The sequence below is a fragment of the Corvus cornix genome, chromosome 10, assembly GCF_000738735.6.
Source record: "Corvus cornix cornix isolate S_Up_H32 chromosome 10, ASM73873v5, whole genome shotgun sequence".
NCBI classification, from domain to species: Eukaryota; Metazoa; Chordata; class Aves; order Passeriformes; family Corvidae; genus Corvus; species Corvus cornix.
The window spans coordinates 6,584,747-6,708,265 of record NC_046340.1 but is presented as its reverse complement, the minus strand read 5'-3'; the positions used below and the strand labels follow the sequence as shown (position 1 = coordinate 6,708,265).

Below are 123,519 nucleotides of genomic sequence, written 5' to 3'. Positions count from 1 at the left end.
GCAGTACTTTTGGGATATCTTATTTCACTACTTAGTTAATTCATTTGTAGTAACATCTCTTCTTTATTCTTGTAATGATTCACGTCACAGTGATCTTGGAAATATTTTTCAAAATCACTTTGGTTGTCTCAGTCATGACTTGCCAAAACTTTTGCACTCAGTGCATATTCTAATCTACAAATTAACATTTAACAAGCTTTCAAGGTCTTTTGTACAAATAACAAATAAAATGGGAGAGTGGAGGTTTGTGTGTCAAAGTAACTTGCTTTGCATGGTGGAAAGAAGAGGGCAGAGAGAGCTGCCCAGAAAAGCAGCCTCTCAGCAGCATCATTTCTTGCTGTTTTGACCACTAGTGACCAAGATCCTCCAAAATCACACCTTTCTTCCTGTCTTATTTTTCAAACAAAATGCAAATCTATTTTTTAAAGAGAGATTTACTGATCTTTATGATCGTCCCCTTCTTGTCCATTTATTTTGAAAGGAAAACACTATTTCTTAATAATAATTTAAAAATTAGTTATGTTGGAGAGATACAGATCAGTGTCTCAATGAACAGTGTGGTATTCTGAACAAGGAAACACTGACCACATGCGATTTTTTTTATCCTGTAGGTGAAAGAGATATTTTCTTTTTTGAAGTTCCCCGTTGCCTTAAGAACACTTAAGAGAATATTTCCCTCCTTGCACTGATAGGACAGACATTCCAAATCTATCAAGCTGAAGGGGAAGCTTCAATCTTTCATTAGCTGCTGAAGAATGCACCACACCATCTAACTTCAAACATTCTGTCAAAAATACAATTAAGCCATCTTCTAAGTAAAAGTAATGATGTCTTGTATTTTCCCAGATGCTTTAATCCCCGCAAAGAATGTATTTCAGAATTCACAGACCTCCTCCTGTCTCCCTTTATTAAAATAAAGTTTAAAAAAATGCCATGGCTGCTTTGATGAGATTTATTTATTTATTTATTTCTGTATCTTAGTGTTTATCAATGAGATCATTTTAGTATAGAATACATGGCTGGGTCATGTGCATGTGTATTCATGAACATGAGTCGGGGCTGGAATTTCTTTCTCGAATCCTTGAAGTGCAGCAGTCTCTTAATGCCACCCTGCAGCTTTGCAGAACAATTTTAGCCCAGGAACTAGGGTCTCCTTTGTTCAGCTGAAATTCAAAATGTGCTTCAAACCCTCCAGGTACTGCAAAAGCATCAAAAACCCCTCCAAACCGGCAACAATCTTTTTTTTCCTTCTTTAAATACGGGAGGCCTCCTGTTTTTTAAATTAACACTTTAGGGACAGGGCTGTGAGTGCTCAGTGGAGAGACCTGAGGGGACAGGAGTTGGCAGCAGGAGCCCTGCAAGGCGTGGGCAGCACTGGGAGTGTCACTGCAGCCGTGCTGGGTGTTGGTGCCCAGCCCACACGCCTGTGGCATCTGTTCATCTCTTCATTTCAGCTCCTCTCTCCCTGCAGCCCCTGGGAGAATGAAGCCTTCATGCAGGCAGTGCTGGAAAATCAATATAAAGTATTCCCCCTTCTATTTTATTTATTTATTTGCTTTTATCTTTTTTAAGGGAAGTTAAAAAAACCCGTCTCTTGCTTGTTTGTCCCTTATGAGGGATTTTAAGGTAATCTTTCATCAGCTTTCCTTACCACCACAGGAAAAAGCCTCCCTCTCTTGCATTCTTACTTCAGGCAACTGAAGCATGAAATGGGAAATCTCATCTGCAGTGGAGAGCAAATGTATAACCTTATTTATTAATTTCATGATCAGCTGAAGACTTTGATTTATTGGACAAGACCAGCCAGAGTGTTTTTGAATAAAAGCAAGAATAAAGACTACCCCTGGAGAAGGTTGCTGAATATCTTCTTATGATTATTTACACAGAGATGCAATGAGAAATGTAGTTTAAAATCAAAACTAAAAACACAACAAAACACTACAAACCCAGAATCCCTTGTGTCTTTTTCCCTTCTGTGGGAAGTTTGAAGGGCTCTTCCTTTTTATTTGCCAAGTCTCTCATCATGGCCTTGGTCACATCACATTCCAGCCCACGTCTTGACCTGCAGATTGTGGAGTTCTGTACCTTGGATCTGTTTGATTTAGCTAAACTTGGCTGCCAACATGATGGGTTGAGACTCTGGAGTCCCAGCTTCAAGGTGCCTTTGGCAAAATGAGCAGAATTTAAAATATTTGCAAAGTGCTCTCATAATGCTGTGAGCTCTTGGGCACTGTGGAAGTGTCTGGTATTTTCTTTGCAAATGGAATTTGCATGTATCTGAACATTTAAAATCTTGCAAGAAAAGGTGAAGTCACCACAGCCAGGCAGGAGACAGACTAAGAACCTTACATTTATTTCACTGCATTTGGGAAACAGAGCACATAAGCACTATCTTTCAAAAATCTACATTTTCCTCTGTTCTAGAGCAAACATACACTGAACCAGTTTCATATAAATTACTTTAAACTTGAAAAAACAATAATATATCCAGGAGAATGGTGAAGGAGTTCGCTATTGCAATGCTGGAGCCTGAAGTCTCAGGTATAAAATCAGGAGAATAGTAAATGTAGAGAGATGGGGCAGACATAGACATTGGCTTGGGTGGGTGCATGTCCCAGAATGATGTTCCTGCTCTGTTTCCTTGGGGCTTTTAGTGGATTATCTACTGATGGATATGTTTTCATTAAGAGTGGACATGTTTTCCAACATCTGATCTTCATCCAGATGTTAATTCAGAGAAATATTCTGGTCTGATTTATGCAGGGGAGTTGGTTAAGATCACCTTGACAGTCCCTTGTGGCACTATAATCAATAAGCCTTGCCAATAAATCACACCACTGCTCCAGTCTTCTCCATGGAACCACACACGCAAAGGACATGATGAAGAGGATCAAATCTAGCCCTGATCTTTGTTCAAAGCTCCCTTTTTGAGAGGACATGCATGTAATGAGGGATTCACCCACCCCACTTGACCCACCATTTAATCAATTACTGGGGAAATACAGACTGTCCTTACGGATGTGCACATATGCAGATCTCCTGTTTTATGCCTGTAAGGCAATTAAGCTCAGAGGTATAAACCAATTATGCTTTAAAGTTTCCTTTTTCCTTAAGGGGAAGCCTGTGGCATTTAAAGATGCACATTTAGAATCTTAAAGCCTTTGTTTTTGGTGATGTTTAAGGGATGTGGGGCCAGAGGGTTAACTGAGTTAGATGGCTTTTCAGTCGGCATCAAAAAGAGCAGGAATGAGTCCCCGTTTGACAGCTTGGAGATAAACTGTAAATGTGAGACATAATTTATATGTATTTTAAAAATTCAACAACAACAGCAAATAATTCAAGGGACTGTAGCCAGCTGGTCTTCCTTCTAAAACTGGATGCGGCAAGCGGGGAGTCTTTGCACAGCGATGATGACATGCAGAAGCCTTCTATATAAATTTACACATTTATCAAGCCTTTGTGGAATAATAAGCTACAATCTAGCCAGCCTGGGGCAGTCTGCTGTAATTGTTATGATTTGTTTTCCAGATACAGTACAAATTCCTTGGTAATCTTTCCTGAATTTTAATAAGGGGAAGGGAAGACTTAATTAAAGAATCCTTTGTGCACTTCTGTGGCGACTGCCATCTGCGAGTGCTTCATTTTGGGTCTTATCTCCATCGTACAGCCCCCAGCTCTGCCTTTGTGCAGGGTGCTGCTAACTTAGACTCAAGGGGTGAAATACCCACGCTGAGAGGGTTTTGGGAAGCATGAACCACTTTGGCATCTTTAGTGGAGAGGCAAAGACCCTTTGATCAGCCCTCCCGCATTAGAGGGTGCTTAACGGCATTTATTTCAAGACAAATTAGGGAATACCCAGTTTACATATGAAAGAATCAAAAAACTTTTTTTTTTTTTTAAGGGGTATGTATAACGTGATTGACTTGTACCAAGAGTAGTCTCTGGTGTCAATAAGGCCTTTTGTATCTTGACATAAATGGGCTTTTATTTTTATAGTGAAATAGGGAAATGTATCTACCCAGGGACGCTTAAGGCATATCCCAGAAGCTGTCAGTAAAGAGGTGAGCTTCTCAGATGCAGATCTGTACAGACAAAATTGATAATTTATTTGGAAATAAATCCTCCCCACCCACAGTTTTGGGAATAAGCATCTTTTATAATAGGAATTTTTAATTAAGGCTGGCTGCTTCAGCTTACAAGATCCTGAAAATCCAAATAATATGATGGATTTCTTCACAAGTATGACCCAGAAACTGGCTGGATTTCAGAGCAGGATGTGTCTGACCACAGGCAAAGAGAATTCTAGAAGCTAACTCTCCTTGACTTGACGCAGCAAGGGCAAACTCCAGAGGCATTTTATGGAGCCCTTTCTCCCTCCTTGCTAGTATATATATTCTTATGTACCTTTTGCTGTAAGAAATTAAATGTTTGGCCAACATGTCATCCTTTCTGTTCTGTTAAATCACACCTGGTGTAGTCGTGAAAGCTTTACTAATTTCCTCTCTTTGTAACGTTCCTACTCCCTTCTTTCCTATCCATCTACCCTACATGCCTGTGGGCTGAGAAGCTGCTTCGATATGGGAATCCTCAGCACTTCAATTGCAATTGCACTGTGAGTTCTTTCCTTCCATCCCTTCCTTAATCCCCCTTAGGAGCAGCCAGGATGTAATTATTAATCAGTCACTGGAGAGTCAGGAATGTAATCTCTAGATAACATCCATCCTACTTAAGCCTGCCCTTAACATGAGTGTTGGAGAAATGTCTTGGGACTTTGTGTCTTCTGTTACACCTTGATATGATCACACAGGATTCCTCATGGGAGTGGAGAAAAACACTGGCAGACCTGATAGCCAGGGTTTAATTTCTTCCTGTCTGACTGCACACATGGTGTGATGCCATTGCTTTAGCTGATGGGTGTGTAAAAGCCTGAACTGTGGACGGAGGGGTTAATTTGTTAAAAAAAAAAATTAATGCCCTAATGTCTTTTTCCTCTTCTCCTTTTATCCATTTACATCAAAACTCTATCAAGAAAACTACTCTCCTCTACATCTGGAAAAATTCAGTTTGTATTTTATTTCTATTGCACTTTTGTGTCCTTTCAGCTCTGTTAGCATAGATCAAAACAATCTAGGAGCATATGTTCCTATCAGATTTAATGTGTAGACTTTCTTAAATCTCTCAAAAGACCTTTCAGATCTAAACCTACATTTAAGTAAGCAATTAATTATTGCATAGCTCTTCCAATGAAAGCACAACTTGTTTTCGATTTAAACTGCAATTCTGGCTCTTTTGAAGTTTCTTGCCTATTTATTCCAAGCTAGGGATTGTGCAAATTTGATCCCAGGCAGTACCTGTCAAATCATCAAAAGGCATTGGGGAGCCTCCACGTGTCAGGAAGCATCTCCAGTTCTTCACTCACCCCTGTGGAGTTCAGAGACCAGCAAATTCAGTCACACACATCAGTGTGTGCAAACCACTGAACAAAAACCTCTCTCTAAAACACTTAAAACACAGTATCTTGCCTAAAAGGACACAGCCTTCCTATAAAAACAGGGGAAGAACATTTAATTAATCCTACGACACTATGAAATGTCAGGCAAGAGGGTGTCCTTGGGGAGGGAGAGGATTCGGGAGTGAAGTGTTTCTTGTCCTGGTTCATGAGTCAGGGACAAAAGTCAGGAGTGATTTTCTGAAGAGAGGAGGTATCTGTGATTCAGCTGTCACGTTGTCAACTGCTCCTGGAGACCCAGTGCCCTGACAGGGCAGGGAAACACTTCCCACCAGAGCTGGGGGTGAAATATGTCTTTCTACTGGAAAACTCCAGGTGGTACCACAGCTTGTCATGCAGTAAATCGAGTTCACTGTGCAGAGCATCACCTGCTGCCAGCCCAACAGAAGGCACTAGAGCCAAGCACAGAAAGCCCCATAAATGCACAGAAAGAGCAGAGGATTAACGCAGGGTTTGTTGTGTTGGTTTTGAAGGACGGTGTACAATTCATCACTTGCGGGCAATCACGAGAGAGATGTTTAAATTCCTCAGAGAGCACAGAGCTTATAAATAATAATGAACAGAATAAAATGCAAATGGCCTGGAAGGAATCAATAGTCATGAATGAAATCAGCCCTCAGATCCTAATTGAAATGAAAATGAGATGCATATTCAATATGTGCTTAATAGAATATACATAATATGAGCATCCTGAGCTAATGAACAAGATCTTTCCATCATGCAGATACACACAGGCAGGCCCCCCTCCTAGGAAGAGAATGCCTATAGATGCACCCAGCCTCACCATACCTCCATGAATTGCTATGTATATATACATATAGATTGAGGATAATGGAAACAATGAACTTTTAACCTCTGTTAGGTCTCAACCACAAACAGCCACAAAAAGAGCTGCTGTTGTTTCTGAATATCCATGAAACTGTGATAGGTATTTTGCATATTGCTCCAATATTAATTGAAGCTTTTGTTTGTGTTGGAAATAGCGTGTGCAGAGGCTTTATTCTCCTTTGTATTTCAGGCCATTTTGCAGTAGCTGGTTAGGTGCCCACATGCTAATTGCTCTGGTTCCTTGGTAGCCCTTCCTAGGCCCTCTCTGACCCACACTGAAGAGTGGGAGCTGCTGCCCTTTGAATCTAATTACAAACAATTGAATTATTTCCTGCACAAGGCTGAGCTGGGGATCTCGTGTTATCTCAAGAGAAAGCAGATGTGCAGTTCTGTGGGGATGACTTGCCCCGATATGCTAAACGCTGGCACACTCCCTTGCAGTAAGAAAAGAGCTCCCTGTTTAAAACCAGATTTCTGGTGTTTGTGACTTGGAAGAACAAGCAGCAGAGACAGGAACATCAGTGTCATGTGCAGAGGGTCTTGGCTAGAGCTGCAAACATCAGCTGTCATGAACACAGCACAGCAGAGACAGGAGCAGGAGATGGTCCATAGCCCTGGGACCCAAGGAATCCTGACAGCTGGGTAGGCGTCAGCCACCATGGCTCATGTAGGATCACCCTGACCTCCCACTCCTCTTGTGCTGGAGAACACAAGTTAAAAGATGCCCAGCTCACTGCTGAAATGCTGATTACCCTTTGCTATGCTGGGTGCTTCACCCAGAAAACCAAATTAGACAATCTGCTCCTGGGATAAAACCTCAAAAGCCAAGAGACCTAATTGGAATTCTGCCACAGTTCCACTTCTCTGCCTCCAATTCCTCATCTCCACCCCACATCTGTCCTGAGGGTTGAGTGTTTGACATTGCAATGTTTTGAAAATGTTCTAAATGTTCTGTGCTAAATCCTATCTGAAAGTACCTAACTGTTAAACAGATGGAGCTTATTTTATTGCTTTGCAAAGCAAATGTCATCTGTATTGAATTTCTTGCCTTGTCTGCTAACAGAATTCTTCTCTCTGATTTTATTTTTCCATTCCTGTAGAGACAGGGTTGTTGGGGAGGGAGCCGAACACAATAATTTAAGGGCTAAAAATCTCTTTCTTGCTTTAGTATCCAGCATTAATGTTACTGCCTCATCACTACTGAGCCAGAATCCCAACTGGATATCAAACTGATGAGGTCTTTATCCCAGACCCATTACTGCATGGAAACACATTCCTCTGAATCTGCACTTCATGACTGGATGGGGGCACTCACTGACAGGGAAAAAAGTTTGCTCTAGGCGTAGCAGAAAGCTGAAGTGAAATCATCCCTCCCTTAACACAGCACAACAGCTCTTCTGCCACAGTGAAGGCTTTGCTAAGGGCCACTCAGCTAAGCTAAGGGCCATTAAGTTGCCATACACATCTCAGTGGGTTTTCCTCATGGGAAAAATGGCTGAAAATTATTACTGGTGTAAACCATAAGGCTGCAGCTTGTGCTCCTGCCCCTTGCTGACAGCTTAGCAAGGAAAATGCCTGCGGAGAGCAGTGTGGTGCTCCTGGCTGGGCTGCTGGGGGGTTTGCTCTTGCCCATCACGCTCTGTCCCTCTGCCCTGTCTCAGCATCTCCATCCTCAGACGTGAGCACAGCAGTTTGGGAGGACCTCTGAACAAAAGCTATTCTCGCAGCCAGCTGAGTAACTCTTCCTGTTGTATTCCTTTCTCTTCCAGCAGATGGTTGTCTGTAGCTGTTGCTTTGTAATTTTTCTCCTTATTTACTGGCTCCAGGCAGTGGAAAGCCAAGAAAAGGGAGAACATTGAGATCACGGACCTGTCTTCATCACCTGGCCAGCACCCTGCTTCCCAGAAATGGTGCACTGGGTTCCAATCCGTCCTCCCTGGGACTCTACAGCCTCTGCACCTTCAGGAGTGTGGCTTTGGGTCATAAGCAATAAGCCTGGAAAGACTTGAATCTATTATAGGCTGCTGCTGCCAGGTACAGCAGATGCTATCTGTTAGATTTTACTTTCCCAGAAGTTCTTCTGATACATAAAACATTCACAAAACATTGTGGACCCTTATTTTGTCAACTCTTCTTTCCTGCTGTGTAGCTTTTGGCCGTGGAAATGTATATGAATGACTACAGAACTGGTCTTCTTTATTAATACCTTGGTTGGCCAGAACATTTTCGGATAACCCACAGATAGTCCTGGGGAGACTTCAAGGCATCAGGAAGTGATTTTCCACAGGAGAAGTAGAAAGAATTAAGCAAAAAGCTGTTCTGAGCTATACACAGAAATTCCCATGGATGCAAACAAACAAAATGGAGAAGAATGAATTCAATTAAAGAGCATTCAAGCATAAGCCTTGTTTTAGGATTTTTTAAGTGATAACTCATGCAAGCTACACTGCATTGGAATTTCCTTGGATTCTTTTTCTTCGTATTTCTTTTTCCCAAGTAAGACAATCCCTCAGTTAAAAGGATCAGAACACTCTGAAATAATTGTCGAGAAGTAATTCCTCTTGCTGTTCTCCCTGGGGAGCAGCACTCCAGGGCGGATGCTGGTCCCAAAGCAGCTGGAGACATTTCAGCTCTCAGGATGTGGCTCTCAGCACATCTCTTAGTGCTGGGATGAAGGAGAGGAGAACTACGTGGATGGTCTGGAGCACATGTTGGTGCTGACCCTGGCAGGGGCAAATGTGAGCCCAGGCTGAGTGCTGGCAGCTGGGAGTGTCACAGCTTGCAAGGAAGCCACATTCCTGACATCCCGGTCTGGAGGGGACACATGGCAGTGCAGCTGAGCTCAGGCCTGACAACCTGACCCCGCACCTCCCCTACCAAAGGGCCACTGCTGCCATTGCTGGAGGGTACCAAGAGCAAACTGAGGGATGTGAGAATGGCTTTGCATGAAATACATTGAATAATCAGCTGAAGTTTCCCTCCTTTTGGCATATCAAATGTTCACGTGATATACACTAAAAAGATACATCTATTTCTAAATCCACCTCATGCTATTTAGAATAGGGGCAGGAGTCATTCATGTTATACACAGGTCGACGGAAGGAGGATTCTGAGAGTTTCAGGGAAAATTCTTATGATAAAACCTGATCTAGAGTCAGTAAAACATTCATCATTGTCACCCCTTTCCCACCAAGTGGCCCTCATCTTCTATTTCTAGACTTTGTGTGAGGATTATCAACTTTTCACTGCACCATCGTCACCCTCATCTTTTGGAAGACTTTTGTTGCAGTGACAGTACCAAGATCAGTTTAGGACTTGTCATGCTGGTTTCAGGTTTTTTATAAGCACAAAAAAAAATTATTTTAAACAGTAAAATTACAGATAGGAAGCTAATTTAATAAGTTGATAATATCTTTTCATTTTAATTAGAAGACTGCACATAGAGCCGTCTTCTTGAAATACAACCTGACGCAACTGCAATATTCCTAAGATGCCAGATCTGATTTTGTTTTCCAAGTAGGAAGTTAAGAGTACATTAATTTCTTTAAAAGTACATTGGAGAGGATAACATTTCATTTACAAGGTCATTCTTTGAGGATGACTGATTCAGGCACTCCAAGACATGGAAAATGAAAAAGTTAAAACCAACTGAATTGAAAAACACTTATGACCATCAAATGAAATAAGCAAATAAAAGCTGCAAAGGAACAGCCCAGTTTTGCCACCTAAACCTTTGTTATTTTTCTAGAAGCCATGGGTAGAATGCTACTGCAATTCACAATACAGAGCTTATTTTAATATTCTGCTCTGTCTACACATATTCCACGGTTGGGAGAACTGGTCTTTATCTCAATATCGTCAAGGTCTTTCCATCTTAAAAACAGTGTACAAAAACCAGACTGACTGGAACTGAATGAAGAATTCACGGAGAGAACAAATACCCACAAAATTTTACCAATGTCTGATGAAAATCAAGATATACTCTCTAGAAAGAAGATTATGTAGACCACCCCCCCAATCATAAATCAATGTTCTATTTTTACTTATACCTGCTTCCTAACTCTGTTTCCAGTGAAGGAAATAATAAATGATTTTTTAAATTCCATTTTTGTCCATGAGGCAATCTCAGAAACTTATTAGTGGACAGGAAATGTTGGCCGATAGTAATATGGTTAAGAAGCACATTACTTTGCAATCATTTTACCTGGGTTCAGATTCAGATTTTTAAGCCACCAAAGAAATTATTTCTCACTCTTTACTTGCCAGAGATTGAGTATCTAGAACAATTCAGAGGGGAGATAATATTTGCTGTGTTTTACCTGGGAGAAAGGTTGTGGTAGAACATTTCACAGGGAAGTTTTGGGTAAATTTGCATCTATTTTTTTGTGTGGTGAGTAGAAAGAAAATTCTCCACCTCCAGACGTATTTGAGCTACAGGGACAACAGTGATTTTATCAAGAGGAAATGGGAGCAAGGGAAAAATTCCTTGTTTCTAAAGAAAAACATCCATTTTCCCCCTCACCTCCTAATGCATGGGATGTAGTCAATGTGAAATATTGTTCTTCAGCTGCCTCAGCATGCATGTCTGCTACAACAACACTTTCCTGGCTTGATTTCATTTCAAAGCCCATGCAGACTCTATTCTCCCTCTGCTATAGTTCTGTAACTGATTTCAGGTTTCAAGTAATATTTTGCTGTTTTTCCTCAAGAGTAAAAATCAGAGCTGGCTCCTGTGGGCAGTAGCTGATTTTCACATGAGCTAGAGGCAAACCTTAGGGTTCATTCCACACACACGCTCTTTTGTAAGTGTGTCTAGCTTGATTGAAACATGCAAAAAAGCATCACCTACACCTGTCATCAGCACAGCACTTATCTAGGAAAAAAGGCTTGCAGATGAAAATGATCCTGGGAATAATTGCAAATCCAACTTGAAAAAAATCAAGTGACCTCCTTTTAAATGCCACAGAAACATATTGGCAAACCTTTACCATTAGGCTGGAAAATAAATATCCATCCACTCATGGTCAAATTTCAAATGAACATGATCTAACTAATCAATTTTTGTTTATTTAGCATGCTCTAACTACTCGAGTAAATCTAAATTAATGGCATGAGTAATTGGATTCATTGAAGACCTTGCATTTCCTTTCCTTGTGCTCTGCTGCTTGCTGCTGCTTAAATGGGAGAAGCCAAACCATTTTCTTCTGTGGGCCACGCTGATCACCAGAATTTGGGTCCCAGGTGCCCTTTTCAGAATTACCCTCTCACATGTGGCATAGCAATGATTAAACCTGCCAGATATTCGGAAGTTCCAGAACAATTTAAACCTGAGGTTTCTAGCAAAGAAAAGATCATGTGTACAGAAGAGAAACTACCCAGTGTTATTCCCACCAGTGGGAGAGGGAAGAGGTTGGTTTGAGGTTAACAACAAGACTTCGGAGGCCTTGGCATGTGGTATAAATGTCTTCTGGCACACAGCTGAGCCTCGGGGCTGTACCTCAGCCGAAGTGGGATGTGATGTGTCCTCCTGCCTCTGCTGTGATTCATGGAGTGAGACATTGCTTACTGGGGATTGCACTGGAGCCCTGGTATGCATAGGGTTGATTTTATAGAGGTTGAAATTGATAGTGGTTTGCACCTCAGGGCTTGTGATCTCTTCTTTAATAATCAAGTCTGCTCTCCTGCAGGCCTCCTTCCTTCTCCGAACAGATAAAACTCCTCATGTCTGTCCTGTCCCAGGAATCCACTAGCAGTGACGGTTCTACACATGGACAGTTCTTACCTACTCCACTCTTTTCGGGGAATATGGTTCTGCAAAGCTGTTGGCAACACAGGGTGACTACAGCAGCTTTGTTTTCTGTAGAACAGGTAATTGGTGTCAGCCTTTGTCTTAGGAGCCTGGAGCTTCACATGCTCAAAGCAGGTTTGCTTGGCAGGAATTTAAAACATTTTTTTATGTCTTGGAGGAGTTTTTCCACTTACAGTTTACTAAAGTAGGGTCGAAGGAAAGAATCACTCCATTTTGACTACTCCTGTTTACACTGAATTGGCCTTATAAGTCAGCAAATTCCTGTCTATCCTTTTCTGCCACACTCATGGATGAGATCCTAAAACCCACCTTCCACCAGTGGCCTCCTCTCCTCACATGCCCTGCAGCCCTTGACACTCCTCTCATCCAGCAGCTTCTTCAAACAGCAACAGGGAGCCCTCCACACTCTGCTTTCTACAGCTGCTCTGTCCCCTTTCTAAGCCAAAAGCACACAGACTCCAGGCACTCAGCTTTACTCCAGAAACACAGAACATATCCTCCTGCCTTTTTCTGCTGCTGCTCTAACGAACCTGTTGTAATGCAGTTCTGTGCCTGCTCTTCCCCCTGCTCCTGTCTCCTTCAAGCTCTCCAGCTGGTTTCAGTCATCTTCATTGCCATCCCTAGGAAAATTCCTTGGTGCACTGACAGGAGTTCATGACCAGGCCAATATGGTTTGCCAACTGCATCCAGCCTCTGCTGCAGGAGGGAAAATGTCTGCCCAGAGAAGCTGACTCTAAATACACAGTGGCATCACTTCCAGAGCCTTGACTGCAAAAATTCTTTCTCCCTTGAGTTCTCACTGCCAATGCTCATGCACAGAACTGCTGAAAACTGGGGTGCTTTCTTTTCTGGAGGTGAGGAGGGAGAGGAGGAGAGCTCCTCTGGAGCACCTGGGCATCATTTAACCCAGCCCTGGGGATTCTGGTGCCCCTCTAATTCAGTTATTCAATTAGTAACCAAGAACAACTGCATTCATCTTTCATCCCATGGTAAAGAAGGCTGGTGTTGCCTGTTGCAGGTCTATTTATAGCTTCCCTACACCCCTGCTCTCTCTCACAGGCAAACCGAGGAACAAGCTGGAGGCTGCTGCCTGGAGAAAGGGCTGGGATGTGGGGTTTTGATAATACGGTGTCACTACCCAGAGAATATCTCTTAGATTCTGTCTTTTCTCTCTCAAGATGCTTTTTTGATAGACTAGGCCTTTTTATGGAAACAGAACACTTTTCACCTAAAATGTTGAGGGTTTTGCAAGGCAAATTTGGATCCAAAAGGGAAAGAAAAAGAATGTTACTTCTACCAGAGTATTCCTGGGAGAGAACAATCATCTTCTGGGCCTTCTCAGCAGTTCTGTCCTCTCTATGTTTTGGTTAAAATTGCTCAGCAGTGATGCAAATTCCTGGAGCCTGGACCCCTTAGCCCAGATGAAAATGGTGAGAAGTGTGTGAGGGTGGACAGGCAGGAGAGCAGGACAAGGCACGGGGGTTTGGACCAGGAGCAAACTGGGCTGTTAAAATGGCATCTTTTCTAACTAGCAGCAGAACTGCTGACTCTGGTTTAGGTTATTGTTCCTTGCCTTCCATGGGCACTAATAGGCTATAAATAAACCCACAAAACCTTACTGCCAGGGAAAGCTAATTCCTGTTGCATTTACTGATGTTTAGGGCATTCTTTTCACAGCAGATGAAATCACTGGAGTGTTTGCTGTGATTTGGTGTATAACAGCTTAAATCAGAGCTTTGCTTGGACCAGCTCCCAGCATTCCCTTTGTTGTTGGATCGGCGATCCAAGCGTGAATTTGCAAGGGGCCAAAGGAAGTAAGTGCCCACACTGACTTATTTTGGTCCTCAGGATGCCCACATTTGCCTTACAAATGCAAACTTTGAAAAAGTACACCCTGTTTTCAACAAGAAACCTACTGAACAGACTTCTAAACCAGGGAGATTTTTTTCCTTGGGCCCTTACTTGAAATCTTCCTTTGGCTTTTGCTCCGTGCAGCAGGGGAGAGGTGCCAGTGTGGAGAACACCTGAAAAGCAATTAAGGGCAGCAGCTGCTGAGGGACTGCTTCTTTATGCCCTCCACTGAAAAGGTTCATGGAAAACTATTTGTTTTCCCATAGCTGCTGAAGAAAATGTTAGACAAGTTGTAGCTCTGTGCAGAGGTTTGTGCCTGCTCTAACCTCACACATCCATTTGATATCTGCAAATCCATTGACAAATTATTTCCTATCTGCTTTTCACACTTGCTAGATTCCTGGGATGAGAGAGTCTTTATTTCTTCGCAGGGCTGAACTATAGTCAACTAGATGAGAAAATGTTACTTCCTGATAGATTTTTTTTTCCCCTTTTAGCTGCCTACAGAATGCTATACCAAGGTGCACTGAAAAAAAATAAATTCCACACCAGAGATATGATTTTTCTATTAACCTTCTCACCCCAAACTTCTTCAGAGATGCTTATTTTTTTCCCCCTGGATTTCTATATACTTTTTCCATAAGAGCTGAAGAAGTTTGCAGAAATCAGTCATTCTTAAGAGAATTTCTTCATGCTCATATATTTGTACATTGCATTTAAAATCAGAATCCTTGTAAATATACAATTGTATTACAGATGAGGCCTTGTGAGGCTCAATGGATACGTTACAGAGCCCTTCATTAGCAGGCTTTGGTGAAACACAGCTCTGTTGTGTTACTGGTACAAGCTGCAGGAAGAGGCATCCAGGAGCTGGTATCACACATGGTTCTCTACAGAAATCTGGCATTTGACAAGAACTGGAATGGTAAAAGAAATGGTACTTTGGGGACTGGGGATTCACCCAGGATTCAGCCCATGTGGGGTGAGTCTGCAGCACTTCTTGGCCAAGTTCACCAGCAAACAAGTCCACCTATAAATCACTGTCACTGGTACGAGCAGGGATGTGAAGGCAGGCACAATTAATTAATTTTTGAAATATGGAAAAAATCCATTTCATATGCAGCTGAAGACAGCCCTAGAGGAGTTCATCCCCGTTCCAAAAGGGAGATCCCACATTTTGGTTGCATGAGTACTTGAAGAACAATATGCAGAGCGCTGCCATCAGAGAGGTATTCGCAATCAAACACAGCCTAATGCAACCCTGACTCTTGGGGTTTTTGTTGGGTTTTTTCCTTCCCTGGTATTTTCTCTTTCTGTCACTCTTTCTTTGTGGTTTATTGTGTCCTTTCAAGCATTAATTTCACCACTGATAAGTAAAATTTCCTACTGACTGGGGTGCAACAGCAGTCAGGCCAGGATTTATACTTCCAGTTTAATAAAACCAGTGAGAATGATTTGTTAAATCAACGCAAGAAAAATGCAGGAGAAGAATTTCAAGGATCTCTGAGTTCATGGGCATGATTGCATAAGATGGAAGTAATAGCTTTGATTTCTTCTGATATGAGCAGTGTTCTCATGACCCTCACACAGTAACAGTGGTCCTACTTTCCTTCTTTATAATGGATTGATGTTTATTGCCTAGGATTTGGGATTTTTATCCTGAAATCTGGAGAACTATTAATTTCAAGATGACTTATGGCTACACATAAATCTAATGATTCAAGACAGCTTTCTGTAAAGGGCCAATGTGGTAATGGCTGCCTTGAATTTTGGCTATGAATGTGAGCAGGTTGACTTATTTCTCTTCTGCAGGCACCCAACAAATTTATTAATCTTACTGCAACAGCGAGGTATCAATGCTTTGAGTTGTTCACTATTATATTAGAAAATTGGGGATTCAGAAATCTCTCTAATTGTTAGTGGTTGCTGTGAACAATGGACTAGACCATGATTTTTACCGAGATGTAAAAATGTAGATGTGTTTGACTTCACACTGCTTTCCTTCTCCCTGGTGTGTTATTGATGGTGCTCTGTTGCACTCATTCTTCAGAGAAAAAAGGATTCACCAAATAAAACGGTTTTCACCCGTCCACATTTCATTGTGTTGTAATGCTGTTATTTCCCCCCTAAATTTGATTCATCCATTGTCTAGTACTTGTGGGACTTTGAGGATAAGCACAACAATAAAAAAAGGATACTCTGGAGACTCTTCAGTCTTCCATAGTTATAGCAAAGAGCAGAACTGCACGGAGGAGCTGTAAGGAGACGTGTAAAAGGGACCATGATTTGGCAGACAGATGTTTTGATAGGTTTTCTTATTCCTGTGCTTTTTAAAAACTTATTCCCTTTAAATATATCCCACACCCCATCCCATGGCAGCTCAGGATACACGGACAGACATACACAGATGCTGTTACCAAGGCAGCAGCAGTACACAGACATCCTGCTGCTGCCATGACAGAAAATGTTATATAGTTTTTATATACATATTTGTGCACACATCTGTCCTGGCTTTAGCCTAAATCCCACAAGTAAGTGCCAGAAGCTGTGCAGTAATTTAAGACCACGGAGTTAGGCTGAATGTGGTGAAAGTTAAGCACGTGCTTAAACTTTCTTCTTGATGGGAACTTTCTTATCCAAGTAAAACTGGGGGAAAAGGACAGTCAGAAAGCCAGGAGCAGTCAGATCAACCAGGGAAAATGAGTGCAAGGTGTCACCCTCTGTCACAGCTTCCCAGGCCAACAGGGCCAAATCCTTGGAGCTGCTGTGTTCTCCAAGGAGTCTCCCAAGTCAGGGTGTTCCTTGGCCATCTCTAAGTAATACCCAATGGACAGTGTAAATACTTTTAAATTTTGCCCACAATCCAGAAGGTTTGTTGCATTATGTTTTTGTCCAAATAGATACAAATATTACCCCTCATTATCCACAACCCCTGAAGTTTTGTGGGTTTTGATTTTTTTTTCTTCAAATAATTAAGCCTGTTTTCTGTTGGCAGCCATCACATTTGCCTACACGAGGCCAAGTCTTTCCAAGTTTATTAGATTTATTATTTCCAAGAAATAGCTTTCATAACCAGAGGTGCCCATTAGTTCTCCAGCTATTTCCTGTCTTATCCCCAGGTTGTTGCCCATGCCAGATTCCCATGCAAGGGTGGTCTCATTTTACAGAAAGAGCCTCCTTCTCTGTGGAGGACACCAACTTCTCTGACCCCACACAGATCTAATGATGACTTTAAATCACAGAGTGCAGCAATTACCCATGCATGTGTCACAAACCAGGTCCAGAGAATAATTTACTCTCTCTCTGCTTTTAATTTTGTCCTTGTTCCGCATCCTATAAAGGTCCCTGTTAAGCTGCCAGCATTTTGGTGCCTGTTACTTACTTTATTTACTGTTGAGAAATGAAAATATGTGTAAATCTATAAATAGCTAATACAAGAAATATTACTTCTGTGACATAAATCTGAGTCTTTCATGGCTCTTGCATCAAATGAACGGTCCAATGGGTCAGGTGGCTTCAGCCAATCTCCAAGCACCTCATGACATTTAAATATAATTTAGCTTTCAGGGTTACGGGGGAAGAGGGGAAGAGAAACTGAATGAGTTATGAAAATACAAATTAAACTACACTACCATTTCTTTACAACAGCCTGTGCCATATTAAACAGCTGATGTGTCTGTTCGGAGACATTGTCATGTTACTTTTACATTTATGTAAACTTCAGTTAATAAGAGAGCAGGAAAAGAAAAAATCAATTGAAACAGAAGACAGATTTAATTTAGCTGGGGGGAAATCAGATCAAGGAAGGCAAAAGATGAAGATAAAAGTAACCCCTGTCCAAATGTAGAGAGAGAGAGTGGCTGTGTGATGTTCATTAGAATTAATTAACAGCATTCTGCTCCTCTGGGACCCAGGGGGCTGAGGAGGGTGGGATTTGCTGCTGCTCCAAGAATGAATTAGAAACACAGACCAAAGGAAAAGGGAGCCAGGGGTTCTCACTCTTTAAGACTACAGCGGGTTGGTAGATCTAAGTGTGGATGGACAGAAGTGAGGTGGTTTAAGCAAAGCCCTTCCTCATCACAGCTGTGGTGGAAAAAGGCAGTGACTGATGGATTATTGCGTTGATAGTGTACCTGAGAAAATGAGGTTTATGTGATCCACACTGTGTATGCAACTGTCTATCTCTGCCTCTGTAAAAACCATAATGTCCACTGGCTGATTTGAATGAGATACCTGAATACTCTGAAAGACGTAAGGTTCCCAGAAGGAAATAGGCCACCAGGTAGAAAAGTGTCTCTATCTAGGTTCAGGTTGATACTAGGACTGAACTCAAATTCCTTGTGAGAACTTAGAGAATCAGCATTAGACAGAGGTATCATTAACATCCCAGCACTGCCAAGCCCACCACTAACCCATGTCCTCAAGTGCCACATCTACACATCTTCTCAATACCTGCAGGGCTAGTGACTTCACCACTTCCCTGGGCAGCCTGTTCCAGTGCTTAACAACCTTCAGCGAAGACATTTTTTCCCCATATTCAATCTAAACTTCCCCTGGCACAACATGAAGCTATTTCTTCTTGTGCTGTCCCTTGTTACTTGGGAGGAGAGCCTGGCCCCCACCTGGCTACACCCTCCATTCAGGGAGTTCCAGAGAGCAACCAGGTCACTCCAGAGACTCCTTTTCTTCAGGCTGAATCCCCCCCACAGCTCCCTCAGCTGCTCCTCATCAGACACATGCTCCAGTTCCTTCACCAGCTCCATTTCTCTGGAGACACTCCAGGCCCTCAATGTTCTTGTTGTAATGAGGGGCCCAGAACCAACCCCAGGATTTGACGTGCAGCCTCACCAGTACCAAGTATAGAGGACAATCACTACTCTTGTCATGCTGGCCACACTGTGGCCGACACAAGCCAGGATGCTGTCAGCCCTTTTGGCCACCTGGACACACTGCCAGCTCACATTCAGCTGCAATCCAGACGATTAAACCCGGGATAATCCAAATACCAGACACAAAATGGCAGGAAGGAGATTCCATAAATCCACGTGGGTTTTTTTCCCCTCATCTCTCACCAAGAAGTTCTGCCAGGAAGCCTGTTCATGCCAGCCCTGAAGATCCTGTGCCTGCACTCGGCGTGTGCTAGAGAAAGAGAGGCAGCCAGTCCGGGAGCGCGAGCAAACCAACAGACCTGCTTCCAAGAACACAGGAGGCAGCTGAGTGTGGAAGGACACAAACTTTGTTTGTTTTGGATTGAAAAGGAAGGCTCATTTTAAGCTTCATAGCATTTTCTGAGGGATGGAAGAAATCAGCCTTTACCAAATGCAGGGAAAAACTGACTTTTCAAAACCTGGAGGGGATCAGGGCTTAAACAAACAGAGTCGCTGAAATTAAACCATGCAAATGTACTTGACAGATTCCCTGCTCAGAAAATGGTGCCCAAGAACAAATAGTTCTTTGGCTGTTGAAATGTTACAGGATATTGGCAGCCTAAAGAAATGAAAATAACTCCATGAATAAAGCCATTCTGCATCCCCTGAGCTGCTCTGCTCCTGCCCTGTGGTCAGGGGGTGTGAGCACTTTCAAGATGGTGATGACTGAATGATATATGAAGTCCCTTTTTCAAAGGATGCCTTGATGTACCTACATCTGTATAGCTGATCCCAGCCAGCCATGGCATCAGTCTCTGAAGACTGTTCCACATGATGTCTGTTCATTACATAACAGCAGAGTGTGGGCCACTACAATCTTCATTTACTGCCTCTCTCAGCAGTTTAGACAGGGGACAAATGTGAACAAGGTACATGGACTGCTCAATTCAGCATTAAAGAGCAAAGCAAAAACCAAGGGTATGGGGACAAACCAGAAGATCATGTTGATGCCCTGCTTAGATCTATCCCTCCAAAGAGCTGATCTTTCCAGGTGAGCAAGCTGATTCCATCAGATTGGGAAAATATGATGTTGTTGGGAAAAAAGACCTCTTCATTAGGATCATTTGACCATGGAACAACATGTGTAAGAAATTCCTTAGCTGGACACTGACTTGAAAAGCAGGAAACTGAGGGGAAGGAGCAAGAATTCTTGGACTGCACTCTGACAATCTGAAAATTGACCAGGCATTTCAACTATCAAACTACCCCAAAACACATGAGCAGTATGAAGCATGAAAGTAAAGGAAGATCTGAATTTGATGGGTCAATCTCTTCAGTGATTTGATTGCACTAAATTCAATCTTCAGTTCAGAGAGGTGACACAGAGCTGAAAATTGAAGCTCAGCTACAGAAATTGAGTCTCAGGAAAGCAAGAAATCAGCAAAGCATAAAGGGAAAAGAAAATAATTTCTTAAATAACTTCCTTTTTGATTCCTCTAGCTAAAGCCAGTGTTTGCCAAGAGATAATCTATAGCTTTGCCTCCAGTGCTTTGGAAACGGAGTAACTGGAGGCCACACTTGGAAACCCCAGCATCCAGCAGCCAAGTATGAACTCTATTGCTGAGGAATTTCTTTCATGACTAATCCTGCTGGCTGTTCTAGTAGGAGGGGGAGCCCTTTCCTCCTTGGGGGAAAGCAAACTCAGTCTGGGCCATGATTTGCACACATCAGAGATCCTGAGGGCAATGGTCAGTGCATGGCAGTTTGATGCCATGGATTCGTTCACTTACCAGGAGCAGGTGCTCACTTATCACTGAGGCTGAAGAGGGAATGGGTAGAAAATAAACAGCTCTCAATGTGTTAGCAGAGACCCCAGCCAGAGTGGAGATCTCTACAGGCTGCTTTAATTCCCAGGGCCGCCACCTGTCTTGGAACAGTTGTGGCTCTCCAGGAGCAAAGACCGTGGCTCTGCGTGGTCCTTGGAGCCAGTTTATGTCTCAGTATGAGGAGTTCTGTTCTGTCCTATGAAGATACAAAAGTTTTGTCTTTTCTACACTGAAAAATATTCAAACAAGAGAAAGTCTGAACTCACCCTTCTGCAGGAGATTTGGGATTTCCTCCCTTCCCAGCCTGGGAAAGCTCTTGCAGGCATGGTAGAGATTATCAGTAGTAGTTACAACAGCATTTATGCATTGTATTTTAAAACATTTTGCTTGAAGCGGTCTGCAAAGAACCAGTATTACAATATTAAGCAACAATTTAGAAATGATCATCAAAGTGGAAAACCAAGATAGATATAACATAAAGAGCCAAAGGGCATCATTAGAAGGAGGGGGAGGATTCCATTTGGAATGCAGCCATGATGCAGAAAATGCCTATTGAGAGCTAACTTTCACCTGATCCTTCTTCCCGTCGAGAAAAATGTGCATTAGAATTTAATGTTGCGATTTCTATGTTAGAATTCAAAAAGCAAACACAGCTCTGAGCTTCTGCTTGTTTTGAGATCTCGTGCACCCTACTTCTCTCCTCTTACGTCTTATACATCTTTAACAGCTTGTAAAGGAGAACACAGCTCTCTTCACTGCACCAGGGGTCAAAAATGTTTTCTGCTCTTGCTTAAGTGAAAGACCAGGATTTTCATGGACTTGGGCCACAGATCTACTGTGTATGGCCACATGGTCCAATAGCAGTGACACAAGCAGAGAAGAGGAATAGCTTTAAACTATTATAGACACAATTCACCACGCTTCTTATGTTACCGTGACTGTACAGATTCTTACAGCAATCAAGGTTTTTCATTAAAGCCCATTTTTAAGAGAACATTCATTTTCACTGGAGGGAAATATGTTAAAGACATATCTGTTTTCCTTAAAATCTGGGCAAACTGTAAAAAAAATTGGAGTCCTAAAGGAAAATATTTTAATTTTCAGCTGGAAAATACTGGCCAAACTGCCAAAATCTCAGCTTCATACAGAATACGAAAAAGAAATCAAAATGTTTGGTGAAGTCTTTTCCTCTTCATCTGGGTCATCTTTACCAGGTCCCTGCTACAAACTACATTCCTTTTCTTCTCTTCCTTGACTGCTCCAGGACATCCTTTCCCAATTCTGCGCTTTCCCTGGAATTTCTCACCTCTGCAATTTTAACTCCTCAGTCCCTTGATGCAGCAGGAGCCTGGGAAAGCCCCAGAGGCTGCTGATTTGGGGAGCAACTCTGTCGTGCTGCCAGCTGAGAATCCTCCCACCAGTGCTGAACTCTTTCTAAAGCAGCTTTTATATCAGTTTGTAGGTGAAGGTGTCCTTCACTCTGCTATTTACAGAGTTCAAGGATAAAAGATTTCATATTCTCATCAAACTTTTCATTTCAGACTTCTCTAAGCTTCATCTGGTTAAGCTGAACTGGGTGTGCAAACTGTTCAGCTTATGTGAGACTTCTGATAGAGCATCCAGTTCTGTTCTAAAGAACATGGAAGATGGGACAACCATGACACTAAATTATTTTGCTGCTTAAGCATTTTTCCTGTTTAAATGTTTATGTCTTCTGTTCAGATTGAATTTTTTTAGTATTTTGACATTTATTTTTAAAGCATTTTCTCCAGAACCACACACAAATCTAGTGGTTGTCTTTATTGTAAATCTTCCTTTGGGTCCTAGTATATTTTAAAATGTCTGAATTCTGCCAGCTGTGGCTTTTTTCCTTTGGGCTTTTCATTCTGACAGAAGTTTTTCATAGTTCTTGATGAGATGGTTGATCACAACTCTTATTTTCCACATGTAACACTGTGTGTGTATATATAGCATGCATATATATATTCTGTATGTTTATTTTATGGCAGCTGGCTGCCACTAAGATGCCCTTAGCTGAGGCTGTTGGGTGGTGGCTCTGGCCTCATCTGAGACAGCAGGAGCTCCTCAATTTTAGGACCATATTTACCTCTACTGAACTGTGTCTGGTACTTCTGGGGATTGTGCTGGTCATTGAGTAAAATCTGTAGATAATTTCAAAGTCATTGGCAAAATATCTTCTGGACATACCAGGATTGATCCTTTGTGAGGCAGCAAAGGCGCCTCTGAGTGCATTAAGGACTGTCTTTCCTCCTCATCCATGCAGCTGAGCACATTTCTGCCTTGAAGAGCTCAGTGTTGGAGGCAGCTGGGCTGGCAGGCAGAGCCAGCCCTGTCACGGGGTGCTGGAGAAGGCTGACCAACAAGCCACAGGTTCCCCAGTGCCACATTGTCAAAAGCAATGTTCCCATTTAGTCACTCGCAGTCACTGTCTTTCAAGCCTCATTGAACTCCAACAGGGTTCTCTGCAATAAACGTGATCTTCACCTGCAGGACAGAGACATTTAGAGGATGTCACTGCCATCACTCTGGCTTGGGGTAAGGCTGGAATAACTCCTGTCAACCCCAGGATGAAAACAGGATGGAGGAGCACTGCTAACAACAGGCAGCCGTCAACACTTCCAGAACTCTCCTCTGAAATAAGGCCACTGGGCTGTCTCTAAATCTTGCTGTGGGTGTGCGTGGTGCTGTGAGCTGCAGGTCTCTGGGTATTAGGGGCTGTCTGGAGCAGTGAGGGGCCCTGCAGCTGCCAGACCCTAGCCAAGGGTGACAGCTGTAGAGGCATCATTACTGCCCTGCTCCCACCGCTCCTGCTCCCAGCTACAGCCGCCTTCTTGGTTCAGTTTAGTCTATGTGTGACATAATTTCCCCATAAAGGAGGGCTGATTGTAAATCCAGATGGAAGTAGATTTGCATGAAATGCACTTTAATTAATTAGCTAAATGTTTGCAAAGTGCTTTGAAGATGTAAAACTCCATACAAGTGTTCAGTGGTTCTAATAATAAAATAACAATAATTAATTTCCCCAGGAAGGCGTGTGTACAGCATGTGCTCAGAATATTCCTATCCAAGAACATTAAAAAAAATAACTCCGCTTTACCTCTGACATTTTATTGAGGACTGAGTACTGCAATAAAATAAATTAATTCATTTATTCATCCATGGAGATTCCAGTTTGGCTCTAGTTTAGAAAAGAGAATAGCAGCCATAGTGCCCATTAGTCAGTGTGACAGAACAGAAGTATAATTTAGAGCAGTTAAGCAAGACAGGGCTGTTAAACAACAAGGCATCTGATAAGGGGACCAAGTAGCTCTGCTTTCAGCTTTCCCATAAAAGCAGTATAGCCCTGCAATAAGGTGGCCTGCAGTGACTCAAAATCTGGATGTTATTTTGAGTACATTAGCTATGGAGGAAGCAGGCAGAAACCTGGGCTGTTACAGATGCTTATACACATTGCTCCTGAATCAGAAACTCTGCTCCCTTCCCTTAGAAGAAGTGTTCATTTCGGTTCTTGCATTCCCTTGGATTGGATTTCTGCAAACACTTGGTCAGATTTCTGCATGCAAGAAGTTAGTGAGAAAAAAAGGCCATTGCAAAAGCTCATGCAAATATGCATTTGCCAGAGGATTTGCTCCTCCAGCAAGTGCTTCCAGCATTTCAAGGTTGCCTTGAAGGCTCTGTGGTTTACAGCAAACCTTCAGCTCAAGAGTCAACCTTCCCTGTGCTGCACCACCAGGATTGTGTTCTCTAAGGGAAACTGGGCTAGATTGTCCTCACTCTGAAGGAAGGAGTTGACAGTGCAGTGCTTCTCCTTCAGCTTCCTGACGGGTTTACACTTGAATTTGCTCGGACTTGTTAATTTACCCATGACATCCCACCAAACGCATCTGCTGGAGCAGGTCACTGCAGAGACTCAAGGGCAGGGCAGAGAAGATCTGTGGATGGGCTGATTTCTCCCTGCATTTTTCATGTTTTGTACAAGTGCAGAGATGAGTGGTGAAAGTTTGTGTCATTAATCAGTAGCTTATACCCAGAGCATTAGGGATTTTAAAGCTGAAGAGATAATGTGACAAATGAAAAAAATGATGTGAATTAGCGGAAAAGTGACTTTTCCCCTCGATACTAATTCATTTCTATGGAAAGGGTGCACTTTCAGAGCACAATCAAATTCATTAAGAGGTTTTGATGGATATGGAGAGACAGGAAAACACCATTTATCACTCAGAAAAGCTTCACAAAGCACAAGAAGGGCCCCTTTATGGAGTCATAACTGCAGGAGATGTCATCTGTCAGGGAGCCTGCATGATGGCTCTCCCTCCCCAAGTGGGGATGTGTAGATTGCGAGTGAGGCTTTAAACTTCTCTCCAGAGCCTGAGTTCAGGAATTTGTTTTTAGTGTATTTTAGAAATAAAATCAGAGAAGAAAAGAAGGACAGTTGGGCTGCTTTCTGCAGAGGGACTCTGCCACCCAATTCAGCAAGGAATTGCGTGAGATTTACCTGACTCATCTGTCTCAGAGCAGAATTTTATGACAAAAACCATCTGTTTTGCTCCCAGTAGTTATGTAGAGTATTATGTAACAAAAAGCACTAAAATGAGACACTCAAACGAAAACAAATCTGTACTTTATCTCCATGCCTATAAGCAAATTGAGTGAGAGCAAATGATTTTAGATGTATCTCTACCTCCTTACCAAAGCAGAGGAGATATTCATGCTCCACCACAAGCATTCAAAAGAGTAGCTGAGGCCAGCCATTTTCCCTAAATTAAATACTTGGATGTTTGCTAAGAACTGTAAGAATATCTGACAGTCATCAGCATGAATTTTCTTGAAGAGGATGCCTGGAGTAAGTAGAAAGACCTGAAGGTTTTGAGCATGCAAAAATAATATAACTTTACCCTGACTCTGAATTCATCCTGCTTCTAGAGAGAAGCAATAGGGAATTTGAAATCTCCATACAACCTCAACTCCCTGACTGAATAAAAGAACCCCACAGACCTGCTGAATTTGACCATTATGTTATTGAAAAATTCCCACCTATGGACTAAGGGATTTAGCCCTTGAAAATCCAACTTGTATTTGCAGAGCTGTTTCCTGACCTTTTCTGTAAGCCAACATAGTCACGAGCAGTAAGATCAAAGGCCTGATGAATGTCTGATGTGAAAAGAAACAGCTTCAGGCTCTTTCCCTTAGAGACTGATGAACACTCATTTCCGGTTAATTTAATAGGATATATGCTGAAAAAGGGACTCCTGTATACAGTACATTGAACACAATCTCTTATATTTTCTCTGCTTAAGTGGATGGTCTGTTCTAGTGAGCCTCTGTCTCAGCAGACACTAAACATTGTGTTTGTCAGATGAATGTACCTCTTCAGGAGCACCGAGTGCACTTCAGATGGCAGATGTCGATTCGGGATGGATACAGAAACCCAGAAACCCGCCTGTTTGGGACAAATGGAAGAGGTGACCCAAGCCTCCAATGAGGTAAACCAGCCAAATTTAATTGATTTTGGTGTAGCAGCAGCAACTGTAGTCCCTGATGATCCAAGTTGGATGCTCCAGACCAGTTGACTGTGGAACAATTAAAGCAAAGGGATGAAGAAGGAATGTGTTTTAAGGCAGCAACACCAGCATCAGACTTAAAGCTGACAAGTGAAATTTAATAATGCATTTCATGACATGTGAGCATTTTATTCCTGAGCCATCACTGAGGACTGTGTTTTGGCAAAGTAACTGAGCCATGTGCCTCGAAGGAACAGGAACAATCCCAAGGGGAACAGCTCAGCGGGACCAGCTCTCTCTGTCAGCCCTTCAGCACTGATGCCTGCACATTTCACAGGAGAGAGGAACACACAAATATGTGTCCTCACTGGTAGTTCCTAGCCCAAACCTCTCTATACAAAAGCAAAACTCAGCTAAATTTGACAAAGACGTTTCCAAAATGCTTTTTGGCTGGTTCCTACCTGTGAAGTAATAATCTCTCTATAGAGAATGACTTTGGGAGGGACATAATGAAAGGGAGGAGGGAAAGAGTTGACATTCTTTAAGGAAATCCATTTAGTGAAGCTAAGCAGGTCATCTAGATCTTCATTTTGTGTGTGTCAAGTATGTATAAGAAGATTGTATTTGCAGTAGGCAAGAGCCCATGCTCAAGGTATCTACACTAATGTGACCAACTGCTTTAGGGTTTTCTTCACTGGGACATTAGTATGATCCAGCCCTTTCAGCTGCTAATTTCCTGTGCTTTGCAGGATGGTGAGCAAGGTACAGGGAAGGGAGGAAGTTCTTAGAGGGGAATGGGGCATTTTACTGCATTTTACTGCAGTAAGTGATTACAAATTTAATTATTTCATATACTCTCTGCCTTTGATGGTTATCATCAGCATACAAATACTCTGCAAAAGCATAATTTCTCAGGCAGCAGCAAATAAAGAGTCAAATGGTGATTGGAGCCATCAACTTCGTCATCTGTGTCCCTGCTTCTTTTGTCAAATTCCTTTGTGGAGCTCAAGTTTGTGTGGATCTCTTCCCTAAATCCACTGAGCAGAGTCAGGGCCACAAAGCAGACTGTTCTCTGCTCTTTTAGGAGCTAAATGAAGGCTGGAAGAATAATAGAATCATAGAATGTCCTGGGTTGGAAGGGATCCACAAGGAGCATTGCTAATCTATTTCATTGTGGCTGGGGTGGTTGGGGCTGTAAAATGGTTCAGTGCTTAACTGCGCTTTTATAACCCTCTACAGGAGACAGAGTGATGCCAGAAAGCCTCTGCATTTACCACTGCAGAGGAAGTGGAAGGAGACATGCTCCTAAAAGTGCAGTTTACCAGGGGAAGCTGCAGCAGCTGTGTCTGTGCTAGCAAAGAGCTCTTCCCTCAACTTCAACCTAGGATTCACCTTCTCTTTTTCCTGGAACTCAGACAGTTCCACGTTGGATCAAACTCATGTGAGATGCTACCAGGCTGGTCTCTGACAGCTGGAACAGCTCCAAAGATACTACAGACTGCTCCTGTTGTAGCAGATTTGAATTGCATGAGGAGGAACTGAGAGTTTGCCATGATTACCCTCTGCAGATCAGGACTGAGAAGTTGCTCTGCAGATGTCCCTGCCTGTCCTGTTCACTGCTATGACTTCATTGTTTTCTTATGCTCCAGTCTGTTTTCTCTTGACTTAGTCTTCAGTCATGAGCACTTTCAGGCCACCTTTCTTGTCCTAGGATGGTGGTAGAATGTGGCCCTCAGTTTTAAATAGCCACCCTACCCCACAGGATACCTGCTGTGCCTCACAGACACTGTCCCCATTAACCAGCTGGGATAAAACTTTGGCTCCAACCTGAGAAATAGAGGTGCCAGCAAAATGAGGAGCTGCAGTTCTTCTTCTCTCTAAATCCCATTGTTGGTCTCAGTGGTAATAAATCAGTGTTTAAAACATTGTAGCTTTTCATCATCCATTAGACTAAACATCCTCTACTTATCTGTTTTCCTTCTGCAGTATCATTGTCTTCACGAGTCAGAATTAATTGATTTCTTTGTATTGGGTTGGGTTTCATAAGAAGACTAAATATTCCCAAGAGATGAAAACATGAACTGAGTGGTGTGTATGTGCAAAATAGATTTCCATCTAGATAAGGGAGAAGTCAGAATTCAATACAGAGCTGCTGTTATAATCCTGGAGACACAGGAAAACCACAAAATTGCCGTATATGCAACATGGGAACAGGTTGCTCAGAGAAGCTGTGGCTGCCCTATCATTGGAATTGTTAAAAGTCAGGCTGGATGTCCCTGCCCATGGCAGAGGGTTTGGACTAGATGATCTTTGAATGTCTTCTTCAACCCAAACCAGCCTGTGATTATATGGGGCCTCTTATGTAGGTACAGAAGTCTCTATTTTATAAATAAAGTGGAAATCCATGACAGAAGTTAAATTGTTTGAGAGAGATCAAACAACAGACAAACTACATAATGTTTAATAAAATTGAGGAATTCTGGATGTCACTCTTATGGTCTCCCTTTTGAACCATGTTATCATGTGGATGTGTAAGAAAACAAAATCAACGATAAAATAAGCTTCAATCATAAGTCAGTGAAGCTGAGGGGGCAGCAGGTCTCTGTTTTTCCTCTCAAAATCAAAACCCAAAAAGACAAGGAAAGTTCAATTTCTGTCCAGTAAAAAGCCATTATTGTGTCTGACAATGACAGGTTTTGCATGCACAGACACACAATGTGCATGCACAGGCATACAAAATTGTTCCATAATAACAAGTTTCCTGGCTCAGTCTCAAAGCTGATGTAAATGAGAAGACTGGGAGCTTCTCTTCTGCTATTTGATGGATTATGAATAAGATTGCACTTGTCCTGATGGTCCTTCCATTTGGCCATCATTCATAACCATCAGACAGACTGCCCCTCACAAAGAACGGACACATCTATACCCAGGAGTCCGTCAGACAGAGTCAATGTGTCACTCTAAACATATGCACAGTGACCCAACACGTGTTTTTCTCCCTTCTTTCTTTAATTTAAAATAGTTTTTCCTCTTTCCATTCCTTTTCACCTGGTCCCTGAATGGAAATTGTACTGCTGGGAAGGCAGGGACACCAGCTGCTCTGTAACTCTCTCCCATTTATCCCTCTTAGATCCTGAATCAGTCAGGTGCTTTTGTGTATGCTGAACAATAAGCACCTGCTTGAATCCATCCTTATTCAATGAAACATTCAAAACTCATTGTAAGCTCACTTAACTCAAGCAGAGTTAAACACAGTTAATGCCATGCTTAAAATTCAGCCCAGTTGTGCAGTGCTTTGCCAAATCATTATTCAGCACTGGATAGCAATGCAGGCCTAAGTGACCTCCAAAAAGCTGCTCATTACAGTTGTTCATAGCAGTTAGGGGCAAATACCTTAAGGTACACTTAAGGAAATGTACCCACCTTCAGATCTTTGCCACTCACAAGCAAAAGCTCAAGGAAGATGAGAGGCGAAGATTCAATTTGGTCTCCAAATTTCAGATAGGCTCTGAGGAATAAATGCACAAAAAAGCTGCTTTAAGTTTTGAGGTCAGCAATCATTCCCAGCTGCCACAAAAGCCAGACAACTTCCATATATTTCATTTTAGCTGCCTAAAAACTAAACTTACATGTTACAAAATCTGAAGGTAACTTAGGGATATTTGCTTGTAGCTGCCTACCTACAATTTCCAACACTTGAAAATTCATCATCTAATAAAATGATTTGAGTGGAAACCATTCAGCATCTCAGTTATGCTCCTGACTTGTCATGACCAACTGTGATAACTCATCAGTAACACAAATAGTCCATGTGCATGTCAACAGCAGCAGAAACAGCCCCTGGAGGATGTTCAGTGGGCTGGTTTTGGGAAGGTCTGTGCCAGAGTACAGGGAGTGAGGAGTCCAAAGCTGTACCTACACCATCCATATCCTCAAGAACATAAAGGCACTAAAACTGCCTGATTCTGGTCTACAGAAAATCTGTCTGAGCCATCTGTTCTCCAAGAGTTTGTTGACCAGTGCACAACTGGAGTGGCAATGCCTAATGGGAGGTGTCTAATGGGCAGATGAAGAGAGCAAGCTGAACAGCTCAGCCTCTGACTATTAAAAACTGGTTTTGGTTGGCCTGCCTGACTGAACTGCCAATGGTTCAGCTATTAGGGAGATGAAGATGCTTATCTATAAATAGGTTTAGGGCTTTTTGTCAAATTTCAACACTAGGGTTCTTTCTAACCCTCTATAAAATCTGCCTGATCTTTGGATCTGCTTGGAGCTCTGTGAAGATCAAACTAAGACAACGAGAACCACAAAAACCCAATAGATTTGGTAATGGGAAGTATTTAAGCCTATCTTTTATTTTCTCTTAGATGCAGCCCTTAGTACTGATATCACTGGAAACATCTGCAAGTTCTTTCAAAGTGCAAGGAATCTCTCAGGTCAGATATTAAATGGAAGAAGCAAGACCTCAGCACCAGCCATGCTGTCTGCAGGCAGCATCCCTCAGTGTCCCACTTCTGCCTGCTCTTGAGGAAACCTTATGCTTTGAAAGAACTCCAATGGAGCACAATTCCTCTGCCTCGCAGTACACTCACCGTAAGCTCACCAGAGGTGACTCTTCACCATTTCCCCTGTTCAAAATACCTGCTGAGATGTTTGTGTTTGTCTCTGCCTGTGCATGAAGCTTCTCCTCAGTCAGGACCCTGTAAAAAGCTTTGCTGCAAGACATCGGTGAAGCCCCAAACTGGTGAGACAGGAGGCACAACCTCCACAGGAGGGGAATCACGACAACACAGCTTGCAAAGAGTAGCAGACACCACCATGCCCACCCAGAGCTTGCCAAAGAGCTTGTTTGTTAGTTCCCTCCATTGCCTTTTTCCATGCACATGATTGCTCACGCTCACAAAGCCAATGAGCGACTGCACAGGGATAAACACGCACATGCTCAAACCCAACCACACTGTGCTCCTTCTGCCAGCTGGAAAAGGAGGGCGGGAGTGCTTCTTGTTTTCTCTGTTTCTTACCCTCACAGAAAAGTCTGGGATACCAAACAATAACCTGTATAGAGAAGATAGAGCAGTTTAAAATGGACAAAAATACCTGGAACAATCTCATCTGCTTTGCCCAGGAGCTGCTATTTCACTTCAAAGCCTGCTGAAGCTGTGGATGTCTCCCTTAGTCTCAGCAGTGATTTTTGTTCCTTAATTAATCAATTACACATGTAACTGTGGTCCATTAGCAAGGCAGATGACTGTCTTCAGACACTGATTACTGGTTTCGGAAGAGCCCAAAAATATTTCAATAGGATGAATAAATTTCCTCTGTGAGGTTTCAATGAGACCATTTAGCTTTTTTTCTTTTTTTAAAAAAACAAGAACTGAAATGGGCATCATAAACCAACTCCACCTACATGATGCACAGGGGAAAAACAACAGGCCCCAGTTTCAGACCCTGTCTGCACTTAATTGCACTTGGAAGAGTATATAATGGAGGACTAATGGTACCTATGTGTTTAGCTCACTTAGCAGTGCAGAGGGGATGATTTCCTATACACAGTATAGCACTTTGGTTGGCTGTTTTATAAGACAATGATCAGGATACATACATTAGTAATAGACTGCCATGATTAGTATGTCCTGAGTTATAAACTCCAGCTGGTCATGACCGTAATTATTAATAATAGCAGTAATCTGCATTTCTAAATCACAACCCCAAGAGCTACCAGAGTCTGTTTATATAATATACACATTGCAGTAAGTCTAATTTCATCTGTGTATAAATATAGGGGCATCTTTTCAGTGTGGGGGCACTTTTTCAAAGAAGCAAAAATTCAGTTCTTAGAGCACCTCAGTCTGCTGTGCTGCACACAAAAGTACAGCTAGGGTTTCAGCCCTTAATTCTCTGACATCTTCCCATAGTATGCACATTGTGTCTGTTCATTTCATTAATCCATTACTGACAAGAAGATCTCAGGACTTTGATTTTAAATCTCACCTGGGAGTCTGAAAACCTCTCCTCTCCAGCAACTTCTTGCCCCTGGGTCACTGCTACTATTATATGCTCATTTACATTTACATATTCTGCTTGGAGGTTGCATTGTATTTGCTTTCTCCGTTTTTCTTCCTGACACTGAAGATAAAAACAGCAATCAACAGGGGACATCAGCAAGGGCTCACAGCTGGCCCCATCCCCATTACCTTCAGCCTTTCTCAATGTTTCACTGATTATTTTCCAAACCGAGAGGCTTAAGTTGTGAAATTCCTGAAAAATTAGTTCTGAGCTCAAGTGCTAAAAATATACATTTCATGTAATGCTGGAAAGAAGACAGGGTGATCCCCGCTCTACGTTTGCCAAAACATCTCTGAAATCCAAATAAATTAAACTTCTTATTCAATCAGTGTTGCCAAGTGGATGGGTACAAGCAGCTCCAGCAATGAGTAAGTAAATTGGCCATATTCTGGGATTTATTCTGGTAGGGTTTTTGCTAGTGTGGGAGGCATCAAAGTCTTTTATTCGTGCTGGACCAGTGTCCTACATCCCCCCTGGACACATCTCCAGAACTCCTGGTGCTGCCCCAAGCTACGGAGTCAACTGGGCTTTCACTCTCTTTTCCCTTAAGGATATTTAGATACTAATCAGGAGTCAGAAGTCAGGAGTACAGGGATAAAACATCTACAAAGCTGGGAGGAAGGCAGTAAGAAGCAATTTGCATTGTAAAGAAGTTTTATAAGTATGCAGCCTATTAATAACTGCCTCCACTTGTGACAAATGTCACTGGGCTGACTTGAGCTGCTTTGGGGGCGGAACAGATACAATTATCTATCACCCCGGAAGATAGTCTCAACAAATTATTCACATTTGAAGGGGGTTGGGATGGTGTTTTCTTTTGTTTTGTTTTCCTGATGAGCAATTTCAACCCAAGAGTCCTTTTTTTTTAAAGGCTTCAGACTCAGGGTCACTTCTGCAGGGCATTTGCATCTCCCCAACCCATCAGGCCTGTTGCACTTTGTGTTGCACAAACTTGAAAGCAAAACATGAAAAGAATTAGAAAACAATGGAGAAGGCTTGGGCATTTACGTTGCTTCAGAGCTGTGATGGCCAAGGAAAAGCTTGCTGAGGCACCTGGAAAGACAGGAGTGTGTGAGCCTTCTTCAGAAAAAAGGTTTTGCCATTGCCTGGGTCTCGTCATAGTTCGACACTTCTGGGCAATCTTCTGTAGAAGAAGTGCTCTTACTAAACCCAAGGCATTTGGAGGAGAAAACAAACTCCCACACAGGCAGAAAAATTGCTGTAATTCACTTGGTGAATTGCTCTGAACAAAAAGCCCATGAAACAGATCCCATTACCCTGTCCTTGAGCTGGGAACAAGGAGAACAGAATTGGTCACTTCTCTGGATGTGACTGTACTTGGGAACTGTCAGTCCTCGAGACAGCATCAATCATAAAAGACAGACAGCAAAGTCAACAGTGAACATTCCTGTTCCCTCCATCAGTCCCTGCAGATGCACTGGAGAGCCCCATCTCCTGCCACCTCCCAGGGCCTGACTCTCCACATCCCCAGGCATGTCCTGCAGCAAGCTGAGATCTTGCTAAAATCAATGGACTTGGTTCTTTGCAGGACTTGGCTTCCAGCAGAAATGACCACACAAGGTGACAAGCCAGCATCAGACCTCACACCTCTCCCAGTCCAAGCAGGCACTGACCACAGGCTTAGGCCACGTGAATGGTTTTGTGCCCAGTTACAAAGGCACCAGATCCTCACTGCCACCCAGTCCTCCCCACCTCTCAGGCATTTTAAGAGACAGTAACAGCACAGTTACCAACACCTTCACATTTTGTTTTGTTACCTCCAGTACAAATATCAATTACACAGTCTGACAAGGAGAAAAGGAAATTGCAAAGTGTTAGGCTGCAGGTATTTAGTTCAATGATTGGGGCTGTCTTTAAAACACTGTAATGACACCATCCTGGATGGATAACAGAGAGATGGGGTGTTGTGTGCATTCCTACACTTTAAATTAAAATTTGCTGTGATTTAAGATGTTATCTCCTTTGAAGGTCTATACTTTCCTTGGAGAAAATAATTATTCTCAGCTAATAATGTGGGTTGCTAGGCTAGTGATTAGTATATTTGCAACAGGGCAAATTTGCTTCCTATTGACAAAGACTCAGGCGTGTTATTTACGGCTTGATAATTTCAATCTGGAATTAATCTTTGACTTGAAAGGACACTTGCTCTTTAAAGCTCATCATCCCCTTGCCCTGCTTTTGCTTATGCCTTCAGTTTCAAAGGTACATTTTTCTTCATGATTTGCAGAAGTCATTACCAAATGCTTGGAAGTCCATCAGCCAGGTTACCTTGATAATTTCTTTTATGAATAGTAATAACAACGATGTCAATAAATAAAGCTAAATCATGCCCAGAGGAAAACAAAGTAGTCACTTGTGAGTTGTGCTTGAAAAGATTGGTAGTAAGAAGGTAGCAAGGACATAAAATAAGTAGGCAGCATTATCCCCCATGTCTCATTTTGAAATAAAATTAATCAGGCCACCACCCAAGGACTTTATTCATAAATCTAATGCCAAGCAACAGGTTCTCTTACAGAGTGAAAGGGGAACACAAGAACTGATAGCAGGGCTATGACCACTGAGCAGCTCAGGACAGAAAATTTTAGTGTTTTATCCCTCAATCAGCTCAAGGGCAGACATCAGAATAGACCAGGATCCCTATGTGGCAAACAGAAGGATCTAGATTGTCCTTCACATTAGCTTTAATGCTTTGTGCAGTTATTCAAGAGGCCTATTGAGAGTAGGGTCATTGCACTGGAAATCTCTGTGGCACGAACATTTCACCTTGAGCTCATTTCTTCTCATGTAGGAAGAAGCCCTGGCTGAGTTATGCCTGGTGATTAGCTCAGCCCTCACTCCTTCCCTGCCATTATCTCACAGACTGGGGGAATTCATTCTCAATGATTATGTTGCTGATAAGGGAATTCCCAGGGCTACAGTGACTGAACATATTTGATTTACATAATCTTGCTTAAAAATCAGCATTTCATTTGCATCGTGTCACCAGATTCCAACTGCATCAAGCAGGGGAGGATACTTGGGGAAGTCACACCTGAAGATGAAGAGAAAAAAAAAAAACAGAGAGAAAAGGAGACAGAAGGTGATTTTCCCAGATTTTGCTGTGCCATGAGACTCCTCAGAGATCTAGTTCAGAAAGTCTCCTTCTGAAGTGAGAAGAAACTGTCAGCTTTCCAGTGAGCCACACCACCACTCTAATTTTCATTCAGAGAACCTGCCACCCACACCTCCACAAGCCTGGGGCTTGCACACACAGCAGAGATCCAGGCTGAGCCTCTACCTTTGCACCATGACCAGTGTGGTACAGGGAGAGGGCTGGATGGGGCTCTGAGCAACCTGCTCTAGTGGGAGGCACCCCTGTTTAAGATGAGATAATGGTCAGAAAAGGGTTTGGGAGTTTTGGTTGGTTGGTTTTAAACATTTCCTTGCTTAATTTTCCCATCTGGATTCCCTCTTCTTTGTGAAATCCTGTCTCTAAAGCCTATCAAGGCAGTTTTCACCCCCAGTGGACATGGGAAGGTTGCAATAATCCTGTTCATGATTTAGGGTTACATTCCAGCCTTGAACTCTTCTGTGGTTGATGTGGCATTCACCCAGGGTTACCTCTTTTTTTTCCCTTTAACCAGTATTTCTTCCCACAAATTTTATACTGAATCTTGACCTGAGGAGGCAAGGAAACTGTTATTTCGAGTTAAATGTGTAACATTTAAAAGGAAAAGCTGCTTTAACTGACCTGGAGGAAAGGCAATTCTGCAATACTGGAGATAAATGTCAGCAAAGGAGCAGAGCTTCAGGACATCGAATCATAACTGGCACCCCAAACCGTAAAACCTCAGAAAATCTGCCAGAAAACGTCTCTTGAGCCCCTAACGTACAGGTGAGCCCACACAGAGCAAGAGATCTGCCCCAGAGACCAACACAAAGGTGACACTGTTGCTGTCCTCTTCCAGGTGGGATGCAAAAGGGGACAAAGTAACTATGCAGGGTCCCACAGCTGTGCCGAGCCAGGGCTGCTCAGAACTCTTTATGGTCTCTTTGGACAGGGTCAAAAGAGGGCTGTAAATAGTTGTTCTGAAATATTTATAGGCCTAAGGGCTCAGTACGAGGCTGGTTTCTGCAGAGCAGTTTGTTGTTCAGGGGTCTAAGGGGAGGAACAGGATTGCTGGGAAGATTTCAAAACTCTTATCCTTACCCTAAAAAAGAAAGGATAGAAGAGCTGTGTTTATCTTTCAAAGATGTATTTTGAAGGGCTGAGTACAATATTCTTTTCCCACTCTGAAGCAGAAGACTTCAAGGCTAAGAAAGGCCTCCCTCTGGAGAAATCTTACTGACCTCTTCTGAAACCCAGGACTGGAGTGGATCCTGCTCCTGTCCTGCCCATGGCACTCCACTGCTGGACGGGTGGAAGCCCTGGGAAGTTCTGTCCTCCCTGCAGTGTGTCTTTACTTTGCCAGGGTAAAAAAAGTGAGGAATGAACCACTTGAGGCCTGGGCTTGGTCTCCTCACAATTAGCTCTGTTTGTATTTACTGAATAGCTCTTCTCTTTATTGTGCGTAGTGAAGAAAAAGCGTTCCAGGGAATTCTAAACTCGTGGTTCTCAGAGAGAAACCATCAACACAAAATCCATGGTGGACCTCAGCTCTATCCAGCCATGGTGGGAGCAAGCTCCTTAGGCTGGGGTAAAGCTCTGCTTAAGAAGGTCACTAGCCTCAGGCTGGGCTCTGTGGGTTCTGGGCAGGACAGCTGCAATGTTGATTTATGTTGGTTAATTCCCAGCAGGATCAGGATTCTGGTCTGAATCACCCATACAGGGAAAGCATTGAGGGTTTGTGGCCTCAGGTTGTTTTGAGGTGATAAGCAAAGCACTTAGACACCTGTGTTGTCCCCCGACTTACATTCCTCATACAGAGGTGTGGGAGGCGTTCACCAAACCACTCTGTGGTGAGACTTCTCCTTTTAATAGCCCAGATTTTAACTGCAGAAGGTTCTGCCTGCTGGAGAAGGAGGAACTCATGAGACAATGTTGGCAACATTTTGCCATGATTAGCTGGGCTGGGCACCTTGCCTACAAAGCCCATTCCCTACAGCATCTCCTCGGGCTGCCCCAGGAGGCACCGCTTGTGCAGCCCTGCTCAGAGCCCTGCGGGTGAGGCATTGCCCAGTCCACAGCTTTTCTCCTCTAACTGCAGTCTCATCATATTATTACAAGGAATCTACATCTCCCCTGGAAAACACTCAGGATCTGGGGGCTGAGAAAGCTTGAAAACCATTGCACTAGCCTACTGAAGCAGAAATCCTTATTTTCTCCCCCATAATTACATTTGCTTTGCTTCAGGTTTGCACAACTCACATTCCAAAAGCTTTGGTATTAGTCAGGGCTGTGTGTTCCCTAAACTTCCTAATCATTGCTTTTTTTTTTTACCCCCTTTTCCCTGACTTTGCCTGTGAGCTGTGTCTGATGGCACTGCTGCAGCACCTGGTCTCTGCCTGATGGGGGTCCAGCATTTACAGGCGAGCAGGGACCAGTCAATGTTGTGGGCAACTGCTGCCATCTCCTGGTCTTTCAATCCCCAAAAAAGCTGGGGCAGCATCAGTAAGGTCAAGTGCAGTCATGTAGTTTTACACATAAATGCATACATAAACATATATTTTTATAGATGAAAAAAGAAGTCCTGAACGATAAATTTAAATCTGACTTTCAGTGTTTGCAAATAGTACTTTATGGGTCAATGCAGTAATAACTCTGAGCACTTAAAATGTTAAAAATTATATATAATCCCAACTATTTGCTTTATCATGGGCCAAGGTAGCTGAAAGTTCTTCAGCTAATTCTCCTTGCTCACTGAGAACGGTAAGAAAAATCTTCTGATAGTTTTTTCTGATTTATAATCATCTGCTTACAAAAAACTTGTCTGAAAAGGACAAACACATTTAATATCAGCCCCATAATCATACCAGTGTTTGTGCATTGGCAGGGTGCTCAGTCTCCAGCAATTTCTGCCCCAAGCTGGAATAACAGGGCTCCATTTCCAATCCACAAGGGCCTGGCCAAGTTGTTACTCTTCCCTTGTCTTTCCAACAAATGTGAACTTGAATTGCCAAGTTTGGTCTCTACTTTAAAAGTCCCCAAACAAGGATGTGAGACACAGGAGCACTGGCAAAAGGATTTTCTGTCTTACCATAATCTGACTGAAATCATATTCCTTATATGGAGTCACCTATTCAGAATTCAGAAGCATCGCTCAGACCTATTGCTGGATTTTGTGGCTCCTAGGTATGCCATCATCTCCAGGCTTCTTCCTCCACCAGGTAACCTTCTGTGACAGCTTGGATGAACCTGCACATCCAGGGAATCTGGGTCATTTATTAGTAGCTACGAGAAGCCGTGCCAGAAAATCCACATAGCGAAAATGAGATGGTCATGGCAGAAACATCAATATGGAAAAACAGGAACACAGATTTTCAAAGGTTTTCTTACCAGTCAGTCCATCCTATGTGATCTCAGGCAGCCGTGTCACATAATCCTGTTTTTAAATTCCCTGCGTCCTACTTTAAAATTAGTCAGGGGTTTTTATGCACTGTTTTTATCAGCAACCCTGTTTGAACATTCAAATATGGGATTTTTCTGCTTACTGAGACTTCAGCCTTATGCAGAATGTCAACTAGCCTGGAGTGAGGACAACTTGAAAGCACCTCCAAGGCTTTCAGTGCAAATCTCTGACCTTTATCTAAAAACTCACTTTGTAGAAAATGCTTTCTGATGGTGTTTGCTGATGCACGTTTTCCTACAGGCAGAACTCACAGAAGGGTGGCTCCATAGCTCTGCTCTCTGCAGCTGGACATGAGCACTGCAAAATTCCCAGCTGGCAGCTCCCACCTGAGACCAATCCTTACCAGCTCCCATCTGAGACCAGTCCTTACTGATTCACACCTGAGACCAGTCCTTACCAATCCCAAACTGCTGCTGCCTCTGGTTCACCCAGGGGGACCCCAGCTCAGACAGCTCCTATGGGACTCAGCTGAACCTGAGCTGAGGGAAAATGCTGATTTAGTCCCCTGATGATGGAAGTACCTTTATGGTTTCTTTACTACATTTCCAATCTCTCTGGCTCTTTATCTCTCACTTTAATATTACCTTTAGCATGTTGCAGTGGATGTGGTGAGAAGACTAATCACTTACTTACCCAACAACTTTTCAGCACTTAAATTTCTTAACAAGCCAGAGTTGACTCAAATCTAAACCCTTCAGTGGGTCTAGGACAAGTGGGATCACTGCATTTTATGTTATACATAAAGAAATTCATGCTTAAACCCCACGGTCTGGCAGCCAGCCTCCACTGCTTGTGCCATGAGCTCTTCTCCCATGCAGTTGCTGCTGTCAGTATCATTGCTCTGAAAGCATGGCCTGGACAGTTAGATACATACAGAGAGCTGCAAATAAAAAAGAAAGAGCTCACATCCTTAGAAATATATCCAAGAAGGGACTATGCTGTGGTCAAATGGTGTGCCAAGCCTCAAAATCAGTGCTTTTTTGGGGACGTATTCTTGTCACAAAGCAGAGTTTAGCTTTTTGGTCTTGCACAGCATTTAAAGATTTTTTCATGCTTCCTACGACCAGAAAATTTTTAAGGGTAAAGATTTTCTCATGTCCTGTGTTTGGAAGTCCACGGTGTGAAAGGATTGTGATAGAAGGGAGACTTAATTGAGTTGGGATTTTTTGAGAGAGGAAGGATGAACAAGTAGCAAATATCAGAGAAAGCCCCCACAGTGTCAGGGTACAAAGTTACCCAGTACAGCCCTTGTAAAAAGGCTCAAAATGTACATTAAACACAAACACTACAAGAGCCATTCTTTTTCTTCCTGCCTTTTAATGTAACAGAGAGAACAAAGTCCATTGGAACAGCTGCAATTTCCAGTCACAACCAGACACAGATCAAATAATAATAAAAAAAGAAGGTTTTAAATGAAGAAAAGGAACCAAGGGACTGGAATTGGCTATTTCACACACAGAGTCGACAGAACATCTAAATGAAACTTTCCATTAAAGCACGACACCAGGTGTTATTTACAGTGGGACTTGCAGGGTGTGTACATTTATACAGCACTAGCATCACATACAGCAAAGAAATTTATTTCATTTTGTTTCCTTCACAGTTCCCAGGCTTGATTCTTCCTAAAAGCAGCATTTGCTAATATAATGGTGAGAAACTGAGGGAGAAACTTAATGCAAAATAAAATGCATAGGGTTCAAATCTACATAAACCTAAAAATACTCTCTCAGGTTTTGTGTGTCCTTTGGAAAGTCAAAGGACGAAAGCAGGGAGTATAAATGGACCTAGGGCCTCCTTAAGAGCATCAGTGTGTACTCTGCTGTTGGAGGTCTCAAAGCAGGACCTGGAAGGGACCTGGACATCTGCAGAAAGCTCAGCTCCATGCAGTCCTGCTCTATGCCCATGTGTGGACCCAGCCTTGGGGCTGGAGCATTCCCAGGCTCAGGGAACATCCCTCAGTGCCTCTCCAGTATCACTGAAGGACATCAGGATGCCTGAGCACTGCCCAGTGTGCAGAACCTCTGACACTGGATGTGGGTTTTCCAAGACTGACCCTGTTCATAGTCCAAAAGATCCATATCCCACCATTTGTAAGTCCCATAGCATTTCAAGGAATTTCAAAGAACGATGTTCCTATGGGCAAGGAGGGGATTACCCCACGCAGCACAAGCTGCAGCCACCACCACTAAGACATAGCAGAGCCAAAGGCAGTAACAGGAGCTGTCCTGCACAACTGGAGTAAATAAATCACTTTACAACAACCTGTTGATTTAACAGGGAATATAAGGAGGCAGAACTCTTACTGTAATACCACTGGTCTTTAATAATTGTATCAACAGCGCTTGGTGTTCCTATAAATGTCTGTGTCTGCATGCTCAGAAATTCAGCAGTGGACTCCCCCCATTACAGTGCTGTAGAGCCAAAGACACAAAGTCACAACAGGCCAGTTTGGGTTCCCTAGCCCCACCTTTCCCATGCCACAATGTCTCTGGCTAAGTGGCTGCACTGGTGTGCCACACATGCATGAGGGGATCCAGCTGTCCTCTAGAAGAGATCTTTGGGATTTAAGGCAAGTCCCCTGTCTTGTCTGTGTCCCTGTTGCAGTGAAGTTCATGAATCCGTGGAAATAGTGCTGTGCAGAGATCATCAGGGGACCTATGGTCAGCAGTTTTCTCCGTGGATGGTCCAGTGTATCCAAGACAGAGACAGTTCACTGTGGCAGATGTGGGCAGGGGAAGTGAGGGAGGAGAAATGCTGGGCCTTGCACAGCAGGGGCAATGCTGCTTTTACAGCAGAAATTAAGCTGAGCTATCAGAGAAATCTTCCCCTGATTGGGGCTCAAGGATCTGTGGCTGAGGCTCAGCCTAACAGGTGGCCAAGGCTTGAAGCTGAGCCCAAATCAAGCCACAGCCAATGCAGAGGGGTCTGCACCCAGCAGCTGTTTTGCTCTGGAGAGCAGCAGTGTGACACCTACGCTGATTTACACCATGGCAAGGACAACAAACAAACACATTGGGAATATTGACTAAGCCTGTCCCCACTGAACCGGGTGGGAAACATCAGCCCAGGTGTCACAAAGGCAGTGCCTGAGCTGGAGCTGTTGCCCTGGATCTCTCTGTCCCTGAAGAAGCAGGGCTATCCAGGGCAAGTCATCTTCAGCTCAGCACAGGTCCTATGCATTGCCTCTACCTTTCAGCTGAGAATAATGGGAATCCATTCAATCCAGTCCTAGGCATCTCAGCTAGGTGATGTGAGCTCTCCATAACTTTTCCTTTCTTCCTTCTCTGCTCATTGCTGCCCTTTATCTCAGGCTCTCATATGCCAGCTGTGGTATGTTTGCTCTCTCCTGTTAGGTCACAAACTCTCTGGTCAAGCCAGGGGAAGGATCCTTGTCCCAAAATGTGCAATATCCCTTAGCTCTCAAGTGACTGACCCATGGATTTAGGGGTGAAAAGAATTTCCAGGTGACATTGACAATGAGATCCTATTGCTCTTTACCTTGTCCCAGCTATTCTGTGAGGTGAGGTTTAGCAGCCTGTGAACGAGCTGTTCTGTAAGGAAGAAAGGTTTCTAAGATTGGATAATACTTCCTAATATTACATTGCCATTTCTATCTCCTCGAGAGTTCAGTTTCTTCCTTCTCTGAAAATTAACAGGGAAGTTTTGCAAAATAAATGTCATTAATGTCATTGCAAAATGTCAATGGAGAGCACAAATAGCCAGGTTTGCTGTGAGCACTGGGTGATATGTAAATAAGAATGCTATGCAAAATAAATATTCAAACAAATAGGTTCTGGCTCCTCAGAGCAGCACAAGTGAATAGTCCAGAAAATGAAACAAAATTTCGCCTCCCTGCCCAGTGGCAATGTGGTAATTGGCAAACAGCCCAACAGAATGAATGAAACCTAAAGGTCATGGTGATCTTTTGTGCTAAAATACATATTTAAACTGCTCCTCATCATGCAAAAGGACCAGATATTCTTAGAGAAAAAAAACCACATTCTGGGCTGTGATTCTGAACGGAAGCTGTGAACTGCTGCCAAAGGACATAATTACATTCACCCCTACCTTAGAGAAGGAACCTTGCTGTTTTGAAGACAAATAAATCAAATTAATAATAGAAAAAAAGCCCTAAGATACCCATAAAATGAAGAAATGAGATATAATAAGCTCGATTATTACAGCAGCTTGTGACTTTATCAATTTCATAAACCTCAGAATAAAGGTCAAAAATCCCAAAGAGTCCGTTGTAGCCTAGCTGATCCATGAGTGTTTATCCATGATTGACACAATGATAAAAGTGATGCTCATTAGAGGCTTTTGCCTCACTGGCAAGGATTTGCTGCTTGTGATCTAACCCCGCTGTGTGTCCTTCAGCTGCCCCTGCAGCAGCACCACGCTGACTCCCACAGCTGCAGCCTGGGCTGGCCCTGGGGCCAGCCAGCCTGAGCACAAGGGACTGTCCCTGTGCAGCCAAGGCAGAGGTGTGAGACATCAGTCCTGCAGGATTTCAGCCTAGCCTTATTTGGTTTTCTTAAAAAAACAAACAAAAAAACACCGAAAAAGCAAAAATCAAAACCAAGAAAGAAGATACAACAAAAGGTAAATGAGAAGATCGTCAGCAAAAATACAAAATAACCTTTTATGTCACAAAATATCCTGTTTTGACAAATTCCCTGTACTGTGTGATGGTTTCAGATCAATTCTGGTCTATTGCTGAGCTTGTTGAAAGGATATAATTAGTATTATCACATCCATTGTGACCACTGGTGTGTTATTGAACAGGTTGCTTTTCATTCTGGTTTCCCAAGAAAACACACCCCAAAATACACAACTCACTTTGCCTCTAGGTGCAACAGGACTTAACTCGTATGATAAAAAGAGCACACAAATTTCAGAAATATTCTCCACAGGATATCAAACTAAACTGTGCCACTTAATGGGGAATTTAATGTTCTGTACAGTGAAAGCTTGCTGTGTGCATTCCCTGTGTAACAAGTTAAATGGCTTTAAGTAACTGTGCTTACAGTGTTTCAATGAGACCCGAGTATATTAGAAAATCAAGCATCGTATTCTTCAAATAATATGGCTAAAATGCTGGTAAATTCACAGCTACCATACTCTAGGTATTAGGAAAAATCCCCTATTTACACTGGATAGTATGTACACATTTGGTTTGTGGAATGCTCCAATATCATATCAATTTCTCATCTGTGAAAGTTGTAGGAAAAAATCCCTCTTAATCATTATAGAAATATATATTCCCAGCCACTAACACATTTAAATATTTGGTATCTTGATGTAAAGTGTCACTAAGTTGGTCATTACTCCTGATAATCTTGAACTAGTGGGATTTGTTTTAAGTGTCACTCTTAAAATCCTCTTAAGGGTGCAGTAATTAAAAATCCTAAATTTTAATAGCTGATCACTTCAATGGGTTTATGTACGTTTGCAAGTAGGAGTAAATACATATACATATATATATAATTATTTAGATATTTCTCTTCCACAGCAAGAAGGTGCCTAATGATTCCCTGTGCCCAAATGAAGACAATAAAGGGTTTGAAGCTCTGAGTCTTCTCAGAGAGCTGAGCACCCACCCTCAAATCCTCGAGAAATCAGGACTCTCACTCTTCCAGGAGGTTGGAGTGGTAATCCGAAAAAGACAGCTGAGGCCGCTGGCCACATCTGCAACTCTCACCCCTATTGCTGGAGCTCACTTACAGCTGGTTTGTTACCTGCCTCCCCCTGGGTGCTCTGTGTGTCTGAGCACAGCTGATGAGGATGGCCAAGGAGTGCTGGGCAGGAAGGGCAGGGTCTCCCAGCTGGGCAAAGGCAGGAGGGCTCAGGGTCTGTCCCCCCGTGTCACAGCCACGTGGGCACACACGTGCACAGAGCCACTGCCTGCATCTGGTGTCCTTGCAGTGGGACGGACAGGGATGGGGGCTCCCAGCGTAGGCAGAGTGGAACCCAAGCTCTGCAAGAGGTGTGTGGGGGCTGCATGCACCAGTCGTGGTTGTAAAAGGGTCAGACACGGTGGTTTTGTTTATATCCCTGCGGGTTCTTCTTTTCCTCTGCCGTCTCTCTTTGAGGTGTCGACAGAACAGTATAGAATGAACATTTGGGTGTTTCAGACATGGCTCTTTTTTGTTCTTCTTCTACATCTGCCCCCCACCCCAAGCCCCCTGGCCTGTGTTGCTCACATCAGGACTTGTTCTCGAGTCTCTGGCAGGCGCAAAGCGAGCAGGCCACCTCCAACCAGAGCGGAGGAGGCCAGAAGGATGGGAACCACCTTGGTTATCCCTACAAAGGAGGAAAAGATGGAGTTCCCCAGAATGGCACCAAACTTGCAAAGCCCATTGAGGATGCCAAAGGCTGTTGCCCTGTGGAGAGGAAAGCAGAAAGCAATTGTTAGGAGGGAGGTTCTGGAACAACTACAGAAGGTTTGGATGGGTAATTTTGTGAATGCTCTTATGTCACCCAGGCTATGCTTCTAGCAAGTAAAACTGGGCAGAATAAATACATAGATAAATAGATGCAACTGTTTTGCGTGTCTGTGTGAATGAGGAGAATGTCTGTGAGTACTCCTTTCTCCTTTTCATCTCACCTTCTCCCTAGCCCTAGAATGGCCCACTCTGTCTGCCTTTGCCCTCCCCAAAGACAGCAGGACAAAATCTCCTCAAAGCCCTTCCAAGGGCTGCCTCGAGTGGGTTGTCACCAGAGACACAACCACAGCTCTCCTCTAAATCATGTTTCACCCAGAAGCTAAAAGCACACTGCTTTCAATGCACAGTCCCTCTCCTTCCTTTCTGGCTTCCCACAACAGTCTGAAAAAGGCAAAAAGGGGCTTAAAATGATGTTGTAAGGAAAGGTTTAATCTTCAGGACATTGTCCCAAAGTCTCCTGTGCTTCCCTATGTCCCAAATCACTCAGTGCACATGGTTGTCTCCAGGTTTTGGAGGGGAAGGCTGTCCCAGTGATGAGCCATGATGAGAGGCTGGGGGATTCAGTGTGAAAGGCCTGACTTCCATGCACATCCATGGAAATGAGAGAGTACATTCTCATTTGATGTCCCTGCAAATGGCATGAGGTTTAGAACTAGCTGATCCTTAATGTCCTTTCCAACCCAAACCGTTCTGTGAGATCACAATTCTATGATTCTTTGATTTATCAGCCCATAATTTCCATATGTCCATGTGATCCATGTGTTCAATCTGCCATGCATGCAGAATTATGCTTGCAAATGTCTGTGCTGATCCAGGATTACACAGCCCTGAAGGACTGGTGAAAATAAAATAAATAAAAATATATAGCTCCCCCACCTACACGTCTCTAGGGCAGCTTTTTCCATCGGGAGCTAAAAAGACAAAGTCAGAGGGTGAGACTGAGAAGAGAAATATTCTGAGCACCTTTTGTCTGTGGGGTAGAGCTCCACGGTGATGACATCCAGGGCGTTCCAGGCGGCGATGCTGGCCCCACAGAAGAGGCATTGCCAGCCGATCATCGCCGACTCGCTGTTCCCGAAGAACAGGAAGAAGCAGCACACGGCGGAGATCAGCATCGAGCCGCCTGTGGGCAGAAACCAACAGAAACCCTGGCATCAGCTTCCCCTGTCCACAGCTGAGCAAACACATTTGTTGTTAAAATGGCTTTCAAGTGATGGCATTTCATCCCAATAAGAATTAAATCTGCGAGAATCCGAAAACACCTTGATGTTGACTATCTGTCATTCTCTGATGCTGGAAACCAGCCTGAAAATGTTCTCAACCACCTGATCTTGCTGATAGTCCTGCTCTACAAAGACTGTGAAGACAGGCTTTTCCAGGCAAATTTCCAGCATCTCAGACTTCCAGATGGACCCAAGAAGAGAAGAGGCAAGTAAACATGAAAGTCAATGAGGAGGAAGCATCATTGTGAAGGTTTTTCAACTTGAGTGTCAAGTCATAAGCTTGTGCATTTCATATCTTATTGAAGTCACTTGACACATTTGTAGTCCCAATTAGGATAATTTACAGTCACTTGTATGAAGCACTTGAGGTCTCTTTTAATTATAAGAACATCATTAGATTTCATGGCACATTTGCACAGGAGCCATTATTTTATGAACATCACCGAGGGAGAAAGTGAGAGCATTCATGCTCAGTTAGGCACAGTTCAGATTCAGAAATATTAATAGCTACATCACTGCTTTCTGCTCCATTGGGAGTTTTCATCTGAAAGCTGAAATTTGTGAAAAATCAAACTATTTTTCACCAGAATGTTCTGTTATCACTGAAATACCTCCATTTATTGCCAGAAAAGCAAACTCCGGTGTTTTTGGAGTCAATTTGGTACCATCCAAAATAATTTGGATGCTGAAGTGGAACTAAAATGCTTTACTTTGGACATGATGTTGCATCTTGCCACTGCAGTGGCATGAGTATAAAAAGCTGCTGTGCAGGACTCCGTGTCCACTTCTCCTCCATGGTACAAGGCCAAACTACATCCCCACAGTGTAGTCTGGATGATATTCTCCCTGCTGCAAAAGCACAGCCCAGCTTTGGTCACAGTGAGGGCACCAAGAGATCTGCTGTTTTGTACAAGAGAAGGTTTGGCAGGATGTGATAAAAATGAACTGAAGCCCCAGCGAGGCACATAACACAAAAGAGAAATTCAGTGCTCCTGTTAAGCTGACCAGAAATAATATGTTCAACAGAGTGATACAGGTGGGACGCCAGAAGGCTCTTTCAATTGGAAATTCCATAGTGAAACATTTCAGCATGTCGTTAGTAATTTTTGTCCTGTACTCTTCATTTTGCAGGAGAAATAAGCATTCAGGGCTCCAGCTGTCATCTCAATTCCAGATGAAAATGCTGAAATGCTGACATGTTTGCAGGATGGACAATCTGATTCTCATTCATCTTCCCCTAATTTATTTCCCACAGACCCTCTGGTTTGTTTGAGTCTTTTCCAAATTCACCACCTGAATGCTCATTTTCCCTCAGTTTACATTCCTGACACATCAGTGGGGTCATCTTGCTCTACTTTATCCAGTCTGAAGGTGAGGCTGAGCTAAACCTTCCTTCTATTCTCAGAAGAGAGAGAGGTGAGCTCAAGAGATCGATTCATCGATCCTGATTTTATCAAATTCCTTTGACTGTCCCTCAGGGCATGATTCCCATAGTACCTGGAGAGCAAGGTCTGAACGCTGGAGGCACCAACACCAGAAATTCCCGAAGTATTCATAAAGCTGATAAGGTGATAACTCATTCTCATGGTGCTAAAGGGTGGCACTTTCCTTGGCTGTGATGTGGTCAGTTAACTTACCATATGGTCTCTGAAGCTGTTTGTGCAATCATTTGAAAATCAGATAAAAAACCAAAAGAGGGAACTCCTGTGCTGTCAAGCTGCCACATCAAATAACCTCTGTGAATATTCATTGCTACAAGCAAAATGTTCATTTATTTATACAGAGGCCTTGGACTTCAGCAGCAACAGTACCAAGAGGTCGTTTTTTAGCTCTGACCCTGATGTGTTGAACACTGGAAAAACATGCAGGATTTGACACAAAAGGCAGAATAATAAAAAAAAAAGGATGTTACAGACACACGGAAAAGCTGCGTGAGGAGGCAGGGAGTAGGTCACTCGCCCACGACATGGAGTAGATCACCTGCCTCACCCTCTAGTCTTTATCCTTCTGCTCCTTTTGTTAGGGGGATGACTCATTCCCACCAGAGCCATGCCAGTGTGCAGGCACAGTGAGCCCTTCACACCGACCAGGGCTCTTTGCAGGGCTGTACTCCCACCACGTCCTGCCCCATCACCTGGTGGCCCCACTCACCGATCATCTTTATCCTCCCGATTTTGTCCATGAGCAATGCAGAGATGATGTTGCCTGGCAGCACGGACAGGCTGCCCAGGAAGCTGACCAGGTAGATGAGAAAATCATTGTCCTCCTCAAAGTCAATGTGGCAGCCTTCCTTCTCCTTCATGAATGTGCTGTTGATGAGCCTGCAGTTGATGAATTTGTGTTCGTAGAGATCTGTGAGGGAAAGAGGCAAAGGTTTACCCTGCTTGGCTGAATGCCCCTCATACAGCAGCAACAGCAGCCAGGATCTAACCAAACCAAAGGCCCAAGAGGAGTTTCTCATCCAATGGAAATGGCCAGGGAGTATTTATTTCAGTGGAAATTTATTAGAGTGGCCAACTCTAGCTGAGTCCGTGGCTCCTGGTGGGTGCAATCTCATACACTTCTTTTATTTGTGGAGCCACCTGGACTGGTATCATCCCCATGCCACAAGGACAGGGTAATGCAGGCTTTGATTTTCGTAGCATTATACTTTGTTCTTTATTAGAGTAGAAATTAAAAGCTTTTTCGGCATAAATTAGTGACTATTTTACTGCTTATGATCTTCAACCACCAGTGGCTTGAAATTATATTTTACGCCAATTTTACTTGGTAGAGCTGTAAAGTGCTGAGAATTTTGCCATTACTTTAACCTGTCAGGGCCTGAGCACAGAATTTTGCATTTCCCACACAGCACCCAGAGACATCAGATGCCATGGGGTTAAAACCACTGATGGAGCAACCTGAGGTCTCCTTCCAAATGCATCACCCTCTTTTTCTCCAGCAACACTTTCATTACCCAGCACGTGCTCAAACACACAGATCCCTACCATCCTTTCTCCCAGAAAGTAGATAAAGTAGTTCTAACAGAACAGTTTTCTGATAAAATAGTTCCTAGTTACGGAGATGAAACCATAGCAGGAATCCCATTACCAGTGTTATAAAAGACAGTAGAGATGACGGTGCAGTTTTCAAAGAAGGTCTCACTGGATCTCACATCTTCAAAGTAGCAATCCTCAAATAATGAATCCTCAAATCTCACTTCCTTGAATTTCATGCCAATAAATCTGTGGGGCAGGAAAGAGAACTTCACTGTGCTTTAAGATATTTTCTACACTGTGTAGGGTGCAGTGGCTGTTTCAAGACACAGAGTACTAATGGCAATTTCTGGGGTCATTTACAGAAAAGGTGTTGTTTGAATGGATAGCTTCTCCTCCAACTCCTTCTGTGTTTTAGTAGAGAAAAGGGTTTGAAAAGGTTTGGGTTTTTTTAAGAGACATAGATATTTTAGGATTTTGGCAGTTTTTCTATTCCTTAAAATAATCATATCTAAGAAAATGAGCTTCTAAAGCTGAGGCAACACAAATCCTCTCGTGTTCAGTCCTAGTCTGTCTGAAGAAGACAGAATTTCACTCAATGCAGGGCATTTCCTTCGTGAGCTGACCTTGCTGCCTTCCTTATTCTCCCCCCTCCTCCATCATAAATAAAACCAGACATTATCAGGAGCCTATTGAGCCATTTGGTGAAAGGTTTCTGACAGTTGTTTAAACTCAAAGTGATTTTTTAAGTGAAAACGCAGTGGGGTTTCTGGAGAGAGTGGGGAGATTATCTGAGTTCTGCTTGTAACCATCTCTGTTCGAGGTTTATTGCTTATCATGTAATGAAAACAGATTTCACTAAAAATAATAAACTGTGTCAGGTGATTGATTTCTCCTCTGATGGGAAGCGTGACATGTGTGACCTGGCTGCCTGAAGGATGACACAATATTGATTTACCTGTGAGATTTTGCAGGGACACGGAGAAGATGTATTAGGTAATGCACAGGCATGTTTAGAAGATGTAAGGAGCTATTAAGAACAAGCATTATTGCTCTAGTTAAAGAGACCATGACTGTCACCAGATAAAAAAAACCTTCTAACATATACTCTGCAGCTTAATTGACTTGAGCCCTTTTAACACAGTGTGACATGATGGTTGTTTACACCTTTAAATGAGCACTGCAGGGCTTCTTGACTGAGCCTACTAACAGAAATTATTAATGCACAAAATACCACAAGAAGACTATTCCAGTGTCTTGCTCCATGTAGAGGGTCTCGCAGGTTACAGCAAAACTTAAGCTGTTCTGCATTTGCTCCGTGATGTATTTGCCTGTGATGTATTTAGTCCCAAAGGCTGTTCAAAGCCTTTTTTCCCCCTGCAGGTTGCTTTCTTAACACCCAAATTTAAAAGAGTTAGATAGCAATGGCCTGGTGATCCCTGGAGTTTTAGCTCACAGCCAAGGGCTGGAAGGAAAACACAGCTGTAAACCATACTGAGATAAGGTCTGGGCATTACTGGAGTTTAGCTTGATCAGGTTTTGGGTATTTGAAATGGAGAGGGCCAAGTCAGGAGAATAGTGATTTACATCAGAGTTTTATGTCTTAAGGTGCTGAGGATCCTTAATTCTCAATGAAATTAGTGAAAATTCAGCACCTCCTCTAGGCATGAGAAAAATGTCCCCAATCCCTAAATTTGACCAACACCCACTTCTCACCACTTTCTTTTGGGGAACAGGAACTGTGGGGCTAGGTTTGCATCATCAAGCACAGCTCCTTGCTGCAGGGAAGGTCTATGGAAGGACATGAGGACACATGTTGGGGTCTCCCACCAAAGTCTATCAAATATATAAAAAGGAAATGGAGACAAATAGTTTCTGAGGGGACTGGAACAACCTGGCTGGGCAATGAGATGTGGTTTCAGCTGTGAAGAGTAAAACTGTGAGTGTTTTGTGTAACGCTGAATATCCACTGGGACCTCCCCACATGGTGCAAGGCAGCTGGAGCATCATCCTGTTAGGTCTACCTGGGGCGATGAGATCTCCACAGAAATTACATGGGGGTATTTTTCCTTTTTATTGGAATTTTGAAAAGTAGTAATGGAATGCTTAGGGTTTACATTGCTGTGGAACACAGAGTGATTGGGATCCAGGATGAATACAGAAGAAAAAACACCAAGTTCAGAACAAATAGGAGAAAAAAAGGAAGGAAAGCAATGATGTTCTGCTGGAGCAAATTCACTGAGTGAAATACTAAAAGAGAAAGTGACACACTCATCACTGGGGAGATAATGACTGCAGTGGGAGAAGCACCTCAGTATGGCCATCATATGGCCTCTCAAGGCTTTAATGGCACAGCATGGGCTGCAGGATGGAGACTGGGGTAATTCATACTGAGGACTTCAAGAGAAAGAGCTTTTTATGTTGGAAATACAGCAGCAGAGCAATTTCATTACCAGTGGCTACCCAAGCCCAGTAGATGTCAGTGTGGGCAAAGGAAAAAGAAGTCACTTCTGCATCCAGCACAGCCGGGTGATCCCAACACAGGGTTGCTGGAACCAGGACTCCTCACAGGCACCCCTTGGGTTCTGAAGAAGTCAGTGACTGAGGCAGAGTATGCGGAAAAATGGGATTAAAATGATATTTTGTCTGTCAAAAACTGCCTTTGGGATTTGAGAAATTTAGATTGAGTGTCCAAAAGAACAACAGAGAGGTTCGAGTTGGTGGAAAATGGAAAAGAAAGAAAGGATTTCTAGGAATTTATTTCTGTTTGAATACATCAAAGCAAATTCTGTTCACTTACTTGTCGTTCCTGTATTCCCCATTTCTATGGATCTGGTTTTCCAGGGTGAAATTAAAGGTGAAATGGGACACTTCTTCCTCATCAAAGATCTTCACTCGTGATTCATATGCCTCGTCTTGGAGATACCGGATCATGTCAGGGAACCAGACAATAAGGCCATAGTAACTGGAGCAGGATTGGGAGACACATCAGGGATACAAGATTCTTCCCACGATCTGCTTCACAACTTGTAAACTTGTTAAACTCCAAATGTGAATGCATGTCTGACACAAATTCTTGCTCACTACTGACACAGGACTGAGCAAAATGTTTCTGCAGTCTAAGCACCCTGCTGATCTCAGAAGCATGTTGGTCCTTTCCCCTTCACTTGAAGCAGGACCACTCATTTCAGTTCCCCTTGGCCAGGGAATAAAGAAATGTGCTAACTTTGCTGCCCAAGAGATTAGCAGAACAGAAACAAATTTGGCTGATTTCTGCAAGTGTGCTGTTCAGGTGAGAATTAGACAAAATTTACCTGTAGTTTAGATTTAGGCTTGCCCAAGTGGTTTTGATTTAGACTAAGGAATAGCTGAGAATCTGGTAGGATTGTGTCTATTTTTGTGTGTGTGTGGACAAGTTCAAATGAAAGATCTAAAAGTGAGAGAGACAATACATTACTGTGCTACTGACAACTTTTCAAGTCCTGGTTTGTTCAAAGCACCTTTTACCTCATATAAAGCAATCAGATTGATCAATATCTGTAGGAGAGCAAGGCTTAGTTCACAAAGACTCTTTAATATAAGACCAGGATTAATTTTGTAATAGTTTATTTACATGTGTAAATAACTATTCAGACTCTGAATAGCCCTTTAGTCTCCCAAAAAATATAAAGAAGTTCCTTCCTTACCTTAAGGCCATTGTAAACCAAACCACAGCCAGCATCAGTGTGTTCATCCTGTACTGGGCTGTTAAACAGTATAGCACATTGTCCCAGACCTACAAAGCCACAAGAAGGAATTAGCTGCCAGAACACCCCAGCAGACACTCGACAGCTTAATTTCTGAGTGCATCATAAACATAATGTCAGAAAAATGGGTTCATTAGGGGAAGGTCAAATGTGTGGCTTATATTCAGTGTTTTTTAAAAATTGTATTTCTATAGTAAATGGCTTACAAAAAATCACTTATTCATCTCTGTGCTAGGGTACTTGATCTGAGCCCTCTGTAATGAGCTGGAGTGCATGACTAGGGCTGGGTATCATGCAGTGTCTCTCCCAGGTTATATCAGTTCTCAGACCCTCTGACAACTTTATCTTTTCAAAATTATGTATGGTGCCAGGAGTGCTTTCAAACCGAGCTCCAAAGCTCTCTGAAGAGCAAAAGCCCAAACACAGCTGGCACTTTAGGAGGTATAAGATGAAATCAGGTAGGGATGAATCCAAGCATGAGGCAGACCAAGATCTGCTGTTGACTCAAGCTATTAATTGCCACTTAAGTATAGTAATAGTATAGCACCTGCATTGCTATTAGTTAAGAAGAACTTTCCTTAACTTTCAGCTCATCCTTCAAGACTAGAAGTTCTAGCAAGGTTTTCCACAGTCCTACATGGGCATTAGGTGAGCAGCACAGCAGGTGTGAAAGCTTAAATGAGCCTAGGAGACAGTATAACATTCTTAGAAACTCGGTCTCAGCAGGAACAAAGAACAAACCATTTCTGCCCCCACTACAGGTGGTAATTTCACTTAGGCTTGGGGAGAGAGAATCAGTATTTATCTGCTCAGGAGGAGAGCCAAGCGCTTGGGGCTGTGGCTGGTCCCAGAAGCTCTGCACTGCTGGATGACAGTGATGCTCACAGGGGCATTTTGGGGCCTGGCTGGTAACGCGGCAGCTTGCAGGTGCACACATCTGCACAGAAAGTGCAGTCAGGTTACAGCCCTTTGCAAAAAGCAGCGGGTTTTCTGAGGAGAGAATCAGGGTTTCAAGGTACAATGACCTGGAGCAATGAGGCACTGGAGCCCAAAGCCCAAAAACCCCTGTGTGAAGTTTTTTTCTTCTCTTTACCTGTTTTAAAGTAGTCGTGATTCTGACCAGCCACCGCTGGTACCAGGTCCCTGTTGAGCTCTGGATTTCAATAAATTCATCTACTTGCTTTGGAGTTTTGATATAGGAAACCTGGAGGAAGGAAAAAAAGTAGAAAAAAAATTGGACTGAAATTTCCTGGATGGTTTTAAATTCCACTGTCTTCTGGGCAATGTTTAGACCTAATAACCCTTATTATTTTTTCCTTGATAGTTAGTATTAGCAATTAAGATAAGTGATTTAATTACAGCAAGAAGCTATTAACAGAAATAAGCCTTCCTTTCTTCTTTTCATCCATCCCTTCATCTTCTCTCTCTCTCTCTTCTTCCATGAAATACTTTAAGTGCATCATGTCCACTTCATTTTCTCATTTATTGGCTAAGGGGCCTGTGTACTACCTTTTTTCTCTATCTTTAGAATTCCACTACAAATTAGGACTAGGAAATTATAGTAAAAATTACCTCCAAGATCAGCCACTTGTACCCAAACTGTGTCTTCAGGATCTCTTTCTTCAAAGACAACTAGCAGGAATATTTCTTATTCCACATCTTTTAAATACCACTGACAGAACTTCGAATGTGTAGATGGGAATCTTTGCAGCTGAAAATGCATCCTGCCATCAAGTGAGCCCACACCATGCAATCAGTTTGCTTCACCAAAACAGCCTCAATTTTCAGCGCTGAATACCTGAACTGCACTGCTCAGGAAAACTTACAAAAGGGTCCCAGCAAATATTTGCTTAGTAACTTTAATTAAAGGACGTATTCAAGGAAAACAGAACTGTTTGTAAACACATGGAGGAGGCGAAAATTTGCTGAATAAATTTCTGAGTGTGAGCAAGAGCCTTGGCTCAGCTGTGCAGTCTCTGCTTTCCTCTTCCTGGCACCGATTAAATGTCAGATCTGGAAACTGTCCTGATACCAGCTGACTCACCACAAACTGACAACTTCTGGCCTATCAGAAAAACACAAAACCTGACAGTTTGTGCCACACCAGGAGCACTGATCACCCGCCTGTGCCAGCGGGTGTCAGTACATCTCGGCTCAGCCGGCGCGACGCACCTTGAGGTGCGATACCGAGCTCAGCTCCTCCACTGCAGTCATGACTCTGTTGGATGGAGTAACGAGCACTAATGGAGGCTGTACAGCTGCTCCTTCATTCTCCTACTCAGACTCTCATAATGCCCTACTTTTTTGAGATATATATATATATATATATATATTTATATTTGAGCTTCATTTCCAGCTCAGCATTACAGCAAAGCCAGCGATGGATTTAAAGACAACATCTCTCTCACTTTTGCTGTCAGGGCTTGCATCACTCACATGGTTGGTAGCCTAAAAATAACGGGCTCATTAAGTTCCTACATGAACACGCACACAATTGTCATGCTCAGATATGAAATTTTAATTTCCTTGAAGGATCACTCCCAAGGGGCACAGTTTCCTGACAACCCTTCTGAACATGGAGCCTTGCTTGCCTTCTTGATTGCAAATACGTGTTTCACACACAAGTGTATCTCCTTTTTTTTTTCATCCTTTAAAAGCATGTGTGCTCTCATCTTTAAAAGCATAAATCAAGAGTCCTTCCCTGGCTGGCTCACCAGGATTTTACAACTGAATTACAGTAATTTGCAGCTAACCCCAGCATAAACCTTTTCTCTGATTTTACTATTAACGACTCAGCTCTGTGTGACCTTTTTCACAACAAGCAGCAGATCAATGAGTAATAGCCACTCATCCCACTTTCCCTTGGAGAGATTAAAGACTGGGTATGAGGCAGGTGGAGTTTGGAAAGCTCATTAGAAAGTACGTGAAGTTTAATCAGACTTTGATTAGAAGGCAGAATGGAGAAAGAGGTGACTCAGGTGTCCCACATGGCCAATATCTCTCTTATTTTGTTTTAGTCTCTTAGAGCAAACCAATTAAGCATGTGTATAATTAAAATCACTGGTCTAAAGGACATAGAGTAACACCAGGAATGAAGAGTACTCACTGCAATTGACAGACTTGACTAATTCTTGAAAAAACAGACTGGCATCTTAAGTTTAAATGCACAAAATGTTTCTCACAGTCCTTTTTTTCTGATTACTGGGGGAGAGATTACATTGAAAGAGTCCCGAGGAGGAATAAAGTGCTGCTGTGCTGCACTAAGGAAGGTAAGTCCAGCTTTTCTTAACTGATGGCTTTGCTCAACTCACCGTAAAAACCCTCTCTGGCTCACCCTTGGCCCTCATGTTGGTGTCATGAACTTGCTTGAGGATCATCCAGGCTTCATCATGTTTACCAATCTGAAAACACCAAAGAAAAGGAAAGCAAGTGTTCAAGCTTCCAGCTCTGTAATTTATCAAAGCTCAGAGAGAAAGCAATTCTAGAGGTCCAGCATAGTGGAGAAGCACACAGACAACGTGGGCTGCATGAGACCTGAAGAGCTGAAAGCATGGTTGGTATTCACAGAGTGCAGCATCTCTGTGCTGGAGAAAGGAGTTGTCCTAAAACTGCCTGAGGCAGAAAAGGGGTCAGAGATAGCTATTTAAAAACAAATGAAAGAAGAGGAGATGGATGAGGAGAACTGGACTCTCATCCCAACTCTGCTAAAGACTTGCAGGCTTAACTTGAGCTAGGTATTGCTACGTTTCCCACCTGTGAAGTAGAAATACAGAATACTTGCTTAAGATTTCCAAGGTTTAAGTATTTTTCTCATTAAAATGTACTTTGACCTTTGCTCTACCACCAGGATTTAGTAGTTCCATGCCCAAACTCTGGGACAAATTTTCAAAGTGTCTTTGTTGGACATATAAAATTCCCATCTCTCACTATCTTCCATCTGTACCCCATCTGGCAGTGACACACTAATCGTCAGTGACTGACCCCAGAGTCTGTAATCTTTGGGGTTTAAGCAGTCTGTGGAGCTGGTGTAGACATGTAGGAGTGGCTTTGCCTCTGAGCTTGTGCTCTGTGTGTTTGATGAGACAAAGAAAGACAGTGATACATTGAGGACCTGCCATCCTCTGCTGATATCAGACTGCAACCTTTGAGATGAATCATCTTACCTCCAGCAAAAACCGTGGGCTTTCAGGCATGAATTTCAGTGCCACCAGGGAGGCGATGCAGGGCAGAGCACACACGAGTACAAAGACTCTCCAGCTGTGGAAGTGGTACTTGGTTCCCATACTGAACCCCCAGCCTGGAAACAGCAAGAGCCAGCAAGTGAAAATACTGACCAAGCATTCTGAATTTTCCTCTCTCATAAGGGCAGGTTGAAAGTTTGCTATTCTTAGTACTGATGGCTCGATAGCATGCTCAGTAGATAGCAGCGAGTTCATGATGTTCATTACAGAAATTGAAACATGCTCAGGTTCTGCCTTTTAAAAAACCTTCTTTTATCTTTGAGTTAGAAATCACCCAGCGATAGGAACAGCTCCGTGCAGCTGTAGGCAAGTAAGGCTGGAAAATGGTACAGGAATAAGGGCCATAATTGATTGTTTCTCAGTGATGTTACCAAAAGTTTAGAAAGGTTAAATCTCTGATCTGAGACAAACATTAGGGAGGGCTTCTTTCCATCTCCTACATCACATATGTATTTCACGGAAGTGAGCAAGAAAAGCAAGTTTATTTTTTTTCCAGACCTACAAAACCTCAGCTGGGGTTCAAATTTAGAAATATCAAAATCCTAATGCTGCATTTGAGGTCCCCCCTCTCCTGCTTTTTTCCTGGTGTTTGACCAAGTCTGGTATTGCCCTGCTAAGAACTGGAAAGTACAACCTCATTCTCTTACATTGCTCCATTTACTCTCCCTAGGTTCAAATCTCATAAGGACTGTTTAATTCATTTTTTTTCTTTATACATTTTTTATTCACATAATAAGGAAATCATTGAGAAATGGGTTTTGCAGAGGTCTCATCTGAGCCATTCATGGTGTTCTGATGATTTCACAAAGTTCCAAAATAGTAGGTGGAAATTTGGAAATCAAAAAAGAAGCTACAAAAATACAACATCAAAAAGTCATCTGAAAAATAATTATAATGTAAATATCTAAGGGCTTTTTAAAGCAAATGTTGTTGCAGATAATAGAATTATTTCTACCTGACACCCCTGCAGTAAGTTTGCCTTTTCCTTCCAACAATCTCTGTCATATCAATCAAAAGCATGAATATTTCTTCATAGTGAATGTGCTTTAAATGTGCTAAAAATGGATTGACAGGTTAATGTTAGTGGTTTTCTTCATGGGTTTTGTGGACTGTCCTACTTTCCTCAAACAGGATTTTGCAAACAGCTGCTGTCACTGCATACTGGGGGAGTTAATCTTTTCCAGTAGATATTTGCTTTTGGTGTTTTCCTAGGTTATATACATGAGTTACAAGGAACACGTGACATGCAGACTTCTGCTCCTCAGAGCACAGTACATTTCAGTTTACAGCCATCTACGTTTTCATTCCCACTTCCAGCTGAGGGCAGGGAACCCATTCCACTCCTGCATCCATTTAGGTGAAGTCAGAAGGGACTTCAGCCCTTCCCATGCTGAGCAGATGTGTCACCAGGTACACAGCCCTGACAGTGTGGACACTTGGCTAAGGGAAAGTACATGTGCTGCCCTCACTGCTATCATTCACAGCATCCAGTAATTCCCTGATTAAAGTCGCTTGTTTTTGATAACTGGGTCAATTTTTGCAATATAATCTCAGTCCATTTTTCCTCAAACGAGCTGACATTTAGATTAAGAGCTCAGGCTCCAACAGTGTAATTCAAGGCATGTATTTGAGGCTTTGGATGGAAAGCAGCCCCATCCAGTCCTACCTGCAGCATCAGCCAGTCAATCATGCAGTCAGTTTGTGAGACCTGTGAGCACTTCAGGTATCTATTCTTTTCAGTGGTGTTTATGCTGGGCTGTGTAAGAAATGTCACTACCTGTGCAGGGGTTTGGGGCGGTAATAGTGGTGCAGGAATGTGGTGGTGCAGAAAGTCAAAAGCACAAATTACCGTAATGTGGGATGATGCTCCAAGCCATTGCTGAAGCATAAATGCCACCAATCATCCAGAACATGCAAAGCCAGCTCAGGTGTTCCCCCCTCTTCTCACGAGACAGAAATTCAGAGAAATAGGCAAACACGATGGGGAGCGTGCCTCCAATACTGAGGAGAAAAAACAGCACATAGGAAAAATGAGAGTCTTCTTCAACGTCTTTATGGTTAGGATTGCATTTTTAATGAGGGAAGGTCACACTCACAGATGGGCTGCTCAGAGGTGAGACTTAGAGGAAAAATGCAAATCTCTCTTTGGCTGGACTGGCCTTTGACATCAAAGATGAACAAGATCCTTCTCATGCTCTAAAAGCTGAATTTCCTGTACAGTTTGTACAAAGCCTGAGTAATACCCTGCTCTTCACTTAAACATCTTCTCTTGTTATTTCATGATCACTCATTTTAGGGAGGCAAAATACAGGCAGGCAATGGAAACTGTTGACAGTCTCACTGGACGCCCAGGAGGTGGGCATTTTTCAGTCTCAGCCACATTTCTGCACAATTTGGGCAGTACCAGAAGAACATCAATGACCAAACTCTCCCACCACTACAGCTCTAAGGATCAAGAGTGAGGTAACACAGCCACACGTCCTAAATGGCAATGCCATCCTGGCTGGGTACCAGGGATGCATCTCCTGAGCAGCCTTCCTTGTCCCACCCCACGTGCCTAAACTGCCCAGCTGTGCTGGGGCTCCTCCAAGCCAGGGGGCAGATTCAGCAGGTACCCACCCGAGGCCTGAGATAAGGCGGCAGAAGAGGAAGAATCCGTATCCCTGGACGAAGGAGGAGAGGAACGCAAAGGCAGCATTGATTGCAAGTGATATGATGAGGCATTGCTTTCTTCCCAGTTTATCAGCAAGGCCGCCCAGCAAGACAGCCCCCACCATCATTCCTAAGTAGACTATCAAGCCTGGAAGTGAGAGAGACAGTCAGCTTGTTAACAGCGTGGAGATAGTGTGCATTGTAGGAGCAGATTTAAAGTGCCCATATGGCAGCTGATGTTGTCCTGGCATAGTGTGCAATAAAGTAGAGATACTCCTACCCACCCCAAATCTCAGACACCAGAAACTCTGTCCGTTGGCAGGATAGTGATTTTCCCATCTTGTGCCTGAGGGCTTGCATCACTTCAGACAATATGGGCATACCCTCCTTTGACCAGCCACATCTTTCCTTCCCAACCTCGCTGCTCACATATCCCCCGCACGTAGGCAATGGCCAGGCATAAGCAGCTTAGGATGCACGTGTCCCAGCTGTGTGCCACCAACAATACAACAGAAGTCTGATGTCTTAACTCCTCTTACCCCCCTGAGTGCAGCAGGATGGAGGATGTGTAGGGAGAGGCTCTGTCAGGCTGCTGTTTATGCTCGGAAAGCAGTGAGAGCAGAGAGACTGATGGAGCATAGCTAAAGCTCTTTGCAGTGTTTCATCTCTTTCACTCCCTGCTTTTCCTGGCCGTATCTGAAAGGATCTGTCTGTTACCCAGACTCACCTCGTGTAGCTCAGCTACTTCCTTCATTACTGAGCCAAGATCTGGCCTCTAACTAAAGGACAGCTCACTCAAGAGTGCAGTCCTGATCTGAAAATCTGAGAAGGGAGAATCTAAGGCTTGTCTGGACAGTTTGCTCTGTAGAGTTATCTCTCTGACATTCCTAAGAAAGATGGATTCTTCTTTTTAACCTGACTTCACTAGATCTTCTACTATGGGATCCTCAAAAGACAGTCTCAGTGACTCATCTAGTGCCAGGCTGAATAGGCAACAATGGGTTTCCACTCCAGGAAGTCTCCCTGTACCCTGCTCAGTTTGCGCCTGCTACTCTCCTGGAGAACACACAGCTGTCCTTGGCTCTTCTAGGCCACTGCTGCAGAAGGGCCACAGATTTTACTGCCTTTTCCTTTATGTAGGTAACAGTGTAAATAGCACTAGTTGATAATGCTCAAAGGTTCAGGAATATATTTTTTCGTTTATTTTATCTACTTTCCAGATGTAGTTCAGAAGAAATTGGTTGCAACCACAGTTTTTCCTAGGGAGCACAGAGGCACAAGAGGGCTGCTCCCAAGAACACCTCCTGCATCGTATCAAACCCCATTGACAGGATTATAGTCTGTGTCTATAGGCTGCACAGTCCTGCTGTGGAGATCCTGATGGGGCCTGACCATGGCTGGATGCAATCCAGATGAGCTGAGCTATTTCCAGATGGAGAACATCTGCTTGCTGGAAAGCAGAACTTGCAGTTCAGGGAGTTCTCGAAGGAAAAGAATGATGCTTGAGGATGTTTGGAGTCTGGGGACATGTCAGGTTCAAGACCCAGCTGAGCAGAGGTTGAAGGAAAGCAGCAGTGCTCCCTGCATCCCTGGCTCCGGGTGAAGGCATTGGATGCTGAGCAAGTAAATATACTCTCTTAATAGGAAACACTCCTATTCACTGGCTGAAGAAATACAGCTAAAAGAAACATTTTTCAGGCATGGTTGACTCTTTGGAGGTTCATTCCTCACCTTGAACCAAGCTTGTCTTCTCTTGAGAGCCAATGCCTTCCCCAGGATCTGTTCTGTCAAACACATCACTTGGAAAACAAGGTGGAGATGAATGTTTTTGTAATTCATTAATGTTTAAACAAAACAATCAGTCTGGTGGCTGAAGGCAGCTCTGTGCCATCCAGCAAAGCCAGCTAAGGGCTAATGCAGAGTTATCTGGCAGCTGATCCCGTCTTCCTTTTGATTACAAATGCCCGCACTTGATTTAAAATGCATTACTAAATTAAAAGCTATGCAGCAGAGATCCATTGCAGCATTTGAAGGACACCTGTCTCACATTGATCAGATGTGGAAAAGTTTGGATTTCTTAAATCTCCCTATTCCACAGTAGGGTCACCTCTCTGTGAGTGATTCTTTTCTATCCACATGATGTCTGATGGGCAGGATTTTTGTGTCAAAGGTAAAAAATCTGTTCTTGTCTATTAAAAGCCTTTGTACCAGAACTGTGGAGTAGGATTTTGCCAATTGTACCTCAACCATGAGCATGTGGCTCTGTGCAGCCTATTCTTTCACTCCCTGCCCTACCCTCCTGATCTGAGCTGTCCTGGTGAGGGGATCTGAAGGTGTGCAAAGGTTCCAGGTTCTGATCTGAAGAGAAGATACAAACACATCTCAGAGTCTGGGGTCTCTATTTCTATTAACTTTGACCTCCAGCTTGTTCACTGAAGTACAAATTACAAGGCTGAGCCAAAGCAAAAACAGTTTCAGTCCAAAACCTTTCTGAAGGAAGGACCTTAACGCAGTGCTGGATGGCTTAATGCTTTTCCCCTGGCTCCTGAGCCACATGTAATGGAGCAAATCTGATGGCAGCCAGCGGAAGGAAGTGATGATGAGCCGTGCATCTACTCACTGGTGCATCACAGACACCCATCTGACAGCAAGCCCTGCCAGCATGCCAGACCCTGATGAGGAAGGAAAAATGATCTGCCAAACTTAATTTTTTTATCTTCTTTTTTTTTTTTTTTTTTTTTTTTTTTTCCCCCCAGAGAAAATCCCTGGATGGCAAATGTTCATCCAAATCCTCTTAGTAACAGAAAACATCCCAGGTCAGGAGGAGGTGGAGGAGATTGTCACTGTCTTCTAGCTGGTATTTTAGTGCAGTGACTGATGAGGGGCAGCCTGTTCTCTGGCCAGGAGAGGAGTGGGCTCACCAGGGAATGTGTCAGTGCTTGAAACTCAACATCAAGAAGTGGAGCTGCTTTTGTAAGCAAACCCCTGCAGATTCTGACTAAGGAGCCCAAACTTGTGATGGAAGGGTATATTGTAGCTCTGCAACACAAGATCCATCAAACAGTGAGCAGCATAAATCACAGCAGAGCTGCTAATGTCACAAGCTCACCTAGAGGATGTTGCTTTAATTAGTTATTGTATATGATAAATACATTTTACAGATAAATCAATTGATGTGTGTTCCCCCAGAAATATAAAACAATAAAAATCTGTAGTAAAGAAAGTATCAGGGACAACCAGAGGCTGTTTACTTGGCCAGGTTCTGAGGGAAAGGATCCTGGTTATGAAAATATGTGCTTCAGGGTTGAAACAAAATCAACAGAACACTTCATTGTCATGGAGAAGTCTTTTTTTGGTGAAGACTGCATGTTCTGGCCAATGTAATTAAAATTTTGGGGTAGTTGCTGTAGAACACTCTGTCAGCTGATGGATCTTGGGACCCAGGGTGCAGAACAACGTCTGTGTTGCAGATATTGCTGTGTCCTGGACTGACAAGGTGCCAGGGACCCAGAGAGGAGTGAAATAGTTACTCAAACAGCCTCTTTGCAGGGAGACCATCTTCCAGAGAACACAGTCATGGTGGCTACCTCTGAAAAAGATCCAGCTCATATCAAGGAAACTCAAATTTTAAGGAGAATTGGACCAAGAAAAGTGACCACAAAATGGTGTTTCTTTTGCTGGGTTAGTTCTGTCCATCAAATATTCTACAGTACAACATTACAATGGTCTGCACCAGAATCTTGACTTCTAAACTTGGCTTCAAACCACACAGACTTAGACTGTGCTAGGAGGGATCAGCTTCCCAATTGACACATAAGGTGCTCAGATGAAATGCTAAGGGCAACTCTGAATAAGCCATTATTTGCAGACTATTCCACAAGTCCTGGAGTATAATGAATGCCTGTGGGAAAGTCTGCAATAACCTCCCATAAAAGTGGTGGAAAAACCAAAGAGCTGAAATTCTATGAATAAATTTTGGGTTATGAATCATCCATTGCTGAAGTTATAAGGAAAATATGTGACCACTGACTGGACTTATTCCCACTAGAAAAGAGGTAACATATTTAGCATTTTCACACTAAGAAATTTATTAGCCTTTACTGAAGTTGTGTGCTCTGTGTTAGACAGGAATTTGAAGTTAAAAGCTGAAGTTCTAGGAATAAGAGAAGGAATATACTGCAGATACAGCATATGGCTCTGTGTGTGCTAAACTGTATTTTTACTCCTTCAGTATAGTTAAAAGTAGACTTCTAAGGGTTTCAGAAAAAAAAAAAAAACCAGAAAATTCAAGGTTTACCTAAATCTGAATCACAAGCATGAATTTTTCTCTTTGTTAGTTAATGGGATTAAAGGTCTTTATAAAGAGGCACATTTAAAAATAATCCCTTTAGAGACAGGACAAAGACTTGTGGAATAAATAGAAAATTTGAGCAGATAAAAACCAAACATCTCACTGAGAAGAATTAGTCTCAGAGTCCTTGGGGCTGTCAGGGAGGTGAGGAGGCTGCCTGGGTCCAGGGTTATCTATAGTTTGCATGGAGCCAGTAACCACAGGAATGGGAAACCACCTACCTGCCTTCAAATCCCAGGCCACTACCAGCACAGCCCTATGGTAAAAAGAGAGGCTCTTGAAAAGGGAAAGCATTTGGACAACAGAAAATTATTAGGACCTTATATATCTTGCATTCAAGCTGTAATAAAACCAAAATTCAAATACTATTACTGATGTAGGAACTGTTAGGGATTCACCTTATGGACACAAACAAAATGTCGTGAGTCAGGTCTGGACAATTTGAGAGATGGATGGGGCAAGGCACAGGATCCAATTGTAAGTAATTGAAAGAGAGGAATAAAGTAGTGATAGTCCTGACTCTCTTGAGCCTTAGTGATGTCCCAGAACAGGGGAGGGTCTTGACAGAGGATGAGCTGAGGGCCAGTGGCCATTTTTTCCTTTCTTCCTGAAATTTTCAATCTGCTCTTCCTTGTAGGCTTATCAGTGCTTTCCCCATGAATCAACTCGACCTTTTAAATGGAAGTCAAAGGAAAGGCTCGTCCTGTTGCACTCTCCTTGTTGATTAATACAAGCAGTGAGACTTCTCCAACAGCCAGTGGCTCTGGCACTGAGAAGGGAATGTCTCAGGAAAGACAGCTTTCCATTTTGGGAGATCTGTGTGTGGATATTGGGCAAATCTGGCTGCAGGGATGGAGGGGGGTGTGCAGCTGGAGCTGGGGTGGGTGGGTGAGCCCACGGGGCTGTGGCACAGCACGGGTGAGGTGATGCGCAGCCGGGCTCGGCGCTGCCAGCGGGGCGTGGGTGGTGTTTACGCTCAGCCAGCTTCACATCTCCCCATGGGACTTGTCCAGCACCACAATATTCGTGGGACCATCTGTTTCTCCCCACCCAACCCCTCTGCTAAAGCAAAGATTTCAACAGAGGAAGCCAAACAAATCCTTTGCTGTCCAACGAAAACCTCCTCGTGCTGGAACGCGCCAGATGAAATTCCCACGGTGTTTACCGATGGAGACACAGCCATTCATCCCCATATCAGACCTGCACAAAACATGGGGTGTTCTCAAATCACAAAAACACCTTTTTTTTTTCCCTACTGCTCGAGGTATTGATCCTCCTTGGGCTGCAACTTGGGCTGAGCATTTCTGCCCAAGAGCAAACTTGCAGCCAGGAATCCATGCCTGACGTGGGTAGGTCTCATCAGCGTGTAGTGGCTGCTGTGTTGGGGGTCCATGGCTGTGGAGGAGTAAAAGAGGCAGCAAATACCCATGGCAGAGCAAGGGAGCCGTGGCTGGGCTTGTCCATGCTCAGGCAGAGAAAAAAAAAAGAAGTGGAGAAAAGCCATTGAGCTCTGCAGAGGGGATTAGGATTTACTGTCATATCAGGTGAATTCGGGTCAATGAGAAGCTGTGACCAGATTTTATCTCAGCTGATAATAAAATATCCTCTTCACACAACTAAAAGCAGGGATGTTACACATCCTATTTAACCTGTCTCAAACAGCCAAGCTTGAATTGCTACATAAAAGCGTAATTACTTATAGGATTTTTTTTTTATAGTTTTTTAATCCAACATTGTGAGGTTAAGAGTCTGTATTAAGATATTCTCCTTAAAAAAATTATTATTAAATCATAAAAAGGAAAAGGGAGCCTGAAAAAGCAACTTTATTCTCAGCCTTGGTGTAGCTGTTTTACAGTTACAGGCAAAGCTCTTAAAAATTTCCTAGTCTCAGTTTAGTGAACTGTGAAATGACAATAACACAACTGCAGCTCTGGGATCTGGGAGGGCTGGTGCTTAAACCATGCCTTGAGTTTTTTATATGCAGGATGTGAAGAAGTTTAAAACATTACTACGTCATTATCTTTTACACTTGTTGTGTACTTACTGCTCTGTGCTTGCAAACGTAATATTTAGTCCTCTAAGAAGTGATTTATAGCATGTAAAGGTATATATTTATAAGATATTTCTCCAAATAATGATACTGTGTGCCTTTCAGCAAATATAAAAATACAAATTTCATGACTCTTTTGATTATCCTTAGCAAATTTAAAAAAAAAACGTTTCCAATAGGCTGTATCATACTGACAAGGAATATTCTGTTCCAGTAAATTTAAGAACTGAATTATTATTTTGACTACTGCTGATGAAAACTCAGCAAAGCAGATCTATCAAATGAATATGTAAAAATAATGTTGTTTCATGTTGCCAAACTTATTCTTAACAACTTGTATTATAAGTTGATTAAATCAAACTGCTAAAATATGTATACCGTTGTTTCTTTTTTTCGTTGGGTTTTATTTTTGTAATACCACTGAAATCATCTTTAAAATAGCATTTCTCATAACTGAAAAACTCCAAATACGCATTTTGTCCCACTCGGGATATTTAGGGCTAAAATAGCTGTTAATTTGTATCTGATGGTGAGATGTTTATTTTCAGAACGAAATGTAAACGTTTTCTAAGATGTGTCATATCCATTTCACACATTTCATGAAACACTGTGGGCATCTGTTTATTTGCAATTTTTGCATAATTTGGCCATGATTTGCTTGATATTTTACCATGACTGCTTTCCAAGGGAGGAAAAATATGCAATATGCAGAGTGTTTAATGCAAAATGTCCTTTTAACAGAAGCTGAACTTCATTAAATTGGTCTTTAGGAGGCATTTGCTTTATCTCTCTTATTTGTCCCTTCCTATTTCTGCTGGAGTTTGATTACTCACCTGACTTATTTCCCAGTCTTTCCCTCCTGGCCTCTCTTGTTGTGGCTGAGACCTTGCGTGTTTAAATGTTAGCAGCTGCCTGGAAGTGACCTTAACTGCACCTGGGAAAACCTGGTTATGTTTCCTTAGCAAAAATGTGGGGAGATAATGGGTTCCTTGGGAATAAACACGAGCTTATCTGTAGGTGTTTATTGGTACATGGGGATAAGGCAAGGGGCAGTAACTCGTGTGGATAATATCCCCACTTCCCTAAAACTTTGTGATAACTTGAGGGAAAGCTGTGCCTGCTCTAATCACCCCCCAGTTCATCCTGTGCAGACACACTCATGCAAGACTGTCACTGCACAGTAGAAATTGAGGTGAAGGCTCTTTGATTGCCACCAAATCAACCCCTAAAAGTAACTGAACCCTGATCAATGTGCACTGCCATAGATTACTGAGGGAATGGATTCAAAGGGGGACATGAGCTTGTCTTGGAGGCTCTGAGCTTTGTGGAAGATACCTTTCTTCCTAGTTGCAGGTGGATGGTGAAGCTATTCTAAGAAAGATTTTGATGATTATGTTCTTGTCTCCATCAGCAGCACTTCCTCAGCTTTCCTCTCGAGAAGCTGATATCTGCTGTCCTTATGCCACAGCTGCTCAGAAAAGAGGTGAAACCTTCTTGCTGTGCTGGAGGCAGGGCTGCACGCACACCTCATGTCCCTGCACTGCCTTGCTGCCTAGCAAGCCTACAATACCCTCGTCTCTGCAGCTGCCACCCTTCATATGGCAGAAAGGTCTCCTTCCCCTCTCCAGCCTCAGAGACTTCCACTGTTCCCTTCCTATGCCCTCCAGCAGTCCCCTACCCACCCCAGGCTCGTTACACTCTCTCTTCTTGATGCCTTGGGTACTCATTACCCACATCAGAGCACTGCTGTGCAATGTAAGGCTTTCCAAGACGTGCTTCATTCATGTTCACAAAGAGTCATCTCACAAACCTCAGATCCAGCAGCAGAGAAATGCACAGCAGACAAGAAAGGGTGTTTGACAAGTAAGACAGACTGAATCAGAGACCTGCCCCATGTACACTATCAGTCACTAACAACTGAATGCTACCATAAATACACATTCTCCTCCCTGTCCCAAACTAAGATGAACCAGCTTTTATTGTTTTTAGGAAAATTCTGTTCTTCCCCTCATAATGAAGTCATGAAATAGTGTGAATATAAGCTTTGACAGCAGGTCCCCCAAACAAACAAGCTAAGGACAGGAGAAATTGTTCTGCAAAGCCAGGTTCTCACAAGCTGTGTTTGAAAGTGGGCAGGAAAGGCAGCAAGAAGAGCTCTCTTCCCCTCATTAGCAGTCCCAGATTAGTTCTGTTAGTGCGCAGGAGGCTGGAGCTGGGATTGGATATGGACCCAAATGTCTCCTTGCTTATTCAGAGCTTATCAGAGCACCCTGAACTTTCAGCCTTGCAAATACTGAGCTGGAAAAAGCAGAGCGAGCTCTCTGGGGAGAATTCGTGTTCATTTTTACCTGTGGTTGGGTCAGAAATACTTCAAAGATAGATTTCCTTGTGACATTTGAAGTTTTCTCATTCAGGAGCCTGCCAGAGCTTGAGCTCTACAGAGGCAGATATTTATGGGGTCAGAGTTTCAGAAAATCTCAGCTTTCATAGAGTCACCAAAATAAATGACCTGCTTTTCAAAAAAGGTCTCATCACTGAAAAGACACCAAGCCTTGTGTCCCACAGGGAGCTGGTGAATTCCAAAGTCCCTTTGAAATCAAGATCTCATTGTGAGGGGTTTGCTTTTAGATATCTGACTGGAGATATTTCGAGCTAGAATTTTCAAGGGGTTTGTGAAGCAAAAATGTTACTAAACTCTTTAAGGCACAAAAGTAAGTACAAAGCTGGCTAACTGTAGAAAGAAACATCCCAATCCTCAAGTTCAAAGAAAAAAGGGAGAAACAGAAAAATGAATATGACCTTAGTACACCAAGAGGAGAGGTTTATATAGGGATAACTATCTTTTGTGTTTGCCACATGAAAATAATGGAAATAGAATGAAGTCAAGGGCTGGGGTTTAATCCCAAATCTGCACTTACATTGCATCAAGCAGGGCTTCTGGGCCAGCATAACTGGTATGACCTACAGCCCCTGATGACTCCCTGCAATCCCAGTACGTGTCCATCAAGACACACGCTCTTCCTCCTCTAGCAGTTATTCCAAGAGCTGCTTTATTTCCCTTCCAGATGCTCTGTCCTATTGCATGGCTGGCTCTCACTGTGGGCCATGCTGGATCCTGTCCTGATTCTTGGAGATCTGGGAGGCTTTGCTGTCTTTGGCTGATGGAATTTGGCTTGCCTATTGTTCAAGGGAAAAAATTGTTCATCCAAACCTTTCTTCCCAGTCTCACTCCCAATAACTAAGCCTTGTATTTTGACCTCAGGGACATGTAGATAGTGATGCAAAAGGGATGTTGCCCAGTAGCCTCAGCTTAAATCTGCATGCTGCACTTTAATTGCATTCCACAGACCTTAAAAGAAAACCTCCATTGACTACATCTGATCCAGGACATATGAGCAAACTGAGAAGTTAGCAGGCAGAAGGAACTGACTGCACAGCTGATTTGTCGGTTGGGACTTTGGGCTGAAGAAAAGGGAGTTTCTAACAGCTTTGAAACCTGGAGTTTCTAACAGCTTTGAATTTTGAGTCACTAGATCCACCTTTAAATTTTCACTTATTTATCCTTGAACACCCCTTTGATTTTTGCCCTGTGGACCTGCAGATTGTGAGCTGCCTTGACCAGATCCAGCCCACAGTGACCAGCACTGGGGCCACAGCACATTCTGGTAAAATTCTGCTGCTTTTGGGGAGCTGCCTCTCATCAGCATGTGAACACCTCCTGAGTCAGAGCCACCCAGGCATGACTATACATGACATACAACACAAGAAGAAAGTCATCAGAAGATCCTGATATCAGCTGGTCACTAGGAAAAGGTGTCCCAGCTGCTGCTCACTGCATTAGAAGAGCTGTTTGCCAGCGGCACTTACCCAACATCCCTTTGTTGGAACTGGACAAGCACATATCCTTCTCAGCACTGGGAAGAACAAATCCAACCACAAACACCTCCACCCCATCTGCCATCAGTGCCAACCCTAAAACAAAGAAGAGAGTCCACTGGAAGCGTCCGTGGCCACACTCCTCAATGATGTTCTCGTACTGGTGGGCGAGTTGCTCCTCGTCCTCCATCCTCTCGGCCATAAGGTCAGCACGGTCTCTGTACTCATCATCCACAGCAGGGGCTCGCTTCTTCTGCTTTTCTTTAATGTCATCTGGGTGTGGGATCCCTTGGTACTCCCCCTCATAGACCTCATCATCCTCATCGTGGCCTTCTGTAACATCACTCTGGGCATCCTCTTCCTGCACGGGCTCATCCCTGCCCCGGTAGTAGCCGTCATTGTGTGCATCATAGTTGCCATCCTGGTACCTGTAGTCATCTGAGACCTGGTTTGTGTTTCTATATCCATCATCCATTCTGAATGGAGAATTCTAAATGCTGTAGGTCACTGTGTAGATATGCTAAAACGTGTATGGATTTGCACAATTTCTGGTGTTGGTTACTTGAACATATCTTCTCTCCGTTCTCTGGAACTGATGGGATGCAAAGCTTCCCAGGCTCAGAAGGAGAATTATATATAAAGGTTCTCTTTGACAGAGTCTCATGCAGCTTTTGGTAATGCTTCACTTTTCAGCTGTCATTTGTGACTTGCTGGCTTCTGTGCTTTGGGTGAGAAAAGCTGCTGTCTGGGGAACGGCGAGGGAACAGCAAATTGCACAGCCGGGGAGCTAGGACGATTTGACAGGTTTTTCCTGATTCATTGTGGTGCTGAAGGTCATGTCCTGAGAAGGAGGAAACAATAGCAATGAAACAGCAGTAAGCTTGCAAGTACACATGCGCTGAGTTTAATGCCCAGCATTTTGAATACATGCTTTTCCTCTGAAAAAATATGGCAACGGAGGAATGTTTTTGCATCATCAAAACCCAAAGCCTCAGAAAAAAACAGAGCATTAAAATGTACCAAGTTCAGTGGGAACCCAAAGTAGAATGTAAAGTACCATGTGGTCCTAATTTCTGTCATTCCTGGAAGTCCTGCCTCCCATATGTGGTCCTGCTTTCCACAGAGAGCAGAACAGCACTGGGCTGCGTTGATCCAACAGAGCTCTCAGGTTGCTAAATATGTTTCCATCCATCTCCACAGAGCACACTCCTCCCTGGTCCCTACAACTGGCTAACATCATAATGAGACAAAATATGACCTTGGTTTTCTTTTTCATCCAAATCCTAAAATTAATTTTATTTATTGGCTTCTTTTTTCCCTAGTGTCTCTCCATCTGTATGCCAGATGTACAACTGGCACACAGCGTCTGCCAAGATAAAGTCACCAAAAGTCACACCAAGCTCTGTTCTCCCCATATCTAAACATCAAAAGGGGATAATTTTTACAGAGAGCAAAAAACAAAGCTAATACAGAATCACTGCTGTCTGTAGGGAAAACCAAGGAAAGTCAAGACACATTTAAACATATACTCCTTCTGGACACCTGATTTCCATTATTTTCCAGGCAGTTTCCAGCCAGCTGGCTCTCCAGCATTCCCCTGCCTCACACAGCTGCAGACACAGAGTTTGGAAGGAGAAGCACATGGGAAAGGGAGTGGAGTCACGCCAGAGCAGCCAGCACAGCGTAGGCAAGCACAGAACGTGGATTTTGCTTTAAGCTTTGAGCTACTTGCCTAAATAAAGTGTAAATGAGCTATGGATTGACATGGGCAGGCACAAGCCTGTGGCTACGTGGGCGTTGTTACCTACACAGTCAGTTGACCTATAGAAGCACACGCAAAAGCACACACTGTAAATAACAGTGCTATATGCAGCTAAAATGACTTCAGAGAAGACATTCAGTAGCACTCTGTAATAAAATGCTCAGAAGGGCTTCACTCCTGCTGCAAACACTGTGATTTTTCTGGCAGCCCAAGTGCTCAGGGTAAGGAAGGAGTAGAGGCTTTGACTTCTCTGCACAGATTATTGGCCATGCCTTGCCTGTTCTGTTCATGGAGCTGCTCCAAGGAACTTTATACAAGCTTCCTCTGCATTTCTGCTTATCTACCTGTATATTTGTGGCCCACAATTACAACACAGCCTCTGCAGAGCCTGCCAGAGCTTCTTCCTTTTCTCTGCCCCTCTGCTATTTGTCACTACATTCAACATGTTTTCCTCTTCCCTTTCTTCATGCTGAATCACACCATACATTTTGCATCAAGTGAAAAAGGAAACAGGGCATTGTTCCAGGGCTCAAAAAAGAGTGATCGATAAAGTAATAGCAAAAAAAATTCAAAAAATCCCAAAGGCATTCTGATCAGGTTATAATGATCAGGAGTCTACAGTGCAGGGAGCAGTAAAGAGAAGTATTTGCATTGGCACCAGAGCTGATAATGTGCAGGGGAGTTAATACCTCTGACAGCCATCAGAAGCACTTAAGTGAGTTCTACAGCTCTTGTTTCAATGCTGGAATGATACCTTTAATGGTTAAAAAAAGTCCAAGAGTACTTTAGAGTCTCAGAACCTCCCAGTCCTGAAGCAACTTTCTTGATTACACAAAGATTTGTGTCATGACTGAACATCATGTTCTCCAAGGCAGTAAAATGTAGTTCCACAGAGACATATTTTCTTTTGAAAAGTAGGGGAAAGAGCCTTTTCTTTAAAGAGAAAAATCAAAAGAACAATATGTGCAAAAGAACATTAGGCTTTGCTTTGGAAGTCTTTAAGAATCATCTGCTGGCAGGTCATGCTTCAAAGCAACCTCAAATGTTGGAGCAGGAACAGCAGTGACCTCACTGTGTTTGTCCCTTTCGGGTTGCTACAGAACTGGATTGAAAACTCATTTTAGGAAACGAAGTAACAATAACACTAATGATCAATAGCAGAAGTGATCAGACTCTGAGTCTCCACAGACCCTATCTCTCTTTTCAAAAGGTAAAAGTATGTTCTTGAAGACCAAGTGCTGGAAATCTTTTTGTTCTCTATTTGAAAGCTGCTGAGGCTTAAAGCTGGGCTCTTTGCCTCCCAAAACAACAGGATCAAAGATCACAAACTTAGAAAAGACCTATTGAAGCATCCGTGCTCTTTCACTGACACACAAAGATTGGCATTTACAAGATGGAATCACATCTTGGGCAGCCTAAGAAATAATGACATGAGCTGATGAGTCTCACAGACGGTGACCGTCACCTGCGTGGGGAAGAACATGTAATTCAGAGAAAAGGTCATGGCAAAAAACAGTGACTGGGTTCCCATTCAGTTTGTAGGATGGATGTTTTCTGGGATCACCCTAGGAGAAGGGGCAGTGCAGAGAGGCAGACTATATATTCAGAATGCTACACTTTTCATATTTCACACCACTTGTTTTCTTTCGTTGCCACATATGCACAGGCTGATTCACTCCAGACCTGATTCTTTAACACCCTTTCACTCAAGCTGAGCTGCACTCACTCATTAACAGCCCCATTTAGCATTTAGATGCGAAATCATGATGTGTCATAAAGACGGCAGGCTTGGATTGCTATAATTACCCTTCACAGTGCTGCATGAGAGCTTGAGACAAATATACACATCACACCAAGCCTATTGTAGCAGGGTGGGTGTCAGTCTCTTCTCCCAGATAACAAGCAACAGCACAGCAGGAAACGGCCTCAAGTTGTGCCAGGGAAGTTTCAGACAGGATATTAGGAAAATTGCATCATCAAAAGTGTTGTCAAGCATTGGAACAGGCTGCCCGGGGCAGTGGTGGAGTCACCATCCCTGGAGGTATTTCGAAGACATCTAGATGGGGACATGGTTTAGCGGTGGGCTTGGCACTGCTGCATCAGTGGTTGGACTTAATGATCTTAGAGTCCTTTTCCAATCTAAATTATTCCAATTGCAACCCTCGACCCTTTTAAACTGCCAGTTCCCTTTCTGAGACAAACAAGTGAGGTTTAAACCCACAACAAACGTCAGGCTCCATAAGGCAGAGTCTGCAGGGGCAGGAAGGCGAAGCAGGAAATCCTCATTCTGAGTCTCCCCAAAACTCCCCAGCCCAATAAACTGAGTGTTGGACACAGAAACTGGGAATATGTTGGAATTCAGTTCCTTTCCTCCTTTCTTTAAAATACACCTTGCTATTCTCTTGTACTCTTTAGCTCTTTAGTTAGAGATTGCTTACTTAGCCAGGAATTCAGTCATTTGAGCTCTGCAATTTAAAATAGTAACTTAAAATCTTAGATATCCTCATAATAGAAACAGTATCTTCTCTAGGAAATGGGATGCTTAAAAAAAGCAGATTAACACCTGCATTTGCATCTATGAGAGGGTGTATAGGTAAGTCTGGCATGCTGAGGTCATAAACTGGGGGCTGGAGGGTAGCAGAGCTTGGAGGGGGTACAGAGAAGGGTGAGTTTCTTGTGCCTGGTACTAAATGAAGAGAAGCCAGGGCTTGTCAGAGAGCTGAGTTCTAGCAGAGAACAGAAATCATGTGGAATTAGTGAGCAGGGCAGCTATGAGAAGGGTTTTCTTGTGAAATATTGCACCTGGGGGCATGATGGAGTTTCTGGAAGAGCAAAGAGAGCGAGGTTGTTGCTTCGTGGGAACACGAGCCGTGGGTGCACACACGTAAATGGATAATGCACGTCCGTGATGTGGATCCAGCAGGGACAGAGCCAAGGCTGGGAGCTGCTGCCCAGGGCCTTTCTCTCTGCATGCTCAGGAAGGGACAACACTCAAAATCAACAGCAGGAAGGAGAGGTTATTTGAACACTAAGGAGAAGGAGAAGGACGGGACACCATAGAAATGCTTTCAAGGGATCTTTAGCATTCACCAGCATACTCCCTGTAAAACAGATGGCAGAGCAGTTTAATATTCTGCCTGAAGGACGACTCCTCCTGCAAAACATCCTCACCCCCAGAGCTGCTTTCTGCTGACAGCAATGGGAAGGTGCCCAGATCCCACAGTGACCATAAGGACATTCTGCACTTACAAAGCTGATGGTAAAAAAATTCCTGAGAATAAATTTTCCTCACTGACAGGAGAAAGATGATTATGTAGATAGGGTTCTGTGAAGTTCCAATCTCAGATTCCTAATGAGGTTGCAAGTAATTGATCTGTTTGTACACATGAAAGGACCGATTTTTGAGGTGCCTAACAAATCACAGCTCCCAGGGGAGCAGCATCCCGGATTTCAGGCAGCCAGCAATGACACCAGCGTTATCAGACAGGCTGAGCACTGTGGCAAGGAGTGATTACTGTGCTGCTAGAGGGAAGTGCTGCAGGCTGAGCATCCTGGGCTCTGTCCCTTGGCCTCTTGGCATCTCTGTGTCCCTCCAGGCTCCACATTAGGACAGCACAGCTTTCTTCTGGTGGGAATTGCAGACCCCTTGAAGCTGTGGTTATATGAATATATGAATGGATGGCAACTTGTGTCCCCAAAAGCTTAAACCTTAAATAAACCAGAATTTGGGGGAAAAAGGTCTCTGTGCTCCCAGCTTCACAGCTGAGGACCAGGAAAAGTGCTCCTGGGTCTTTTCAGGTTTTCAACAAAGACTTGAAGTCTAGCTTTTTTTTTTTTTAACTAAGAAAAATGCTATTTTACCTCAGGAGAACTTCAAAAATTTCCCTCTTTGCAACTAGTATAAATAATAATAACATTTATTTTTAAATCTAAAAAATTAGACTGCAATCCCATATTTCACAAAAAAAAAATGCTTTCAGATCAGGTCCATTATAAATTCTTCATCTTATACTGTACAAAGTTGCCCTTTTCATTGGCATCTAAAGAAAAAAAAATAAAAGGAGGTGCATGGAGATTTGTTTCAAACTGAAACAAAATATTTCATTTAAGAAACTCCATCCTGTCAGCTGCTTGATCCATTTTTTATTAGAAATATTCATTGAAACTGATTTTTTTCCCCCTAAATAATTCAGGTTTGGAAAAATGGCATGTTTTTACCAGCAAAAATTTTAACAGGAATTCTGATTATGCTCTCATGAATGTAAAATTGTCTCAGGTGCACCTTTAATAAGATAATATAGAGAAATACAATATAGGAAAAGAAATCCTGCTATTTATATGCACATGACTAAAAGTATCTGACCTCTGAGCGGCAGAAGAGGGTTTTTCTTCCACAGGGTTCTGATTATTGTTGGGGGGTCTTTTGGGGTTTTTTGGTAACATTGAAATTGCTTCTGCAGCCACACAATTCAACATCCAGAAGAGAGCGGAGCAATATCATCATTCTCCTGGACAGATGGTGAGGCTGGGCTTTTGGCAAGGATCCTGCACAGGGAAAAGCAGCAGGATCTGAAGAGAATCTATATGTGAGGGAAGGTAGAAAAAGGAAGTGAGGGGGCTTCAAATGCAAAAAGGTAGAAACCAAGTGAAATCATAAGTCAGGGAGTAAGAACAGGCATTAATGGTTCAAACTATGCTCAGAATAAAGGGGGAATGGCCAGGGAAAGATGGAAGTCCTGACATATTATTGATCCACAAACTGTGGAAAAAAAATGCTTTGTAGTAACAGTTGCTCCTGCCTTCATATCCAAGGATTATAAACGCATCTGGGGCCATCTCTGTTAGAGCTCAGCCCTAAGCCTTATTAATTCTTGCTTGACTTTTTGCTTCTCTCTTTCACTGCCAAAATAACAGCAGAAAAGTCTCAGAGCATAGGACTCTGAAACACTTTCAGAGTGATTTGGCTGTGGAGGACATCACTCAGTCAAAAAAAACCCAAACCAAACCAATGATTGACCATTATTTTAGGGGGGTGATTGTATCAAAATAGACTGCATCTCTTGCAGGTCTTCAGCAGCCCCTTTCCTTACAGTGCCTTTCCATCAAATATCCTAGTCAATGGTGGTGAAGAGCAGTGAGTCCCTGGGGAGTTTCCAGGAGGATGTTCTCAGATCTGGCAGAGAATCAGTGAGATTTAATCAGCTGAAGACCTGGTCTCTTTTCTTTGAAATACAGATCAGCCCTCAGGATGTAATTTTTTACAGGATTTTAGACAGGTAAAGGAACACTATATATATCATTAGGAAAAAAATTTCCATCTGATTCCTCTCAGTGTCACAGGACTAGATGCAAAATTAGTCCTTGCAATTAATGTCCAAAAGAAACCATGGTCATCAAGCAATCTTGAAGGAGGACTATATCACAGTCCCAGGCTGAAAACCCATTGCAACTGGAGCAGTATTAGATCCAGTATAATTTCCGAGGTCTCTTTTCTTCTCTTGTTCAGAAAAATCAAGGAGGGTATAGGAGTTTTCTGGTTCTCTTACTCAGTGACATGGTAGCTGGAAGCAAAAAGGAGCTACTCTGCCATCAAAGACAACAAGATTACATGGAAGGGCATGCCAATATATGTTTCTCAGGTGTAAAATTATGTGTTAATGGCTACAACAATCAACTGTGGCTGCAAACACAGGAGGCTAACTGGGTCTAGGCAACAACAGATTTAAAAATCAAAGTCTGTAGCAGAGCCTACCTTTAAAAAGAATTTCCTCTGAACCGTGGAAAAAGAGGTGTCTTTTGTTGTAGCTTCAGAGGAGAGCACTGTATTAAGTGAAAACTAAGAAAAAAGTTCTCCTGAAACCTTTTTTATTATTAAGAAATTATTTGATAGATATGTAACACAGGTTCAAAAACTCTCCACGGAGCTTGTTAAGCAAGCTATGTGTGCCACAGATTCTGGGAAGAAGAGAAAGCTATTTGATAGTCATTGACTTGAAATCATCTGGTTCAAAGAACTGAATTTCAGCAGTACAGATGGCACCTACTGATTGCTCCCCCACAGCACAGGTAGGACATATAGGGTAAAAGTCCTCTGTGCAGTGTGAAAAACATTGATTTGCTCAGAGATGCTGCGGGGGTCTCTGGGACAGGACCCATTTATTCACTGTTCCCACACTGTAGGCTGGAAAAGATAGTGCTGATGCAGTCCTGATATATCAAGAAATGCAGGGAAACCAGGGCTGGAGTAATTTAGTGTGTTACCAGCAGACCTGATTAATTATTTAGAGAAAGCATTTTAGTTCAAAATTCTCTGCTACAAAGTCAATTGAACTGAAGTCCTCCCACCGTTTCTGGATAATCTCTATTGATCTGTGGTGGGTTTTACACATTTCTGGGCAGGTGCACATGGTGTATGTTTGTTCCACCGGGAGAAAATACTTACTGCATTATTTGATCCCACAGTCCTGTGTTACACAACGTTCTGTGAGGAGAAACTATTGTGCTTGAAGCTGAAGCATTTACAGCAGCCCTTGGATTTGGAAGCAGAGATGGACAGGGTATGAACACAAATAGTCCAGTTGTTTGATTGAACTGTCCTGATTTATGCTGAGTAAGAATCTGGTGCACTGCTCCAATGCCTTTACATTTTTTCATTCTCACCCATCCCACTGGGGGAGATTTCATGTTTCCAGCACATTGTACACTCCAATGCCATTGCCTTGTGTGGTGGTGGTGGTGACTCTCACAGCAAAGTGGCTGTGGGCTGAATTCACCTTGTATTCCACTATGTTGTGTTATGAACTGAGGGACAGAAAGTCTCCCAGATTGTTAGAGGGAGATTATATCTTAAAGTCTGATACTCTGTTGGTGCAGACGCTTTAAAGGTCATATCTAAGACAGTAAGTGCTAAAGCAAGCTGGCACAGCAAACATGCAGCAGATGAAACAGGGAACAAGCATCAGCCAAGCCGAATAAACAGCTTTTCTGAAGTTAGGGGCACAGACTAGCAAGCTGGGTGTTCATGAGATAGATACAGAGAGGAATGCTTAACTGTAGGAGTTGGAAAGCAACAGCTTAGCAACACGTATCTATGTAAGGAGGGACAGACTACACATTAGGATTCCAGAGAAAGGCCATAAAAGGTCAATTTGACAAGCTGAATATGGATAATGAATTGAGACAGATGGTGTAAGAGTATGGTAGCTAATAAATAATGAACAGACTTGCTTCAAGGAGCAAACGCGGGGAGAAGTTGCAGCCGCGAGCTTAGTCAGAAGGGAGGTGGTGAAGGGGAAAAGAACAAAACCATGGAGGATGGAGGAGAATCACAGCAGGAGGGCTGGTGGGAGAGGAGTGTCTGCTCTTATGTGCCAGAGTTATGTGGAAATGATAATTCACCCAAAGAAAACTTAGAAATGCATATGCTTGAACTGGAATTTGGCCATCTTACTGAGATTAACAATTTTCTAGCTGAGAAATCACTCATGGTCTCTAAACATCTTCTAGATATCTGTTTCCTCGGCTCCTCCTCTCCCGTTACCACAGTACCTAAGCAGCATACAGTGATCACAAGTCCCATCAAAGGCTGGGAAAGGTTCTCAGGTTTGTTTTGCACATCAAGACTTGAGGCAGAGAGGGGCTAGAAATGTATCTGAGCATTGAAATGGAAATGCTGTGTGCTGTCCCCCACATTCCAGGGGCCCCTGTGGACCAGCAAGGTAAGGATTTATTCCCATCTTCAAACCCAGCTATCCTCCACATGATGACCAAGATAAAGGTGAGCTTTGCTGCCCCACAAACATTTTCCTTAATGTGGAGCTGAGGCACAAACCCCGGCCTGGACATCAAGTAATACTTAGAGGTGTCCCAGTGCAGATGGAAATAAAGAAGTTTTCCCAAAATCACCTGGGGGAGCCATATCAGAGACAAACAACCAGCACATGTTTTTGCCATTTGTTTGTCTTTTTAAATATCATAACAAGCTAGAATCTTTGAGGCTTTACTGCTTATTAATAAGCCAGTCTTGCTATCAGCATTGCACCTGGCAGCATAAACCAATAGGAAATTGGATGTTTATTCAGAAACAACAGTGCCCTGGTGCCCTTTCATGAATTTGAGCATTTCTACGTGTGTTTGCCCTTGGACAGCTTATTAGGTTTAACCTTACTTGAGGCCCTGACAAGCTCCCAGAGAGGAGTGTAAGGAATAACCTTGGAAATAAACTGCTTGCAATTCAGCAGATTCTGCCTGTGTCAGACAGCAAACATCCCTGATTAACTATAAACTGCTTAGCTTATTGGCAAAGACGTGCCTCTGGCTACAAAGGGGATTTTTATTTCATCACACTTGCAACCTGAGTTATTAAATAATGAGCTGCTTAATTAACTAATTCGTTAATACATGGCTGTGATGAATAGATTTGCTCCAGTGACAGAGTCATGAAAGCAGAAAAAACCCCTGATTTCTAAGTACTGCTTTCTTTCAGGAGGGATTTTATTTGAGCAAGTATCCTATTAATTACTTCTTTCCTTCTTTTTCCTGCCTCTACCTAACAGAGCAGCCTCAAGGTCTGCTCTGTTTTCCCCCAGCTCTCCCTGCTCTTGTCCTTTCCTCTTTTTTGCCTTGCTCCCTCTGGATCCATGCAGCCAGTGTCTTCAGAGTGTTGTGCCACAGAATGACCCCTTGCCCAGTGCTCCCACACTGCTGTGGCCAGGAAGTCTCATAATCCCCAATCTCAGATGGAAGGTGGCTGTGGTACTGATAAAAGCCCATCCATTATTGCCCATGATCACCTTCCCATCACTGGGGGACCAACCAGCCTCCCCACTAATGGAGACAAAACAATTTACCGCACCTCACAGCAGCCTTTGCAGGATTGTTATCTCCTGTTTTCCATGGTACTGGAGTGTGTTGAGAAAGAACTCTAGTAAAGACATTTCCACAGGCTGGAAACCACTCCTGCCATCAGGAACAGCTCTTTCCCAGCCCAGGATGCTCAGGCATCAGTCTCTTGAGACAGCTGCTCGCCAGCTCCAGGGAAGTGTACAAATGCACTGGCCATGCCAGAATTCTCGCTCGTTCCCAGAAATCCCCTACAGCCTGTCACAGACACAGCCAACCTTATGCTTCCATCATGCCCTTTAATAAGATTGATCCCTGTGCTTCCCTTCGGGGCTGCCCAGTGATCAAGCCTAAAGGGGCACGGTTATTATGAGATCAGATAAAAGGGCTGGTTCTCAAACCAAATCCAGCCTCTTTCCTTTCTGCATAAGACCTCCAATACAATTGTATTGTGGCCTCAAGGGCTTTCAAAATTGCAAATGCACTGTTCATTATCACCTTGCCTGTGGAGAAATACAAGTGCAAGCAGAAGCAGATTTAAAGAGACTCCTTTCAAGGTTAAGTGGCAGGGAAAATACTGGAGCAATTGCTTTTGCTCCATTCATGTTCACAGCATTTTGATTAGTTTAACCTTTTTTTTTTAATATGAAATTCTACTGAGGAGACCTGAACCTTGTAAGCAACCATGATCATTCAACAGATTCCATTGTCCAGCTATCAAATTCACTATGTGCCCCACATATATCACAAAACCTACCCATAAAGTGATGTCTTCTTCTGTAAGGAGGCAATTTGCAAAGCCTGTCTTAGCTGTACCTTAAATATCCCAGATTCTCAGATCTTTGAACAACCTACTTTTGAAACCAGCATCTTGAGGAAAGTCATAAAAAGTTGCCATAGGGCCTGGAATATGTTGGTGTCGACTTAACAGCAACCTTACAGACAACAACTCTACATTTACACTTTTGTTTTATACTCATGAAGGATTTAGACTCAGAAGAGCACCCAGCAGTATTTTTGCACCTGCAGCAGAGAGGAATGGATAATTTGAGCACATGTAATCAGCCCCTTAACATTATGGAAAGTTGGGTTGCCTGGCAGTGGTTTTTCCTAAGCCTCCCTCATTCCTTTTGTGTCCCTGCAGGAGACTTTAGGATAGGTCTCTGCAAGAGCAGCTCATTTACACAGAGCCTTAAGTTGGCCAGTATCCTGACAACCCAAAGTCATGTGGCTTTCAGCTGTGCCATGGGGCATTTGCTGTCTCACAGTCTTCTGAAATGATGTTTGTGCCTCTGTGGAATAGAGAAGGAAAGGAGGAAAAGACTGAAACAAAGAGAAGATGCTGTAGGAGCCAAAGAATGAGAGAAAGCAACAGCAGAGCTTGTGATACAGGAAAGGAGGCGGGACAAGGCAGGGGATGGTGAAGGTCAGAAAGGTAGGGGGAGAAAAAGGCATAACAGTACTGGTCTCAGAAAGTCGAGAAATGTTGCCTTGAGCCAGTAAAAAGAAGAAAAACAAACAAACAAAAAAACCCCAATTAGACTCAGCACTTCATAGCAGTGAGAAGGTTCTGCATTTCCTTCCCAAACACACTAATAAATTCCTGCATTCAGGTTGGACATTAATGATGAAAAAGCTTCATCTCCCCAAATTAATAGCCACAATACATCATCAGGCTGTAGCACTATACCCCATGTGTACGCAGAGAGAAAATCCTCAGCATCACCTGTCGAGGCAGAAGAAGGATTTAGCTGTTATTTATTGCTCAGTGTGACTCATGCCTGTGGGTAGGGGCGCGACAGTACAGATGGGAGTTAAAATCAGACTGCCATCGGGGGAATTTATGCCAGGAGAGTTGAATTCAGGCAACTTCTGCTTATGTTTTACCTGGAATTTCTCTATAAATTTGAACAGAGTAAAAAAACATTTTGAAAAATACGTGCCTGTGCAGACATTTGTCAGGACTCAGGCAGGTTTGATTAGAGGAAAGAAGGTTTAGTGACTTGGGCAACATCAAGAACTCTGTACATTTTCTCTAATTCCACAGATGGCTCGGTTAACCTAAGGCAAGACATTTAGTTACTCTTAGGTTTGGTTCTTTGTCTGCAAAATAGCTGTAATAACTTGTTTTCTCTACCTGTCAGAGATTGTGTAGGGAAAACACAGGCATAACTGAAAAGAGAATCTTGTAACCACTGATGGAGAGCTCCAAAGTTCACCTTTCTGGACTTCAGATTGTCCTTGCCAAGACCACTGTGATGTCGAAATTATGCTTGCAAGGACAGAGTCTACTGTGAATAACTTCCAATGTGCTGTTTCTGATCAGAATCAAGAATATTTCCAGCATGTTTCATAGCTCTCCTTCTGTTCCTCTCATTTCAGCCCTTGCCAAAGAAGACATGTAAGGACACAGACTCCCTGAAAATGAGAAGGTAGGTGAGAGAGATCTTGAAACTCAAGCATTCCCATGCAAAGGAGATGCTCTGACTTTCAGAGGGGGAGGGCAGGTATCTTTTGACGATCCCCATTGTCCCTGGTCCAAGTGTTCTCCTTTCTGCAGATACTGAAGTAAGAGGAATCCCTCTACCTGCTCCCAAAGCCCAGCCGCTTTGACCCAGCTCAAGGAGTTTTACAGCAGAAATGCCAGCTCCCTGGCAGTGAGTTTAGTGAAGGAATATGGCTCTCAGTAAAATTTAAGCAGCAAGGAACTTCATCATCTTCCTTCCTGCTAGGAGTCTGGGACTTGCCTCATGTACATATTGGCTGGTCTCCACTTGCCCTGAGCTTGTTTGCAAAATCATGTTTGGTATCCAGGCACCCTTTGCCTCAGCCCTCTCCACACCTCAGCTGGAACCCAGCTCTTTGTGTCAGCAGGCAAATTGAGGGACTGAGGTGGACAGCTGCACGTGGCCCCTTCTGAGGGTTTCATCTGTCAGTGTGTTATTACCCAGTTCCAGTCCTCGTCCCGACACACTGAGATCAAACCTCGCCAGGCTCCTCGGGGATGTTTTGGCTGCCCGTCCTTTTGACTGTCATTCTGATAGTCCAGAGCTCCAGGAGAGCTGGCCATGCTCTGTGTGCTGCACAGCCAGGCACAACGGGCCCCAAAGAGCTGCTCTTGAAAAGCATGTCAGGGACTGGCTGCCAGGATTTGGGTTTCAAGTGCCCCCCTATTGCCAACCCTCCCCACAGCCGTGTTCCTCCAGGTGGCCTCCGATGACCAGATGCATGGGATCAGGGAGCATGGGCTTTCCTCTAGCTCCTGCTTTCCCAGGACTCACAGGGGAGCCCCTGAATTTGGCAGCATCTGCAGGTGGTGCAGCCTGAAATGTGTTGTCACACTTACTCCTACTGCTGATGCTGTTCCTCCCCACTGAGCTGCAGAGGTTGTGTCCTGCGCCCCAGCACAGAGCTCTGTTTTCTCTCCTCCCTTCAGCCCCAAGTCAGCTGGCAATGCTGTCAGGACTGAGTGGAGTCACCCACTGGCAGACGGCTCTGGTGGCCAAGTGGCTGCCAGATTAGCACACACCAAAGACCTGTGTTGGGAGGAAGGGAAGGCATGACAAGATAGCAGCTTTTAAAAGGTCTCCATGCAGTATCTGCCTTCCTCACCCCCAATGTGGGCTCTGTTTTCAAGCATATGTTGGGACATGGGAAATATCTCTTGCAATGGGGGAGAAAAAAAAAACCACCACAGTCTCTTTGTCCTCAAAATGTAAATGAGATGGACTTGCAGTCTCATAATAGGGGACAAAGGGATATTTAAGAAATTTGAAAGGCAAGAGATTAAAATCTTGCACAAGGAAATTCCTGTTTACACACTAACCTGTGGGGGCCCTGGGAATAAAAGGCAACATCTTGGCAGCATTAAAAAGAAGGGATTGGATGTATTTGAGGAAAAAAAGTCAGTTTCATTTGAGTTTCTTTTTCTACAACATGTTTTTTCTACTGGGAGAAATAAGTTCTTCAAGACATGAGGCAAATATCAAGAGAACTCTCTGGTGTGGGCTGATCTGTAACTGTCCACCAAGAAGTTTTCTTGGACATATTTTGCTGGTGCCAACTGTCAGAGAGGGGATCCCAAGCTAGATGTTTCCCTGGGCTGTCAATCCTGGGTAGCAGTAATAGGAAGGCTGTGGAATGTCTTTCCCTTCACCTGCTGCACTGGGACTTTTGACACAGAAATGACACCAGAAGATAAAGTGATATCTCAGCAAGTGGCTTCTGCTCCCCACGGGGAAGAGAGAATTACAGTCTATCACACCTGGAGTAAAGCTAAAACAAGATAAATTCAAGACTTTTGCTAGAAGCAGGAATCTTGGATGATGTATGGGAGAAGGCAGGAAGAAGTGGAGTGTGAGAGCAGGTGTCCTCCAGATGACAAGCCTGGGGGGATTAGCTGGCAAATTTCAAGGGGATAACAAATCAAGGCAGATCACACTAATGCCTCTTCAGGGGAAAAAGGATAGAATATCCCAGGTGAAGAAAGTGGCAAGAGGGTGATGATCAGAAGTTATTTATCAAAGTGTAACCTCACACTCCCTTGTCAGGGAGCCAGGGAATAGCCGACAGACAGGGTGGATATCAAGCCTTTCAGCTAACACAGACTGAATAGGCAAAAAGCTGCTTTCTGATGGCACTTTAGTGATGAATGTAAAGTCTGGTGGCTGCAAAATCTTTCTGGTTGCCCAGGAATAAACAGCCAGAGCACAGAAACCCATAGTGCCAAACCTCCAGGAACAGATCCCGTCACTGCAAGCCAGGCAGGAGGGGAAAGAGGTGACCAGTTCCCCTCTTGCTTGTATGAGATCCCTGCAGGGAAGTGATGGTAGGAGACCATCATGGACCTGTGATTAACACCTCAATTTTGGACATTTTATATAGAAAGTTCTTTCTCTGAAACAGATTTTTTATAGGGCTCTGTGTGACTGCCATCTCTGTCTCTATTTCCTGTTTTGGGGATGGCATTGAGTGCTTTCTACCTTCCGAATATGCTGCGAGATACTTGGGAACAGAGGTAGGCAATGTTGCATCTCTGCTGGATAAGGGCATCCAAATTGCTGTTGCTTGGTAAAACTGGTGTGTTTGTGCTGTAGAGGAGGTTGGTTTTCAGGCCTGTGGAGTTGGTGCTTTGCCTGAGCACTGAATTCCCTCATCAGGTTTTCCAGCGAGGTGCAGATATGAGGAATCAAGGTAATGAATATGGAATGAGGACACTGCCGAGTCTCTACAGCCCCTGCACACATGGAAACCTCAAACAGATCTAGAGATGGGCACAGAGCTGACAGCTGAAGGCATTGACGTGCCTGCTGTGTTTTAAGCTCAGTGCTGGAAGAGGGCCAAGCACCGCCTGCCTCTTTTCCACAGTAAATGGGTTTACTGCTGGGATTGGGATGAGATGTGTTCTAAAACTGGTCTGTGGAAGGGTCTGTTATTTCCAAATAAAACAAGTTTCTCAATTCCCTGTAGGGAAGCTGGGGATTGGACACGGTGGCAGCTTCCATAGTTACCAATAACCCATGACTGGGGCTGGGTCCTGGCCAGACCCCCATGCTTTGAGGTGCTGGTGCCCAGAGATTGCTCCAGGACTGGCCTATGGCCTTTAGTGGAGGCAGTCATGGGCCACATGACACAGCTGCCTGGACATGACACAAGGATATTCCCTGCTCACTGCTTCCCATGGCCACGCGCTGCTGTGCAGGGCTGCTCACACCTGTAGGATCCAGGTAAAGCCTTTTTTCCACACAATTAGAGAGCAAGAAAAAGCCACACTATACCTCTGAACTAATCTGAGCCAGGCTCCACAACAACCTCCAGGTGAGGCATTTGGTCCTTCATGGTTTTTTTAATTTTTAGTAAGACCTTATCTCATAAAATTTGGTGTCTAAAAGGTGTGTCCGTCCTCTACAGAGTGTAGGGAACAGCTTTACCTGCTTCCTAAGTGCCCCCTGCCCAGCTGTCCTCATCTAGACTCTCCTTCCAAGGTTCTGCAGGAGGTCTCTGTTCAACACCAGCTGCACGGTGCCTGAATTTGGGGTAGCAGAGTTTGATGCAGAGTTGAGAAGATTGCAGAGGTTTCCTGTCTGCAAGCAATGTACCTCGGAATTTCACTGTGAGATGAGCAGGATTTTCTCTGGGAAGTAACTCTCCCTAATCATTTAGAAATTACTCTCCTAATTTGTTGAAAACAAGGAAAATCTCTCTCCCTGAGGGTTCCCAATCTGTTGCTGTCTTTGACTGTTGCAAATTCTGGGGGAACTCCCCTGTGGTCAGAGCTGGGTGACCAGCACAGTTGTGCCACTCACTACAGTGGATTGCAAGCATAGCAAGGCTTTGTGAACCCAAATTCATCCCTGATATTTGCCTGTATAACCCCAGGGCTGCCTCAGTGCTGTTCCTACAAACAACAGCCACTTCTGCCCTTCTCACTCAGAGCACCCACCTCTCCCAGCCAGACTAAAAGCCAGTCTGAGCTCACAGAACCCCTGGTACAGGCAGGGAAGTTTTGCCTGACTTTTCTGTCTACTTCTCCCATTTCCAGCACTTTGCAGGAGGGAAGCACCTGCAGCAAGGGGTTCCCCTGCAGCATGACATCATGCAGAGAGCTCCCTTGGCTCATGGACAGGGCTGATTTCTTCTGGTAGAGTAACCCTGGCTGCCAAGCGAAGGCAAAGCTGCTGATCCTTCGGCACAGCACCCTCAGCACCTGCCCCCAGCCACAGACCAGCTCCTTCTCAGACTCATTTCCACCCTAACCTGACAAATCGCCCGCTGTGCTGCTACAGATGGCTGAGGCACTGCTGACTTTCTCTGCTCAAAAGTGGCCAAGCTTTCCAGCTTTCCTGCCCTCCCTGGCTCCTTTCTAGCTCAGTCATTCTGTGTGATTTCTTTTTTTTAACATATTTGACATACTTTTTAGGAACTTACCCGCAACATTGGCTCATGCTGCTGGTCTATTCACCCCTGAGCTCTGGGATGCTGAGGAGCAGTGTCTGTACTTCAAAGGGTGCTAGAAATCACCATGCTTTACTTGCTGTAGGAGACTGTGTGAAGAAAGAGTTGGAAAATCTGAATCAGCCTCCTGAGCTGATCGACTCTGAGAAGGGTAAGATCAGAGAATATTTAATTAGGTTCCTAATTACAGCAGGTATTAACTGTCATAAAATCACCTGTGTTTGGATCCCGGAGCAATGTGAGCTGGAGATTTCAGAGATATGCATTGCATAGATACACACAATTATTCCTTTGGCTTGATCCCAGCTGCAAGAAAAGCAAGGTGCACTATCAGTGACTGAAGATTTAACTCTAATGTGTCATTTATTCTTTCCACGATAAAAACACTGTGAAGAAATCACACATGGGCAAAGATGGGTTCAAATACCATCAAGACCCACAGTATTTCAATCCTAAAGTAAAATCAAAATAATAAAAAAATGGGATTACTATTGGAAAGCTCATATGTTACGTGGAGAAAAAACACCTTACGTCTCCTTTCTGCATCCCTTCTAAAAATACAGTCCTACTGAGAGGAACAGACATTGTTTCTTCCACATGATTCTGACTGAGAGCCCAGAAAATGGGGAATCTACTAGAAATCAGGGGAATAACTCTGAAGGTTAAAAAAATCAATCTGAAGTGTTTTCTACTCCTTGCTTGTCTGTCTCATCAGGCTGATAAAGCAAGAAAAAGCATCAAAAAATAGACAGGTTTTCTATGAAAAAAAAGAGGTGCTAAAAATGTTTTTTCTTCACATAAGTAATATTTTTCTTGAAAATTTGGCTGGTTTTCCCTGAGGATTCAAAGTTCTGCAGCAGGTTTAGTAATTTTCAGTGTAAATGGACAAAAGGAAACATTTGCTTCTCAAACATTTCTAATTTGTCCAGAACAGATGCCTTTTCTTTTGAGAATAAAATTTTTGGATGAACATTCTTTGACCAGAGGGAATGAACATGTTCTTCAAAGATAGATGGGGAGTTTCTCTTTTCCATGAACCCATTGGCTTCATTGGATGTTGTAAAGGGACTGTCCAGCTCCAGTAGAGCTGTCCAGGGGTGTTGGGACATTTGCAGCAGATGTAAAAGCCTGAAATTCAAACTGATGCTGAAATTTAGACAAAGCTTCCTGACAACAACATTTCTGGGGCTGAAGGACAGGATCTTGAGGGGATAGACAGAAACCTCATCCGTGGGGTTGCTGAAAATCAAAGACAAACTGCTGTCAGTAACTTGTGTTAGCCTGCGCTGACTGTACCGCCGAGCCAGAAGTTTTTGGAGACCTTGCTTTAACCCTTCTATGAGTTAAAGATGGAAAAGACACCACCGCATGGCAGGAGGGGGTCAGTGCTGCTGTTGGTTTCCAACTTGCACAGGGTGTGAGGAGCAGCTTGTTCTCTACATCAGCCCAGTGGCAGGTAGATTAAACATCAGCTGGTGTCTGGCTGCTGAAAAGAGCATCCAAATGCCACCCAGAATTAAGGGGATAAGGCCAAGGCTGCCAGGAGATGTTAAATCCAGAGAACTTCATCTGTCTGTGCGTTTCTCTTGAGTCGTTGCTTTTGCAGTGGAGGAGCCCTTCACTGCAGGCAGAGCAAAGTGCTGCAAGCCTCGGGGAGCACTGGGCTGATGAAATATAGATGGGAGCCAGGCAGGCTCCTCAGGCTGGGTAAATACATGCACTGTAATTGACTCCATCTTCAAGCAAGAAATGCTCTGCATAAGGATGCAGAACAGGCTCGTTTGGTAAAGTGTGATATGCACAATTGACTCAGCAACAAAAAGAAAGAAAACCCCTCCTGTGTGATGAGTAACTGAGTAGCAAACAGGTAACTCCATTTTCAACCTTTCACCCTTTTTACTCCACCTATTTTCCATCACTCACTCAGATGCTATCTCTGATGTCCTATGGAAGGAGCATCTGATGAAAGCAGATGCAGCACGGGCATAGTATCCCAATCCAAAGCACTTGCAGTCTCCACAACACTCCCAAAGAAAACATCTGCCTACCTGGATCTGGCAGGAAATGGAGTTGCTGATGCACAGATCATGCCATGGCGACAAGCCAATGGCGAAGTGGTTACTATCATAATGAACATTTGGTAACAGCTCTTTTCCAGCTGCAAGGACAGGAATTCTCACTGGGGTGCTCCAAGTTCATGCAAACCTGAACAGTTGCTCCCTGTGAAATTGCTGAAGGCTTTGAGGGTCCTGCCTGTCCTTTCTATACGAGCTGGATCCTGGGAGAGCTCTGTCTTTATGTGCTTTAACCACACACGACTGGTCAGAACAAGCCTCTGCTTCTGCAACCACAGTAAATTAATTATTTCTAGGCACTTCTCAGGAGCCTCCCATGCTTAACTGGATCTCCCTCACTTGGAGCAAGCAAGATTCCCCTTCCTGGTGAGGAGACGAAACCTGAATGACCACACCTGTCAAGGGCAAGGCACAAGTCCAGACATGGGCAAACAGGGCCAGATGGATGTGAAATGAAGCCATGTAGATTCTGAATTGAACTGAAATCCCATGCAGATTGAACCTCATGATGGAATCTCACAGTGGAAACAGCAGAAGCATCTCCTGCTCAAATAGGAATTTGAAACATTTTGAAACAGATATTGAAAATTATTTTTGCTAACAGCAGGGACGAATTTCACCCCAAACCCACTCAGCTCCAAGCTGCATTTGTGGACAAATTAGTAATGCCTGGTATCCTATATCTGCCCACTAATTAACTCAGCAGCCACTGCCAGAGTTAATCAGGGAAGCAGCCTCATTATCCCCAGCATCCCCACAGGGCAGGGATCCACCAGCTGCCACCTCCCACGTGCTGCAAAGGCAGGGCAAGGAGCTGCTGGTTTTGTTGCTGTTGAAAGGCCACTGAAGCCCCTACCAGCTCCCCATGGGAAAGTGGGTGTCTGTGGGTGCCTGTGGGTGTCTGTGGGTGCCTATGATTGCCTGTGGGTGGATGGCCCCAAGCCCTGCACCACCACTCCTGCAGCCAAACAGCTTTTCCCATCCAGGGGAGATCCCTCCACAGAGAGTTCCTCCCAGACACTTTGCACTGATGGAAAGTAGGGATTAAAGGAAGAAGCTGAACAAGAGCTACACTTATTAATTGGGAAAAGACAAAGGCTGTCTCCTACAATTCAGGTGCCACAGACTCTAATGGGGCCCTGAGCCTCCATCCCACAGCCCTCGGGCTGCTGCGTTTCCAAAGCATTAAAAGGGGAAAATCCTCTCATTCAGGAAGATGTGCAGGAGATCAAGACCCCTGGGGAGGGTCTGTTCCAAGCTGACCTATTTGATTGGGGGATTTAATTCCAACCTGTGGGGTTGGCAGGCTGGGCATTCCTTCCCATTTGAGGGAAAACCTGTGCAGCACAGATGTGAAGCCTTCATTTGCTTCCTTCCTTGCCGTGCATTTCTGCTGAGCCACACAGGCTCAGATGCTGGAAGTCTGCCAAAATCACAGCATTATTTCATAGCACATATGAGGGAAAAAAATCCTCAACAATAATTAATTTAATAATTATAATGAGGTCCTGCATTTTTCAGTACACTGCTGGGAGATGGAAACTCTGGATTGTTTTTTAATCAAATGGCTTATCTAAGTCTAGTAGGAATTAAAAACCGTTTCAGAATTTGATTTTTAAATGTCAAAAGAAATATTTTCTTTTGGAAATCTTCCAGATGGAATATTTCCCAGTGTAAAAACTTGTTTTATAATTATGAAAAAATAATTGAAATTGAAGAGCTACACTAGATGCTCTGAAAGAATGAAAAAGATGCCAAAATGATAGCAAATGACTTTCACCATGAACACACATCCCATTTTAATAGCAGTCTTGATTTTTAATTTGATTTCAAATATGTTATGGATCACAACCTTAGGGCTATAGATTAATCCAGATTTGCTCAGATGAGAATCCATCCATCGGCCCTGCTGTGACTATGTTCTTCTAATCAAATGCATTTAACAATTGTCATGAAACACTAAAAAAACCATTTACAAACCGCTTATTGACTCCCATAAACTGAACTGATTCATGTCATTTTTGAAATCGAGTTTCAATTAGGTCCAAAGAATAATGAAAACACAAATCCTGCTGCAGACATATCACCTTAGCCTGAGCAAGGAAGATAAATCTGATCCCTTTTTTCCTTACCATTGGGGAAAAATTGCCTTGTTTTGTTTAGCAAATGTTGGCCAGTTCGCTCAGGCTGTGAGTAAGCAAAGCTTTGCTTGCATGTTCAGTCACAGGCATTTCTACTGACTTCTCTCTCATAGGATGCTACCATCAAATTCTAAAAATATTTCATAAAATTATGGCAAAATTGGACCTAATTTATAGATAAAACAACCAGAAACCAATTCTCAGTGATGATTAAAATAAATGCAGTCCAATGCAAGGACTAAATTCCCCTTGCAGGAAGGATGGAAATCCTGTCTCTCCTTCCTCTGTCTGAACCTCCGTGTGACCCAGAGAGACCAGCACCACTTTACCCAGCCTGTCCTGTTCATCCAGGCTGGATGGCCTCCCTGCCTGCTACGTGGCCTGGTGCTTTCAGGACAGATTATCCAGCATCTCTGCAGATTACAGCAGCATTTTAATCAAGTTGATATCTTTTCTCTGTTTATACTTACACTAATGAGTTAAGAGACATTTTTCCAAAGTTTTGCTTTGATCACAGGACAGATTTGCATGTCTGTTTTGGACACTCAGACAATGAAGGGAACTTCCTTCTCCTGCTCAAACATGTCTTTTCTGACAGCAAAAAGTGACTAAATGTCTCAGGCCAAGCTGTGATGCTGTGACACTCCCTACAGTCACAGCCCACAGATCAACCCTCTCAATCTCTCACGCTTTTGGCCCCTGCCTCTAACCCCAACTCTCCTCCTGCCTCTGCCTTTATCCTATAACTCATCACAAATCCCTTTCCCCTCTCTTCTCTCTGCCTGCACCTCCATCCATCACTGTCTCTCCCAGGGTTTTGGGGGTGTGTAGGAGGTGAGCCTGGAGCTGTTCTGTGAACACACAGACCTCAGGTGTTGGCTCTCCTCACAACCAGCCTTTGAACACCTGCAACAGCCTCTGAATGCCACAGGGTCTCTGACAACTCATCCTGACCCCCATTTGCAAACCCCACCCCCCTGAGCACTCCCACACCTTGGCTCCGAAACTGAGGAACCCAAACCCACGTCCTGATGGTGCCTTTTTGTTAAAACCCACAAAGCTATTTTGGGTCTGTTTGTATGGTATGGCCAGATGTATTCAAACAGAGACTAATTTCACCAGCACAAACTTGTCCTCACATAACTTCATTTTCATCCAGACAGAAGCTTTTCAAGCAACAGCAATGAAACCCTTTCAATATTTAATCAGCTGCGTGGCCTGGAACTGCAGGGACCAGCAGCAGCTGCCTGGCACAGAGCGGGCGAGGGGGGATGGGGGCTCTCATCCTCACCAAGCCTCTCTCCATCCTGAGAACTTGCCTCCTCTCCGGATTTGCTGTGGAGAAAGCCAAATGGGAGCCCTGCTTCAGCCTTCTGCTTGAGCTGTGACAGCTTTCAAACATCATGGCTTTGAAGCAACTTATTTTTCATTCCTCCCTTCCAAATTCCCTGATGCTTTCCAGGTGTAAATCTTACTTCCTTTCCTACTGATGGCTGGGAAATTGCTGTGCTCAGTGCCCTGTAATTGTGAGTCAGCAGGACTTGAGCTCCCTCCCATTTCTTTCTGGTTTTAAAGCAGGCAGGGTGTAAGCTTTGGCTACAGACAAGGCTTTGCAGAACTTGCAGGGTGTGTGTTGGGGCAAAATTAGGCTTTTCCTAATCTTTCCTCATTCCCTTAGTGCCTGTTCCGTGTGTGTCAGAGGGACTGCAGGAGTTTAAAGGACATCATCTGGTGGCTCTGCAGCATTCAGCACAGACTGTTGGTAGCCAGCACACTTAAGGAGGGTTGCTTGGAAATAGAGCCTTAAGGAGAGACCCCAAAGTGACCCGCTTTAGTCATGCTTGACTTTCTAAATTCATGTCAAAGCACCAAATGCTTTCTGGTCAAAAATGGTCTATGAATGTTTCCTACCAGAGCCCCCGAGCCCTGCAACCTGACAGTTTTGCAGTGTCTGAGCTCCTAAGAACAAAGGATCCTCCCCTGCTAGAATTTTAAATGGATACTAATAACCAACCCTAAACACCCTTATCTAAAAGAAGGGGGAAAAAAGCACCAAAAGCATATCCAATTAGTGATAAATAATAAGTACAAGATTAATTAAAATTACTCTGTTCCTAATTCCCATCCTCTGGCTCTGAGAATGCAAAAGGCATTCCCCATCTTCCCAAGGGTGTCCCACCACAGTGCCCAGAGGGCCAGTGACTGGCAGTGGTGGCAGCAGGATTTGTCATGCATGTGCTGGCCCCACTGGAGATGGGCTCCCTGCTCCTTTCATGCTGGTCACAGCCTGCCTGGGCTCACCAGGGAGGCTCAGCCTGCACCAAGCCCAGCAATTTCGGGTCTGAATTGCAAGTGAAAAGACTCCTCATCTCCTCCTCAGTGCCAGGAAGTCTGACTTTTTCAACAGCAGCTACATATCAGGAGAAGAAACCACTGGGATTTCTCGATCTGGGTCTGCCTATAAATCATTTAACACCTCATTTACGTGTGCTTATAATTAACGCACACTAGATTGCTGCAATGAAACAGTCCTGACAAAACATCTGAAATGCACTGGGCTGCAAGTGCATTGGTTTAGGGGTGTAGAAGGACAAATGAACCCCCCCAAGAAATGGCTGATCCCACCAGTACTCTCACTTTCAGTGGAAGCAGATGAGAGGAATTTGGGTCAGGTTTCCTCCTTTGAAGTGGGCTGAAAGCATTTGAGAATCCGTTGCCATTTTGTAAAAAGCCCACACTTCTTGTGGCCCCAAGCAGCATGAGCCCAAATAATCTCCTCTTCTCCTACTTCCCATCTATCAGGGCAGAGAGAGCCCAGGACTTTGTGTACAGAGCAGAATTATCACTTTTTGCATTTATTACATTATGAGGTACCATATCTCTCATAACAGCCCATCCATCACTTATTCTGGTGTAAGTCCAGAGAAATTTTACTTATTTTACTGGATTTACAGCCCTGAGAATAACATCAGGATCCACCCACCCAGGACAGTTTGTAAATCTAAAAGAACTTTTATCCATCAGTAGGAGTGTCCAGTGCAACACAGCCTCTGTGCCAAGTACAGCTGGAGAAGAATTTTGCTTACTACCATTCTTGTCCCCCAAACCCTCCATCATCCTCAGGGAGGCATCCAATTTAATCTGCCTCTAACCTGATACCCTAGATGTGCTCCTCTCCCAGGGAGTGTGACTCACAGGAGCTGCAGAACAAGGTGTAACTGGGCTTGATGGAGGGCCGTCACTACTTGTAGGACTGCAACATAAATGAGGTTCCTCAAAGAGGTCACCACCACCTCCTCCATGGCAGTCTCCTCCGAATATCAAGGCAGAGGGGGGCACCAGGAGAATCCTGCGTGCCTGAGAAGGGCTTGGATATAACTTCAGGAGTCCAGGAAACTGTAAGATGCAATAACTACAGCAGTTAATCTGCAGCAGCCTGACCATCTGCCACAAAGGGCAAGAGAAATGTCCCCTGGAGGAGGCAGGTTTTTCCCTGATGCCTAGAGGGATATGGTGGGAGCAATCCCTGAGACACCACTTGTGTCCTGACAGAGGACCTGTCTTCAGTTTACCACTGCAGTACCTCAAGAGTAGGAGGGGTGTGGAGCATGTCATGTGCAGGAGCAGATTGTCACCCATAGCACTTTCCCCACGGTCAAAAGGGGTCAGCCTCTCGCATTTTACAGAGCACCCCGCAGGGATTATCTCCAGGCCAGGACTGGGAAAGCCTCCACACTGCAGTGGTGCTCAGAGGACACCACACTTCTTACTCCCAGCCTGGGAGGGTGGGAGGCCAAGGAGGCAGCTGCTGTGCTGGCAGCACGGTGGGAACACGGGCTTGAACAAATCCATCCATCACCCAGTGGGGAGCTGCTGAATTCCAGCTCTCTGCAAACTCATCTTCCACAAGAGCTGCTGTGAAGCAGAGAGAGACACCAAGTTTGACTGGAAACACTGAATCTGTGAGAACTGGGCCCTCACAGTCCTGCAGCATCTCCTGGAGGAGCCTGCCCAGCACCAGGCTTGACACAGTCCTCATGCCAAGAGGCGTCTTGGAGCTGTACCTGGCTTCTCTTGGTCAGTTCTGATGTTGCCTGGGTCTTGGATTTGAAAAGATAAGTCAGCAGCCCTACTGACTATCTCCTCCACATCACAACTTGGCAAGTCTCTACCACATCCCTCTCTATCTGTAGCCATATCTCCAGGTTTGACATTAAGGTGAGCAGAAAACACCTCTGAAAACCTGCAGCCCCTCCAACTTTAATGAGGGAGATTAGAATACTTAAAGTACTCTCACATTTCAACCACCTCTGAGTTAGAGAAGCTGTAATTTCTTCTGCCACCCTGGCATTAGGGCAGCTGAGAACATGCTCAGGAGAGCTTAGATATTGGAGACTCTCTGACGTCTGTTTGTAAAGATTCCCTGGGGTGGTACTAGAAAAAGAGAAGAATTGTCCTCAAAGTGGCCTGAGCTACCCAGCTCCCTTGCCTTGACTTAAATCTCATTCATAAGAGGTTCTCCCCTCAGTTTTAACCCAGCTCCTCTTTTGATCCAACAAAGCCAAGGGAATCTGCCAGGCCACATCACTTCCTTCTCCCCCCAACACCAGTGAGTTTCCTCTGCTGTAACCGTGATCACCAAGTCGTGACTGCACGGGAAGAACAAACAGGCTGAGCAGATGGGGTGTGCGGGAGGAAACTCTCATTTAAAACGCAAATAGCTGGTGGTAATTTAGCAGATGTGGTAAGAAAAATCTGGAGAGACAAGCGTGAGGTGACAGGATTCCAATTTCAATCAAATAATGTGGAAGTCTCCCTGGCAAGGAAAGGTTTCATCTTCCATCTTCTTGATTACCTTGTCTTGAAGAGATGATTGATGCGAAGTGCCTTCACAGGAATGATCTGGACTATTCTTCATTCAAGATCCCATATGACTCCCTGCCCTCACCAAATGGATTTTGTTTTCACAAGGGAAATCCATCCTTTATAACCCAAATATCCATAAGAAAAGACTAAAATTCAATTAAAGTAATAACATTCATTAATTCTCTAGCACATTCGATTCCGTTTCTATCCAGAAACAAAGAGTTTAGGATCGGTCCTTCAATTCCCCATTATCAAATCAGGGTGGCTCAGGAAATTTGGGACATTATGAACATCTCTACATCCAGCATATTGTAATATTCATTTGGCCCTAGAATTTCATCTTGGCAGAAGCACCAAAGTTATCACAGATGGGTATGAGATTTTTCTCTTTATAAATATTACAGAGGCATTAATTAAACAGGGGAAATTAACTGCCTGTCTCAGCACTGCAGAGGGACAGGAAAGCACAGTCACCACTGGCCAGCATCTCAGACTGAATGTGGGAGAAGTGCACACATCAAACTGACAGCAGAGATACTCTGGCATCAACATTACTGCAGGTTTTAGGAGATAATTCAACAAGAAAAATAATTTATAGACATTTCTGGTGCTCAGAAGCAATATTCCAGGAAATGTGGAATGAAGGATTTTCAACCTTTTGAAACAAACCATGGTGTTTTGGTTAAAGGATGCAAAAGCTGTCCTCTCTAAGATGATTTCCTCATATTATCAACCCCCCAAAGACAACAAATTGGGCAGTTCCTGCACTTGCACTCTCTCCTTCTTGCCCAGTGCTGGGATTAAGCCACGCAAAGCCCCTTCCAGTTCCCCATGTTCTCTTCACCCCCTCTTTACCGCACAGATTTGGTACAAAAGATTGTCCCCCTGAAACGCATTTGAAACAAAACTCCAAGTCAAAACCTGCTGCTGAAGAGAGGAGGATCTTTTTCTTTAGAATTTAGTATAGCTGGTGCTTCTAGGTTTCTCTAGAATAATCACAAACCCCAAAGTGCCCTACTCTCAGTGTTACCGTATCTAACATCAAAGAGTAGGAAATGTGTGAGTTTTTAGCAAGTGGAGGTTTCTACATGAATACATCATGAGAGGAATATTTTTATAAACAAGTCATCTCTGAAATGTTCTCCAGAGCTAGTTTTAATTCTGCTTGTCATAAATAAATCTAGGAAAAAGAATTGGTTTGGTATCCCCAAACCAAATTCTGCACCAGTTTTTAGGTAAAACTCAGGTCTGTCAAGAAGGCCATATCTTTGAACCTGTTAGAAAAATTGCCAGAGCTTCATCACTACATTTCTCCTTTGTTTTTTCTGTTATGTACAGACCTTTACAGATTCAACACAGCCAGATTGCAAAGGCTGCTCTTAGGTTTATTATTCCCTGATCCTCTTTAAACAAGGGCCCTAAATTCATCTCTAGTATAAGAGCTCTGCTGTCACTCAGCTAAGATGCAGGACACCTATTTTGAGAATCCTGTGAGACACTGACTTGCAAACCTCTCATTTGGAGTAATCCAATGTCCAGGACACCAGACAGCTCATGGTCCTAATAGTGTCCTGTGACACCCTCTTCCCTCCAAACATCTTTATCTGCACCTCTCTCTATATCAGCCACTGGCAGAACTGAGGGAACTGGTTTCAGTGAAAAATGCAGTTAGACTTCAGGACGGAGATAGTTTATCAGTTAGGAAAGCTGCGAGGCTTTATGCATCAACTTAGGGGCAGGAATTTATGAATTACTTCCCACAACTCCTGCAGTAACAAGCACAGGGCAGAAAAAGCAGCATTCAGGTAGGAGCTCACATAGTACATGGAAAACATCAGACCAAGCTGGACAACACAAAGGAAAAAATGCAGGGTGGGCAATGGATCTGCCTGTGAGTGAGAGCTGGTCCGACTGCCCAGGCACACACATTGATCTGCTTGATTCCCAGCCTCTCATATAACAGTAATTAAATTGCTTTGATAAGCACTGATCCCTGGAAAAGCTTCAGTACAAACCAAATTAGCTTCACTGGGTTTTTTTCTGTCTCTTTTTCAGCTCCCTCCTTTTGCTTTTCTACCCCGTTAAGCCCTATTACTTTTGTATCTGGACTGATTGCCCAGAAAGGGACCAAAGAGAAAAGCATCATTGCTTACCAGAACTAGGAAATATCTCATCACAGCCATTCACCAGCCATTTTCCCCCTTTTTCTAGCCCGTGGAGCTGCTCCTGAAAGGCTTGCCCCTTTCTGCTAGGATGTCACAAGCCGGAGATTAGAAGTAAATGCTCTGCAAGCCAAGCCGATCATCCCACTGCGACCACATCCAGGTACTGAAGCACGAGCTATGGAAAAGTCCATCAGCCAGCAGAAAACACCATCGCATGCACACACCCCCCAGCCACGGAGCAATGGGAGTGGAGGGAGGCTGGAGGCAGGAAGGAGAGCAGATGGGAGGGGGGTGGCTTGGGGAAACCAGGCAGCGGGCGATGCTAACATGACAGATGTGTTGACTTTAAGTTAAACAGGAAATTGAGGATGTTCGACGCAGGGAGGAAAGACATTAGCTCACATTAAAGGCAAAGACTTTCCCTGGTCTTTTCCTTCTTTGCTTTCCCTCTTCCACCCAGGCTTTCTCCAGTGATTTCTAGCTCTGCCTTCACAGGCAGAAACAAGCCAGGGTTGATACTGACTCTGCTTGTGTGCCTGGGCAAGGCAGGAGCTGCAGGGCCAGCCACAGATTTCCCCATCCTAGCAGTGAGTTGGGAGACTGTTCTTTTATTCCCTCTTCAACTCAGACTCCCCTGACATTATTTAAACAGCATCCTCTAGATGATGTGAGTAAAAGAAGGAGTGCTGAACAGTAGAACAAGGCTTTCAATTTGTCCCAGTTCTGGGCAGGGGAAAGCACAGCAGGGTCGAATCCTGATTTAGGTTATGTGGGATAAGCAGCAGAGAATGGTATAAATTGATTTAAATGCAGGGAAAATAAAGTGCCTTGGTGCACTCAACTTTCCCACGAATAAACCTGGTTTTTCCACAGTCCAGATAAGGGTGGCCAAGGTGACTCTGGAAGATAAGAGCTGTACTGTGAGGGTCCACAGGTTCGTGGGGATGTAACTCCAGGGCAAGGTGGCTAGATGTCTAGGCAGCATTAAAATGTGAAGAAAATTGGGGAAATCAAAGCCCTGCACTGATTTCTTAGTTACAGCCTTGAAAACCGAGTGAAGGCAAACCATACTAGCTTAGAGATAGACCCCAGCTTCTAGAGATTAGGGGAGGAAGAGAGTGGCCCCACCACAACCCCATGGAGAGAAAATCAGCTAGGACACAGGGACTCTGCTTCTGTTTCACAAACTGGTCCTCCCTGCTGGCTTTTTCCGCTGCCTTTGGCAAAAGGAGGAAAAGCCCCCTGGTCATCCTTGCGGAGCTGGATGTCAGTCACAGCCCAGTGGACACAGGTGAGCCTTTCTCATTCATCTCCCCACCAAAGCTTTGTCCCAAGACCCACACGTAGAGGTGACAAGAATGTCTCTTCTGTGGCATGTACAGGCTCCCAAGGTGAGATTAGTGACAGGACTCCTTTTGTTTCTAGCAGCTGTGCATTAGATAAAGAGCAGAAATCTGCTATGGGCATTTGCTCCATAACGGAGTGAAATATTCAGGTTTTGGTGCAATCTAGCCTGCCTCCCTGCTTGCATCCCATCCTTCCCCACCCCCTCACTGTCCCTGAGCTGTGCTGTTGGCCTCCCTTCAACATTTGAATGGAGTATTGACAGTGATCCATTCGCACTCCAAATAGATGAACCTGACTCGCATCCCCAAAATCGCATTTGCAGAGCCAGCCCAAGCAGGTGGGTTTGGAGCATCTCCTTGCATGTATCAGCTGCAGTTCCTACAGCATCTCTTTTTCTGGTTAGAGAAGCAGCTTGGAAAAGTCTAGCAAGGATATTACACTTTGGAAAACTGCTGCCTTGGGTCTCTTGTCCCTCCTCCTACCTGCTGCCATGATCCTCATTTCTGCAATTATTTATAAAGCTCCATATTCTTTCCTAATTGGGATGTTCCCTTTCGCCTTGCACGTCACTCGTGTGTCACTCTGCGTCTGGGCCCCTGGTGACCTCTTGGAGCGCTTGGCAAGGCTGGCAGCAGCCAAATGAGTCATCAGCAACCTGCTGGCACCTCCCTTCCTCCAGCCATTTCCCCCCTGACTCCCACCAAGCCTGGCTGCAGCCAGGGAGGCCTGGGGGAGTTTAAAGCTGTCTAATCCCCTGGATAATTCATGAAAAGAGGATTACCCATTCTGTGCAGAGCCCTTAACCTAAATATAGACCAGCCTTCCCCTTGCATTGCAGCTCCTGTGGCACAGAGGCATTTTCCTGGCACTGCTTCCCCATCCCATCTTAGGGGTTAACTCCACTCTTGCTCAAGTCTGGGACAACCTGGTTCTAACCCATGGAGCTACAGTGCAATAAAACCAGGGTTTGTAAAGCAGAGGTGAGACTGTATTCTGTGAACACCAGCAGCAGAATGCAGACTCATCCCCAGAAGCACATTTCCTCCCTAATAGATGGCAAACTCCTTTGTGGGGGGTGTCAGGGAATATACTTTCTTACTGTATGTTTGGAAACCAGTGTCATGGTGCCATCAGAGCCTGACAGCAACACATCAGGAGGGCAGAGGGAAGTGCAAAACTTGGATAATCCCATGGGAGTTACAGCAGCCTGCCCCAAGACCTGTCTCTGCTGTCCACCCTGGGCCCTGGGTCACTAGGAGCTGGGTTATCCCTGCTGCCAGAGGGTACAGCCAGAGAGATGGTGAAAAGGGAATAGCTAACTAATAGTAGTTAATGTTACCTTCCCTGCTTGCACTCAGAGATGGATGGATAAAGTGGGGAGCTGCAGGAGGGATTCCTGATGGATTCAGCAGCTTTCTGGGAGACCACGACAAACCTCACCTCTCTCCTCATTTTCTCTCTCCTCATTTTCCTGAGCTTCTCTCCTCACCCTCCTCTTGTTTTCCTCCTCTCCTCTTCCCCAGATGGTGAAATGAGGTCTGACACAGCCACCACAGGCTCCCCTTTCCTACAGTGCCTTTTTTTTTTGGCAGTTAAAGTCCTTATGGGACTTTAGTCACCGTAACATTAAAGCATTCATTAGCACAGGAGTAATTCCATAATCTCTTCAGAAGAGAACAATTTCAGAGGTTCAGCTCATGATCTGGAAAATCAATTTTCTGGCTTGACGATGCAGGGAGAGGATTTTCAAGGCTGGCTTTGGCTTCCCCATCAGGACTGTTATCAACCCTGGGACCTGGTGGCCAGGAAGAGGCCACCCACAACAGCTCTGGGGGGACAAGGCAGGACCTTGGGAGCTCCCATCTGGCTCAGGCAAGAAAGTGAGCTGTGGCAGTTGCAGGATGAGCCTCAAAACCAGACCTGTCTCACCAGGTTTTGCCCAACAGTGTGCTGAACAGGCGGGACAGCATCACCATGGACCACGGGGAATTTTCCTGCCTTTTTCATCTCTCATACTTCATTTCACCAAGGCAGTGCTCCCAGCTCAGAGGTTATGGTGAGCATGAAGGGATGCATCTTAAGCATCCTGCCTTTTCCCTGCAGGTACAGGCTAAACTAAACTCTTGCACCCCCTGTACCAAGCACCAGCCCATGTGCTCTTCCTCTCCTCATGGAATTTTTCACACTTTGTTATGTCAGAAGCTGGGGCCCTCGCCCTGCCTACAGGCACACGGCCAGATTGGCAGAAATCATCTGCAGGTGCAAGGCTGACTTTTGGGAAGCACCCAGCTCTGTGCTTCCAGGTTGGGGGCTGCCTCAGAACCTGAGTGGGCTTCCACCTCCAGCTCAGCTCCTTCAACCAGAAGTTGTCAGGTACCAGAGACTTTCACATAAAGATGTTCCAGAACATAAATAGGTACAAAAAGCTGCTTCATGGGACAGAATTTGGCAAGCTGAAGTGGAAGGCTGTCTCCTGTCAGCTGCTTTCTGGTTCTGGCTTTGATGCTCCCAAAGGGTTCCCCAGCACCCACATTACGCAACTGCAAAATTGTGTTAGGAAAACCTAAGGTGTCCTTGCAGATCTGATCTCCAGCTGAGTTCATCTAACAGTGGAGGACATGCCTTTCACAGCAGTGCCATGAGGAGGAGAAGCATCAGGAGCTAAGTGGGACCTCTTGGAACTCTTGAGACCCAGGGCCCCTGTGGTAGCTTTCTTTCAGTGAAGGGAGATGTTCCCCTCCTCTTTCTGCTGGAGGGTGGAAGAGGGCTTTTCTATTGGGAAGAAGAACCAGAAGAAGCCATGGATGCTGGCTCTGCTCCCACTCCTTCCTCCAGGTTGTCCTGCAGGAGTCTGACCACGGACATCCCACTGCATGAAGTGTTAGGGCCCCGTGTTATTTAGGGCAGAAGCACTGAAGGGTATTCCCAAAAGAGCAGCAGACATTGGGCTCAGTGCCTGGGATGATCAGTGGGCACTGTTGTATGTTCAATATCTGGCTAAGTAAACCAGAGAATTAAGCCTTTTCCTCTCCCTTCCCCCAGGTGATAGCACCAGGGACACAGAGGAGACATGAAACAGCAATTTTCATGACATTTCAGACACATAACTTCCTCCCATCCTACCAGAAATTTCTACTCTCATGGCAGTAGTTCCCTGTAAGCTCTAGTGTGTGCTTACAAGTGTCCGACCTAAACAGTCAGGGATCCCCCTCGGCACACTTGGAGCCCTGCATGCTTCTCCCCTGCACATTATCACCATCAGGCTGTTACTCTTTTCCTTTTTTTCTAGAGACGAGGTCATCCCTAACAAGTAATATCCTTGCAGAGCCACTTTTTACCCATTATTTTTAATGGGATCTTGGTGTCACGGATCATAATGCTGCAGTTTGACACATGTAATAAAATTTTCCCTTGAACAACACTTGTCCTCTAAAAGAAAAATAGTCCCTGCAGCGATGTGTGCCTGGCTGTGCTACAGGATGTGCTGTGGGCATGCACACACGCACGGGAACCTGTCACCACAGCACCTGCACCCGCCACAGCCGCTGCTCAGAGAGCCAGATCTGCCAGCTCCGCCAGCTCCCACATCACTGCTTTCCTCTGTGGCTTCGTTTAACCCTACCTAAGAGAGGAGACTAACTGCAGCTTTATCTTTAGGTGCAGTTAAGCTCCCGTGGAGAGGATGGGGAAGGGAGGACGATGGCCGTGGGTGCTGGCTGTGCAGGACAGATCGGGGCGGTGCGCACAGGCACCGGCACACCCACACACAGCCCTGGGGTGCCACCACCCCCGCAGTCCCACACAGCTCCATGCGGACACAACAGCCCCTGCCCCCTAAGCGAGCACCTTCTCCTTCTCCCTGCCGGTCCACCGCGGACGGAACACCCACCAGGAGCACTCTGCTCCAAATTGCTCCAGCCCAAGTTAAAACTCTACAGCGCAGCATCTCCCGGGCTCGCAGCAGGGAGCGAAGGCAGCATAACGGGGCTGGTTTAAATTATTCACAACTGCCCTGACCCCTCCAGCCTCATGACACCGACCCCGTCCCTACAGTTCCCACCGATCCATCCCAACTCTGCACCCTCGAGCATCTTCTTTTTCAGCGACATCTTTTGCTTTAGTTTCTTTTCCCTCCCCGGCACGGAGCCCCCCGGGCTGCCAGCTGTCCCCCCGTTCCGTGGAGCAGAGGGAAGCCTGGCTCTTACCTTGTTGCAGCCCGCTGGCGCGGGGCGGTGCGGCGGCCGGGGCGGGTGCGGCGCAGCGCGGCTCTCGCGCTCGCATCTTCCTCTAGCACTGATGCAGTCCTGCCAGGCGCCGCATGCCAATGATGCAGCCCCTGGGATCCCAGCCCAGGAACCCCAGCGCTGGGAGGGAGCCCAGAGTGTCCTACCTGCTTCCCTGCCGCCCCCAGCCCGGTTGCGGAGCCAGCGGGGAGGGAGCGTGCGGAGGCAGCCGAGGAGCAGGGGAGAGAGCGGGAAGCTGCACAGTAGGCAGGGGGAGAGAGGCAATGCTTGTGTAATTTCATCACGGTAATAAAATCCAACCCAGAGTCTAAGTGTTGCAGCTCTCTAGAAGAGTTCTTCATTACATGGGGGAATTTTTTTTTTTTTTTTTTTTTTTTTTTTTTTTTTTTTTTTTTTTTGTAATTGCTGACATACAGGAATGTTTCTAGCTGGAAGCAGAGGGGAATCCCACCATGACTGGGCATCCTTCATCTCTCCACCTCATATGTTAGACCACTGCTACATTTGAGACCCCTCTCCCCGGGATGGCTAGGGAAGGGGCATGTTTCAGACAAATCCTGGGAAAAGCCTGTTCTGTTTAAAAATCCCTTGTGTTTATAATTTGCGAGTTCATTGCCAGAAGAGTAGCAGGAAATATCCTACTGTCCATGCAATTTGGTGCTGGAAAGAGACCATGCAGACACAGCAGCATGGAACATAGCCTGCCCTGGAAATCCATCCCCATCATTCTGTGTTATTAAAAGAGATAAGCAGTAACATGAGGAGGTGTCTTACTGAGGAACAGAGCGTGCAGCTCCTAGGAAAGCCTTCCCAGTGCACATGGGGGGCATGTCCACACCCGGCAACATACCTCCATGCAGAGGTGCCCAGATTAGTCCAGATAAGAGAGCAATATTTTCACTGACAGATTTTCATTGCTGCTTCTGCTAACCTAAAACTGAAGGGCAGCATGGATCCACAGGCTTCCCAGAAATGAAACAGGGGCAGATTTACAGGGCAGTGTGAATTCCTTGTACTTGAGCAAAGAAGTGGAAGTGAAAACCTGGCCACCCACCCTTTCTCTGTCAGCAGGTGACATCTGGAAAGCCACTTTCCCATCCTGTGCCTCAGTTTCCCCACGTGTAAGCCAGCACTGGCACTGCTGGCCCCTCCAGGCTGTATAAGCACTAGAGATGTCACTCTTTTGGCTGTTTCCAGGGTTCCTCCAGACACATACTCCGCCCTTCTTCCCTGTCCTGTATGTTACTGCTCCCCCTCAGCTCACCTGATTTGAATCTCCAGCTCAGGTGTGCTTGTAACAATTGACAGCATTCCAAATTTGGCCTGTAAATTCTCTGTTTATCCGATGGCTTGCCGATACAGTTCCTGTGACTGCACTGGTGGCATCACTGCCATACGGAAAACGCACTAGGTGATTAATTCAGATCTTTTTTTTTTTACACCCACACATAAAAATTGGAACTCGAATCTGAGGTTCAGCTTTATTCTCCGTTGCACAGTACATTAGCTTAATTGCATTTTGTGTTTGGTACAGTGCACTGATCACTTTGATGTGGGAGCACTTCAGAAGTCAAATTATTACCAGAACTCCTGCACATTACAGGCCAAGTATCAAGGCCTTGGCAAAACTAAAAAGAGCCAGTCTATCACCATGCCACTGAGCACTGCTTGTTTGCCTGGTGCTGCTCCTCTGAGTCCTCCAGCTCATTAATACTTCAAATTCCTCTAATCACAGGAGCTCTGTTTGCAGGTGTCACATCCATGTGTGGGTCATGCTCAGGAAGCACAGCACCCTTCATGCTGTGTTCTCCTGGAAAGGGCTTGGGACAGTCCCAGCTCCACTCCAGCAGCTGTTGGAAGGGGGATGCTCTGCCTCATGTCGCCTTCCACTTACAGGATGGATTGAAAGAGAGGAGAGACCTGGCAGGCTGGCACCCCAGAATCCCTGCTGGGCTTGTCTCCATTCCCAGAAAATTCCCTGCATCCACTTACTGTTTCCCATGCAGCAGAGATTGAGTTTGGGTAAGCTTGTATTAAACCTCACTGCAGAATGAACAGAGAGGGAGGCAATAAATCTGGGAGGTGTTCTTTGCCAGTGCATTGTGATTATCAGAGCTTCTAATTACCTCTGCACCCTCCTGTGCTCTCCCTGTTAATCACTGCTGCCCGTATCCAGGTACCTCAGCCAGACAGAGCCATTTTCCGTGGTGCCATATGGTGCCAGCAGGGAACCTCATGGGCTGCCTGAGATCCAAGGCAGCAGGACAGGGAGGCCTAACATCTTTCTGTTCAAAAGAGCACACTAATGAAATCTGCAACAATCCAACTGTCTCAGAGCTGCTAGGAGCAAATGGAAAACAAAGCAGAGCTGCAATGAATAAGTACCTGGCATGGAGATGGATAAAATTACATAAGCTTTTATATCCCAGGGAAATAGGAGACTCTGTAAAGGCTGATCATGAAGGTGTACTTATCAACATGATTACACAGGCAAAGAGGGCTTGATCTAACCCCATAAGCTTGATCTAACCCTATAAGCTCACTGAGCACAGTGGAAAGCTCACAGACCTACTGTGAAGCAGGGTGGTATGGGAGATCTGGCCAATCCATGTGAATGGAGCAGAGTCCCACCATCAAAATCAAGCCATTTTCCTCTTTTATCCCACCTCAGAGGTTTCTCTTTTGCTTCCTTGCATGAACCAGATGCCAGGGACCCTTGTACTGAGGTGCAGAGCTGGGCAGAGCAGGGTACCCTCCTTCAGCACTGCTCAGATGCTGTGGGGAAGGTGTACAAAGTCAAAATAAGAAGTCAAGTGGTGAAAGAGCAGCCTCTGGGATGGCTCACAGGCTTTGGAGTGAAAGGAAGGTAATTAGAGGGAAAGCACGGCTCTAAAAATACACAAACAATGCATATTTCATGGCTCTGCCAGAGCCGTGGCTTACATGCCCGGGCACTTGCTGTGAGAGGCACTCGGTACCACGGGGTGCTGAGTGAGCAGGGGATGCTCAGCTCAGGGCTTTTAAGGTGGTTTTCAGGGCCCCCCTCTGCACACAGACACTCACATACGTGTGGGGGTGCACACACTCACACCACTCACACGCACACTCGAGTGTCCCTCTGTCCTGCCCTGAGCCCTCCCACACAGTCTGCACGAGCAGCCCCAGCAGACCTGTCCCTGGAGGTGTCCTTGTCCAAACAGGAGCCAGGGGAAACCAGATTTAATGTCTGTCAGGGGTTAAACAAGTCTGAGGGGTCAGGATTTGAGGCTAGGGGCTGCAGGGTGGTGGCAGCAGGAGCTGGGCATTGTCACCTCTCCAAGGTGTGCATCGACAGCAGGCTGGTGGCTGCTGCTCTCCACTGGTGACAGCTGTCCAGCCAGAAACAGCCCTTACCTCCCCCTTCCTCCACCACTTCTGCTACTGAAATTTGCTTACAGAAGCCAGAATCTAGCCTTAATAGAAGGGAGAGGTCCCAGGCAATATTTGATTGCACCTGCTATTACACCTGATGAGCGGGACTAGTAATGCAGATAACAAATACAATGTGAAGAGCTATACAGATATTAAGTCTAATTGTTGGTATTGCTGCCTGATCGCTGGCAGATATAGATAAAATGCACATGGAATCAATCTGGATATCAATAAAATAGCTGTCAGTCCTCTGTGCTGTGGGTTTGCTGTGAAGGGGTTGTGTTGCCAAGACCCAAAAACAAATTAGGAGGAGAGAGCACACAGCAAAGGGCCAGAGCCACACCATGCCACATTGCCTCCTGCCAGAAAGGGACAGGGCTGCTGCCTGGTCTGGGGAAAAGGCCAGCTTAAAGTGGGGGAAAAAGGGTTTTACACTGAATACACTGCAATGTGAAATCCTGCAGAAGTCTGGGTTTGGGTCTGTGAAAGCTTTCCACGCCCACAGTTCGGATGGGGTGTGTGGATATACACACCCAGACACCCACTGGATGGGCCCTGCTGCTCAGTGCTGCTCGGGAGCAGCAGACCCTTGCTGGGTGCTGTAACCCCTGCAGCACCAGCCTTGCCACCCACATTCCCAACGTGCTGCATAAAAGGAGAGATGAATTACCAAACGTAGGAGAAATGGGGGAAAATACCTCAATGCATTTCATATTTTCCTCCAAAATTCTGAGTTTTTCTGAGTAAGGCTCTGTTTTCACAAAGCACAATAGTACATCTTTTCCTTAAATTAGCCTGTTACTTTCAGCTTGACATGAGCTCCTGATTATCATGGCAACCCAAAGGGCTGCACAGCTCATGGAAGACCAAGAAATCCCAGCACCAACTGAGCTCCTGAATGTTGGTCTTGTTGCCTTCTCAGAGACTGTACAGGCTGCAAAACACAATCTGTATTTGTGCCCTCCAAGCCAAAAGGGCTCCTAAACAACCTAAAACCCGCATGACACCAGTGATGCTGAGATTTCAGGACAAAGGTGCAGTCACCATGGTGATATCAACTTACCTGAGCTGGAAAGCTGAGCTGGAGAGGCTGTACCACACTAGAAAAATAGGAAATTAACATCATGACAAACACTTTGGTGAAAACTATTTGTGGCATAAAAACTTCAGTTTTCCAAAGAACCACTGCTCTTAAAGGGTGCCACTGGTGTGTGCTGTGACAGGCCAGGGGATGTGATGTCAGCTGCCATCCATCAGCAGCATCATGGCCTGTAAGGGGCTCAATGTAAAGAGATGAGGGTGCTTCAATGGCTCCAATCCAGCACAAACCATTCTGTGCAATGGTCCTGAGTGGAAAAGCATGGGGACTTTGGCAGGTCTTGGTGTGAGGGCCAAGCTGATGAGCAGAGCAGGGCCTGTGCTGACAGCACTGGACCAAGCACATTACTTAAGAGCTGCATCCTCCAGGTTCACCTTAAACCTTACTGGGTACTTTTGTCCCCCTTCCCCCCCCCCCCCTTCTCTAATGGTTCTGTTCTAGGTTGAAAATCCCAAGTGCAAGCACAGTGAACCAATAAAGAGCAGCTCACACATCTCTTTTCTTCCCCTACTTTCATCTTCCGAAATGAAGGAATATATTGCCAGGTTAACTCTGACTTTGCAGAGCCCTAATGAGTTAGTCAGAGTTTATTTATGTGGAAAGGATGAATGGTTCCCTACATGTTAATAGCACAATCAGCAGCAAACCCCTCAGCATTAATATTTAATGTCCTTTGTTATGTACATGCCTGGCTGTTATTCAGAGAGGGCTGAGTCAGGAGAGCGAAGCTGCTGGGAATTGAATAAGTATTATTTGTGGGGCTTCTCTGAGTGGAAAATGGAAAGTAGAAAAGACATTGTTTTTATGTGTGGCAGCCCAATTGCCAAGAAACTGCATTTCTGAATAGTGTATAAAACATGCAAGGAACTGCTGCAATGGAACTCTGTGGCTTTTTGCATTACCTGATTTCTTTAATGTCATTGCCTGCTTACTCTTGCCTTCTCCGTGCACACAGGTATTAATTTTATGAGACATAAGGGAGAAAATCTAACAGACCAAAGCCAACATACGTCCCCTGCAAATTCATGATTATTCACGTAACAGTAAGCCAGAGAAATCTCAGAGAAAGAGCCAGTCTTGCACATCCATAGGACAGTCTATCTCCCATCCTTTATCCAGATTTTCTATGAGTTAGACAACCAAGTAAAGTAAGAATGTGAATCCTACGTAATTCTCTTTTATATACACAGACAAATATATTAAGTCTATATAAAATATCAAATAAATATTAATCTTAAATCTGTTCTTCCTCTGCATCCACTGTGATATAGCTGCCAGTTACAGATGGTTCCATCCTGCTCCCCTGTACAGAACAGATATCAGCAGTGTTTTTCCAGATAGCAGAGCTATGGCTGTTTTTCAATTTAAATTGCCCATAAATGCTCCACTTCCCATATTTCCATGATTACTCCATAACTATAGCAAATGGCCTAAGCCTGGTGTACAGTAACCATTTCATCTGAGTGATTTTTAGGAACACTCTGTTAGATGTGGGCATCTAAGGGATAAGAAAATGTGCTATATTGCATTACAGAGAAATTAAATATGAAGCTGTAATTTCAGATGCAAAGGCTCAGGTTTCAGCTTTTTTCTTACTCGTCTGGAGGAGCCTTTATTCTTGAAGCTGTGCTTTCTGGGGAACTTCCTTGAGGAAAGCAGAGGGGCCTCTCCCTCCATCAATAAAAGGCAGAGAAAAAAGGAGCTTTGATATTTTCAAACAAAGTCACCTTAGCTGTTCACTCATGTCTTTGCTTCTCATCCTGTGCACAAGGCTGCTCGACGCTGGATCAGAAGGGACTTTAGTGAGTTTAATGTGCACAGGACAGGAGCCTTGTGGGCAGAAGGCACCAGAGCCAGGCTGCTTTCCAGCAATGCATTTGGAGGGGGAAAGGAATGGGGAGATATTTTCATAGGATGCAACTGGAAATCGTGAGGAAAAAGAAAGAATTGCTGATGATCCTAAAAGCATTTGAGGTATTTGCACCACTGCTTTGTAACTTTGTGGTACCACCGACCACCACTGAGGCTCGATGTGAACTGCTCATTGGGCAGAAACTAGGTGTAAAAATGGAGAGAAAGGGGAACATTTCCCTGAGTAGAAGTGAAGAGGAGGTGGAGGAGAGCAGAGAGAAGCAGCGCTCTGGAAGGAAGCACAGGGAGAGAGTGAGGAGCCAGAGCCTGCCAACAGCCGCGCTGCAGGGAGCAGCCGCCTACAGCAGGGGGCAGCCGGGAGCTGGGACGGACGGACGGACGGACGGACGGATGGATGGATGGACGGACGGATGGATGGACGGACGGATGGATGGATGGATGGATGGATGGACGGACGGACGGATGGACGGACGGACGGATGGATGGATGGACGGACGGACGGACGGATGGACGGATGGAGGGACGGATGGATGGATGGACGGACGGACGGACGGACGGACGGACGGACGAGATGCTGCCGTGGCCAGGGCAGCCAGAACTCCACACAGGCCTCGGGAAATTCGTCAGCCTCCTCATAACTCCTACCAGCAAAAAGGTAAAAAGGATGAAAAGAGTAAAAAAGGTCACAAACCCGACAGATCACTCGGTGTAAATAGCTGAGACAGCAGCTGGCTGATGTGCTGGAAGCATCACACCGTTGAGGCAGCAGATAGGCACTACTTTTTTATTCTGTAGTTATTTCAGTAGTTCTGTCCTAGCACCCAGGTGTCACAGTCCCCTGGGCTCACCCCTGAGGGGCTGTTATTTGCCTTCATAAAGCTGCCTGGTTATCATCTGCTAGTGTGGGCCAGCAGATTAACTACTTCAAAGAAGAAAAAGGGGATTTGCTTTCCAACTTTCAGCCTGATTTTGGTATAATATCCATGTTCTATAATATCAATGTTACATATAAACAAACGTAGTGATGATACATCTGTATTCATGTCTGCATTCCTGTTACCTGCAGGTCCTTCAGGAGGTCACAGATGCAACTCTGCACTTCCTGATCTCCAAAGCCCCATGATTTACTGACCATTTCCCAGTTCATGTTTCCCCTCTCCTCGTGTCCAGCTGAGTGCCAGTTGCACACGCATGTTTGCCTTGCAGCAGGAATTTCCCTAGCAGGGATTAGATAGGGCTGCCCTTTCACACAGCCCCCAGGGTAAGACAAAAAGGAAACCCTCAAGCTTTTGTCTTTGCAAAGTGTGTGATGGCTCTTTATTGGAGTTCGTGAAGAAAACACAAAGTTTGGGAGTTGCATGACTCATGTTTATGTCCTCTGCAGCTACATGTAAAACCACAGTGTCAGAGGGTCTCATCAGGCAGTGTGACAGGTCAGCATGTGACCACAAACACCACTGGCAAGGCACACAGGGTTAAATATTCTCAGTAGGGATGGGGACACAGGCTTGCTTGATGCTAATAAAGATGCTTTTGTCTTGTCCAGCTGGAAGCAGGAGTGACTGGATACCCCATGAGAAAGCTGGCTCTCATGTGATTTCCAGGTCATGTTTTTCATATCCCGTAATCTGAAATCACATTAGAGACAGGGCCCAGTCCTGCTCTGAGCTTCTGGGGCATCCATTGGCTCGCTGCTCCTGGCCCAAGCTCACATAGATGGCTTCTCTAAACACAGCTGTGCAGCACCACTGTAGAACAACAGCCAAGTATCCGTGTTCAGTGGAAAACACAGAGCTGGAATTGTTAAGCAAAATGCAGAAACCTGAAGAGAGTATCTAAGAGATGCCTGAGTACCACTTGAGTGTGTGCAGATTCAGTTCCTGGCCTTCTTTTGAGCCCTTGCTTGTAGCTTCAAGCAATCCAGCGCATGAATGCTCAGAGAGGTGGAAATGGTGCTGCAGAGTGGAACAGGGGACGCAGAAGAGATGGCTGGCACTGTCCACCACAGGCGGTGCCCAATGCTCCTGTGCTGCTCCACGTGTACAGTGTGAGAGAAGACAGAAGGGAAGCAAGTATAAACTCAACTTCTTTTCACTTTTCTCTCCCTCTGAAAGCTTCTAAGCACCAGTTTACTTCCTGGGACAGCTGAGTCCCTGGATCTGCTCCTCTTGCTGGAGCAGCTGCCTGCCAAGAGCTGAGACTCTTCGATGCTAAACAGGCCCAGCCCTCACCAGAAGGAAGCATCTCATCCTCATCTACATCAGGGATGAGGTGCCAGCCAGTCAGCAGCCTCATTTGTCTGGAGTCCAGCCTTGTCCCTGCTTTGTTTGCTTCTTCTCATGGCAACAGACAAGCTTCAGAGGTCTTTCACCCACTCATTTTACCTGATAACAGCCTTGAACCAGCATCTGTTTGCCTGCAGGCACAACTTCTCGCTGCTAGTTGGGACCTATTTCTTATGAATTGTTGCTAAATGATGTCACTTTGGAATGAGCTCCCAACAAGCTGTGTCTGTGCTACCTGAACTCCAAAACTGCTGAAGCTTGCTGCTGCTGGTGTCTGAAGGGTACAGGGACAACCAGAGATGTCAAACACATGGGATTCATCCCTCCCTTTGCTCAAATGGCACTAGGCAAGCCTTTCTTGTTTGAAAATTGCCTCCTCCTGAGGGAGTAGGAATGCGGGTGCAGGGGTCTGCTCTCTGCCCACCGGGGTATCCCTGAGCCTGCCCTTCTCTTGCCCATGGGAATGCTCTTGTTCTGCTCCCTGCTGTGGCTGGGTGTGCTCCTGCACCAGCAATGCCTCTTCTCCTCCATGGTACACACCTGGCACTGCTGGGCTCTGAGCTGAAGGAACAGCAAAATGACAACCAAAGTCAGCAGATGAGCAGTACCTGGCTCATCCCAGCCAGCACTGACATTTGGGGTGCTCTCTCCAGGCCACTGCTGCTGCACACCCCTCACCCTGCCTCTGCTACTCTGCTGGGGCTGGCTCTGAGAGGGGAACACAGGTAACACATGGTGGAAATTGCACTCAGCTCCTTCCTCAGCTTTCAGGTCTTCAGTGGTATTTCACTGAGAAATGTGGCTATTTCAAAACCTTGCACAGAGCTGGTTCAAGCACAAGCACCCCTGTGACTTCCAGTTTGGGGTTGGTTCTTGCAGAGCCTTTTAGGACTTCATCTTCTCTGTCTGGTTGTCAGATGTTAAAAGGGACCAAAGCACGGCTCAAACACAGCAGTGGCAAAAAGGGCACAGTGAATAACAGGGTTTAAGTGGGGCTGGGTCAGAGCAGTAGCTTGGTCACCACCCAGACTGGGCTGAGCTGCAGGTGTAGGGCTGCCTGTCCCTGGCCGTGGGGATGCTTGCCCACAGAAATGTCACATGGATGCTGCCAGAAATGGGCAAGGGGACCTCAACCTGCCTTGGGGAAGCAGGTTGTAGTAGGAGAAACATCAAGTGTGATTTTTTAAGATCATGTAATTTTTTAAGATTGGCACAGAGAGCAGTCAGACACCACAGACACCCTTTGGGCATCCCTGAGAGTGTTCAAGGCCAGGCTGGATGGAGCTTTGAGCAACCTGTCTAGTGAAAGATGTCCCTGCCCATGGTGGGGATTTGGAATAAGATGATCTTTGGGGTCCCTTCCAACCCAAGCCATTCTATCATTCTGTGACCTACGCTGAGTCTGGATGTAGTTCAGCACAGCTACAAAGCACTGAGGGTCCCAGCTCTGGCCACACCTGCCTATCTCCAATTTTCGGCACAACACAGCATCATGTTTTAACTCTTGGTTGGACCAGCAGGCTGTCATTCCCTCACACAGGTGTTACTGTAAAGGAGGTAGAGTGATCTAAACCACAATACCATTTTTAAACACTTCTCTGACATGTTTTGGACCTGACTCTGTTGGGTGTGGGACCAAAGACAAACACAGTCACACGCAGACACACACTCCTCCATGCAGACACCCTTCACAGCCTCATGTTTCTTGCTGGCTGATGAACAAGGGACCAAGTGATCTGAGGGAATGTAACTTAGCACCAGGACCCAGTGCAGCACAAAATCCCACTTGGTGCCAAGGACTTGTGATTTATGCTTTTGTTTCTGCAACAACAGACAGAGGCATAAAATTTTTTTTTAAAAAAAGGAGCTTTGCTGGATTTTCCATCCCCTGCCGAGACACAAAGCCGAATGGCAGCCAGTATTCCCAGCAACACCCACGGTTAAGCACCAGTGCTGTTGCCAACTCCTGCAATCTTATCACAAGCACCACAGCGTTTGCTTTCCTTTCTTAAAGCCCCAACTCCTGGAGTCATGGGATTAAGCAGGCAACTCAGCTTTTGATTTTAATAGCAGTTTTTATCCCTCACTGTTAAGAAGAAAAGCTTTTGAGTGGGACAGGTTCAAATCTACAGAGAAAATAAATAAGAGAATCTACTTAAAATCTGGTATTTTAAAAGCCAATTTTATTTGGAGAAAGAGTTCTGAGCATTTTGGAGAGCAGAACTTGTCAGCAGCTAAAGGAGTCCCTTAAAGAGCTAAAAAAATTAGTCTCAGCTGAGAAGATGCTGCAGGGGAAAGTGAACTTGGGTTTTCATTTCTTTATCCTGTTAGAAAGATCAGCAAAGGGAGAACATGTGGGTTCACTAGGTAAGGCAAAGCACATTTTGTGTCAGGAAGCCAACAATAAATTTCAAAATGTGAAGACTGAGACTGCCTAGAAAGGGACTTAAACTCAGTAGATAAGCCTGCCTTTGTCCCAAGGTGAGACTGGCGGATGGTACTGATAGATCAGTGCTATAGAAGAAGGAGGAGAGGGATCAGCATCTTCCATTTTGCAGCACTTGCTCCATGTGTTGGAGTCCTACGAAACAGTCAGAGGCCTGGACAGATGTCCCCAGTGCTTGCAGCCCCCAGACCCTCATGGGTGATCAGCTCTGGCCCTCCTGCTTCTATTGCAACTTATTTGGATCTGCAGCTGCTTTCAATATTTTTGTCCTATCAAATTCCAAAAACAACTTCAGTGCGAAGCAAGTAATTAAGAACAATAATTATGCAGATGCCCTCAGAATGGGGCCATGCACTGCTTTGCTGCAATTTTTAATAATTTTAAGTTGAAAAAGCTTGTATGATCCTTGAACACATCCATGGCTTTAAAGTACAAAATGGGGTGCTCTAACAGACCATGGTGAAAATTGTTGCCATAAATGATGAGAAATGTTTAAATCAATACAACTTTTGTTTAGATGTCCATATGGAGGAAAGATACAGTCTGTTGCTCTTCATATTGGATTGATCCCACTGTGTTAAATTACAGCTGGCTACAGCCCTTCATCATTTACTGCACAGCTTGACAAGCATGTAAAATATTCACACTGAGCGCAAAAATTTTGAGTGTCTGATCTCTGCATTGTCCTTGTCACTTCCTCCCAGCCAGGGCCAAATTAAAGGCTGCTTAATACAGGGGGAAGTTTTGCTGCAGCTCTCCCACAAGCCTTTAGCCACGTTACCCAATATCCTCCCGGCTGGCCTGCGGGAACGAGCAGCTGGGGAGCAGATGCAGGCAGCTTTCCACACGTGATGGTCTGTCTGCCTTAGCCCTTGCATTTGGGGTTTATCAGCAGCTCTGGGCTGTTGATCACAAATATATAAATGCAACAGAAACCTGGTCTTAAAAGAGTAGCTGGTGTCTGAAGGTGCCTGGTCTGTGCTTCTGAGAGAGTGACAGCAGTGATGGTGGGTAGTGGGAGGAGCAGCCAAGGCACTAAAGGGGATCTTGGAGCTCTGGGTGCTGTTCCCACCCAACCTGGGTGGTGCAGCTGGCATTTGCTTGCCTGTACCTCTCCTCAAAACACAGCACAGTGTGGGGTGCTCCCCATGAGGACCACAGAAAGAGGCCAGGAAGGTCAGTGACAGCAGCTTTTAAAGCCATCTGAAATTCAGTAGCCAAAGGACCTGTGAATCAGAGTAATAATTCTGGGTACAAATGGATCTTGAAATTGAAAATGTGCATGTGAAAGCAGCTGCCTGTGCATCCCATTGCCCTGTGAAAGCAGGCAGGCCTGTCACTCCTGCCCACAGGCAGCTCTGGCAGACACACGGTGTGACTCCATCAGAGAAGGCAGCTCCTGAAAGCCCCATCCATCAGTGGTGGAAGGAGGACAGCTCTTGTACTCCGCTCCACTTGAGCCTCTCTCCTACCAAGGATGGGCAGGGGGAGCATTAAGGAAGAAGTGGGATTGGCGCCCTAATCCTGCCTTGTGGCACAGTGCGGATCCTGGACTGACTGGCAAGGCTCAGACACAGGAAAACTGTATAGCCACAGTCCTGGCTGTGCAGCCCCAAAAGGCAGCACATCGCAGGTTCTACTCAGGAACTTAGACCAAGCTTCACAAAACCCCTTCTGAGTCCCATTTTGGGATCCCAATGAGTGCTGCTGTGCATCCTGCAAACTCACTCTTCTCAGGATCTTGCTTTTCCCTTGGGAAATGGGGATCTGTTCCCTGCAAAGCCTGGTCAATGCTGAGGCATCCCTATTAGAGCAGGGAGAGAAGCAGGAAAAGGAAGCACAGCTGATGTCCTGACCAGAGCCGGCAGAGGCCACTGCTGTATGCTTAAAAATAACTCCAGCCTGAGGTCTCTGATGTGGGCTTCACTCCCAGGCATACTCCTCACTCCAGAGTGTGTTTTCCTCTCTTCTCTGTGGTGTCATGTCTTGGCTGCAGGATCCCCAGGCATGTTGCAAAGCTCTGGGTCAGAGCCACGCTTTCAGCTCTCTGCAAAGGGGTGATGTCAGTGTCTGCATCCCTCCCTTCCTTGCCCCCAAACTCACCAGCATCACCAGACAAACCGTCAGAAACCACTGCTAGGAAATGCAGGTCCCCAAGGGGCTACTGCACTCCAAACCAGGTATCTTTAAGGCAGTGTGATATAAAGACCTTTTTTTAATGAGAAAGAAAGCAAAATGAAATCTGGAGCCTCTCAGACATGGTAACCTCAAAAACGTGGCCACCTTTCCCCAGGGCATGGTCTGCTCCCCTGCCTGTGCCCTCTGCTGTAACTGGAGCCTGCCCTCCCAGCTTTGGGCTGATGTTGCTTTGGGATGACCTTTGTCAAAGCTTTTAACCTTCCGTGTTTTCACTGAGACAATATAAAAATGATACAAGTTGGGTTGAACAATGAAATCCATAAAAGTATTGCTGCCTTGCTGCAGTTCCACAGCTCAGGTCTGTTTGTACATACCCAGTGATGATGGAGCAATATGAGGTGGCTTTGATGCTTGAAATGGCTTGGATCTGTGAAAAGAAAGCTGAGCCGTGCCTTTACTGTAGTGAGGTGAACAGAGAGGTGACTATAAATCCCAGTTACTACTCTTAAAAAAGGCAGCAATGTGGAAAAATAAGTAGGGCACCATCAGTAAAGTCAACAGTTCTTCTAAAATAGCTTAATTTCTTTAAATAGCTTTCAATAAATTTTAGAATAGTTTAAAAAGTTTAGGTTTTTTTATGAGACAAAGGGCCTTTTTCATGAGAGGATGAAAGAGGGTGTCAATTTTTCAGAAATCTGGCATTTTTTCAATGTGTGCCTTTCAGATTTATGAAGACAAACTTGCTCCTTGTGCCTGTGTTTTATCATCTCATTACTCCCAGTACCAGGGGGAACAGTGTGCTCTCTCATAGTGTACTTGGGTGGAAATGTTGTGCTCCAGTCTGTCTTGGTCATAACGAAATGTGGCTGAGCACATTCAGCTTGTTCCAGCTGATGTTACACCTCTTTTTGCTCTCCAAGTGGAAATGTAGTCATCACAGGGTGTGTAGGCGTGGGGGAGATGCCTTCCCTACGGGCCCTTTGGGATCCAGACATGGAATTAGCAGTGTTGCCTAACGAAGGAGCTGTTAGATGTGGGTGTAGATTCAGCCCAGCCTGAAGTACTCTCAGTTTTGTGATCAAACTTGTAGGACACACAGAGCCAGAACTTAAATGTGGATAAGGTTTACTACTTTCTGTCAGTTTTCCAATCTGTTCAGTAATTCTGCCTTCTTTGATTAGCTATTCCAACATTTCTGAATGCAAGTATTAATTAACTGCTATTAATAGAGTTGGGTCACTGTTCATTTCCCATCTATGACTCTGCATAGTTTCGTTCCCAGTTTGACAACTGAAAAGTGTGACTTCACAACCTGCTGCCAAGGTGGTGCCAAGCACAGAAGCTAACCATCCTCAATTACCACTTTCTCTTCCATCCCTAAATAGAAAGAGCATGTGCAGCAGTGCAAGCATTATCTGCTCAATTGTTTTGTGTAAGCAGCTCATTTCTGGAAGAGATCTCCAGCTCGCTTATCCCCAGCACGCTGTGTTGCAAATAAGTCCAAACTTTCAGTCCCCTGCCACAGAAAATTAGGTCCAGAGCGAACTATCAACACTTTTCTCCTTGAGAATATTTGTACATTTGCAGTCACTGCTTTTCCAGTTTGAATCAAGGAGCGGTGTGGGTGTATTGGGTGAAGAATTAATGTTAATCACTGATGCTACATCATCGGTGCTGTGCCTGAATCACTCAGACAATTTTAAAATGCTACTTCCAACCCATAAAACTGAACTAGGTCTGGCTGTTACTTCTGTTGCATCAAAGCACCAGAGGCGACAATCCTTTTGCCTCTGCAGACTCAACCCAAGTAGGCCCAACTGTTTACTGTGAGGATACCCCTGACCTGCACTGCTAAGAGCATAGCACAAATGTGGGGTGTAAGCTTGGTTTGGAGAATCTTCTAGAGCAAGTGGCAAGGAGAGACAATTGCTGGTTGGACAGGAGTCCAGGGGTCAAGAAGTAATTGATGGGAAAAGTGCAGAAGATATTGGGATCCTTATGACAGTGGGAGAAGAAAAAAGCAACGGCAGCAAGATTTGCTCTAAAAGCTTTAGGAATTAGTGCTTCAGGAGGCAGAAAACCCCCTGGGGACTAATAGCACTTCATGATATCCTATTTTTTAGACTCCTTGTACTTGTTTCAACCACTGAGTTAAGCAGATGATGCCGAGTTAGGGTGGAAATTGCCCAGGGAAGGCATGTGGTGTGCACGTGCGTGGAGGTAATGGCTTTATTGTGACTGGCCCTGGGGGGCTGAGAGCCAAACAAGAGGCCAATAATGGCTGCAAAGAAAATAAAGTCCTGCTCTCCATCTAGTGAGTATGGGTTACACACAAATGGCTGTCAAAGAAAAGGGTTTCAGGCAGGAGAGTCAGACACAGCTCTGCAAGGTGTTAGATGGCAGAAATCTCCAAGGGGAAAAGAGGATGGATAGCTCATTGCTTGAGATACTTCAAGTTCAACTGATAAAACACTAAAAATGGACTCTGGGGAACTAACTGAAGTAGCAGAAGTAGTGTGAGGGCGTGGGGAAGCCTGATACATGATCTAATGGATGTTAACTTCTCTGATCCTACAAAGCCATAGTAAAGAGACATCTGTGCCTCTCCCTGCCAAACACAACCAGCTCCCTTCCTCACTCAGCCTTTCAGCACACGCTCCATCTGCCATATTGCACAAGCCATACACACAATAAACCACTGAAAACAATCAACACCCTTTATAGATAAGGGAAGGTGATTGTCTACATCTTTATTTTCACTTTTATAATAACCATAAACCAATGCTTTGTTCCAATGCACAGCAAAGCATTATGCACAAAGAACTAAACTGTCCACAGTCCATTAAGTTTCTGGATCTTGTTCTCTCTTTTAGACTCCTGATAAATTATATCAGGGTGAGTAGTTAGATGTTTGCTGCTGGTGGGAGAACCCCTCAAAGGTCTGCAGGGCATTGAATTTCCAGGTTCTTGCTGCCTGTGCTAGAAGAGCTGGGTGTTGAAAGCAGCATGCTCAGGTCTGAGGAGCAGGGAACACCATGGGTTATTCTCCAGACTGGTGCTGACTGATGGCAATAGCTGAGAGGGTGCAATAGCCACAGCTGAGAAGGGGGGATTGCCTCAACTCATCTGAAAGCAAGGAGAGATGGGAAAAATTGGCACCCTGCAAAGATGTAGATATCAGCTAAAGCCCTGATATTTGGAAGAGATTGCTCTTCCATCATTAGCTGTCACATCTTGCACAATTAAATTGCGTGTGAGAATAAACATATTTAAACAAACATTTGCAGAAGTAATTATCAGATGGCGTACACAGTCACAGTAAATGAGCAGGCAAATTCTGCCCATGAATTCTTAGCTTTAAAACTGTTTTAAAACTACAGATTTTTCCCAAGTAGCCTCATATATGCACAGCAAGATGTCTTCATGCACAGCTGTAAACTTCTGACCCCTGGCTATTTTCTTTGCCCAGTGATTTCAGCATAAGCTGCAATATTTGCTTTATTCTTCTGCCCACTACAACAGCTGAAAGAGTAAGTCAGTTCCTTTTTTTTATTTTAGAGATGCTTGGAAAAGGAACCAAATGTGATTACAGGAGTAACCTGATGGGGTCATACATTGGCGCAGGGGGATGAGCCTCCTGTTTCATTTTCAGTATGAGACAGTTCATGTGGCAGGAGTGTCTGTGGTTTTAATAATTACACAGTTCTAAAGGAATTGCAAATAGTTTTATTGATATTTGGATTGGTGAGTAAATCAGACCTATGAGAGAGGGAGAGATCTGTTTGTCTACAGTCATAGAGGCTTTCAACAGTTCTTCATGAGCCAATCAAATAAACTGTTCCCAATTTTTGAAAAGTGTAATTTCATTGTCATCAATGAGAAACAGTCATGTTAACATTATCCCAAGACAATTAATGTTTTGCAGGACAAAGTTTGGGGCACCTTTATTCCCAACTTGGTGCAATAAATAGGGGCTATTTTCAGGGTTGTTAACTTGATTCTCTGCCCATGTAACACTCAACCCTCAGATGTGGTTTGGAGTTGAATATATACATGCACCAATGCTCTTGGCTCCTGACAAACATGAGAAAATGGATGCCAACACTTGGAAACTTGGTGCAAAAGAGAGTCAAAATCAAAGCAAAAGATTTTGAAGGACATAGTTATGGAAGAGAAGCAAATCTTATGTCTCTCTGTGTAGCATCAAAGAGGTTTTTTTTATATTTGAGACCTTAATGATGTGAGGCATTTAATCTCCTGTTTTGTTAAGTGATCTTGCTTGATGAGGTGCCTCTCAGCTTTCCGATCTGTTACTGTAAGCACACAAGTGACTTTCTGCTAACTCAGGCAGGCAGTGGGAGGAGGGAGAAGCTAATAAAAAGGGAAACATGGCTTTTGCTGAAGTTCTCAGATGTCACAGCCATTTAATTGGTCACAAATGAATTCTCCAGGCTGGCAGGTTACCCAAGACAGCCACAGCCCCTGCCCACCTTGCCACCCAGGGCAGGTATGCCATAATACACTGCATCAACTTCACTAAAAGCAAACTCAGATATGTCTAAGGATGGGTTAACTGCTCTGTGTTGACAAAAAAATTATAAAACAATTGTGAAGACAAAAACCTCATTAGCTGAAGTTGTCTGTCAACTGTAATGACATCCTGGACACCTGTCAATGAAGAGCTGCAGGGATGGAGGAGGCTGTTTGATCCTAATCTCTTTCTTGCCAGTCTGGATCAGTTCTGTCTCTGTTTGATCTAGCAGAGGTTTAAATGACCAGTGCAGGGGCCTGTTCTGCAGCCTGCAAGGCTGGAGATAAGTCTGCAGAAATACCCAGCTGACCTTGGAATGAGCTTTGCTTGGATTTGCTTGCAGGTGGTGATCAAAAATACTGTATGACGGCTGCTTAGTGTGAAAGAGATCCCTTCCACACAAAAGCGTGTCAGTGCTGCAAAACACAACTTGCTCAGCCGGGGATGCCAGAGATGCCGTACCCCATTCTTGACATGGGCTTCTTAGCCCAAGCTGCTAAGAAATAATTGAGAGGCAGTCTAGCATTACAGAGTGAGGGGAGACCCTGACAGGCCAGAATGCCAACCCTGAAATGTGTCCACCTCCCAGCATGTCCCACACGCCTGCTGCTGCATATAGCCAGCGAAGCCCATGCTGTCCCAGCAGCCAGAGCCATTGCAACTGGAGGCAGAGAGGGGAATGGAGAAATGATGTGTTTATGGTGGCTCTCCTGGTCTGGGGAATGTGGGGAGATGAGTGTCTGTGAGCCTGGTTTCTCCCTTTGGCACTAAGGACAACCACCCTACCAAAGCCATGTGCATATTCAGAATTAACTCCTCAGAGATTGCCATGCTGAAACATATTCCACCACCACAAGCATGCACAGCCTCCAGTGAATGTCCAAGTCTCTGTTGTCCTTCCTGGCATTAGGATTTGTGTCAGCATACCTTCAA

General features: G+C 44.4%; 1 protein-coding gene across 2 annotated transcripts; it reads right to left on the bottom strand.

Moving 5' to 3' along the window:
* Positions 1-40,145: 40,145 nt before the first annotated feature.
* On the bottom strand, positions 40,146-99,466 carry SV2B (synaptic vesicle glycoprotein 2B). Of its 2 annotated transcripts, none has more exons than XM_010391019.4 (13): positions 99,201-99,466; positions 70,400-71,249; positions 60,099-60,279; positions 59,329-59,480; positions 57,402-57,535; positions 56,550-56,639; positions 54,332-54,442; positions 53,179-53,267; positions 52,293-52,457; positions 49,608-49,741; positions 48,669-48,869; positions 46,258-46,417; positions 40,146-45,231 (listed from the first exon to the last, which is right to left on the bottom strand). In XM_010391019.4, exons 2-13 carry the CDS (start codon positions 70,881-70,883, stop codon positions 45,048-45,050), a joined length of 2,085 nt encoding a protein of 694 aa, XP_010389321.1. In that variant the 5' UTR covers positions 70,884-71,249; positions 99,201-99,466; the 3' UTR covers positions 40,146-45,047. The 2 variants fall into 2 exon arrangements, with proteins under 2 accessions (XP_010389321.1, XP_019136540.1); XM_019280995.3 differs by lacking the exon at positions 99,201-99,466 and adding an exon at positions 87,939-88,054.
* Positions 99,467-123,519: the final 24,053 nt, after the last annotated feature.

Bases quoted from the DNA above. Each gene is read 5' to 3' on its own strand.
- SV2B (XM_010391019.4), bottom strand. From the start codon at position 70,883: ATGGATGATGGATATAGAAACACAAACCAGGTCTCAGATGACTACAGG. The intron at 60,280-70,399 runs GTAAGTGCCGCT...TCTCACTTCCAG, and splicing joins TTCCAACAAAGGGATGTTGG to GCTTGATAGTCTACTTAGGA. The intron at 49,742-52,292 runs GTAAGTGAACAG...CCTGCCCCACAG, and splicing joins GGGGAATACAGGAACGACAA to ATTTATTGGCATGAAATTCA.